Source organism: Triturus cristatus, chromosome 4_1 (assembly GCF_964204655.1).
Source record: "Triturus cristatus chromosome 4_1, aTriCri1.1, whole genome shotgun sequence".
Lineage (NCBI taxonomy): Eukaryota > Metazoa > Chordata > Amphibia > Caudata > Salamandridae > Triturus > Triturus cristatus.
This window is the reverse complement of record NC_140585.1, coordinates 1,124,774,043-1,124,918,221: the sequence shown is the minus strand read 5'-3', so window position 1 is coordinate 1,124,918,221 and position 144,179 is coordinate 1,124,774,043. Positions and strand designations below refer to the sequence as shown.

The 144,179-nt window shown below is 45.4% G+C and overlaps 1 protein-coding gene across 1 annotated transcript; it reads left to right on the top strand.

Annotated features, from left to right (window-relative positions):
• Positions 1-38,269: 38,269 nt before the first annotated feature.
• LOC146856130 (hyaluronidase-like) lies at positions 38,270-123,956 on the top strand. The gene is made up of 3 exons (XM_085650704.1): positions 38,270-39,235; positions 89,209-89,298; positions 123,579-123,956. Exons 1-3 carry the CDS (start codon positions 38,282-38,284, stop codon positions 123,954-123,956), a joined length of 1,422 nt encoding a protein of 473 aa, XP_085506830.1. The 5' UTR covers positions 38,270-38,281.
• The last annotated feature ends 20,223 nt before the right edge of the window (positions 123,957-144,179 follow it).

Below are 144,179 nucleotides of genomic sequence, written 5' to 3'. Positions count from 1 at the left end.
GCTGCAAGAGACGGTCATTAGGGGTATGCCTGCTCTCAATGGTCATGTTGAGGAACTTGCACAGGGTATTCTGAGATAGATGCTCCAAAACAAAGCTGGCCTTATTGAAAGTTCTATTGGTACCGGCAGGTCTGCAATTGCCGGTCTCCTAAGTAATGGCATTCACATACGCTTTTAGACTTTAATGCGACAAAACAGCAGGGGAGGGTCCACAAACTAGCTGCTAAGTTAGTCCATCACATGAAACAGGGTATTTTATTGCACGCAAACCATGGCATCACTTTACCTCATGAATGAGCTGAGGTGTGATAAGACAAAGCAATATATTAGCACCTCTCACATTAGCAACTAGCAGTCTTGGTCATTTGTAAGGTCAGTTTCCTGCAATATCTCTGGGTAGTCGTAGATGATTTATGGAACCGCAGCAGGCTAGGAGTATTAATGGAGTCCTAGGTGGTCTTCAAGGAATGTGCTACCTAAACCCAGGTTAACATAGAAATGTTCTTGAACACTGGGTGGGGTTAGGAGAAATCTGAAATCCTGGAGGTCTTGCATTTTCTTCCAAAAGCATTTGTGTCTAAAGATAACATACAGTATGTGCTACATAAGAAAAGTTCACCTCCAGGTACATATGAGATGCACATGCTTAAATGTTCTGAGAAATTATAAGTTAAAGAGAGAGGTCTGATCACAAATTTACTGCAAATGTTTGGAGGCCACTTTATAGACTGGTCGATAAACATAGCAGCCTGGTAAGATCTAGTTGGTAAAAGTTCCTTCCTGAAAGGGACCCCAGGTAGCAATAAGGAGAGGGAGATGCCATACACAGCCCACCAGTAATTGCTGCTTTTAAGTGTCTGGTTAGAAGGAGGTACCTATTAAGGCTTTTAAGTCATACTCAGATGCTACTATCTGAGAAAGACCTAAAATGCTTCATTCTAGAGGGAAGGTGTGGCACAGAAGAAAGCCTGGCTAGGACCTTGTTTTCTGTATTTTGGATATGTTCACTATGATGAGCAGCTTACTGAATATATTCACTCTGATGAGCAGCTTACTGAGTATATTCATTCTGATGAGCGGCCTACTGAATATATTCACTCTGATGAGCGGATTACTGAATATATTCACTCTGATGAGCAGTTTACTGAATATATTCACTCTGATGAACAGTTTACTGAATATATTCACTCTGATGAGTGGCTAACTGAGTATATTCACTCTGACAAGTGCCTCAATGGGAATTTTCACTCTAGCGAGTGCCTCACTATGAATGGTTATTCTGGCGTGTACACTACTAGGAATGCTCACTCTTGCAAGTGACGTACAGGGCATGTTCTCTCTGAGAAGTTTTAACTTCTGCTTAATTAGAAACCTCCAGTTTATCAGACACACATTGACTGGCTGAAGATCACTGCTGTGAAAATATTCAGAAAAGTGTGAATTTAATTCTAGCTTCTTTGTTATATTTGGGGGTCTCTAGTTGGCACAGGTAGGTACTTGTGACAATTAGGGACCCTTGCCTCTAGTCAGGGTAAGGGGGTACACTCCTAAAATAACCCCTGCTCACGCCCTTGGTAGCTTGGCACGAGCAGACAGGCTTATCTCAGAGGCAGTGTGTAAAGCATTTGTGAACACATACAGTAATCAGGTGACAACATTACAGATGGACACCACACAGGTTTTATATAAAAAATAAGTATTCTTTATATAGATTTAACACAAGACCATAAACGACAAGAATCCACAATACTGTTACTTTAAAAATGGTAGAATTTAGCTTAGTTCTCTTTTAGATCTTAAATGCGACACTTTGAGTCAATGTACCTTTAGATGCGACACGCAGGGCAACGAAAGTGTTGCAACGATGGTGATGCAATGAAAGTTTGGTGCAAAGAAATAAAGACGTGAAGATCTTCCTGATGCAGCACGTTTCTCTGATGTTGCGAGAAGACTCGACTCGATGCGTCAGCTGCAGCGGCGACACCCTTGTCCAGTAATGCGACGACAGCGGCTTTGGCGGCGACACTCTTCTCCGACGATGAGAGACGCTTCCGCTCGATGCAACAGCTGCAGTGGCAACACCCTTGTTCAGTGATGCGACGACAGCTGCTCCGACGGCGGCACACTTCTCTGTGGATGCGAGGTGCTTTTCTTGATGCGGTGCAATGCGACAGCTACAGCAGCGTCATCCACGATGCGACTGCAGCGGCTGCGACGGCGACACGCTTCTTCCTCGATGCGAGACTCTTCTCGTGATGCAGGGCAATGCGACAGCTACAGCGGTGACACCCTTGTTTAGTGATGTGACGGCAGCGGCTGAACGGCGACACACTTCTTCGGTGTTGCGGGACGCTTTTCGTGGTGCGGTGCAATGCGACAGCTACAGCGGCAACACCCTTGTTCAGTGATACGATGGCAGCGGCTGCGTCGGCGACACGCTTCTTCTCCGTGAGTCGCACTTCCAGCTCCTTGTGACACGCAGTCCCTCAGAAGACCCAAAACAGTAGCAGGCACTTCCAAAGAACTCTGGGGAGCTGGTGGTTGAAATCTGTTGTCCCTGAGACTTCAGCAGGAGGCAAGCTCTTTTCCAAGCCCTTGGAGATCCTTACACAACTTGAATGAAAATGCACGCAAAGTCCTTTCTCCTTTCTTTGGCAGTCAGGCAACCACTGCAGGCCAATCCCCCAAGCAGCACTTCAGCTTAGGGATAGTCTCTCCTCAGTTTCTTCTGGTTCCACTCCTCAGCAAAGGTTTCTTCTTGTTTCCCAGAGTGATCTAAAGTTCTTGGGTTTGGGTCCCAATATTTATACTAAGATTATCTTTGTTCTCTGAAGGCAGAGAGGCCTTTGCCTAGTCCAAGCCAGTTCTGGTCAGTCCTGGAGCACTTTGTTTACATGACTCCTTCTTTCCTTTCAGAGTGCAGAGTTGAGACATCAGATGCACCACAGGAGGTGGAGCCAGCATTGTGGAGGGAAGGCATAGCCCTATTCAGGCCCCAGGTGCAACTCCTCCCCCCCATCTAGATGCAGATCTCTCTAATCACCACTGGGTTGCCTCACCCTGTCTCCTGGAATTCCCCAGCCCTGTCACTCAAACTCCAGACAAGGAAAACACAGCCTAGCAGAGGCAGGTTTGAATGGTTAGACAAAAAAATACCTACTTTCTAAAAGTGGTATTTTCAAACACAGAATGTTAAAACCAACTTCACTAAAAGATGTATTTTATCATTCTGAGTTCAGGCATACTAAATTCAGATTTCTACCATGTTCCCTGAGTCAGTTAGGATTATAAGATGTAATAATCAAACTGCCCATTCTGGCCTATGGAGAACAGGTAGCCTTGCAATAGTGAAAAACGAAAATGCATGTAATTCACTATTAGAACATGCCACACACACCAGGGCATGTCCTACCTTATCCTTACAATGCACCCTGCCCTTGGGCCTATCATAGGGGTGACTGATATGAAGAAAAGGGAATGTTTAGGGACTGGAAAGTGGGTGCACTTGCCCAGTCAGCATGACAGTACCAGACTGCACGCAGGCTCTGCAATGGCAGACCTTAGACACACTTTTACAGGCTGCTTCTGTGAGTTGCACAACCAGTGCTGCAAGCCCACCAGCAGCATTTGAATTTACAAGCCCTGGGCACCCCTGGTGCACTGTACTAGGGTCTGACAGGTAAACCAAGCCAGCCAATCATGGAATCACTAAATGTGTAAATGTGTATGTGCTTATATAGCACCGAATCACCCCTAGGGGTATCTCAGCGCTGTACTCATAAGCCCAAGGAACACTTCCTGGCTTTCCGTGTGAAGTGTCCACTCCTGGGCACCCCCATGGTGAAGCCAGGCATCCCAGTGCTGTTGGGGCCATTGTGGAGATTAAGCAAGCTATTGCCCAGATTTGCAGCGTGGGACCCATGATTAGAATAGGCACTGAGGCGAGAATATCCGGTCCAAGGAATTTATAGCCCGAGACCCTGCCGCGGCAGGAATCGAACCCTGGTCCCAGACCAGTGCTCTGCATCGAGATCTGCCGCTCTAACCATTGAGCCACACTTCTCCACTAATACATACATCAATTTACAATAGGGAGAGCGTATGCACTTTAGCACTGATCAGCAATGGTAAAGTGCCCAGAGTCATAAAACAGCCAACAGGTCAGAAAAAATATAGGAGGAAGGCAAAAAGTTCAGGGATGACCCTGCAAAAAGGGCCTAGTCCAACATTCTTTGAATGTCAGCTGGTGTATTCACTGCATCTGCTTAGGACTGAGTGGGTTTTCAGGTCATTTCAGTTAGCTGTTAATCTATGTCCCATATGGGTGCCTTGAAGTGATGTGTGTAAGGATACACCTGAGGCATGCTTTCCTTAGGTAACCCTCCAGGGGTACCAGGGGTAGTCATAGCAGGAGCACCCTTGGGGTCTCACCCTAGTATGTTGTGCATTTTTACGAGAGAGAGAGAATATCAATTCATAACCTGGTTCGATAGCGCCAACCTTTGTATCCGTCTGAAGAATGAGATGAAGTCTAGTTAAGTTGGGCCAATCATCCGCATAAATGTTTGCACTGATTGCTCCAGAGAAAATTAGGGAAACTTGGTACTGCAAATCATGTTAGGAAGAATCTTCTACAGTCTCATGTGAAGCCCTGTGCAGCAGAAAGATTATCCTCAAATGCCACTGGGTTATCAGCTGTACCATGTTTTCCCACAGTGATTCTGAGATTAAATATAGTTGGCTGAGAATGCTGAAATAGTGCTGTGAAACCCACACTGGGTGTCTTCAGTGAGAGATGCCCTCCTTTAAAATTTGACATAAGCTAACGAACTGCATGATGTAAAGAGGAGAAATTCTTCTGAAACTAAAAAGCGTTGGATTTTTTTATTGTTGCCCTTTTCATTAGTAATAGTCACACTTGACGTTTCTGCAGGGCAGACACAAATATCCATCCTTCAGGAGTCTCTGTGAGGTTGACACGTCTGAGTAGTTTAGAACGAAAGATGAACCTAACCTAAGGAAGGTACTATTGTTGTGACTCAAGCCACAGGACTGTTTGAGAGCTAAAGAAATTAATTTATGAAATCATGAGCTGGAGAATATGAATATAGTTAACAGCTGCAGAACATAGAATCATATATAACCAAGTACAGGTGCGAGCTGTATTTCTTTATGAACTGTCAAGTGATGGTGAAGCACTATCATGCGATGTCAGTCCATATTTGTATGTGCTAAGAAGACACCGTGGAGGCACTATAAAGATATGGTAAATATCAAAGTGACTACGTTACCAGATCATAAAAAATAGCGAAAATACTCTTTCCAATATTCCACAAAAAGGGTCACATGTCCACCACATCTAATAACAATTTTTATTTCCCTTTACTAATCCACCACTAGCCCACCTTTGGGTTCGAAGTAGCATACTACTTGCTGAAAAGCGCTTCAAAGCCTCGCCATGGGTAGTAAGCGCTATGTTAATACAATTACAATTATCATGGATGAACCTGGTAACCCGTTAGCACTGCAGGATCTTTATAGGAGGTCTGTTTGCTTCGCTCCTACCCACGCAAGGGAATGAGACCCCTGTCCTTTTGTACCGAGTTTCACAGCACTCACTATATGTAGAGCACACAGTGAGTGGAGAGCTAGCTCTTCAATACTTGTTACCCGCTACATGTATCACTAGCAGCAAGGGGTGGTATTCTTTCTGTTTTGAGGGAAGACAGTTTGAGGGAATGAATGACTGGTTGTGTGACTGAATGATTGAGTGAGTGGCAAGCTGAGTTAGTGACCAAGGGCCTCATTTATGGAATTGGTGGCACAGGGCAGCACTGCAAGTAACCTAGCTGCATTGCCCTGCCTCACAGGGAAAGGGTAGCAATGCACCATATCTAGCCCATAAGTTGCATTCCTGCCCTTTCCCCTGCGCTGATTCCGTTTCGGCAGTCTAGCATCAACGCAGGCATCCTTGCACATCGGTGTAATGGTGCTTGTGTTGTCGGCATGAGTGTTTTTGTGTAGGAAGCGGGACCTTCCTGCACAAAAACAATCCCTAGAGGGATTTTTCTCCTACTTTGTGTGCTGCAGAATGCAGCACAAATAGAAAGAGGAAACAACGAGGAGAAATAAAGATATTTCTCCTCGTAAGATTACACATTTCCAGGTTTACAAGTCCTTGGAAATGTGGGAATGCATCAAAACCCATGGGAGTTGCGTGGGAACACCCATAGAACACCTCCCTAGCGCAGTGGAAGGCGATGCAGCGATTTGCGCTGCGTTGATGTGCTCAAGATTATTGAGGGCACTAAAAGCCACGCAATGTAGCTTTGCGTGGCTTCATAAATCTGATTCATAGCCTTGTGCCACGCATGTACTACTGTGCCTGCTGCAAACGTCACACAAGGCTCTCCTAAATAAGCCCCCAAGTGTGTGTCTGACTGGGAGGATGAGTGAGCGGCTTTTGCCTTGAGCGACTGAGGACACAAACAGCTGTCTCAAGACCCATGAATACCCTTCATACTCTAGTACAACTTGCACTGTGAAACATGAATGAAACCAGAGGTGCCGCTGAGTTCACAGTGCTCATTTTTACTTTCAGAAGGGTAGCGCTGCTTCCCTGGCCTGGAACAGATTCTGACCGACCATGAGATACCATCTGAACCTGCAGGTACTCAGGGTGGCCATTTGCCCAGTGAGCATGGTGAGCACAGGACATGTTGTCCTGGAGGGACTGTACGCAGCGCTGACCCGGAAGCTGTAACCTCTGTTCCCACGATCAATACACCTTTAATGAGGAAATTATTTTTATGGTCCTTCCAGTGTACGTCATGCGGGACGAGAAAGGTGACTCATTTTTCTGTCTGGTCTGATCTGAAGTCAGCAGCAGTGACTGGCTCGAAACAACCCCAGCCCAAATGAAGGTGGAAGGGCCCATTTTGTAGTACTGCTCTGCTGATAATTCAGTCCAGTCATTCTTTGCGCAATCTATAATAAAAACAAGCTCGCATAAAAGACTTCAGGCATTATGAACAGCTTAGCCATTCACCTACAATAACCTGTCAAAATACTACTCGGGAAAAAAAATACTGAGAGAATTGGAACTGTGTACAGACGACTCCTTTCAGCTTAAGCAAAGCAAGAAAGAGGGGTTCCCAAAACAGAAAGCTTACACCACTATTAGTAGTGGCAAACAATCGACATATCATCACAGATCGCTAGCAATACCGCAGAAAAAGGTTTCCGGCTATTCTTAGCCTTCTCAATGCACTTAGTACTACGGAGCATTAGGCTGATGCCATACAAATACTATGCTTCATGCTATGGTTCTCAAGGGTTAATACTTGTGTCATTGGGGGGTACAAATGTGGATACTATTGGTAGAGAAGCAGCTAGGTTGATGCAACTGCTCCCAAGTGATGGACTACGCCTCTTATTTCTATATCCAATACTGACAATTTGCACAGGACCAGCGCTGTGCACAAAAGAGCTAGGAACCAGGGAGCTTTCTGTAATGTAGGAGCAGCCAACAGATACATGAAATCCCAAAGGTCTTGTCATTACAAATGCATGCCATATAACTCATTGAAAACAATGTTGATCCTGAAAATGGGGGGAAATATTCATGGCATAGCCATGACAAAATGACTTGAAGGACCCACCTATCCAAAACTGATGCTTTCCATTGCTGCTGTAATTGGAACAGGTGACCCCCCACTGGACCTACGCATACCGTGCCATGGTTAGGAATTCTGTTTGGGGTTTCCACTCTCACCTGAAGATTGGTGAGAGGATGGATTTGATTGAACTCCATCAGGTTAAAAATAGGATCTGTAGTGATAGAATTCACTACTTTTCTTCTTGTCATGATCAGATCTTCTTGTGTCTCCTTCCCATGATTTTGGTCTGTAACAAAAAGGCTGCGTGTGTGTTTGGCTGTTGAATGACGTGCAGAGCACATCCTCCAATTTATCACCAAAATGTCTATTACCTGTAAAAAGTATTTGTAACAGACAGTTTTTCTGAGGTGCATCTCCTTTCCAACTCCTCAGATGCACAAGATGAACTCCTTAAGACATTACCCAACTCCATTTAAAACAAAGAAAATACCATGGAGGATAATCCAACCTGCAGTAACTTGTCTAGGCTCTCTACTTTAACAATAGAGAAAGTTAATGTTCTGCTACTATTGACCAAGTCAGCCTCTCCTACTGACCCATGTCCTCCTGCCATCTTGCATATGGTCTCTGAAAAAATCAGTGCACATCTGGCCCCTCTCTTAAACGAGGTTATTAGTTCTGGGATTTTCCCTCAGTCATGGAAAAAGGCATGTATTAGACCTATCCTGAAGAAACCCGCCTTGGATCCCACTGTGGTGAAACATTATCGCTCAAAATCGTGTCTACCAATACCGGCTAAAATACTAGAAAAATCAATTAATACAGAACTCACCAACTATTCAGACTGCAACAATCTCTTAGATTCCACCCAACATGATTTTAGTCAGTCCTGATTATAGCCACAGAGGAGATCCGTAGGCAGCTGAATGGGGGGGGGGAAGAGCCGTCCTTATCTTGCTTGACCCATCATCAGCATTTGGTACCGTTAACCATACGGTACTGATGCAGCGGCTGAAGGCAATAGGCATTAAAGAGACGGCATTAACCCTACTCTCATCTTTCATGGCATCTGGGGAGCAGATGATCTACTGGGATAATCTCAAATCAGAAAACTTCTGTCTCCCTTATGGAGTACCACAGGGCTCAGCTCTGTCACCAACCTTGTTCAATATCTATGTCACCCCCCTGGCTAAACTAATCAAAGATCACGGTCTTACGCTGATCTCATTCGCGGACGACACCCAGATAGTTGTATCTGTTGTGCAGAAGGTGGACGCCACATTCGTCAGGTTTCACAATTGTGTAAGTTCCATTATGGCCTGGATGAATCTAAATTTTCTCAAACCTAATACTGAGAAAACGGAGGTCATGGAGCTTGAGCAGGGTCCATCCGTATGGAGCCAATTGTGGTGGCCACCTGAGGCAGACAACTGTCCCACTCCATCTACTAAGGCAAGAAACCTTGGAATAATATTTGATAACGAACTCAGTTTTGCAAAATAGATAAATCACCTAACCTCCTCCTGCTTCTTTATATTGAAAAGTTTGCAAAAAATCTTGCCTTTCAATCCAGCAAAAGACACACAATTGATGGACGGAATGCAGAACAAATCAAAACATTCACCCCCAGTCAAGAGATCTGGGTTAAATCCATCATTCTTTTGCTCACCATGCCACCGCAGTTTAGACCTGGCCACATTCAAATCAGTCTTGACCCTGTGCCTCATGGGAACAGTCCAGCCCGAACTGCCAAGCCAGGTTCTCCCTGGACCGGAAACAAGCATCCTAGGACCGGCTTCGGGGATTCACCCCTCCTCAGCCAGGATAGCTTGGCTCCAGTGGCACAGTGAGCCCAGGACTAACGTCTGAGCATACCTGGCACACTTAAGGCGAGAAAGCAAAAGACACACAATTGATGGACGGAATGCAGAACAAATCAAAACATTCACCCCCAGTCAAGAGATCTGGGTTAAATCCATCACTCTTTTGCTCACCATGTCACCCCAGTTTAGACCTGGCCACATGCAAATCAGTCTTGACCCTGTGCCTCATGGGAGCAGTCCAGCCCGAACTGCCAAGCCAGGTCCTCCCTGGACCGGAAACAAGCATCCTAGGACCGGCTTCGGGGTTTCACCCCTCCTCAGCCAGGATAGCTTGACTCCAGTGGCACAGTGAGCCCAGGACTCACGTCCGAGCATACCTGGCACACTTAAGGAGAGAAAGCAAAAGACACACAATTGGTGGTAGGAATGCAGAACAAATCAAAACATTCACCCCCAGTCAAGAGATCTGGGTTAAATCCATCATTCTTTTCCTCACCCTGCCACCCCAGTTTAGACCTGGCCACATGCAAATCAGTCTTGACCCTGTGCCTCATGGGAACAGTCCAGCCCAAACTGCCAATCCAGGTCCTTCCTGGACCGGAAACAAGCATCCTAGGACCGGTTTCGGGGTCCCGTGCTCTCCATGCCACTGGAATCAAGCTATCCTGGATGAAGAGGGGTGAAACCCCGAAACCGGTCCTAGGATGCTTGTTTCCAGTCCAGGGAGGACCTGGCCTGGCAGTTCGGGCTGGACTGTTCCCATGAGGCACAGGGTCAAGACTGATTTGCATATGGCTGGGTTCAAACTGGAATGGCATGGTGAGCAAAAACACGATGGATTTAGGCCCAGATCTCTGTTCTGGGGTGAATGTATGACATTGTTCTTCATTCTGTCCATCAACTGTTGTTTTTGCATTTGTCACCCCGAGTGGGACGGGTGTGCCCAGACGTGGGTCCTGTGCTCTCCATGCCACTGGAATCAAGCTATCCTGGCTGAAGAGGGGTGAAACCCCGAAACCAGTCCTAGGATGCTTGTTTCCAGTCCAGGGGGAACCTCGCTTGGCAGTTCGCCCTGCACTGTTCCCATGAGGCACAGGATCAAGACTGATTTGCATATGGCTGGGTTCAAACTGGAATGGCATAGTGAGCAAAAAAACGATGGGTTTAGGCCCATATCTCTGTACTGGGGTGAATGTATGACATTGTTCTGCATTCTGTCCATCAACTGTTGTTTTTGCTTTCATTCCAGCAAGCCTCAGGAAAAAAGTAATAGGAGCCCTTGCCCTCTCAAAAATTTACTATGGCAATGTGTTATTCTTGGGAATTGACAATTGCCAGACCGCCAAACTGCAGTCTTTGCTGCATGCTGCAGCGTGAGTATTACATGACATTCCCAAATATCACTCCATTTCCGCTAGCATCAGGCAGCTTCATTGGCTCCCAATCCAACAGCGAGTAGAATTCAAAGCTCTCTGTCTTGTCCATAAGGTGCTGTATGGTGGGGGAGCCACAGATATTCAGAAACTATTCTCCTGGTACTCCCTGCGGTGGATTCTTAGATCAGCCAACACAGGGCTTGTACAGGTTCCCAAAATTCAAAAAGCTAGATGGGGAGGCAAAAGCCTCTCTCATAGAACAGCCAAGTTGTGGAACAAGCTACCAACCTCTTTTACGCCACAGTCCAACAGGCTTCTATTTAGGAAACTGGTTAAGACCTGGCTTTTTCCCCCGCAATAAATTTCGGTCGAGCCTGGGCAACTGCAACAAGTCACTCCTAGCGCCAAGAAGCCTTGGCAATCGTACACTTTATGAATATGTCACTCACTCACTCACTCACTCACTCAGATGCAGGTGGTGTCTTACAGCAGTTGCACCTGCTGAGGCCATAGCAGATGCTCTTAAGTTATAAACCATTGAATCCAACAGGAACTTTGCCAGGATTTCCATCCTCCCTAATGAGAACAATCTGTTGTAACTGTGTTAGGTCTATATTGTGCTTACTGTGGTATATACCATGTGATCGAATGTACGCAAGTGCGCTTCCGCACTCTCATCGTTTGGTCTCACATGCCCCTCGCGCACTCAGTGACACATGTGCATGGTTTTCAGCGCTTGTGTCCTGTGTGCGTGTGATGATTCAAATTGGCTTTGCGGGGTGTGTGTGGCTGAATGGCCATGGGTTGTTTGGATTCGCATTGCGGGGAGGATATATTAAGGGTAGCGGTTCTCTGTTGGGGCATTCTGAAGCTGGAATCAACTTGTACCGTGACATGTTCTCCCATATGGATTAAAGAAGAAAAGAATACAATTACCTGTTTCTGTGCCTATGTCCAATTTACTTAATAATTACCTGAGTAAGTTGACATGTATCTTTAAACCTGGAGTGTTGAGTCATAAGTGTTCTGTGTTCCTATGTACTGTGACTTAGATGGGTTCACTCTGTGGTCAGTTGCTTGCTGGCTGGAAAGGGAGCACCATCTGTAGTCGTAGATGTCTTAAATAAATACCTATTTCAACCTTCATGGCCTGAGGACATCTACTTCTCAAGATTGGCGATGATCGTTTCCAGCCATTAAAACATCTAACAACAACTGCAACTGAGGTATTGTCTGATGGGGTACGACTGTTTATGCTTGCATGGAAAGGCAAATATACTTGTACCCGTGTGGACGACATCATGAGCACTATAGCAATCTGCGGAGGTGTGTTTTTCTAATTTAAAAAGTTGTTGGCAGGTGCTGATCAAGTTTATTTCTCACAGTGCGTATTTTAATTGAGCTCGAACTGCACCAATAGCTTTTGCGTGTGTGCTCTGCCATTTCTACCTACATTCTCACGTACAAGAGCACGAATCAGTAATCGACAGCAAGGGATGTCATCTATGGAAAGCTGATGTGCAATGACAAGGGCAATGTGTTAGTGAAACAAGCTCTATCACCATTCAAAACAGACGAAACGCTGCGCGTCAACAGTGGCCATTTTTTTTTTCTTCATTCCTCCTTGGTTCATGGCGTCGGGGTCTTGGGGAGTAAGCTCGACGGTGTGGCATCAGCGTTGGGACAGTGGCGGCCCGCCTGTCCTCAGGTACACAGGGACTTCCCACACTGCGCACAGGAGGACACTGTTGCGGCCACCCCTGAGACTAGCGCACAGCTGGACACTCCGGACAATATGCTACCGTGTGATCGGCTAGCTGAGGGTCTGATCTGTCCCGGAGGTATTGGACCTGAGTGGGAGGTGGTGGCCTCGTCCCGTACACAGCCTCCGGCGACCCGGGGACAATTCCAGCAACAATTGTCTACTTTGGCTGCTTCTGCCTTCCTGGACCTCGAGTGCAGTGCAGATCCTGGGGCAGCACTGGGAAGCCCGTCCCTCCATGATGCGGACTGTGTTGGTGCTCAGAGACTTCCACCCCACCTGTGTGCGTCGCTTCTTGGTCGTTTTTGGACACTCCTCTACCTTGGAACATTGGACATGGCGCTGGGTCGAGGGGTAGGCATGGGCGGAATTGCAAAGAGTGGTCAGGGATAAGGCTGATCCTTCAGGGGTGGTCATCTAGTGGACGGGCGGGCTCAGGGGTTGCGTGCTCTCATGGCATAGCTGTTAGCATAATAGGTGCATAATGCTCCCCATCTTTCTTTGATACGATCGATTTTGTGCTGTTTATTGTTTACTTTGGGGAAAACTTACCGTGCGGGAGGGAGAAGCCGGGGGTATGTTTTTGAAGGCCCTCCTCCAGTTTATTAACACTTTCTATACCCCCCCGTCTGGTGGGGTTCTTTTCCTACTCTTTTTCCCTATTCTTCTATATTTCGGGTCTGGTTCTAGGGCGACAGGCACACTGCTGGGGGGGGGGGCCGTACTCATTTGCAGAGGTGCAGGGTGGGGGGTTGGGGGAGGGGATTCTTTAGTCTTTCACCTCTTTTTCCATGGCCTCCTTTTTCTTCTCTGATTCCTCTTGTTTTTCTTTTTCTGGGATCAGCGTGATACACCTCCTTTGTTATGGCTCGTTGCCGTTTCACGTGTGCCACAATTTCCGGGGTGTTCTCTGGGAGTTCGGGCGGGGGACTGCAGGCGCAACTGTTTATGATATTCTTCCCCATCCTGAATTTCCTGTGTCTGCGCCATTGATCCAATAGATTGCTGTTTATTGCTTACGTCTATTACTCTGCATACCTTTTATCGCTGTTGGGAAATTGTTCGGCACCTGATCCTTCTGTCTTGTTCCATCGTAAAATGAAAACCTTCTTTCTCCTGGTGTCCTACCTGCGCTGTTCACAGTATTAGCATGAAGATTCTGCTCCCCGAGGTGCTGCCGGTGTTTACATTTGATCTTTGTTGCTCGGATTGCTTAGCGGCCGGCCCCGGGGGGTTGTAGGCCCATACTTGTTCTTGATTGACATGTCAATAAAGGTTTTTCAAAAAAAAAAAAAAAAAACAGTGGCCATTTTGAAAGTTTGGGAAAGCCTGCATTGAATCCTATGGCACATGAGGAGTTCAGTTGATAGTAGAAACACGGTGAGGGAATTCGACTGACGGCGTATTTCTGTGCATTTATCCGGTCATTGGTGAAGTTGTCTGTTGCGGTGATAGGCACATCCTTCATCTAACAGATTGGAAGCTCTTTCCAAGGAGAAGGAGCACATTGTGGTGATAGGCACACCAGGTCAAGACGGTGCCTACATCCTGCCTGTTTAGCAACAGTGGGAGTACGGTACATTTACAGTATTGGCAATATGGTTGAAGTAACTATGAATGCAGCTCCCCCATTGTTTTATCACAACCAGGGATTCCACCTATCGAATGGGAGGAGTGGGTAAAGATTTTTAAAAATTATATTGAGGCGCTAACGGCTTTGGTTAGGGTAGCGGGGGCAACCTCAATGACTTTCCCTGTACGACGTGGAACACGCCAGGGGTGTCCCCTGTCCCCTTATTTATTTGTCCTGGCCATGGAACCCTTGGCAGCCTGGGTGCGGATTGACGCGCAAATCTCCGGCTTTGAGTGGGAGAATGGACTGTCCGATCGCATAGCTCTCTATGCAGACGACGTATTATTTTTTCTAACAGATCTTGACCGCACGGGGCCCCGGCTACTCCGTATTATGCAGCTCTTTGGAGAGACTTCGGGTCTTTTCATGAATCCCCAGAAGTCCACCCTGTGGGTATTGGGGGGTCCGACTTGGTCGCAGGGGTGGGCCTCCACGGTGCGGATAGCTGCGGGGGGACTTAAGTATTTAGGGGTGTTCTTATCAGCTACCCCGGCGGTTTCCCGCGAGCGTAATGTGGTGCCCGTATGGGATGGTATTTGCCAAGACATCAAATTGTGGGCCCGCATGCCGCTCACCATATTCGGTCGGTCCGCGATCTTTAAGATGGTGGCCCTTCCCTGTCTTCTCTGCCAGCTACGGAATCATCCCTATACTATTCCACCGGGCTGGTTCCGTCAGGTGAATTCGACCTTGGGTCAGTTCCTGTGGGAGAGTGGGGCGGTTCGGGTGGCCCTGCGGACGTGCTTCCTATCAACATACGAGGGGGGGCTGGCCACGTCAGATATGCTTTCCTACTACCAGGACTCCTACCTGTTGGTCCTGAACGAGTGGTGGTATGAGGATAGGGGGGATCCGGCCTACGCGGTGGAACGGCAACTTATGGCCCCACATACACTACATACCCTGCTATATTCCACCCCGTATCGGGCACTGCTGCCACCGGTGACGCAGGTAGTTTTTCAGATTTGGCACCAGGCGCTGACACGAATTGGGTGGTGGAACACACTCACGCGGGAAACCCCCCTGTGGCACAATGGGCGATTACCACAGATGGCGGCACTGTCCGGGTTTGAGGGGTGGGATCGGATAGGCATCTCCACCATAGGCGATGTGGTACGGGGGTGCACTTTGAAGTCCTTTCTAGAGCTACAACAAGAATTCAGCATGCCCCAGATACAGTTTTATAGATACCTCCAATTCCGCCATGCACTCTCCCCCAGCCTAGCAGGATTGGATTCCATAGCTGAGTTTAGCCCCGTGGAAGCGAAGCTCTTCATGGGGGACCTCCAACAGCGGAAAATTTCCAAGATATACCAAACGCTCGTCATTCACAGCTCCCCCTCGCTCCAGTATCTAAGGGGGAAATGGGAGGGTGATGTTGGTCCCCTTGATGAGACGGACTGGATGGAGGTGCTGGCCTCGCCTCGGGGGGGCAGCCATAGCCATTCGACTACGCCTTATTCAATTTAAATACTTGCACAGGGTTTATTTTACTCGTAGGAGGCTGTGGCAGGCGGGGCTGATCGCATCTCCGGAGTGTCTCCGATGTGGGCGGGAGGAGGGTTCCTTCATTTACACGGTGTGGCTCTGTGTTTCATTATCCCGTTTCTGGAGAGGGGTGCTGTCCTGCCTATCTGAGGTGCTGGGCTGGGATCTTCCCGCGGGCCCTAAGCTGACACTCCTGCACGTCATGGCTGACATTGGAGGAAACATATACAAGAGGCACCTGCTACTGTTGGGCCTCTCGCTGGCTAAGAGGGATGTCGCCCGGGCATGGAAGGCTCCGGTGGCTCCCTCTCTGAATGTGTGGCAGAGGGGTCTGGACTTTAGCATGGGTTTGGAGTTCCGCATATTTGCAGCCAGGGGGTGTCCACGTAAACACTATAAGATATGGAAGCGTTGGGCAGATTACAGAGGTATCTCCCTGGAGCCAGTCCCGGAGGAGCGGGAAGAGGGTTCTTTTAGTTCCCCTGGGGAGGGAGGGCTTAGTTTGGGCCCCGTGTCAGAACTGTCTAGTCTATGCTCTTGCAGGATGTTGCTTGTTGGTCATGGTTTGGTGCGGTCGGGGTGGGGATCCGGGAGTTGGTGGGGGGAGGGGTCGGGGTTTGTTTTTCATATGAAGCGCCTCTTCATTTAATTCTCTAATGTAAAACGTCTACGATATTCTGTATGTAATGCTTCGGCAGGTACCTCTGGGGATTTCAGGGGCCTGCAATTTATGTGTATATTGACAAATAAAAACTGTTGTTAAAAAAAAAAAATGATATTGAGGCATTGGATGGGAGGGACTTCAGTATGGCTAGAAAGAAGGCTTTACTTTTAAGCACACTAAGTAAGGAGGATCAACATGTTTTTAAGTACTTAAAGGTGGCAGTAGGCATTAATAAACAACCAATTGTGACTGTGTATTTGGAGGCTAAAGCAAGATTAGAGAAACGGTTTGCAAAAGAGACAAATATAGTAATGTGTAGACATCGTTTCTACACTCAACCACAAAGAATGGATGAACTGGTGGATCAGTTCGTAGCAAGGCTGTGTGAACTATCAGTAAAGTGTCAATTTGGAGAAATGAGAGACAAACTGATCCGGGACCAATCAATTGTGCATTGTAGGAATACAAAAATGCAGGAAAGATTGTGGGCGGCAAAGAACCCATCACTTCATGATGATGGGGAAAAAAAGGATGCAGCACTGCAGTGTCATGTGTTGAGCACGATGATACTGGAGTTCTCAGTACAGGCAAGGGTTAATAATGTGAAGAAAGTGGTGTATAACAAAAATAATGTAGCAAATGCAACTAAACTGTCAGAATATGTAAAACAATCAGAAAGAGTATGTACCAGGCGGGGGAGCAGTTTCCATGCTGCAGATTATACAAATTGCTATGCCCTTGCAAAGGATTGTAGACGGCGCAGGCGCAGAGGGCATTTTGTCGACATGTGCAAAATGAACAGCAAAATTAAAGTAGCTACAGTGCAAGGGTGAAGGGAGGACAATGAGGTGAAGGGGGTAGAATTTTGTGTATTGAAGTTCAGGATGATGCAGGAAAGAGAACCAGACCCAAGGCTCTGTTTGTGATTAAAGGTGAGACAGTTCAGTTTATGGTGGATTTGGGTTCACTTTACACAATTATTCCTAAGAGTATGTCCTTGTCTCTTTGGCCAAAAGTGCATTTGTTACCCAAACACATAAATCCAGGGGGATATCAAGGTGAGAATATCGACATAAGAGTTTATATGCTCACAGATATAGGTTTCCAAGAGAGGAGGGTGAATGGAAAGGTGTATGTGGCACAGAGAGGACCTCCAATTTTAGGATGGGAACATCAGTATGATTTGCATTTGATCATTTATCCCCGAGCACCTAATCAAATCATGGTGGATGATGATATGACAGTGGATGAAATTGTGTGTGGGGGGGGTCACAGTGTTTTCGGGGAGGAGATTGGAGAACTTAAACAATATGTCCAACAAATGATGGAAAACCGGGGCTGTACAGGTACAACATAAAGTGGGGAAAGTCCCCATTACCACCATCCAAGAAGTAAAAATGATGTTGGAGGAAATGGTTACACAAGGGGTAATTGAACCGGTGGAAACCTTGAGCTGGATTTCTCCAGTTGTCATCACAGGCAAATGTTTCAGTCTTCGTGGCCTGAGGACATTTCCTCCTCAAGGCAATCCTCTCCCTCTTGAATGCCAGAAGAAAAAGTCTGAAAGTCTTTAACCAAGGACTGGGAGGTCTAAACATAATAAATCTCAGACCTTCTTGCCAGACTGAGGCCAGCATGCACTCTTTTCAGTGTACGCTCCACCTTATGGACAGGGTCTGACATCACCACATCCTCGGTCAGAAGGGATGGTTCACCGACGAGTTTGCTAAAAGGGGGTCCACTACCAATGACTGTGGAAGCTCAGTCTTGTCCTTTGCAATAAGATATAGCCTGCTCATGAATCGAGTGACAACACTCTATTGGGATCCTTCTTTTCCCCCTCTTTCTCACAGGTGAGTAGCGCGCTTCAAAAATCCCTGATTGATTGATTGATTGACTTCAGCAAACTCATAATGGCAGTAATAATAGGAACTTTAGGAAAGAACGGTGTCGTGTTTACTTTCGGTTCATTTCATAGAGTAGATATTAGAATCTTAACGAAATGTATTCTAAGTTCTAGCGGTGAGGTTCGGAGGTTCGGCAGTTGTGCTGAGACCTCCGGAGCTGACCGCTGCTCCACATGAGTGCTGTGTGCTGTTACAAATAAAGAAGCCTTGCACTCTACTTCAAATGATCTCGTCATGAATTATTTTGACTGCATCGGACCCCTCTTACATTTGGCGACGATCGGGATTTTGTTCAGCACCCTTACAGCATTTATTACGTATCGAACATTTATTATCCACTGCTTGCCTGCTTCGAAAAACCCATCAGTGACTGGAATGTAGCCGACGTTGATTAAAGAAGTCCTGCGGCAGGTTGTATGATCTTTTTCGTTACCATACTTTGATTTATAATTGGTATTCGTTTCATCCCTCAACCGCTACGCCGCGAGCGCTTGCGCGAGCATTCCTCACCTCACACGCTCATCGGAATCTTCTTCTTTATCATTATCCTAGACAGACCTCCTGAGGCGGAAGCCGGGAGCGCGACCTGCTGATATTTTAATTTGTTATCAGAATCACTTGGTGTTTTTAAACCACTTACCCTCTCCCCCTCCTTCACCACTTCAGGGCACTAGCCTGCTCTTGGACACGCCGCGCAGCCGATATCAACGCTGTCGCGGGAAAACACCTAATCGAATCTTGCCGCCATTTCCTGCTCGTTCACGGAGGCCATGCCCCCTTCTGAGGCCACGCCCACCGCGAACCAGTATTTAAAGCGCTGACTACTAGCGCCGTAATTATCCTAGACAGACCTCCTGAGGCGGAAGCCGGGAGCGCGACTTGCTGATATTTTAATTTGTTATCAGAATCACTTGGTGTTTTTAAACCACTTACCCTCTTCCCCTCCTTCACCACTTCAGGGCACTAGCCTGCTCTTGGACACGCCGCGCAGCCGATATCAACGCTGCCGCGGGAAAACACCTAATCGAATCTTGCCGCCATTTCCTGCTCGTTCACGGAGGCCACGCCCCCTTCTGAGGCCACGCCCACCGCGAACCTGTATTTAAAGCGCTGACTACTAGCGCCGTAATTATCCTAGACAGACCTCCTGAGGCGAAAGCCGGGAGCGCGACCTGCTGATATTTTAATTTGTTATCAGAATCACTTGGTGTTTTTAAACCACTTACCCTCTCCCCCTCCTTCACCACTTCAGGGCACTAGCCTGCTCTTGGACACGCCGCGCAGCCGATATCAACGCTGCCGCGGGAAAACACCTAATCGAATCTTGCCGCCATTTCCTGCTCGTTTACGGAGGCCACGCCCCCTTCTGAGGCCACGCCCACCGCGAACCAGTATTTAAAGCACTGACTACTAGCGCCGTAATTATCCTAGACAGACCTCCTGAGGCGGAAGCCGGGAGCGCGACCTGCTGATATTTTAATTTGTTATCAGAATCACTTGGTGTTTTTAAACCACTTACCCTCTCCCCATCCTTCACCACTTCAGGGCACTAGCCTGCTCTTGGACAAGCCGCGCAGCCAATATCAACGCTGCCGCGGGAAAACACCTAATCGAATCTTGCCGCCATTTCCTGCTCGTTCACGGAGGCCACGCCCCCTTCTGAGGCCACGCCCACCGCGAACCAGTATTTAAAGCGCTGACTACTAGCGCCGTAATTATCCTAGACAGACCTCCTGAGGCGGAAGCCGGGAGCGCGACCTGCTGATATTTTAATTTGTTATCAGAATCACTTGGTGTTTTTAAACCACTTACCCTCTCCCCCTCCTTCACCACTTCAGGGCACTAGCCTGCTCTTGGACACGCCACGCAGCCGATATCAACGCTGCCGCGGGAAAACACCTAATCGAATCTTGCCGCCATTTCCTGCTCGTTCACGGAGGCCACGCCCCCTTCTGAGGCAACGCCCACCGCGAACCAGTATTTAAAGTGCTGACTACTAGCGCCGTAATTATCCTAGACAGACCTCCTGAGGCGGAAGCCGGGAGCGCGACCTGCTGATATTTTAATTTGTTATCAGAATCACTTGGTGTTTTTAAACCACTTACCCTCTCCCCCTCCTTCACCACTGCAGGGCACTAGCCTGCTCTTGGACACGCCGCGCAGCCGATATCAACGCTGCCGCGGGAAAACACCTAATCGCATCTTGTCGCCATTTCCTGCTCGTTCACAGAGGCCACGCCCCCTTCTGAGGCCACGCCCACCGCGAACCAGTATTTAAAGCGCTGACTACTAGCGCCGTAATTATCCTAGACAGACCTCCTGAGGCGGAAGCCGGGAGCGCGACCTGCAGATATTTTAATTTGTTATCAGAATCACTTGGTGTTTTTAAACCACTTACCCTCTCCCCCTCCTTCACCACTTCAGGGCACTAGCCTGCTCTTGGACACGCTGCGCAGCCGGTATCAACGCTGCCGCGGGAAAACACCTAATCGAATCTTGCCGCCATTTCCTGCTCGTTCACGGAGGCCACGCCCCCTTCTGAGGCAACGCCCACCGCGAACCAGTATTTAAAGTGCTGACTACTAGCGCCGTAATTATCCTAGACAGACCTCCTGAGGCGGAAGCCGGGAGCGCGACCTGCTGATATTTTAATTTGTTATCAGAATCACTTGGTGTTTTTAAACCACTTACCCTCTCCCCCTCCTTCACCACTGCAGGGCACTAGCCTGCTCTTGGACACGCCGCGCAGCCGATATCAACGCTGCCGCGGGAAAACACCTAATTGCATCTTGTCGCCATTTCCTGCTCGTTCACAGAGGCCACGCCCCCTTCTGAGGCCACGCCCACCGCGAACCAGTATTTAAAGCGCTGACTACTAGCGCCGTAATTATCCTAGACAGACCTCCTGAGGCGGAAGCCGGGAGCGCGACCTGCAGATATTTTAATTTGTTATCAGAATCACTTGGTGTTTTTAAACCACTTACCCTCTCCCCCTCCTTCACCACTTCAGGGCACTAGCCTGCTCTTGGACACGCCGCGCAGCCGGTATCAACGCTGCCGCGGGAAAACACCTAATCGAATCTTGCCGCCATTTCCTGCTCGTTCATGGAGGCCACGCCCCCTTCTGAGGCCACGCCCACCGCGAACTAGTATTTAAAGCGCTGACTACTAGCGCTGTAATTATCCTAGACAGACCTCCTGAGGCGGAAGCCGGGAGCGTGACCTGCTGAAATTTTAATTTGTTATCAGAATCACTTGGTGTTTTTAAACCACTTACCCTCTCCCCCTCCTTCACAACTTCAGGGCACTAGCCTGCTCTTGGACACGCCGCGCAGCCGATATTAGCGCTGCCACGGGAAAACACCTAATCGAATCTTGCCACCATTTCCCCGCCTCCTCGCCAGCCACGCCCCCCCCGAACGCTGACTACAGTCTTATAAAAAATATGCTTCTCCCGGAAGCGCAGCGGACGAACGCACGGGCGCGACGAATGCGCGCCAAAGGCGCACCTAAGGCAAGCCCGTCTGCGCCCGTCCGCGCCAAGGTAGTGCCATGGGCCACTTACGCTGCCGGTTTAGACCCTTTACATCAGGATCAGCTTCCTTCCGGGCCACCCTACTCTAGAGAGGAGCTCATCCAAATAGGTAAGCAACATGCAGATAAATGAATACTTTCTCTAGTACCTACATCACATCCCCGGGCCGACGTACTATGTGAAGACGTTTTGAATTGCGGGCTATTAAATGTTGGGTCCCTGCCTAAACATTGCACTGAGATCCAACTTCTGATTGACACTCACAAACTAGACATTCTGTTCATGACAGAAACTTGGACGCGTCCAGACTGCTTGGTCGCCCCTGGATTTGCTTGTCCACCCGGGTTTAAATTTCTCCACTCCCCTAGGCCTACTGGTAGAGGCGGGGGTGTGGAAGCTATTTTCAGAGCCTCTTGCAGCATTAAGGTCCTTACTTTTGACCTTACTTTGGGCACCGAGATGTTAGGGCTTTCAATCCAGACCCACGCTGGGACTACTGTCACAGGGATAGTTTGCTATCGCCCACCAGGGGCGTTTAGCCTTCAGCAGCAACAAGCGCTAACCACCACCCTGACTAACATCGCTCTATCGCACCAGAAGATATTTATACTTGGTGATTTCAATCTCTGGCATAATGGCACCCTTGACTCAGCTCTCAGGAACCTACTTCTTACCTGTGATCGTTTTGGTCTCTCTCAATTGGCCACCAAGGCCTCCCACAAAGCAGGTCATCTACTTGATCTGGTCTTTGCGGCTCCAGATCTGGTGGTAATGGGGGAAACCCTTCCGATGGACTGGACTGATCACTCCTTGGTTAAATTCTTTCTTCACATGAAGACTGGTCCTTATAAGGCCCCTGTGCTGAACAAGGAAATTAAATGCAGAGATTGGAGAGCTCTCTCACGCTTACACCCTTCTGGTGAAGTGTTCCACTTGCAACAGCTCTTTGATGTGAACAAAAGTACAGGCAAAAATTATAACTCTCTTATCACCAGTATCTCAACGGTTGTCGACATCCATGCCCCTCTTAAAAGACGGACTTGCAGAGGTAAAGACTCTGCCCCATGGTTTAATGAAGATCTAAAACTGTTAAAACTTGAATGTAAACAAGCAGAGAGAAGATAGAGACGCGACTATAAGGAAACGTCTAAAGAAACGTGGAAAACTAAGGTCCATGCTTATAAAACTCTCATTAAAATATCCAAAGCCGATCACTACTCCTCTCTGATCTGTAACACTACCAACAATTCTAGGAGCATTTTTAACATCCTTAACAGCGTCACTAACCCGGAATCTTGCAAAAATTCGATCGTCCCGTCCCAAGACCTCTGCGACAATCGGGCCACTTTCTTCAAGGAGAAAATAGAACTTATCCTTAAAGACCTGGACACCCCTCCTGATATTGAAGCTCCCCTAGTCTTGAATCCTGTCACTCCGGAAGATCGATCACCTGACTCAGCTAGGACTCCAGATGTATCACTTCTCAGGTTTCCACCGCTTACATACGATATTTTTACTAAGATAGCAAGAGGGATTGTTTCCGGGTCTCCTCTGGAACCGGTGCCTCCCAAAATTTGGAAGGAATTTGAAGATTAACTTTTTCCCCCTCTCCACCTAATCTGTAAGCAATCTCTAATGACTGGCACTGTCCCTGCCCACTGGAAACGAGTGTTAGTCTTCCCCTTGCTAAAAAAACCTTCCCTAGATCCTGACTGCTCTAAAAATTACAGGCCCATCTCACTGCTGCCGTTCCCTGCCAAGATAGTGGAGCGGGTGGTCAGTAATACTCTCTCCAACCACCTGGAACATCATCTACTACTTGACGGGGACCAATTTGGTTTCCGGCCTGCCCATGGAACCGAAACAGCCCTCATCACCGCTATGGACGAACTTCAAAGGTGGGCAGACAGAAGACAGGCATCGTTCTTGATACTGCTCGATATGTCTGCCGCCTTTGACACGGTGAATCACAAGATCTTATTGAGGCGACTGTTAGAGGCAGGAGTGACGGACACGGCGCTGCAATGGTTTCACTCTTTTTTGCAGGACAGGCAGCAGGCAGTATCTTTGCCACCTTTCCAATCAGCCTTTTCCCCGGTAACGCACGGAGTCCCCCAGGGCTCTGCTATCAGCCCAATACTTTTTAATGTATACCTCAGGCCGTTAATTCTACTTATCAAAAGTTTCGGCATTAAAACCGTCAATTACGCCGATGACACGCAGATGATCCTCTCCTTGGAAGGAGAGGATTCTATCTCTGTGGAGGTCCTACATAATTGTCTACGGGACACATCAAGGTGGCTGAAGAATAACTCACTTCAGTTCAATGCAGGGAAAACGGAGGTGCTCTTTAGCGCTGGTTCAAGGATCCCCCGACCGTTCCCTAACAACTTCTGGCCCCCGGAAACAGGCTCCAATGTACAGCCTGCGGACTCTGTCCGCAACCTAGGGGTCATGCTCAACCACAGGCTTAGCATGGAGACCCATGTTCAAAAAACATCGGCCTGCTGCTTTGCCATCCTCCGCTCTCTAAGAAAAGTCTTGCCCCTCCTACCCACCCTGGCCCGCGTCCAAGTGGTTAGATGTACCATCCTGAGCAGGCTGGACTATTGCAATGCCCTCCTGCTCGGGTCCCCTGAGTTTCTCCTGGATAGGCTCCAAAGGGTCCAATCTGCGGCTGCAAAATTGGCCTTGGGGCTGCCGAGAAGATCTCATGGACCATCTGCCTTGGCAAAATTGCACTGGCTCCCTCTTAGACAGAGGATCCAGTTTAAGGCCCTCTGTATTGTTTTCAAAGCCCTCCATGGTACCGGTCCAGCCCCTCTCCAATCTAAGTTTGCGTGGTATGTTCCTACCAGACATCTTCGCTCCTCTGATGCCAAACTGGTAGTCATCCCCAAATTTAGGAAGGTCAGAGCCGGTGGTAGATCCTTCGAGGTGGCAGCCGCCAGACTTTGGAACACCCTCCCCATCGAGATTAGGCACATCAATGAACTCCTGCCGTTCAGAAAAAAGTTTAAAACTTGGCTTTTCCCTGGTTAGCCTATTCCCCTCTGGTCCACTTCTCGCTCTTCCTCTGATTCTGTCAGCGCCAGGATGCCTGCAATGGTGACAGTTGCGCTTTATAAATTCCTAAAATAAATAAATTCTTCTCCACTGAATCATTTCCTGCTCACTGTTCTCCAGGCAACCACGTCAAGCATCCACGACGGGGTCACGTTTACGCGACCTTACGTGCCGCCATTTAAAAAGGCACCAACTTTAAATTAGGGGTGGGCGGAATTTGCGAAATCCACTTTTGCAAATTATCGCGAAAATGTTAAAAATTATCGCAAACACGCGGAAATATCGCGAAGATGCAGAAGTTTTTTTCCCGCATGTTCGTGAGATTTTCTGCATGGTTGCGGCTCGCCAACTTACCCATGTGGTTGCTCGCGGGCGCGGCCATCTTGTTTTCAGTTGTCTCGCGGTGCATGATCGCGAGAAGAAAGACGTGATCGCGCGACGCATGATGTCACTGCGGGCGCGAACTGTCGCGAGACAGCGCAAATGGCTAAAAACGATACAACATCTCATGGAGAACGCGACCGGATCAAGAAAACTTGTCGGCGAATGCAGGGATTCAGGTAAGGCGATCGCGCACGCGCGAGAATGTATTATTTTACAGCGCGAGCAAGAACCAAATTATCGCAAAGCTGCGGAATGCGGAAATTTTGACATTTTCGCTATTTCCGCGGAACGCGAAAAAATGTCAAATTATCGCAATTTCCGCGAACGGAACGAAATTTTAGCCCAGGCCTACTTTAAATACAGTCTCAGCTCGGTGACGCGCACACCTTATTTGTTTATTTTAAGCCATCCTCATATCTTGGAAACCTGCGCATACAATTTTCTTGGCACTTTTGAATTTCTGGCTTCTTCGGTGATGCGCACACCTTAAAGGTACTCTCTGAATTTTATTTAATACCTTCTAAGTATCGTTTTACACGGTGATGTGCACACCTTTAATGCACATCTTTGAAATTTGATTCATTTCGTCTTATTTCATTCTCATTTATTTCATTTTGGTTTATGTATGGCCACTATGCAAAATATTACGTGTCCTCCTCATTTTCTACCTGAACCTGGAATTATTAAGATCAAATGGAAGCAATGGTTTAAAGGTTTTGCAAGTTACATCATAGCTTCAGATGGAACAAAGTTTGATCCAGTCAGAAAGTTAGCTCTCCTCTACAATAATTTGGGTTCTGAGGGACAACGCATTTTTGACCACTTACCAGTTATGAACCAAACTAGTGAAAGTGATTGGGATGTTTATAAGGAAGCTGTTTGTAGACTTTCCAATCATTTCAAAGATGAAACACGTGTTGTCGTTGAAAGGAAAAAATGTTATACCAGACACCAATTTGAATTTGAATCAATTGATACCTTCTTAACTGAATTAAGGGTATTAATAGCCACTTGTGAATTTGATGGAAATATTGATTCTTATTTAAGAGATCAATTAGTTGTTAACTGCTATAATAAAAAGGTACAAGAAAGAATTCTCTGTTGTAGAAATCCCCCCTTAGAAGAAACTTTAGAATTAGCCAGAGGCATTGAGAGGTCAGTTGTTGCACAGAAGGAGTTAAACAGAAATAAAAATAAAACAGTCAGTGAACCTGTTTTTGCCATAAGTACTAAACCTAAAGCCACAAATTTTTAAACTCAAGATGTGAAGAAACAGAATGTTTGTTATAGATGTGGGTGTTTTTCACATTTGGCCAATGCAAAAAACTGTCCAGCTTTGGGAAAATTATGTGTAAATTGTAACAAAGTTGGCCATTTTTCTCGAATGTGTAAGGTTCCTCGCAAAATTGCAACTGTTGAAAATGTAGAACAAGTTTCTGATTCCAACGTTTGTGCTATTAGAAGTACCAAAAAAATTGTTCTTGCTATTGATTCTGAGGCTACTGATGGTGGTCCATTATGCAACATTACTATTAGTGATGTTAATTTACAAGTGACTGTAGACTCTGGATCTCCTGTTACTTTCATTACTGATGAGCTATTTTATAAACATTGGAATCATATTCAACTTGATCCACCGGATATCCGCACCATTGCCTTTGGTGGACATAACATCGACATGTTAGGTTTTTTCTCTGATAACATCAGATTCAAAGACAGACGAATCTTCACAAAACTTTATGTGGCAAAGAAAGGATATAATATTTTGGGATGGAAAGACCAAGGAAAGTTCGGCATGATTTTAAGACCTGGCACCACTTGCCCCATCTCATTGGTTGATCTTCCCAATTCTAATCCTAACTTACAACAGCTTTTACTTGATCATCACACTCTTTTTGAAGAAAGACTTGGTTTAGTACATAATTTTGAGCACAAAATGTTATTAAAAAAGGACGCAATACCAGTCATCCATAAAGTAAGAAACGTTCCTTTATCTATTAGAGACCAATTGAAACTACATTTGGAGAAATTATGTCCTGAGAAAGTTATAGAACCAATCGACTCATCAGAGTGGATTTCTCCAATCGTTGTAGCCAAGAAAAAGGATACAAATGACATCAGGCTCTGCATAGACTTGAGATCCCTAAATAAGAACATTTTGATTGATTGTTTTCCTCTTCCCAAAATACAAGAAATGATAGCTCGTTTAGGTGATGCCAAATTCTTTTCTTGCATTGATATAAGATCAGCATACCACCAAGTAGAGCTCGCTGAAGAATCACGATCCCTTACAGCATTCAACACCCCATTTGGTGCTTTTCAATTTTTGATAATGCCTTTCGGCCTTGCTTCGGCCGCTTCGGTCTTCCAAAAGTTGATGTTTAAACTTTTTGGTGAATCCAAAAATGTGTTGGCTTATCAAGATGATATTCTCATTTTTTCTAAAACGTCTGATGAACACATTCAAATTTTACGTGATGTCCTAAATATTCTTAAGACTCAGGGGTTTAAAGTAAAAAAAAAAAAAAGTGTAAATTTCTTCTTGATAGTATTAAATATCTAGGGCACCATATCTCAGAAGCTGGCATCCAACCTAAGTCTGTTCTTGTCAAAGCAATCCTGGACAGCCCTGAACCTGTTAATAAGGATCAACTTCGATCCTTCCTTGGACTGTGCGAATATTATTTGCGATTCATTGATAGTTTTTCCTTGCAAACTGAACCGTTGAGGAAACTTCTTAGGAGAGGTGAAGAATTAACCTGGAGTGAAATTCAATCCTCAGCCTTTTCCAATTAAAAATAACTAATTTTAAAAGCACCTGCTTTACATTAGTTTAGGGATGATGTTCAATCAATTCTTACTGTGGATGCCAGTGGTGTTGGTTTAGGTGCTGTCCTTACACAATTGATCGAAGGTACTGAGCACACCATAGGTTTCGCTTCTAGATCCCTTTCCCAACCTGAACGAAACTATAGTACGATCGAAAGAGAAGCTTTGGCTTGTGTTTGGGCAGCCAGACATTTTGAGACTTTTCTTTGGGGAAGGAAGTTTCTTTGAATTACCGATCACAAACCTCTTGTTTTTCTTCTATCAAAGAGTGATCATGACAAACTTAGCCCTAGACTTGTTAGACAACTTTCCAAAATGTTTGAGTTTAATTTCTCAATTACGCACATTCCTGGAGGGAAAAATACTCATGCCGATTTTCTCTCTAGATGTCCCTTACTTGAGGAGAATTCATCTAGCAATGATGATGATATTGAATGTGTGGTTGGTTTAGTTGATGGTTTGGTGGTGTTAGAAGGAGCCATCACCTACCCTGAATGGTTTCAATGTTCCAAAACAGACAACTTACAGGGTACCATTAAAAGTTTCATTATCAATGGGTGGCCTGAAGAAAGAACTTTGTGTGAAGGCTTACGGCCTTTTCACAAAATAAAAGACGATCTTACCATTGAAGGTGATATCGTTTTAAGAGGTAACTTATTAATTACTCCTGGGAAGCTCAGACTAAGACTTATTAATTTTGCTCACCAAGGTCATCTTGGAATGACCGGTACAAAAAAACGCTTACGACTCTTTTATTGGTGGCCTGGTATGGATGTTGAGGTGGAAAATTTTGTTGGCCATTGTGTTAGTTGTACCATGTCTAAAAAAGTCCTTAAAAGTGCGTAATACACCTCTTCATCCCGTTGACTTTCCTAAAGGTCCATGGGAAAAATTAGGCATTGACTTCATTGGTCCCATGTATAATCTTCACACTAATTTAAGATATGCCTTAGTTGTTGTTGACTATTTCTCCAAATGGGTGGAGTGCAAATTTCTTTCCCAACCCTCTACTATTGCTGTGATTGACATGCTCCGTGATTTATTCCGACGTGAAGGAGTCCCCAAAACAATAGTGTCGGACAATGGTGTCCAATTCAAATCTCACCTTGTTCTAAATTTTCTGGAAAATTTGGGCATTAAGCACTTAACGGTTGCTCTCTACAGTCCCCAGGGTAATGGCATGGTAGAAAGGGTCAACAAAATGATTAAAGAAACGATTCATCTAGCATCTTTACAAGGGGAGGTTATTCACAAAGCTGTACAAGAAAGACTTTGGAGTTATCATAACACTCCCCATTCTGTCACAGGCATTCCACCTTTTGTACTTCTTAAAGGGCGTTATGGTTCCTCTAAACTTAGCCCCATCTGGGTTCTTGAACATACCAATTCTGCAAATAACATCCCTGACATCAAACAAGTGCGTTCTTCTGTCGAAAAAGCTCAAAGTAAAATGAAGTTGACGTATGACACAAACATGGAAGTTAAAGACCTTCAATTCCTTGTTGGAGATTTGGTTAAGATAAAGAGACCACTTGGCTTAAAAAGTGGCAGATCTAAATTTTTTCCTTTGACACGCATTATTAAAGACTCCAAATATGCAGTGTTAGTGGAAAATGGAAAATGGTGGAGCAAAAGAAATGTGGTCCTAGTAAAAAATAGTGTACATGCCAATTCTAACCTTGAAAACTCTTCTGGACAAGATTTCTCCACTAACCTCAATTTGGCTGGTTCTAAACAAACCATTGTACCTCATAATACAGGTTGTGACAATACTGTTATTTCACAAGATTTTGTCAATAATGATTCATCTGTTGTGAATAATTTTACTGATTTGTCCTTTTCGGAAAGAAGGGGGATGTCGGAATTGTCTTCTTCTTCTGATAATACTGCTATTGTTCCTAGGGAAAGCACAAGAATCACTCGTGCTCCTTACTATCTTAAAGATTACGTTTTACATTTAATTCACTTCTTGTGTTTTTCACCTTTTCCTTCTTTCCTCTCTTTTCCTCTTTATTTCCTCTTTTCTGTACTCTCCTTCATATTTCTCTTCTTTTTCTTTTCTCAGCTTTTCTTCTTTCCGTTTAAAGAGGGAAGGTGTGTCGTGTTTACTTTCGGTTCATTTCATAGAGTAGATATTAGAATCTTAACAACATGTATTCTAAGTTCTAGCGGTGAGGTTCGGAGGTTCGGCAGTTGTGCTGAGACCTCCGGAGCTGACCGCTGCTCTTCATGAGTGCTGTGTGCTGTTACAAATAAAGAAGACTTGCACTCTACTTCAGATGATCTCTTCCTGAATTATTTTGAGTGCATCGGACCCCTCTTACAAAAGGCCTCCGAAACTGACTGAACCCTTCCCCAATTGCGCCGTATTGATCATCCTGCAATGGAAGCTGCAGGTTGGAAGAAAGGTAATAATTACCCGCTTGAGATCTACCTTCAATTTATATTTTACTCTTGGAGCTCCACCAGGAAACCCATGCGCCTTCTCATTATGATCAGGAGAAACCCATGAGAAGAGAGAGGAAACAGAAAAATAAGATCCTTCCAAAGAAGGAATTAGATGAGAGGGGGAGTTTCTGTTGCACTGGTGATTATAAAGATAAAGATACAACCATCTTCTGAAGCTCTTTTTTAGAAACTGGAGGGGACCAGGATCTCTGCCATAATTTCTTACACCATAAAGATAGTTTCCTGAGAGGAAGAGGGAAAAGTATGATGTTTCTTCTGCGAGTGTTTCCCCATATCTGCACAGCCACAGATACACACATAAGGCCAGCAGGAGGAGAAAACAAATAAACCCCCTTGGACCTTAAACTTAAGAAGACCAAAAAAAAATGGCACAGAGGAATGAAGAAAGATAATGAAATACATCACTTATCTTCCTGAAAGAAACGTTATTGAATTCCCCCAAAAAACCATTTTATAATATATATTTCCTCTTTTAATATAGAAGTACTTATATGGAAGAAAGAAAAAAGAAGCATGACAGGCAAAGATAAGGATGCCCTACCCGTCGTACTACCTCTTCCCTCCTTTCTTTTTCCTTCCTTTTCAAATGGAGATCACTTCTTCTGCTTTTGTCAGGATATGCCATCAGAGGAAGAAAAGAAAAAGAAGTAAAGCCGAAACCTTTGGCTGGGAAAGTAAAACAGCCTTGGACAAGACCTCCCTTGGTGCTTAACCAGAGGTGTGGGCTTCCTGCATCATCAAGATCAGCAACATTCTATTTTAAATAATAATGCTAAGGTGTCCGCTGAACTGCATAAAAGCGATGATGCGGCATCAAGAACAACCACTTGAAGCTTCATCTACGGCGGGCTCCCTACACTGCAAGGAAAGCACCAAGAAGGGAACGAGAATTGGAACAATTCACACCACCCTGATTATTTTATCTTCCACCGGCCCTCTGTGTTGTGAAGAAAAGCTGGAATGGGAACAGTGACACTTGTCAATGCAAAATTAATCCTTTCGGGCCCACTGCTCCCTGAGAGGATGAAGTGGGAAGCCGGCTACAGAAAATATGAAAATAAATTGATCCCCTCAACACTTCTTGCACCATGGGCAATGAAAACAATAAACACAGATTCAACAGGCCTCCTGCACTGCAGGCAAATAAATAACACAATTGCAGGCACTGGTCTGCCGGCCACTAAGCAGGTGACAAATGTCCAGAGCTTCCAACTTTGGAGCTGGATAATCAGGTTTGTATCTCGTTGTCACTTCAACTACCTGGGATTCAAGGCAAATCACTTAGGGCCATATGTAGGTAGGGACACATTTACCACTTCATAAATACCGAATTTTACCGATTCGGTATTTATGAAGTGGTAAATGATATGTAGGTAATTGGTCGGTAAATATTACCGAATCGGAATAATTCGGTAATTACCGAATCGGTATTTACCGATTCGGTAATGAGGCATACCTTCCCATTGATGGGAAGGTATGCCTCATTACCGAATCGGTAAATACCGATTCGGTAATGGGGGGAACACATGCAAGGGTGGCAGGGTGTCACATTGACACCCTGTTGCACCCCTGAAACGGCCATGTGTGCACATGTGGCACACATACATGCCCGAAGGGCATGTATGTCTGCCACATTGCACACTTGTAGGCGCTATGAAATGCATTTCACCATCCATACTTTATTTACCACCAACTATTAGTTGGTGGTAAATACCGACTCCAAACATCACCCACACACTCCCCCTACATCTCATTTCTGTATTCGGAATTTACCGAATCGGTAAAATTACCGAATCGGTAATTATTACCGATTCGGTAAATTCCGAATACAGAAATTGTCCCCCTACATACCAAAAGCCTAAATACCGGTCGGTAACGGTATAATTACCGAAAATCGGCCGTTACCGACCGGTATTTGGCTTCCTACATGAGGCCCCTAATCTCCAGTGCCTCCCACAAACTAAAGTGTCCTTGTGTAATGTAACAGGTGCTCATGTAAAGAGCTCCAATACCTTCGAGTGCTGTATAAAACTGCAAAATAAAAAATGCATAATGAAGTGCCCCTACACCCTCACTGTCATCCGTAATGTTAAAAAGAAACACAACAACCCAAGGGATAAAGCAGGGCACAAAATGGGACAGACGTAGGTGTCAGAGTGCAATGCCATGAAATCTTGTTTTAGAATGTTGAGTTCGCAGTTACACGCAGCAGAATAAAGACTTGTAATATTAAGCTCCATGTGTGGCATGTTATTGGTAGGTAGCCTGGCTGGGAATACGCTACAAATGCCGACGAGATAGAGGATACGTAACCTGAAGAATGACCATGCTCTCTTAGAAAGTTTCAACAAAAAGAGGGCAACTCAATATACCTCGAGGGACTTAGAAAGTTTGCCATTGTCCAAGCATACTGCTCATGCATTCAACGTGTGTTGCTGTCGACGATCGGAGTAGACGCTTCATGCACGTAGTCAAAGTGCAACTCCAACCGCTGTAAAACATATGAAGACAATGGAATCGTTGCAAAAAACTTACACGTTGATGATCGAGAATCTGATGGTCAAGCCATACATAAAGGTACTGCCCTACCAAACAAGATAAAGTTGTACCTTATCTGCAAAATACTGATACTGCAAAAGTTGATTACGTCCTGATACATGCAGCAGTGAAGGCTGACACAATCAGCTAGAAAGGAGTATATTGTCATTGCACTTACCAAAGTCTCAATAAACTGAGCTTTACGACCTCAGTACCGGGGGAGGAGACCCAAGAAGAAGCACAAGGGTTATGCTAACTAACCTGTCCTATACCTGAAGTGGTCCACGAGCAAACCTGCCAGGTGACAGCTCAGAACAACTCCAGAGTTCTCCAGCAAGTGAGAAGCTTCGATGGACACCGGGGGGGAAGGTCAGCATTCCCCCAATTTTCCATGATGACTCTGAGGCTGGTCCATTGCAAAGCCTCAGAAATAGAACAAGTGACACAGGCTGAAATGGACAGCCAAGAGGAGCAAAAAGAGCTCTACCTTCAAGGTCAGCCACACACATAATTAGTTGCTATGCTGCCGCTTTTTTTAAAGAGATACCAAAGGGGATGATGGACGGAGCGCTTGAGCAAATCAAACACTCACCCCCAGTCAACTGATCTGGGTTTAATCCATCATCATTCTTTAGCTCACTCTACCACCCCAGTTCAGACATGGCCATATGCAAATCAGTCTGACCCCGTGCCTCATGGGAACAGTCCAGCCCGAACTGCCAAGCCATGTCTTCCCTGGACCGGAGACAAGCATCCTGGGACCGGTTTCGGGTTCATAACCCTCATCAGCCAGGCTATCTTGAATCCAGTGGCAAAGTGAGCAAGGGACCCATGTCTGGGCATACCCTGCCAACTTAGGACGAACAAAACGATACCAGAGGGGATGATGGACGGAGCGCTTGAGCAAATCAAACACTCACCCCCAGTCAACTGATCTGGGTTTAATCCATCATCATTCTTTAGCTCACTCTACCACCCCAGTTCAGACATGGCCATATGCAAATCAGTCTGACCCTGTGCCTCATGGGAACAGTCCAGCCCGAACTGCCAAGCCATGTCTTCCCTGGACCAGAAACAAGCATCCTGGAACCGGTTTCGGGTTCATAACCCTCATCAGCCAGGCTATCTTGAATCCAGTGGCAAAGTGAGCAAGGGAACCATGTCTGGGCATACCCTGCCAACTTAAGGCGAACAAAGCGATAACCAAAGGGGATGATGGACCGAGCGCTTGAGCAAATCAAACACTCACCCCCAGTCAACTGATCTGGGTTTAATCCATCATCATTCTTTAGCACACACTACCACCCCAGTTCAGACATGGCCATATGCAAATCAGTCTGACCCTGTGCTTCATGGGAACAGTCCAGCCCGAACTGCCAAGCTATGTCTTCCCTGGACCGGAAACAAGCATCCTGGGACCGGTTACGGGTTCATAACCCTCATCAGCCAGGCTATCTTGAATCCAGTGGAAAAGTGAGCAAGGGATCTACGTCTGGGCATACCCTGCCAACTTAGGGCGAACAAAGCGATACCAATGGGGATGATGGACGGAGCGCTTGAGCAAATCAAACACTCACCCCCAGTCAACTGATCTGGGTTTAATCCATCATCATTCTTTAGCTCACTCTACCACCCCAGTTCAGACTTGGCCATATGCAAATCAGTCTGACCCTGTGCCTCATGGGAACAGTCCAGCCTGAACTGCCAAGCCATGTCTTCCCTGGACCAGAAACAAGCATCCTGGAACCGGTTTCGGGTTCATAACCCTCATCAGCCAGGCTATTTTGAATCCAGTGGCAAATTGAGCAAGGGACCCACGTCTGGGCATACCCTACCAACTTAGGGCGAACAAAGGGATACCAAAGGGGATGATGGACGGAGCGCTTGAGCAAATCAAACACTCACCCCCAGTCAACTGATCTGGGTTTAATCCATCATCATTTTTTAGCTCACTCTACCACCCCAGTTCAGACATGGCCATATGCAAATAAGTCTGACCCTGTGCCTCATGGGAACAGTCCAGCCCGAACTGCCAAGCCACGTCTTCCCTGGACCGGAAACAAGCATCCTGGGACGGGTTTCGGGTTCATAACCCTCATCAGCCAGGCTATCTTGAATCCAGTGGCAAAGTGAGCAAGGGACCCACGTCTGGGCATACCCTGCCAACGTAAGGCGAACAAAGCGATAGCCAAAGGGGATGATGGACGGAGCGCTTGAGCAAATCAAACACTCACCCCCAGTCAACTGATCTGGGTTTAATCCATCATCATTTTTTAGCTCACTCTACCACCCCAGTTCAGACATGGCCATATGCAAATAAGTCTGACCCTGTGCCTCATGGGAACAGTCCAGCCCGAACTGCCAAGCCATGTCTTCCCTGGACCGGAAACAAGCATCCTGGGACCGGTTTCGGGTTCATAACCCTCATCAGCCAGGCTATCTTGAATCCAGTGGCAAAGTGAGCAAGGGAACCACGTCTGGGCATACCCTGCCAACGTAAGGCGAACAAAGCGATAGCCAAAGGGGATGATGGACCGAGAGCTTGAGCAAATCAAACACTCACCCCCAGTCAACTGATCTGGGTTTAATCCATCATCATTCTTTAGCTCACTCTACCACCCCAGTTCAGACATGGCCATATGCAAATCAGTCTGACCCTGTGCTTCATGGGAACAGACAGTCCAGCCCGAACTGCCAAGCTATGTCTTCCCTGGACCGGAAACAAGCATCCTGGGACCAGTTACGGGTTCATAACCCTCATCAGCCAGGCTATCTTGAATCCAGTGAAAAAGTGAGCAAGGGATCTACGTCTGGGCATACCCTGCCAACTTAGGGCAAACAAAGCAATACCAATGGGGATGATGGACGGAGCGCTTGAGCAAATCAAACACTCACCCCCAGTCAACTGATCTGGGTTTAATCCATCATCATTCTTTAGCTCACTCTACCACCCCAGTTCAGACTTGGCCATATGCAAATCAGTCTGACCCTGTGCCTCATGGGAACAGTCCAGCCCGAACTGCCAAGCCATGTCTTCTCTGGACCGGAAACAAGCATCCTGGGACTGGTTTCGGGTTCATAACCCACCTCAGCCAGGCTATCTTGAATCCAGTGGCAAAGTGAGAAAGGGACCCAGGTCTGGGCATACCCTGCCAACTTAGGGCGGACAAAGCGATACCAAAGGGGATGATGGACAGAGCGCTTGAGCAAATCAAACACTCACCCCCAGTCAACTGATCTGGGTTTTATCCATCATCATTCTTTAGCACACTCTACCACCCCAGTTCAGACATGGCCATATGCACATCAGTCTGACCCTGTGCCTCATGGGAACAGTCCATCCCAAACTTCCAAGCCATGTCTTCCCTGGACCGGAAACAAACATCCTGGGACCGGTTTCGGGTTCATAACCCTCATCAGCCAAGCTATCTCGAATCCAGTGGCAAAGTGAGCAAGGGACCCACATCTGGGCATACCCTGCCAACTTAGGGCAAACAAAGCAATACCAAAGGGGATGATGGACGGAGCGCTTAAGCAAATCAAACACTCACCCCCAGTCAACTGATCTGGGTTTAATCCATCATCATTCTTTAGCTCACGCTACCACCCCAGTTCAGACATGGCCATATGCAAATCAGTCTGACCCTGTGCCTCATGGGAACAGTCCAGCCCGAACTGCCAAGCCATGTCTTCCCTGGACCGGAAACAAGCATCCTGGGACACAAGACAGACAAGACACCAAATGGTGGACCTCTCATATACCCCTGCCCACTTCTCCATAAGAGCAAGTTTATTTTGACATCAAATGATTCTATGAAAAAACATAAACAAAGGTAAACTTCTATTACCCTTGCCGAAACATTGTTTTGAAGGGTCATTTCAGAGCCTCTAAGTCTCAATGGGTGGTAACAGCCACTTCGATTCCATTTCCTTATGGTGGTTGGCGCGGAAGAGGGACAGCTCTAAACAAACACTTCATGGTGTCGGTGTGGAGGAACATTCCTGTGCTTCATGTGTTGCTGATCCAAGTGCAAGCCTTACACTAGGACACCAATAGAAAGGTGCAAGTGCTGACTACCAAGTCCAGAAGATATTTAGGTGTGATGCCACAGAGTACTTTCCTACCCCAATATTTCTCTGCTTATACCCAACATTTTAGGACCTTTGAAGATTCTTTATCATTTAAATTACTTTCACACCAACTTGAGCAAATCATTAGTGGACTAGCACATTTGTTAGTTTGGTAGAGCTATCTTGTCCAGTATATTTCAACCAGCAAATTCTAGAAAATGTACACCATGCTTGAATTTGGAACAGTTCCTTCATTGTTTATGTTTATCGAGTACCTGGGAGTGGTCGGGCTTTTGCTTTTAATAATCATGCAATCTACCTGTCAGGTGAGCGATGGTGGACCTCATCAACTACAATGGAATTCTAGCCAAAGTTTTTCTACTAAATAAAATGGGCATTACATTATGTAATGTTAAGTGAATCTCAGCAAAGGAGAAAGTGTTAAAATCTCTAAATGTACAAAAGGAGCTGTGGGGAGTAGCAGTTAAATGTGTGACCACAACAGCTATAAATTTGGTTCTAATCCCAGCGTCAATACTTAAGCAATAAATCGTGTCAAGTCATGTCAAGTACCCTAATCTCATTGGGCTGTAAAACTGTAACTAAGTGGTATATTTACAAAGGGTTGCATGGGTGCTCTAACAGTGCAACACAATTCTGCTCTGTGCATTTGGACCTTTTAAACATATAGTAATATAGACACAACACTTTGTTGAGCTGTATGATGTGATCACCATCACAAACCATTTGTACAATTCTTTCGCCTCATTACCTTTTTATTATAAAAGCATGTAATGAAAAAAATCCAAATGCATAGACTGTGTAGTGGTCAGAGTTGAAGACCACATTGAGCCATTCACTATAAATGCACCCACCCAACAACATTATTACTGATTACTGAAGGTATGGATATTAAATGATTGGACAGAATGGGAACACAAAGACAGATCTTTGAGACATTATGATTATTTAAAATGTAAGCGGACTCGGGTTGTACCTGTCCCATTTCAATAACTGCATCAATTTTATTGTTCTTCACCAGGTGAAACAGCATATTTCCCTCAGTGTGACGGGAAGTATTTATTCTACTGAGTCCACCGTGAAACTCTCCGCCATTATGCCAAATGACATTTTACGCAGAGTAATCTGGATCTCCCTGAGTCTTGTCAATCTGGTTTCATCTAACAAATCATCAACTCTGAGAGCTCCTCCTCTAGTAGAGAAGTCTGCTCTGGTAGAGAAGTCTCCCTTCATTACCATCTGGAACGCCCCGACAGACGAATGCATGAAACACCGAACCACCAACATGAGCCTCCAATTGTTCCAGTTTGTGGCAAGTCCAATGAAAACCGCCATCAACCAGACATTGGCCCTGTTCTACAAAGACCGGCTGGGCTCTTATCCCTATATTGATGAGGCAACTGGTAAATCGATCAATGGAGGGCTACCTCAGCTAATCCACTTGTCTCACCATCTCAAAAAAACTAGTGATGACATTGCATTTTATATGCCAGACATAAAACTGACTGGGTTCGCAGTGATTGACTGGGAAGAATGGCGGCCATTATGGGCTCGGAACTGGGCAATCAAGAGTGCCTACAAAAAGAAATCAATTGAGCTTGTCCTTGGCGAGCATCGCACCCTTCCATCCCAAAGAGCAAGACAAATTGCTAAAAAGGCATTTGAGACTTCAGGGCGAAGTGTTATGGAGGGAACGTTATCTCTGGGGAAGTTACAAAGGCCAGCCAGGGCCTGGGGATTTTACTTGTTTCCTGAGTGTTACAACTATAACTATCACCAGAACCCCTACAATTATACAGGAAGTTGCCCGGATGTCGAAAAAAGAAGAAATGATCAACTCTACTGGCTCTGGAAGGAAAGCACTGCACTCTACCCCAGCATTTATCTGGAAACAGCTCTAAAATCTTCACCAAATGCAGCTCTTTACTCACGGCACCGAATTCAGGAAGCAAAAAGGGTTTCCACTTTCCGCAGCAGAAATGCTCCATTACCAATTTATGTATACACACGTCCAGTGTTTACAGACAGTCCAAAGGAGTTTCTCTCTCAGGTGAAAAGGTTTTATTTTCTGTCATGGTTTTGAGTTTTCCAGGTGACATTATGCCTTAAATATGTATTTATTTGGGTATTCTCTAGAGCTCCAAGTACTGCTGGAGGCCATTTTATAAAGACAGATTAAATAACTCAGGAGGCATCTAACTAGAAAGCAGTTCACATTATTCCTAACCCACCGACATCTAAAATAAATCTGGCGTGTACAATGATGCAGGAATTTCATTAGGAAAAGGGAATGCCAATAAAAGAGCAAGGATTATAAACTGGTTAGCACTAATTAGTCACAAAATGGAGCTAAGGCTAACTAGCCCCATAATTGTACCTGCCAACTTCTGTTAAAATATAAAAACTGTGGGGAATATTATCAAGAAAGGCGATAAAATTATCGCCGCTTTAGCGCATGTGCTGAAGTGCACACCACACATCCTATACGTGGGATACTTCTGAGTTTGTCTAATGCAAAAAAAACAGTTGATGGGCAGAATGCTGAACACTGTCATACATTCACCCCAATGCAGAGATCCGGGCCTAAAACCATTGTTTTTTTGCTCCCCATGCCATTCAAGTTTAGACCCAGCAATATGCAAATCAGTCTTGACCGTGTTCCCCATGGGAACAGTCCAGCCCGAACTGCCAAGCCAGGTCCTCCCTAGACTGGAAACAAGCATCGTAGGACCGGTTTCGGCATTTAACCACTCATCAGCCAGGTTAGTTTGACTCCAGTGGCATGGAGATCTTGGGATCCACGTCTGGGCATAACCGTCCCACTCGGGGTGACAAATGCAAAAAGAACAATTGATGGACAAAATACTGAACAATATCATACATTCACCGCAGTACAGAGATCTGGGCCTAAATTCATCCTTTTATTTAATGTTTTGCTCCCCATGCCATTCAAGTTTAGACCCAGCAATATGCAAATCAGTCTTGACCCTGTTCCCCATGGCAACAGCCCAGGCCGAACTGCCAAGCCAGGTCCTCCCTGGACTGGAAACAAGGATCCTAGGACCGGTTTCGGAGTTTGTCTAGGAACAGGAATTTGTACTGAAAGGGTAAGCCTCTAGTACAAATCCTATGCTAAAGAGTACACTCACATCTCAGCCCCATTGTGCGAAGCTGTGCTTTGTGCAAAGTAGCCTGTTTGTGCACCAGTGGACGGAATCACCACAGCAACAGACTAATCTTAGTGGCTATATCTCACAAATGTATTTTCCCTCTTGAGAACGCAGCACAGCAAATGTGGTTGCTGTGCGGCATGAAGAAATGTGTAAATATGGCCTCAGGTTTGCATTAAGCTGGCTTCCATTCTTACAACAGTATGTAAATGTATCCTGTACTATGAGGCTCCTGTACAGATCATAATCCTTGTTGAAGGAAGATGAGGGATTACTCTTGTGTAGGGTATAGTTGTCACAGCTGAGCTACCTCCACAATTCATACACTTTACTGGGTACACCAGCTACTGCTCGGATAACATTGAAAGTGGCAACCCTAATATCCAAAGTACTGTGTGAAGAAACATTAAATATCCAAAAGTAAAGTATCTAACTAGCATTGGGCTGCATTGAGCTTATGATCACCAGCCCATAAGGTAGCTAGAGTTAAAAAAGCACAAAAGCAGATCACTAGCACTAGCCTCTCATCTGCCAGAAAAAGAACTAATGCTATAGTTCATGGTCCCAACCTACTGATTCTAACAAGAGATTTAGATGCAGTGATTAAAATAGTTTGGGAATTTGCCAACAAATTTGGCTTAGTATACGCGTACAACCTAACCACCTCTAGATTAGATCCGTGGGTAGAACAAAACTTAATTGTCTGTCACTACTTCACAGTAAAACTACACTGTAATAACTAGATCGATGGTCGCTACATCAGAGGTACCATTAAATTGCAGCGAAGTCCATTTACTATCTGCGTGTGTGTCTTTGTGTGTGTGTGCATATATATATAAAAATATATTTTTTGTGGATTTATTATTGCCTTGGGCACATTGCATTCTCAATAATGAGCTTAATAGGCATGGAGTGCGACCCAGATTCTGTGATTTCTGCATCATCCTTGTGTTCTGCTAGGTGTGTTACATTAGTTGGTGTTTTACTATGAAAAACCAACTCTGGTCTTAGGTATTTAACTGGAGGTCTTCGGGGTGTAAACATCGAAATGTGCAGTCCCTAGAAGTATTGCATTTATCAGATCCTTAGTTGTGGTATTTTAAGTTTTACATGGTTGGCATGGACAATGTTAATAAGTTGATACTGATTAAATTTAAAAGACAGCTGCATTTGCAGTGTTTTTTCATGTCTCTGCATCACAAGCTCTGCTCGACACTATATATAGTGAGCTCAGTATGGAGCCTGGTTTGTGTGACAAAGGCCGGTGCCTTGGCCGAAATGCGTCACATTGGTTTAACTACTGGAATAAACAGAGTGGTTTAAATAGTTTGGATCCTGCGCTGTGTCAGAGCCTGTTTTACTCATGAACAGGTTGTGGTTTTATTTATTTATTTATTTATAGAGCGTGACATTCATCCCAAGGGATATCACGGCGCTGGATAGCGAGAAATCGTGGAAGGGCTGCTGGTGGGGTAGAAAGTCTGTTGGATGTTAGGCCTAGGTTTTAAGTTTTTTCCTAAAAGCCAAGTAGTTGGTCATGAGGCGTATATCTTGGGGGATTCTGTTCCATTTCTTAGCCGCCAGATATGAAAATGAACGTCCTCCTGCCCCCACTTTCCTTATACGCTTGTCCTGGTCAGTGCTTTATGGAGTGACCGTAAGCTCCTTGTGGGGACGTAGAATTCGATTTTGTTCTGTAATATTCTGGGGCCACATTGATGCAGCACTGTATGTGCATGACTGAGTAGTTTAAACACCGCTCTTTGTCGCATGGGTAGCCAGTGAAGATTTTTCATGCACATTGATGCTGAGCTCAGTCTGCTTTTATTGCACACCAATTTGGCTGCAGCGTTTTGAAGCACTTGCACGCGTGTAAAAAGGTATTCTGCCATGCCTACAAATGAGGTGTTTCCATAGTCGAGCTGACTGATAAGCAGGGCCTATGTAACAGTTCTTCTACAGTCCAATGGGATCCGGTGGAAGAGTCTGGTTAGTAATTTCAGAGTTGCAAAGCCCGTTCCACAGAGTGTCCGCACATGGTCCTTCATGGAAAGGGTGTTGTCAATGAGGATGCCTAGATTATTTGTACATTGCTTGGGTGCTGGAGCATCACCCAGGGTTTGAGCTACCAGGTGGCGTCCCAGATTAGGTTGGCTCCTCCGAAGAGCAGGATTTCTGATTTCCCTGCATTAAGTTTCAAACAATGCTCAGACATTCATTGTTCCATCTCTGAAAGGCAGTTGTGCAGCTTTGCTTTAGTAACATCAGGTCTTTCCTCGAGGGCTACCATCAGCTGTGTGTCGTCCGCATAGGAGCAAATACTGAGACCCCATTTTTTGCTGATTTTCGCCAAAGATGACACATAGGCGTTAAATAGTGTGGGGCTCAGAGATGCCCCCGGCGGGACACCACAGCTGATGGTGCTGGCTTTGGATAAGAAGTGACCCATATGTACCTTTTGTGTTCTGTTGCTCAGGAACGAGCTGAGCCACTCTGAATCTTTGGAGTGGATTCCTTTTTAATAAAGGATTTCCAATAGTCTGCTGTGTGAGACCGTGTCGAACGCTGCCGACAGGTCCAACAATATCAGGGCTACAGCTCCCCCCAATCGGTCCGTGATCTGATGTTGTCTAGGACTGCCAGCAGCGTTGCCTCTATGCTGTTAGTGGCCCTGAAGCCGGTTTGTGAGGGGTCTAACAGTTCGTTGGACTCTAGATAGTTCGATAATTGTCTATTTACCACCCTCTCCAAAACTTTAGAGAGGTATGGGAGTTGTGAAATCGGCCATAGTTTTCAGGATTATAGACGTCGGTTCCTGCTTTTTTCAGTAGGGGCGTCACTACCGCCTGTTTCCAGGTGTCGGGATAGGCGGCGGTGTTAAGGGAGTTGTTGAGTAACTGCGTGACGTGGGGGCATAAGACTGCTGCGATCCGGGCAAAAATTAAATGGGGGCAAGGGTCTAGGGGAGATCCTGATTTAACTTCCCACATCTCTTTTAAGACCTCGGTCTCTGTAAGGAGGAGAAGTTGCTCATCCTGGATGGAGCCTCTGAGTGGGGGGACCGGTGTTCCCAGTTGGTTAGGTCTGTCTTGGTGTTCGGATTGAAGGAAGAATATATTTTGCTTATTTTATCCGAGAAGAAGTTGCTGATTTTTTCACAGGCTTCTTCTGAGGGGGGCAGTGTTTGGGACATACTCGCAGGTTAACTGAGTTCCCTTACTATTTTGTACAGTTCTTTTGCTGAATTGCAGTTTTCATTTATTCGTTGCGCAAAGTAGGTATTTTTTGCGTTTCTTATGGCGTAATTGTAGGTCCTGAGTTCGGACTTGTACCGTAAACTGTCTATTTCCTGCTTAGACAGTCTCCATTGGTGCTCAGTTATTTTACACTTTCTTTTGAGTGCCCTGAGTTCAGGTGTGTACCACTTCTCGGTGGTGGGTCTTTGTGACTGCTTATGTTTTATCTAAGGTGCGTATAGGTCCAATGTTTTTGTAATTTCCGTTTCAAGGTTTACTACTCTCGTGTTTACTGGGAGAGCACTCAAGGTCTGCGTGTTGTCAGGGGTGAAGTGAGACTGAAAAGATGCTTAGGTAACTAGCCTCCAGGCCCTGTTGGCCACCCGTGGGGGCTTACAGGGTTATGTTGGTTTTACCGGCAGACCAAGTGAAAAGGATATGAGTGAATGATCTGTCCTTGGTAGAGGTTTTATCTCCTGAATGAGTGTGGATTCGAAATTGGAAAATAGTAAATCTAATGTATGTCCTGCTGTATGTGTAGGCTCCTTGATCCACTGCTTAAGTTGGAGGATCTGCATATCACTTTCCAATGGTGTTACAGCATGAATGTTTGCCTTTTCAAAGTGAACATTAAAATCCCCTATTACTATGTAGTTCTTGTGTTTCAAACATACAGGAAAAAGTTGGGTGAGTAGCCTAGTGCTGAGTTCATCTTGGTGTCCGGAAGTATTATAAATCACTGATCTGGCAAGTATTGTGAGGCCATCTTTGGATAGCTGAAATGATAAGTGTTTCACGCTCACCCTGTTGTGCCACTTAGGGGGAACAACCTTTACAACGCAACTTTTACAACGCACTACCATTACAACGAAACTGTTACAACGCAAATGCATTGACAACGCATGCCATTACAACGCAAGTCTTTACATCGACTTGCACTAGATGGCGTGCTAACATTAAAAATAGTGTAGTTTACTATCCAAACACCTTCCCTACTGTTACGTGGACTGGAGTTAGAATAGTAAATTACACTTTTTTAATGTTAGCACGCCATCTAGTGCAAGTCGAAGTAAAGACTTGCGTTGTAAAGACTTGCGTTGTCACTGCATTTGCGTTGTAAAAATTTCGTTGTAACCGCATGCGTTGTAAAAGCATGCGTTGTAACATCATACATCCGCCACTTGGACATGCAGGCAGGTCAAGTTGTGTTTAAACAAGATAGCCAACCCTCCTCCCTTCCGTCCGTGCCTGTCTTGTTTTATTATTTTATAGTTGGCCGGTAGGGCATTTGAAATGTCAGGGGAGTTGTGTCCGTCCAGCCAGGTTTCCATTATGAAACAAGGTTGGGGTTCCTCTCCTTGAGGGTGTCCCAAATATCGAGGGAGTGTTTAGGTACCGACCTAGCATTAAAGTAAATGCATGATAGTTTGCACAGGTCTGCTTTTTCATGAGACCGGTCACATTGTATCATACTGCTCCATTGGCAGCCAAGGCAGGAGCATGGGCCCTCCGTGTTACCTGGGTGAGTTTGTGAGCACAGTTTCTTATTATTGGTTACCTTATGAGAGATGGCCAGAAGTGCGTCTCTCGTGTATCGGTGAGCAGTACTCGAGTCTGATTTGCCAGAGGCAGGGGTCCTGGCCCCTGATCCCGGCCGGGCACGGACAGGTGCAGACGGGTTTGCCTTTAGCGCACCAGCGGCGCGCCGGCTGCGCGTACGCTGGCACATCGGTCTAATGTAGGGGAGTGCGTGGGAGCATTGCTCCGCCCTCTCTGAGACCGGAAGTGCCCAGCGAATGGCCCAGCTGCTTCATGACAGGCCCTCCACTCAAACGATACTCAGCCGCGGTGGTCCGGGCGGGGAAAGCCAGCAGGGGGACCAACTCAAAGTGCAGTGCGGAAGTTTCAGGTAGGACTGAGAGATAGATTTAAAAAATATGGTGCAAACACGCAATGTTAAAATCAATTAAAAAGTATTGGTATTTTTAAAAAAGATTTGCAAGTAAGCTTTGTTTGAGGGTTCAGCGGGTTCAGAAATTATGCTGCGCTCTGCGTAGCCTAGAGACAGCCAGCAGTCCTTCCAGAATACCGCTATGGTTGGCATATATATATATATATATACATATTATATATATATATATATATATATATATATATATATATATATATATATATATATATATATATATATATATATTTTCAGTGAAAAAACCATAGGTTTCACACATGTTATTTTACTGATAAAAAACCAATGAAATTCCCCCGTTATAGTTAGTGCAGGCAACTATAACTCACGCGACCGCAATCCTCTGCTGATGACATATGTGTCTTTATGAAAAAAAAATATTTGTAATATATGTATAGCTAAAATTTAATGGAAGAAGACATGGGCAAATAAGTGTCTAAATACAGTATTAGCATCAGCAGAAGATTGCGGTCGCGTGAGTTATAGTTGCCTGCACTAACTATAACGGGGGAATTTCATTGGTTTTTTATCAGTAAAATTTCCAGCTAACTATAACATGTGTGAAACCTATGGTTTTTTCACTGAATTTGCAAGGTTTTTTAAATGCTAATTCCTAACTATAACGTGTGTGAAACCTATGGTGTTTTCAGTGAATTTGTACGGTTTTTTAAATGCTAAGTTACTTTACGCCATTCGTGCGCGCACAGTGAGCATGCGGTGCGCTTCGCGCACCGCGCGCCCACTTTACGCAGTTAGTGCCGTGCACACACGGTGGGCACGCGGTGTGCTACACGCACCGCGTGCCCACGTTACGCTAGATGGGCCATGTACGCACGATGCGCTTCGCGCACCGTGCGCACATGGAGGACAATCTGATGCGCTTCGTTGTGAAAGGTAATATTTTAATTTTTCACATCTGTAATATGCCATGTACAAATGGTGCCCTTCGGGCACCATTTGCAAACGGGTTGGGGAGAGTATGGAAATTTTATTTTTTTTTATTAATTTTTAACGTACGCGTACGGTAAGCTTAATCGGCGAAATTATCGAAAAAATTAAAATTCCGTTTTTGGCCTTGGGGGATCTTTGAGGACTCCCTCAACATGGCTAGGTGCTTAGGAGCTGTCTAAACAGCCCCTTTACATGTTTTTGGCCTTTGTTTTTTCACCCCCTCACAGACTGCGAGAGAGAAAATGGCGGCCGCCGCTTCCTGGTTTCGACTGATTCGAATGTTTACTAAGATCTAACAGCCAATCAGAATCGCGCTCGCGCACGGCGGCGTGCGCGTATGGTAAGCGCACCGTAAGCTGGCTCAGATATATATATTGATTTAAAGGCTATTTTCTCAGAATCTACTGAACAGATTTACACCAAACCTACAAAAGGCACTTCCTTGACCTGTAGACTACCTCTCTGCCAAATTTCAAGGAACTCTCTTCAGCCGTTCGGGCTGTAGCTGTGTCTAAAGATCCTATGGAAAAATGCATGGGAAAAACGCGTTTTGGGACCCCCCTTTTATCTCAGCCCCCGCTTGACAAATCCCCCCGAGACTTTCAGGGTAGGAGCGGAGCGTAGCGCCCCATTAGTTTTAAAAATTTCGCGAGGATTCGTCGACCGGCGCCAAAGTTATTCCAAATAGAATGTTGCGGTTTTCCTATGGAAACAGGGTCCTAACTATAAATACCTACTGGCGACCGCCAGTAGGTAATATATATACATACACACATATACATATACACACATATGCATATACACACATATATATATATACACACATATATAGATATATACACACACACATATATATATACACATATATATATATATATTCACTTAAAAAATCATAGGTTTCACACATGTTATAGTTAGGTGGATATTTCACTCGTAAAAAAACAATGAAATTCCCCCGTTATAGTTAGTTCAGATAACTATAACTCGCGCAACCGCAATCCACTGCTGATGAAGTCACATATTACATCACTCATGACATGGTCAGTGGCATCACTCATGACATCACTCATGACATCATCCTTGTGATAGAGTGGCGGCCGCGCGAGTTATAGTTATCTGAACTAACTATAACAGGGGAATTTCATTGGTTTTTTACGAGTGAAATAGCCACCTAACTATAACATGTGTGAAACCTATGGTTTTTTAAGTGAATTTGCAAGGTTTTTTAAATGCTAATTCCTAACTATAACGTGTGTGAAACCTATGGTTTTTTCGGTGAATTTGTATGGTTTTTTAAATGCTAAGTTATGTATGTATTATTATTTTTTTATATATTTATTTTACAATAAACTACATATTAAAAAAAATGTAAAACATGTATTTATTTATTTTGGTTTTTACCATGCGCCGCGATTTTTTTAAAAAAAATTTAAATGTTTTTTTCTGCCTTCGGGGTCCTTCAGGGACCCCCTGACAAAGGCTAGGGGGTCAGGAACTCTCTACCCTGCCCCCTTTTCACGTTCGCCACCTTCCTTTTTCACTCTTGCACTGAAAACAAAGAAAATGGCGGCCGACACTTCCTGATTTCGACCGATTCGAACGTTGACTAACATGTAACCACCAATCAGAATTATGCTCGCGCACGTTAGGGTGCTCGCACGGTGCGCGGCTATAGATATGTATGTGCTTTTAACTGCAATTTTCTCAGGAAGTACTGAACAGATTGACTCCATATATGCAAAAGACACATCCCTGAGCTGAGGACTACCTCTCTGCCAAATTTCAAGTAATTCTGTTCAGCCGTTCGGGATGTACCTTGGACTAAAGGTCCCTATGGAAAATTGCATGGGGAAAACGTGTTTTGGGACCCCCCTTTTTTCTCAGCCCCTGCTTGACGAATGCCCCCGAGACTTTCAGGGTAGGAGCGGAGCGGAGCGCCCCACCTATTTTGAAAATATTCGTTAACCGGCGCCAAAGTTATTCCAAATAGAATGTTGCGGATTTCCTATGGAAACACGGTCCTAACTATAACTATCTACTGGCGATCGCCAGTAGATAATATACACACATATATATATATTCACTGAAAAAACCATAGGTTTCACACATGTTATAGTTAGCGGAAATTTTACTGATAAAAAACCAATGAAATTCCCCCGTTATAGTTAGTGCAGGCAACTATTACTCACGCGACTGCAATCCTCTGCTGATGCTAATACTGTATTTAGACACTTATTTGCCCATGTCTTCTTCCATAAATTTTTAGCTATACATATATTACAAATATTTTTTTTTCATAAAGACACATATGTCATCAGCAGAAGATTGCGGTCGCGTGAGTTATAGTTGCCTGCACTAACTATAACGGGGGAATTTCATTGGTTTTTTATCAGTACAATTTCCGCTAACTATAACATGTGTGAAACCTATGGTTTTTTCAGTGAATTTGCAAGGTTTTTTAAATGCTAAGTTATGTATGTATTATTATTTTTTTATATATTTATTTTACAATAAACTACATATTAAAAAAAATGTAAAACATGTATTTATTTATTTTGGTTTTTACCATGCGCCGCGATTTTTTTAAAAAAAATTTAAATGTTTTTTTCTGCCTTCGGGGTCCTTCAGGGACCCCCTGACAAAGGCTAGGGGGTCAGGAACTCTCTACCCTGCCCCCTTTTCACGTTCGCCACCTTCCTTTTTCACTCTTGCACTGAAAACAAAGAAAATGGCGGCCGACACTTCCTGATTTCGACCGATTCGAACGTTGACTAACATGTAACCACCAATCAGAATTATGCTCGCGCACGTTAGGGTGCTCGCACGGTGCGCGGCTATAGATATGTATGTGCTTTTAACTGCAATTTTCTCAGGAAGTACTGAACAGATTGACTCCATATATGCAAAAGACACATCCCTGAGCTGAGGACTACCTCTCTGCCAAATTTCAAGTAATTCTGTTCAGCCGTTCGGGATGTACCTTGGACTAAAGGTCCCTATGGAAAATTGCATGGGGAAAACGTGTTTTGGGACCCCCCTTTTTTCTCAGCCCCTGCTTGACGAATGCCCCCGAGACTTTCAGGGTAGGAGCGGAGCGGAGCGCCCCACCTATTTTGAAAATATTCGTTAACCGGCGCCAAAGTTATTCCAAATAGAATGTTGCGGATTTCCTATGGAAACACGGTCCTAACTATAACTATCTACTGGCGACCGCCAGTAGATAATATACACACATATATATATATTCACTGAAAAAACCATAGGTTTCACACATGTTATAGTTAGCGGAAATTTTACTGATAAAAAACCAATGAAATTCCCCCGTTATAGTTAGTGCAGGCAACTATTACTCACGCGACTGCAATCCTCTGCTGATGCTAATACTGTATTTAGACACTTATTTGCCCATGTCTTCTTCCATAAATTTTTAGCTATACATATATTACAAATATTTTTTTTTCATAAAGACACATATGTCATCAGCAGAAGATTGCGGTCGCGTGAGTTATAGTTGCCTGCACTAACTATAACGGGGGAATTTCATTGGTTTTTTATCAGTAAAATTTCCGATTACTATAACATGTGTGAAACCTATGGTTTTTTCAGTGAATTTGCAAGGTTTTTTAAATGCTAATTCCTAACTATAACGTGTGTGAAACCTATGGTTTTTTCAGTGAATTTGTACGGTTTTTTAAATGCTAAGTTACTTTACGCCATTCGTGGCGTGCGCGCCCACTTAACGCAGTTTGTTCCGTGCGCGCGCGGTGCGCTTCGCGCACCGCGCGCCCACTTTACGCAGTTAGTGCCGTGCACGCACGGTGGGCACGCGGTGCGCTACATGCACCGCGTGCCCACGTTACGCTAGATGGGCCATGTACGCACGATGCGCTTCGCGCACCGTGCGCACATGGAGGACATATGATGCGCTTCGTTGTGAAAGGTAATATTTTAATTTTTCACATCTGTGATATGCCATGCACAAATGGTGCCCTTCGGGCACCATTTGCACATGGGGTAGGGAGAGTATGGATGATTTTTTTTTTTAAAAAATGTTTTACCGTACGCGTACGGTAAGCGTAATCGGTGAAATTATCGAAAAAATTAAAATTCCGTTTTTGGCCTTGGGGGATCTTTGGGGACTCCCCCAACATGGCTAGGTGCTTAGGAGCTGTCTAAACAGCCCCTTTACATGTTTTTGTCCTTTGTTTTTTAATCCCCACTCAGAGTGCGAGAGAGAAAATGGCGGCCGCCGCTTCCTGGTTTCGACCGATTCGAATGTTTACTAAGATCTAACAGCCAATCAGAATCGCGCTCGCGCACGTCACCGTACGCGTACGGTAAGCGCACCGTAAGCGCACCGTAAGCTGGCTCAGATATATATATTGATTTAAAGGCTATTTTCTCAGAATCTACTGAACAGATTTACACCAAACCTACAAAAGGCACTTTCTTGACCTGTAGACTACCTCTCTGCCAAATTTCAAGGAACTCTGTTCAGCCGTTCGGGCTGTAGCTATGTCTAAAGGTCCTATGGAAAAATGCATGGGAAAAACGCGTTTTGGGACCCCCCTTTTATCTCAGCCCCCGCTTGACGAATCCCCCCGAGACTTTCAGGGTAGGAGCGGAGCGTAGCGCCCCACCTATTTTGCAAATTTCGCGAGGATTCGTCGACCGGCGCCAAAGTTATTCAAAATAGAATGTTGCGGTTTTCCTATGGAAACAGGGTCCTAACTATAACTACCTACTGGCGACCGCCAGTAGGTAATACACACATTTATATATATACACACATATATATATACACACATTTATATATACACACATATATATACACACATATATATATACACATATATATATACACATATATATACACACACATATATATATATACATATACACATATATATATACACATACCCATATATATATATACACACACATATATATACACACACACATATATATATACACATATATATGTATAGATATACATATATATATACATATATATATATTTAACAGAAAAAAACAAAGATTAAAGTGACATTATAGTTAGGTGAAATGTTAAGTAGCAACCTAACAGTTTGAACTAAAAAAAGACAAAGAAATTCGCCAATTATAGTTATCTCAAGTAGCTATACTTGTGCCCAAAAGTGACTAAAACTCATGCCTAATGCTGCTCTCTCTGGGCAGGAGCAATGTATTGATCTGTTTCCCTGCCTGCATCACTGCTGGCAGGGAAACAGATCAAAAGCCCGCTCCCAGCTGGCAGGAGCATTTTCAAAGCTACAGCATGCTGGGATTGGACTTGGTGTTTTCTCCCGCTTGGCATGAGATTTGAAAATACTCCAGCCAAGTGAGAGCAAACACAAGTTTTCCTGCCCACGTTGTTGCGGGCAGGAAAACTGCTATGTCCCGGCGGTGGGCTTCCCAGGACATGTCTTGCGAACTGGCCCTGGAAGATGGGGTCCCTGTGCCATTAATGGCTCAGGGAGGGGGGGCGCACAACACCCCTCCCTTAAAGTAATCAGCCCCAGGTGTGGGCTTCCCAGTGCCTTTTGAGGCTTGGGTAGGGGGCCACGCAACCCCCTCCCTTTTTTAATAAACAATTTGACCCAGGAGGGCCTCAGGAGGCTCGGGGAGGGGCCCGTGCAATCCCCCTCCCCGTATAAACTATTTTTGGCCTGGGTGGATTTGCCAGGGCCTCTGCAGGCTTGAGAAGGCAAGCCACACAACCCTCTCCCCTTTATGAACACAACCCCAGGGGTGGGCTCACCAGAGCATAAGGTTATTAAATTTAGCCCAGCTGTCATTTTGTTTTTTCGATCCCACGTGAGTCATGTGGGATCGAGGTATTTTCTGCAGATTTTTTTTTCCTGACCGGGGGGGGGGGGAGGGGGGGTTGGGGGGCACCGGAACCCACCCATGAGGTGTAGGGGGTCAGGATATCCCTACACAGCCGATGTCTATTATTTCTTTTTACTTCAGGACATGGAACTAAGGGGCATATGTATCAAACTCCCCTTTAGCGAATCTCAATTTGCGAGATTTTGCGATTCGCAAAATCAGATTCGCTAAACGGGATGTATAAAATAAATCGCTAATCATTTGCGAGTCCTTAAAAATCGCAAATAATTCGCAGAATCCCGTATTGCGATTTCTTAATAGCGAAATTCGCTAAATAAGAAATCGCAAAAACGGGAATCTGCAAGCCTGGTGCAGGCTGATGACATCACAAACAGGAAACTGTAGTGATTGCCTGCACCTGCTCACCTGAGCCACACCCAGAGGCTGCTTGTGGAGTGTGAGGAGGCTTTCCTGGAGACAGCAACCAGCAATGGATCCCAAACAAAACCAGCAGGGCAAAGATGCAGAAAAAAGAAAGAGAAAACACAAGTTTTCAGAAAAGGAGCAGGAGGTCCTCATTGAGGAGATGGTCTGCAGCCATGAGCTCCTGTTTGGGAAGAAGGCACTCAAAGTCCCAGAGGCCAGGAAGAGGAAAATCTGGCTGGAAATACAGAGCAAGGTGAATGCTGTTGGAGTCACCACACGCACCATCGAGGAGCTGCGCAAGCGGTGGTATGATATGCGCCAGAGGTCCAAGGAGAGGGTGGCAGCCAGACTCAAGGATACCACTCAGACTGGAGGAGGACCATCCACTGCAGAGCAGCCAACCCCCCATGAGGAGCTCGTGGAGTCAACCCTCCTGCCTGAGAGCGTTGGTGGTGTGGCTGCAATCGACAGCTCCGACCCCTCATCCAGCAGACAAGGTAAGATGCATGCCAAATCACCCTGCACTCCTCCCCATCCCTTGCACACTCCCCCAAATGCGCATAGTTAACTCCCAACATGCCAATCCAGCCCAGGTCTTACAGCACACCCAGCAATGCATCATGGTACTCGTAGTACTGTGTCTGACTGTGTGTCCATGACACCATCACAAGTAAATGCAACATATGTGTTTTGGGGATCATTGAATAGAAATGTGTCAGAGGTTAGCCGTCAAAGATTTGTAACTTTATTGAGTGCCACATGCAGACAGTAACACAAACTCATATAGTCCCCCTTACATCCACAGCACCCGCCATGCCACAAGAAGACAGCGCTGAGGGAGAGGAGCCTGCAGACCCTGCGGACTCCAGCGATGAGACAGAGCAGCAGCCAATTCAGCGCAGGAAGCGCGCACATGTGCCCCCACTGCCTCCATTTGAGGATGAAGTCCCAGCAACAGGCGATGACACCGACAGGAGAGAGGGGAGTCAGGGTGTGACAGACATGCCCCGTCATGACGCACCAACACCAAGGCAAAGGGAACAGGCCATTTCCAGGTCAAGGCCCAGGAGCAGCACTGCAACAGAAGGAGAAGGCACCGTGTTCTCCGGCTTGGAACAGTGCATGTTGCAGGAACAGCGCCTGCAAAGCAAGGCAATGCGGTCAATGAATCGCCAGCTAGGCCGCCTACATCAGGACAATCGCAACATGGTAGCGGCAATACGAGAGCTCTGTGCCACTTTGAGGGACACCCAAGCTGCCAATGACAGGGCTGGACGACGTGCCAATGCACGGCTACACAATTATACTAAGGCAGTCAACCGCCTCTGCACCACCACCAGCGCACTCACACGCAGAAGCGTAACCATGCAGGTGGACATGGCACATTGCTGCCAGGACATAGCACGAGGGCTGGCGCAGGTGACCACTGCTGTGGAACAGCTGCAGACAGCCAATGCAGGTGGCAGCGCACTAATGGCCTCTGCTGAGAGTGAGGACACATCGAGTCGCAGCAGCATCACTCCAACCTTGCCAGGTGAAAGACGCCGCAGTGGCAGACAGGTAGCAGGCCAAGGGCGCACCATGGGGGTCAACCACCCTGGACGGCACCGACGGAGGTGATCATCTGCGGGGACACTGACTGCAACACGGGTGCATTAACCCGCAAAAGGCTGTTTGCCCTATTTCTTGTGCCTTCTCTGCACTGTGTGTACAACATGTGCTGGGGACAATTACAATTTCTCTCATGTTAAGTGTGATTAAACACTTGACACATCATCAGGCTTTGTAGTCTCATTTCCTCAATACTCACCTAAAAGTAGTTTTGTGTGATCTCAGTCCGTCTCTGGCGTCCAGCAGCTGCCCCAACTCCTGGTGCTGGTCTGGCAGGGGGAGCAGGGCGCTCGTCATCCGATGTGTCTGTATCGGTCACATCAATTGTGGTGCCTTTCCTCATTGCCATGTTATGTAGCATTGCACAGCTTGCCACGATTTTACAGCAGGTCTCAGGGCTGTATTGCAGTGCGCCTCCACTTTTATGCAGGCACCTGAAGCGGCTCTTCAGGATTCCGAAGGTTCGCTCAATGACACAGCGTGTAGATCTGTGTGCCCTGTTGTAGCTCCTCTCACTTGCATTTGCAGGATCCAGGTATGGGGTCAGGATGAAGTCGCGCACTGCATAGGCACTGTCACCTGCATGGAAAAAAACACAATAGGTGAGTCAATGTCCCCCCCCTCAACTGATGTAGTGGATGTATTGATGTGTGCAATGTATTTACCGAGCAGGTACCCCTCCCCAAACTCTCCAGCACTCAGACGTCTGTGTATTCCACTGTGTCGGAAGATGAAGGAGTCATGTGTACTGCCGGGGTATTTGGCTACGATGTCGGTGATGTGATACTTAGCGTTGCACACAATCTGTATGTTGAGGGAATGGTAGCATTTCCGATTCCTGTAGACATATTCAGTTTCTGCTGGGGGTGTGATGGCCACATGGGTCCCGTCAATGCAGCCGATGACGTGGGGGAAACGTGCAATCTGGTAGAAGTCCAGTATCGTTTGTTGTAATGCCTGTTGGGTGGTGGGGAAGTAAATGTGATGTGGGAGCCTCAGTAGCATTGCATCTAGGAAGGCATGGAAGAAGCGCGAAAGTGCACTCTGTGACACCCCACCAACCTCCGCTATGACCCGTTGAAAACTCCCTGACGCCAGGAGGTGCAGGGAGCACAGGACCTGCACATGTGTGGGAATTGTTTGTGTCCTGCGAGTAGGGTGCTCCAAGTGGGGTTTCAGCTCCTCAATCAGGTCCATTATGGTCTGTGGGTGCAGTCTGTACTTGTCATAGATCTCCTCTTCAGTGTTCTGTAACAGGGTGATGCGCAGCCTGAAGATACGTTCCTGTCTCATTCTCCTGTGTGCAAGGGCCCGAATACGCAGCCTCCTGGCTATCACGTACATTGCAGCCATTGTGGGTGTGTTTGTTGCATTGTGGGCTGGTTTTTGTACCTTGCACCAGTTTACCACCTGCAAGCAATTGGTGTTAATAGCGATTTCTTAATTAGCGAATTTCGTGAAATCGCAATTTGCGATTTTTTCATACATGTGTTTGCGATTTCTTAGCTAGCGATTTCTTGTTAGCGATATTTGCAACGCTAAGGAATCGCAAATTAGGTATTCGCTAGGAAATTCGCAGTTTTCTTGTTTCGCAGCCTAAGAAATCGCTAATTTAGCGATTTCTTATTTTTCATTTTGGAAGTGTGTCATACATATGAAATAGCGAAAAATTAGTCGCAAACGCTGTTTTTTGCGAATCGCAGCGTTTGCGACTAATTTTTGCTTTCATACATATGCCCCTAAGTCTCCGAGTCCTGTAATGGCTGACAGGAACATTTTTCCCATGTCACTGGCAGCCAGTCAGAGCACTCACTCCCGCTGGAGTCTGACTTCCCTGGGAGCAAGATGGCCTAAGTGGAATAAACCTTCCCATGCCAATCAGAAAGCTCTACATCATCTAATCCCTGCTTTCCTGGATATTACTGTGTAAATTGATATAGCTTTATGTGTTGCATAGTTCACATTAACAATCAACCACAGATATATAGGAAACCCTCATGGAGTATGATGTTAAATCTGTATAAAGCCAAATGAGTGTATTCAAATTCTATGACAAATGCCCTACTACAGACAGCATTTGTCTGTATCAAACCCCTGACACATACCAAACCTACATTAAGAAATTAAGTTTATATCAGTAGAGAACTGAGTAATGTAAACAGTGCTTACTCTATAGAGTTTATCTTATACTTCACTGCTTGCAAACACTGAAACTGTCATAAGAAATACACCACAGACTATTAAAAAATGTCAACTAAAAACAGTGCACATTCTATGCAAAAGCTGTCAAAAAAGACACTGTTTGCTAAAAAATAACCAAGATCTGAGGATGCTAAATATTCTACTACCTGCATCGTTCATACTAAAGTGAAAACTTTACGGATAGCTCGTCTTCTAAAGGAAAAAAAGAACACGTACATAGGTCGTCTTCTATGTTAAGTAGAAATTGTCATGCTGAGATGATTCTCTTCAATAACTCAAGGGTGCTTACAATGCTTAGGGGCATATCTATCAGAGGCCTGCGCCGGTGTTGCGTCACTAATTTTGCTGCGCAGGCAGCACTCCATATCTACAAGTTGATGCATGTGGCCAAATGTGCCAGTTCTTGTAGACCTGCATCGGAAAATACCTGCGCCAGAGCTGGCTCATCACACAGAGACTAGAATCTTCAAGGCAGGCGTTCCCTCGTAAAATCCAGCAGAAAACCGACGCAGTGATATTTTTGGTTAGGTCAATGTGTGACGCATTGCCAGTAAGTTTCGTGCAGAGCCTGATATGCATGAAAATTCCGGGCATCACCAACAGAGATATAGGAAATGACACATTGGCTGGGGCACATGCCACACAAAATAGTTTGGGAAGTACAGCTATGCCATTGAGGTGTTTATTTTGCAGCTGGTTGTTGTGAGGAGACTCCCACCCCCACCACGCAGGCAGTGGAGGAGAAGGGAGCTCGTTTTTTGGCAGCAGAATTCCCTCACTGACTTCAGGGAGAATGAGGTCATCACATACTTCCGACTCAGGAGGGTGTCCATAATAGAACTACTGAACCTGATAGTGCCAAGGCTCCAGCCACCAACTGCCAGGCCTACCAACAGCCCTCCGCAGGTCAAGCTGTTGGCTGCCCTCCACATGCTGGCATCTGGCTAATTCCAGATCACAACAGCCAGTGTAGAAGGAATATCGCAGCCATCTTTTTCTGCCTTCCTACCCTATGTCCTGGATGTCATCATCCGCCTAACACCCCAGTGCCTCCTCTTCCCCAAGACAAAACAACTGCAGCTGGAGACCAAGCAAGGTTTCCATGTCATTGCTGGATTTTCACATGTGCTAGGTGCCATGGATTGCACACATGTGCAAATGGTACCCCCTGCAGCAACGTCACACCTGTACAAGAACTGGGCGCACACCTACTCTATTAATGTCCAGGCCATCGTGAACCATTGGGGGATCTTCACCAATGTGCTGGCAAAATACCCAGGGAGTGCGCATGATGCCTACATCTTCAGGCAGCATCATCAATGAGCATTTTCAGAATGGGCGATGTGTGAATGGCCTACTTGTTGGTAAACAAATATGAATTACATAATAGAACTACTAGTAGTAACAAATGTATGAAAAAATAACCATCTCTGTGTGAGAGGTATATGTATGAGAGGTGTGCCTCATACATGTACCATACATGTACATGTACCATGCATCATAGTACCCATCATAGTACACATGTAATGCAAAGGCCCAAGTCATACATCTTAAGACACGCAAAGCCACTTTGTGTGCCTTTGAATGGCGTAAAGGTACAGAGCAATGCAACACAACACTTGGCAAAATGCAATGTACCGTCACTGTGTGCAAGGGTGGTTCCATGGGCGTTGTGGGGGTGTCTCTATGAAACTCCCGTGGATCATGAGGCATGTCATATATCCCACACCAGGTAACCCTCGAGATGTGACAAATCAATTGGTCTCCCAGGTGATGTATAACAAGGAAAAACAAGTGAAGTGATCCAAGTCACTCCCGCTTCCTATGTGTGCTACGTTCTGTGGCACACGTACATAGATGATCAGCGCTGTGAGGGTTCATATTGTTCAGGTAGGTGCCCCTCCTTCACAAAGACAATACCACATGTAATGCATGCATCCAAGCTCCATGGTGCAAGTGTGCCTGTGTTTGGGCTAGGCAGCACATTGTGTGCCAGTGTAGCCTGAAATATGAGGAAAGTGCAGTATGTCCCAAATACTGCACTACTGCCCTTTCTCAATGATGCAGTGCAGTGCAGACAGGTGACTTGCTGCACTGTATTGCCACTTTCCCAAATATCAGGGCCACGGTGTCAAGCGCACATAGTGGGAACAACGCACTGCAAGTGTAGACTATGATGTCCTAAACTGACATCCACTTACTAATCTGTCCATGGCAGTAGCGATAGAACGTCAGTGAGTAGCAATGTATCATTTCACTCTGTGTGGATGGATAGAACCACATCAACTGCACTAGATAATGAATCACTAACAAAATCATGTGGCATGACAAACAAGCCCACACAATTACAAAGGCAACACGAGAAAAGTCTGGGATCAGTGTCTCCTCAATGGCGGACCTACTCTTGGTATCAGTCAAAGGTCAACAAGGTCAATGGTGTGAAAACAAGTACTGTGGAAATGAGCAAGTGTGTCACACATAGCAGTATACTTGTATGTTGATTTAAGGTACTGGACCAACACAGTAAGAAATATGTGGAAAGGCCATGTATCCCATGTGAGTGTAGGCCTGGACATGTGTAAATGTCAATACTGGACAACATTGTGACACCAACAGTACAAAACATGCATATGTCTCAGCAATACCAACAGTTTGCGTACACACATACACACAGGTTGATGGCCGCATTGACTGATGTAACCAATGTGATGGCTCACCTCCACTGTGGAGTAAGTAGCCCAAATGAAAAGCATATGAATCCAACAATGTGAAACTCATTACGTCAAACACAATGCAACCAAACATGTCATACATCAGTCTTCAACATAGAATACATTTTAGCTTGGAAAAAGCACCACAGTTTACTCAGGATACCAATCTCAACATAAATTAGCGACAACAATTAGTAAAATTAAAGGCATAGTAAACAATCACCTACAAATTAGAGTCTTACACATACATGTGAAAAACCAATGTGTTGTATCTACTTCTGGAGTTGAACGCTCCTTGTAACAACCTCAGTGTATCCTATATAATGATGGAACACATTGGAATATATATATGTGCCAATCAAAGTGCACCACCACAACTTTTCTGGCAAAAACAATCCTTGAATGCTGAGAATAAATAGCATAGCAATCAATGTGACATGATTGAACTGCACCAAGTGTATGCACCAAAATCACATGGTAAAGTAATTGAACTATGAAACGGCTGTGCCAATGTCATGTAGGCCAAAAACAAAATCAGTGGCTCAACATGGGCATATGTATGTGTGAGTGTTAAACATGTTGGCAACAGGAACAACTAGATAAATATCAGATCAATAATCTGTCACTTCACACACATAGCTAGTGCATATACCATAGAGTGATCAGGTACATCTCTAAATACTCATTGCAGTAAGCTACTGAATAAACATGAAAGTCAGGATGTACAAGTGTATAATGTATCAGCTCTTGCTCATCATTGGCAATTACACAGAGAACAGGAAGAGACATGTGAATACCTATGGCCAACTGTATAAATAACACATATTTTGAAATACAGTAATAAATGTGTTTGTCATTCAGTACACATAATACACACAGTCAGGATTGTAGCTGTAACAGAGAGCAAAAGCATTGACAGTTGTAATTTATGTCTAGCTTTCAGCTGACCAAGGATATGGCTCCAACCATGGTTCATGACTCCAGTAGTGCATCCCCACACTGAGCCAGAAGGACACTACAACCAGGCACTGGTCAAGACCCGCAACGTCATGGAGAGAACCTTTGGTGCACTGAAGTCCCAGCTCAGATGTCTTGACATGTCAGGGGGTAGATTGCTATACTCGGCCCTATTGGTTTACAAAATCATCCTAATATGTGCCATTCTCCACAACATCTGTGTCTGAAAAAATGTACTGTGGGACATGGACCATGATGATAAGGGCCCAATGGAGGAGCATGATGATGGAGCAGCGATCCAATATACAGTGGCTGGCAGTCGGGGATGAATTTCTTCTCTTAAACTACATGTACTTTGATGGAGAGAATGTCCGAACATAATAGGAAGGTCAAACATGGAAATAAATGATTGAATACCTTATTTGTGTGGGTGTCTATGTCACAGTCCGAATAAACATCAACTCACCCAGATCTCGTCAAATAGAAGTAGGCTCAAATGTAATAATCATGTCATCAGAACTGTTGAGCAACATGGAGCTATGCGTCTCACCTTTCAATTGCACATATACAGAAATACAATGTGTAGCAGTGTACTGCATTAAAGGTAGAAGCCAGACCCCAATGCTGAATGCTGAGACCCCAAATATCAGCACCGCCTCTAGTACACTCGCACCTGCCGCCCCAACCCCGTGTAACCCCCCCCCCCCCCCCCCTTGTAGCCACTACCTATCTCCTTAATACCCGTTCTGCGGTTAAACACCAAGTGGAACTTTTTGATTTCCTAGACACCACTAAGCCTGATGTTTTATTTTTGACTGAAACCTGGTTCACCCCTGACTCCCTACCAGACGTACTGGCAGCCCTTCCCATCCCGTATTATGCTCTTCGCGCTGACCGTCCAGTGGGGAAGATCGGTGGTGGAGTGGCGATGATAGTCCGCTCCAACCTTCAGTTCCAACTTCTCCCCCACCCCCCCATTGCTGCAGTTGATTGCTTAGTTGTTCGTTCTATCAACCTAGCGATCCCTCTTACCTGTGTGCTTCTCTATCGTCCCCCCCAAGCAATGCCTTACTTTATTCCGGCCATACAGGATTTACTGGCCACCCTTGTTGTCAACAACTCCGCAGTTCTTCTATTAGGAGATTTCAATTTCTGGCCAGGTGATCCTCGTGAGGACCCCATGTCCAGAGACTTTAATAACACCCTCCACTGTATGAACTTTGTATCTCATATTTCTACCCCTACCCATATACACGGCCACATCTTGGACCAAGTCTGGTCCGTCAACCAGCCAATTTCCACCCCCTTGGTGTCCCCTTGTGTATGGTGAGATCACTCTTTGATCTCTTTTCTCCTTGACATGCGAGTGGCCACTAATCCTTCCCTCCCCAAAAATATTTTTGCTCGAAATTGGAATCATGTGGATCTCCCTGCCCTCTGCCACTCCTTAGCATCTTCTTCCCCTGATCTAGCTGACACTCCCCTTAACTCTCAGGTGACCACTCTTCATCGTTGGCTACTCACTACCTGTGATCAAGTTGCCCCCCTTAAACGAGTTAGAACTTGTCGCCTTCACGAGGCCAACAGATGGTTCACCACAGAGCTTAAAATCCAGAAACTTGCACTCAGGCAGGCCGAGCGCCGCTGGAAACATAAGTATTGTCCGGATTTGAAGACCCATTATTCGGTTCTTCTACGGGATTACAAAAGAGCCATACTTTTGGCCAAGTCAGATTATTTCTCCCAAAAAATCCATCTAGCGGCCAACAAATCCAAAGAGATCTATACGATCGTGCACAAGCTTGCAGCCTCTGATAGAGTTACCTCCAAGCCTATCCCTTCTCAGTCCCTTTGTAATGACCTCATTGACTATTTCATTCAAAAGATCGCTAAGATTAAACGCCACATTCCCCAACCCCCCACTTCCTTCTCTGTGCCTCCACTACTGCCTACCCTTCTCACTTTTGATCACTTCCCGTTGATTTCTAAAGAGATCTTTTTCACTCTGTTGCGGAGAGTCAAGTCAGGCTCACCCTCTGACCTCTGCCCAGTCCATATCCTGAGGGAGATCTTTTCTAGCTGCCCGGAGCCCCCTCTTACTTTGCTTAATGCTTCCATTTCTCAGGGAATAGTTCCTGACTTCTTCAAAGCGGCTATGGTCATCCCCATCCTCAAAATAAATGGGTGCTGACCCTACCCTTCTTTCAAATTTCAGACCTATCTCACTACTTCCCTTTCTGAGCAAGATTTTGGAGAGTTACCTCACTTCCTGTCTTTCTACTTTTATTGAAAATAACCATCTCCTCGCCGCCAACCAGGCTGGCTTCCGCCCGGCCCATTCTACGGAGTCCGTCGTTCTCTCCGTGGTGGATGAGCTTAGGAGGAGCGCTGACATCAATTCTCCTCAGGCCCTGGTCCTTCTCGACCTGTCCGCCGCCTTCGACACGGTTGATCATTCTACTCTTCTTCACCGTGTCGAGGGCGCCGGCGTCCGGGGTTTAGCCCTGGCTTGGCTTACCTCCTTCCTTACGGACCGCACCCAGACCGTTAGACTGCAGGGTTTCTCTGCCTCCATCTGCCCAGTTTCGTGCGGGGTGCCGCAAGGCTCGTCCCTCTCCCCTCTTCTCTTTATCTCTATATATACCCTCTGATTATCGCTCTGCAGGAAATGGAGGTCACGGTGTTTAATTATGCCGATGACCTTCAGCTCATTTTCAACCTCTCTTCCACTCCTGATTCTATTCTTAAGTTCAGTTCCACTATGACATTCATCTATAATTGGATGAGTTTAAACCAACTTAAACTAAACCCCGACAAGACGGAGTTGGTGCTCATTGGTGGACTTTCCAACCCCTGGACCCCCGCTTTTTGGCCTACTACTCTCGGTCCCCCTCCTCTTATCTGTGAAAACTCTGGGTATTAAAATCTGTCAAGACCTTTCCATGCGCACTCAGATCAGTTCAGTGGTCCCATCCTGCTTCCTGTCCCTCAGAATCATTCGTAAAATCTCCCGTTTTTTCTCAGTGGAAGCCCTCAAACTTATCGTCCTAGCTATGATTTTATCTCGTCTAGATTATGGCAACGCCATGTATGTTGGTATTCCTGCGTACGAACGTCGCCGCATGCAGCTTATCCAAAACCAGGCTGCCCGTCTTATTTACGGGCTTCCGAAATTTCAGCACACTACCCCCCTTTTAAAGACTCTTCATTGGCTTCCCATCTTGGAACGTTCCTTATTCAAGATGGGATGCCTGATCTTTATGTCACTGGCCGGTACTGCCCCTGACTTTATTAGATCAAAGATCAGCGCCCATATCCCGAGCAGATACCTCCGCTCTTCTACCCAGCTTCTCCTTAGCGTCCCTCGCTATCACAGGAAAAAACTTGGTGGCTCAAGATTTTTTATTCTCGCCCCCCGGTTTTGGAACGTACTTCCCTTTGCCATTAGATCCATTTCCATCTATATGGACTTTCGCAAAGCTCTCAAAACCCATTTATTCTCCATGGCCTACCCGTTGTAGTTGCTTCTCGGCTTTGCCTGAGTTAGTCTTTGTTTTCAGCGCCAGGAAACCGCTTGGTAGCAGAGCGCTTTATAAAACTCTTCAACTTCAACTTCAACTTCAGCCAGGCATGTCACATTTGCTATTCCAATTTGATCATTACTCTCCTCTTGCACGTGAACAGTGCATACCTGCATAGCTAGCAGTCTTTCTCTGTTGTGCAGCAGTGAAGTTAGGAACACAAACCACCAACTACCATACCTGAGAATAACCTCACATTGTAGTGTATCTCAACAATGTGTTACCATGCAGAATGATAGCATTTGGCTGTAAGTAATGTATTTGTAGATACCATTAGAGATAGTAAGGGACATTTGTCATGGAAAAAGACCTAGTGTAATGCGAACATGTAAAAGCTGTCACTTGTAAAGAATGCATACATAAATGTGTGGCTTACCACAAAACACAGCACATGTGAACTAGTTCCTGGCTACATTAACACATATTGTACATAATGCTCAGCAGTATGACACTGGATAGGTTTTATGCAAACATCTGACACCTGAAGAATACTAAGATGTCAAGAGTGTGATTTCACTTGGATAAAAGGGCAGATAAAACTGTAAGTGCATACACACTAACTCATTGCACATGATAAGATGGAAGGATTGTGATATGAACTTTCCTTTGCGTGGCAAGAGGTGTGCACCTCTGACCTGAGTGCACTAGTGCATAGTTGTGTGCATCACAAATCTTGTATCCACACAAAGATAAAATGTAAGTTGAGTGTGTGCCGTTACATATGCCTTTATCAGGGAATGCAGTATCCTTGGACGAGGTGGCACACACAAAAGCCTGCCCTCAGAGTAGATACTAGCATTGACAGAGTAAGACAGAGATCATGTGTGAATGGCAGCATAATGTTAATGGAACATCACAAGTTTATTTGACTATTTAACCATGTTTCACTGCAGTGATGACTAATGGCTCACTAAATCAATCAGGGTTAGTAAAGCCCAAGTACTCACTCATAAGGGTCTCAAGGCACTGGGGAGTGGGGGGGGGGGGGTGGCTCCCTTGAGTGCTGGGGTCTTCTGAACAGCCAGTTCTTGAGGTCCTCCCTTAACTGGGGCAATGTGGCAGGTAGTCGGAGGTGAAGGGGAGGTCATTCCAGGGCATGGCTGCGAGGTAAGAGAAGGACTTTCCTTCAGTTCTGGTCTTGTAAATGCATGGGACAGTGGCCAGAGGGAGATCGGCTGATCGGAGCTGTCTTTTGAGTGTATTGAAGGAGAAGTGGTTGTTTAGGTATGTGGGTCTGGTGTTACCTATTGCAGGGTCAATTGCTGTGTGACACACACACACCCCAAACCTACATCATGTTTTGTGATATATGTGTACATGACAACACCATGTGCCAAACACATGCCTGTGCAAGACATACACAGCAGAAAGTCTGAAATGTACAATAGTGTGCACATGCAGAGGTTGTAGGTGCTGTTACAGTGTGTTGAGCTACGGACCCTCTACCACATTCCAAAGTGAGTGTAGTACCAAATAGTGTGCCATGGCTGAGTGTATGTCCTGCACTTCATGATGTTGATTTCTGTCTAACATATGTGGATCACTGTATAGTCTACATGATGTCCTGTGAGTGTCAACAGAGGGGCATATAATGGGCATGTCCACACTGTGCAGCACAGATACTCGCACTACTCCACAGCTACGTTTGCAAGCACATTGCAAGAAATGTAAGGTATATGCCATAATACCTTCAACTGTACCGGTAATGGTTTGGCTACCTAGGCCCAACACAGGCACCTTTGTACAAGGGTGCCTGTGTTGTAGCTAGGCTGCCGGAAATGCACCATTGCAAGATGAAAGGACAGGAATGCACTGCGTACGATGAATACGGTGCATTTCTGCCCTTTAACTTTGACGTAGGACAGTGCAGCAAGGTGATTTGCTGCAATGCCCTACGCCTTCTCCCCATTAATACAGCCCTTTGAACACTGAAAATTCACACATCAGAAAATATGAAACCTGTCAGGTAAGAAAAGAGGAGCAAGGAACGCGAGACCAAGATGTGTTTTCCTGCATTTCACAATTCCTTACAGTGTATCCCAGACAATATGCCACTTCCGTGGGTCAGAACCCACACATGGACCCATTTGCATATAGCATTGCCTCCGTTGCACTGGTCATAAGCCGTGCATCCGCACCAATGTGTTGAAAAAGCATTGTGGCTAATGCGTTGTGCGTTAATCACACATTGACAATTTCTGTACTATCGGTCAGAAAAAACAACACATTTGTAAAAAACGGGCCGGATACAACCAGGAAAGCACTTATTGGGCATGGGAGGCTGCAAAATAAGAAGTGTGAAGTTACTTTCACTTTCTCTTACTCTCCGTTAGTCTGTGCTTGGTGTTGGAGATGTTTGGAGAGTGCATTTTGGTCCTGTCAGTGTGGGTTTGGTGTATTTTTTGTTTCTGTCTGTCGTCTCTTTGGTGCAGTGCCATTTTGGTTTTGTAATAATTGACTTTGTATTGGTTGTTTGTTTTTGGGTATTTCTTGTTGGGGTAATTAGATTTTATTGGGGTGTTAGTTTTGGGCAGTAGTGTTTTTGAGAGAGTGTCCACAATGTCTGGGAACGGTAGGAACTTTAGTGAGGAGGAGTTGAGGGTTTGATATGGTTGATAGTCCATTACCACCCAAGGATGCTTGCAGCTGGTGGCAGGGTGAGCCAGGGCTATCTTGCAAAGGTAAAGGCCTCCATGTGGACCATACTACCTACCAAATGAAACATAAATGGATAGATGTCATCTCCCGGGAAGCAGATGCCATAGACTGCCTTCGGATGGTGATCGGTGGACCAGTAGGTATGTATGCCTGTTTTATCTGCCTTTTGTTATGTACCTATATCAGTAATGCCCAAAATAACCATGGAATGTTCATCATTTGTGTTTTATGCAATGTGACAACGTACATGATTTATATCATGAGGAATATATATAAGGATATAATGTAAAGTAAGGTTACTTAGTGTGCCTCAGAACGCCTACATTATTGAAACGTCAAATAAGCACCGCTTATGTTGGACAATTCCCATACCCTGACACAAGTGCCAATTCAATGGTTAGTAGGTTGCACTTACAGCTGAAATACCAAAATCTAGGGGCATTTCATTACTTAACCTACACAAATGTCCAGTTGTTGCTAACACATTTCCCAAACACGCAATGTTGAAGGATAAGCTGCAGATCTCTTTTGTCAATGATTTTATGTGTACTCCTAAATGTGTTCTGCATTGTTCTGCACATGTATACATATTGGTATGTCTCACTAATATTTACATGTGCCGATCTGTGTGTTCTTCAGTCACAACTAACAACATTTTACATACTGAGAAGCCATGCAGCCTTACAAAAAGTCTGAACGTAAAACAGCTCACCACTACTTAGCACTCAATTCACCAGTACCAATACACACTTACATGTTTTTTATGACGGTATCTAAGATCTATGTCTGTCCTTTTCCATCATAGCACCACTTAAGTAAGCCTAGGGTCAAACATGCCACCCATGTTTCATTGTACACTACAGTCTGCATTTATGCTGGCCAGCATTACTACAAAGATCACATCCTTGAGTCATGCTTCAAGCATGTATTGATGTGTACATCAAAAGTTCTGCATCCAGCCACGTCAGACCTGCAAGCGGGCTAGATGTGCTGAATAACCTGGGAATATATAGACATGTGTGTATGAGCTGCTGTCTTCTCATGATTTACTGGGATAGCATAGTTATTTGAGTAAAAATGTAAACATTCTGGAAAACAATGTTTACAATAATATGTCCTCATTCATGTCTCCTAGGTGGATATTTTCCTTTCACCAGAGGTGAGGTCGATACATTCCAGGAGCCCAATGACACCAGTAAGTGTTATAAATACATGTATGTAGCATTTTGGTGTCTGTGCGTGATCGTTGTGATATGTTACATTGTGATATGTGCTGGGATGTAACTTTCAGCTACCACCAATTACCTGACAGTCTGTGAATCAGAACTAAACCTGCCCACAGATCCTTTAGTGATCATACCAGAGTAAAATTCTGATCCTGTAATGTGTATGTAAGAAGGCCCACAGGAACTAAACATATCTTAATTTCTGATTAGTGGCACATCTACAGTCATGTGGCTTAGGGCACTTTGCTCATCATGTGGCACAAACTCTGCATATGTTCCACAGAAACACATGAAATCGTCAAAAAAACAGCAGATTCCCAAATGTTGTGGAGTCAACGTATGTGGTAGCACAGTGAATTCTGTTTTGCAAAGCAAGTGTGGACAGTAATCTTTTGTAGATGTCCAAATTTATAAATGACACTGGGGCAGATGATGTGCTATATTTGTACCCAGGCATTGTTCCTAAACATGGACAGGATAGGTATCATGGAATCTGAGTTATACACTATATGCACCAGGACACTCCTTGGAGTAACAGTGCGCTCTATAAATACCCCCATAGACATAGACATAGACATATATGATTATACAACATACGTAGCATCAATGGCAGTATAATGGCTTCAGACATGCATCATGCATTTGGGCTCTCCAGATAAGAGATTTTAGTTTTAAAGACCATAAGGAAGGACTAACATACCTGCTGTTTTACACATCATGGGCCTCATGTAGGTGGGCTTGCATTTACCACTTCATAAATACCGAATCATACCGATTCGGTATTTATGAAGTGGTAAATTCTATGTAGGTAATGATTCGGTAAATATTACCGATTCGGTAAAATTCGGTAATTACCGAATCGGTATTTACCGATTCGGTAATGAGGCATACCTTCCCATTGATGGGAAGGTATGCCTCATTACCGAATCGGTAAATACCGATTCGGTAATGGGGGGAACACATGCAAGGGTGGCAGGGTGTCACATTGACACCCTGTTGCACCCCTGATTCGGCCATGTGTGCACATGTGGCACACATACATGCCCTAAGGGCATGTATGTCTGCCACATTGCACACTTCTAAGCGCTTTAAAATGCTTAAACACATCCATTCATTATTTACCACCAACTATTAGTTGGTGGTAAATACCGACTCCAAACAACACCCACACACTCCCCCTACATCTCATTTCTGTATTCGGAATTTAACGAATCGGTAAAATTACCGATTCGGTAATTTTACCGATTCGGTAATTTACTGAATACAGAAATGAGCCCCCTACATCTCAAAAGCCAAAATACCGGTCGGTAACGGTATAATTACCGAAAATCGGCCGTTACCGACCGGTATTTGGCTACCTACATGAGGCCCCATATGTTTTTGAAGAAACAACTGTCTCTGTAGTAGTATGAAAAAAAACGAAATCTGAAAAAATAAATACATAAGGAATAGTGAATAGTGATAGTGAAATACATATGACAATGGTATCAGGGTTGCCATCACAGTCTGAGCAAATTTGGATATGGTAGTTGAAGTATATGTTTTTAGTGAAGAAACAACATATACTTAAGTAATGTCTTTGCCCCATTACAGACAACACATGACAGGCCTAAATATGTGTCTGTTCATGTGTGTGTTCATTATTGTATGGACATATAGTTATTCAATGTGTTAGCCTAACCCCAAGGTATGTGTGTTCTAATCCAGCCTCAGCGGTACTTGATCCTCCCTCAGAGTTATGATGCAAGGGCCTATAAAAGCTCTTTTTTGTACCAGAAGAGTGGTAGGACAAGTATACACATACTACTGAGATGCTATGCAAAGTTAATGATGTATGCATCCGAATGCCTTGGAAAAATATGGGTACATAAGCTTCTTTAAACAGAACACCTAATGATTTTCCCAAAAAAGTCTGAAGCTGGAGATACTTGTTATATTTCTGTTCAATTACCTGACTCTCAATGTTAGTAAGGTTACACAATCATGGTCTACCGGCGGTGCATGACAACCCCCTATCCATGTATTAACTATCGGACATAGAGTAAGGGAAGGCAGCAATGTGTGCAGTCTTATGACATTCCACATGGGGTCTAGAAGGCCAAGCCAGAGTGCCTGCACTATTGCTCCTTATCCTTTTACACTTCTGTGAATGATCAATGATCAGCACATTAGCATGATGCCACTCCAAATCCCATATATGGTCAAATATGCCATGGTGTCCAAACTTAAGTATGGGCATCAACATGAGTGTGAATTTTAGTCCTGTATGATATGGTATTTGAGTCATTGGGACTAATGTTACATTTCGTGCACCCACGTGGATGGCGTTTTCCTGACTCATGTAGTGGATGTCTATGTAGGCATTTATCCATATCTATTGCTGGCATTTGTTTGCTCAGGGACATTTGATTGTGTTACAATGTACAGCATGCACTAACTATTTTCAAATGTTTTCACCCTAGACAACATGACAGTTGATGACGCACGTACCTGCGAGATGATGCGTGAGCATTTCCGACATGTGCGCAATGTTTCTTCGGCATATTGGAAGATGCACAAATTATATAAATATTCAAATGCTGGGTGGTCCTGGGATGTTCTGAGGCCAATCACAAAACCAACATCTGCCAGTGGCCAGGACAGACCAGGGCTAAGCCCCCAACCTACACCTCAGCCACCTATTCCACCCACAACCCCTACTGCCAAACAGCTGAGACGCTCACGGGCCAGGAGGCATCGCAAGAGGGAATTGGTGTTCCACTACACCATTATTCATGAGCTGAGGAAATTAAAAAAATGCAAACTGGACAGCATTTAGGAGGAGCAGGCCAGTCAGCACATGCACATGACATAGAGGAGGCAATGTAGCAGATGTCTCAACTGCTGTTAAATTTTTTAATTCTAATGTTTTATCCAATATATGTTGTAGTATTTTAGTTGGTAAGATGTAAGTCAGTTAGCTGATAGTATAGGTTTAGATAAGGTAGGTTTTAGATTTTTAAGATATATTATAGGTACCTTTTAAAATATATTTATAAGGCTTTAGTTAGGGGGACAGAGTTCACGGAGTTACACTACACGACACGAAATTATGTGAAGTTACATACAAACTCTGTAGAATTCTGTTGAGTTCTACTCTACCCTGGTCCTCATTTCATGAGTAGATAGTGTAAACGAACTTCAAATCCCAGGACTTCAACAAACCAACGTGAGGGAGCACACTGGATGCCGTAAGTTGTGGTGCAGGACAAATTTGTCACTGTACCTTGCAGTGACGCCCAGGATAAAAATGGACTTGATTAGGATCACAGTTAAAGCGTCTGAGATGCGGGCGGTAGCTGCACAGATCCAGGAGGTGGCTACAAAAGAGGACTACAAATTCCAGTTAAGAGTAAGGTGAAAGGAAGATCGTGGTGGGGCAGCTGGGAGAGATGGTTCAAAAGAAAGAGAGAGCCATTTATTTTTTTATAGGAAGGACATTAATAAAGGTGATAGAGTGCCTCAGAAATTAGGTGTGAAACGCTACATAAGCAAGGTGTTACTGACAGGCAGGAGACGGCTCCGATTGACCCATAGAACTCTCTGTGGACAGACAGAGAATGGAGATGCTGAGGATTACTGAGACCAGTACGATATTTGTGGAGAATGGGGTCATATTGATTAAACATCCAATTTCCCTACTACTGGTCCTGCCTGCCTTCACATCGCTTACTTCTTCTATGCCAGACTTCTCCTCCCCTGACCCACCTACTACCCTCTGCTATTTCCAAGTCACAAACAATCTCCTTTTGATCACAGTCACACCTTCATTTCATAGCTCCACATCCTCATCTTAAAGTACTTCTTACACAGACGACGTTGGACACTCTTTACTTCCCCAGACAGCTTCTCCTGTTCAAGCTTTCGTTGTCAATGAGGAGGAGCATCTGTCCATGCAGTAGGAGGTCCTGGACTACTAGGGCCCTATGCGGTTTGGAGTTGTGAAGTCCGCACCATGGCTCAGGGTGCTGAGAAAACTCCTCCTCCACAGAGCACCGGTGTGGCTATTGGCAGGTTATGTCACTGGTCCAAACAGTGCTCATAGGCTGCGACGCTAGGAAGCTGGGTGGAAATGGAAAACGGGAAGAGCCAATAGAAAATGTAAGGGACTTTTGTCGCCAAGGTGAGTTATGTCCATGTAAATTGGTATAATTGGTGGGTGGTGGGGGGAAACTCAACTGTGCGGCAGAATCCGAGTTTTTTGCTGAACTCTGCACTCCCTATAGAGCGCGGAGTTGCAAAATTCCGCAAACTCGGTCCACGGAGCAGAGTTTACCACCCATCCCTAGTTTTAGTGAGTGTGGGGATAATATTTAGGCTTTGTGAAAATATATATTTTTTAAAACAATAAAATAAAAACATAAAAATACGCATAAAATATTTTGGGGCATATTATCAAGAAACGGCGTTAAAATTATCACCGCTTTAGCGGTAGAAAACTGCCGCTAAAGCGGCGATAATGGGCTTGATAATATGCCACAGAGAATTCCCATAGAAGCCCATGTTCTGGTGTCAACATGGGCTTCTATGGGAATTCTCTGCGGCATATTATCAAGCCCATTATCACCGCTTTAGCGGCAGTTTTATGCCGCTAAAGCGGCGATAATTTTAACGCCCTGCTTGATAATATGCCCCATATTTGCTTAGATTTTACTGTTTAATAAGTTTATGTATAGGTGTAGTTTATGTTTGTTGTGTGTGACTCTGTGTGTTAAGGGAGGTGAGAGGTTGATGTTTAACTTGTTATTGGTGTCAAATATATAGCATAGCTAAAAATAAGTTTAGGTAAGTTAAGGTAGTGGTAAGATAAGTTAGCGTGGGAAATTGTAGGGTAAGTTAGTTTAGGCTTAGTTTGGATAGTGTAAGTTAGTGAAGTGTAGATCGTTTCAGTTAGTGAGTATTGCATTTTTATACATAAAAATGTTTTCTACTTTCACGACTGCGTGATAGTTTCCTGTGTAAGAATTGTCATAATTGCTTAGGTTGAGTTGAGTACATGATGTAGGAATTTCCTGCAGTGCTTGTAGATATGTGTAACTTTGTGAGACGCCTATATACAACAGTCAGTCTATGTTGCAATTGAGTCACTTAAGGAATCTTCAACATGCTTTGGGCACTGTGAGTGTTCTTCTTTGTGTGAATGGATGCACAGCCCAACAAAGATAGTCACGTACTGTGGCACTGTCTGTGTAACTTCTGCTACATGTATAGTAGGAATGGATCTATCACCCCATAGTACAGGTTAATGGCTGTACTGGAATCCACACTGGTGCCTGCTACTTACACACTGTCTCGTGCACCATTGTACTAGTAGATCACTCTTGTTTGCTGGTTAGAAGCCATGTAAGGGGCCCCAACCTGCCCCGAAATGTCAATCACCCTTACCATTGAATACTTGCTCAGTGTGGCACTTCCTGAATGTGAATTTGTGCAAATACTTGCTAAGTCAGAAAAACATTAGTGTGACGTTTCCTCTTGGCCTGGATGTGTAGCTTGGTTCCAGGGTCTTAGCTCTGGATCCTATTTGTTGTTATGTGTGTATATAGTACAATTGATGTCATGTGTGCTTACACTCACACTCAATGCATGTGAGGGCTCTCAGGGGCGGAGGGACACATTGTCCCTGCATATCCCAGTGTGCCTTACTACACCATTTATCATTTGACACAGGACCCCAAATACTTAGTAGTTGCAGTTCATGCTTAAGGACATCCTAGCTGTAGCACTGATTTTCTCCATTCCTGAATGGCATATGTATGGTGCTAAATCAGAAGGAGTCTGGCCATTAGTATCTGCATATTGTCAGTGCATGCATTATGAAAGAGCTTATAGGATATCTTCAATGTAAGCATTGAGGCTGACATTTGTGCATGTTGACATTGTCATGATAAGTTAGCAAGGTATCTGGGGATGTGTGAAAATGTGTTAGTGGCTCACATGCCTCACAGGACCTAATATGTGCAGGTATACAATTGTGTGATTAGTTGGGCTTTTTCACTGTGTACCACTGAAGGTACTGATGCTATTGTAATGTCATGATGTTCAATAGTTCAATGAGAATTTACACATAATGCCATGGCAGTGGAGGTATATTATGCTCGGCGATGTCAAACCAGAGCATGTGATAGGGACTGTAGCCCAAATACCTTGAGATATCAAGAAGTGTATTTTGTAAGTACACATCCACCATGGTCTAGTTAGTCCTATCTGAAACAGACAGACAACACGCGGTTTCACAGTAGTGCATTTATTTACAGATGTCCATAAGCAGTTTCTAGCAGTTCTTGGTACAACAACTCCAACATTGTTTGAGTCCAAACGATGTCCAGACAGAGTCAATAGAGGATAAATGTCATGTGACATGTTGAGGTGAGGAGTATTCCAGTGAGGAGGAAGTCCAACTTGCCGTTAGGGAAGGTAGGTCCCATCAACAGTCCACAAATGGATCCAATGACAGGTGGGCATACTAAAAGGGGACAGTACCAGGTGAAAAGGGTGGTGGCATAATAATAAACACAGGTCCGATGAGAAATTGGCCAAGAGGCACACACAAATGTTACTGGGCACTTTTCCACCAGAAATTTGTGTTATCCACACCTTCCTCCTCTGATGTGTGTTGTGCCTCCCTGTGGATGGTGGTTTTTGTGTGGGAAGCATCTGAGGTACACACACACATCAGGGGCAGAAGATGTGGCTCCCCTGTCCCTGCCAGCATTTGTCTGTGCCGGAAAAGAAGGCAGCGCAGTGCTGACAAGGACCTGATGACTTCTCAACAAGGCAACAACGTCGCTGTGGAAGTTGCAATACTGGAGTCCTACTTGCATGTCACAGATTGGAGGATGGCGATGATTGCTTCCAGCTGGGTGGCTACCTCACTGGTTTCACAATGGCAGGGCTGTTGTTGTTCCCTCTGCCTCATGACACCAGCAATGTCAGCTAAGGGACTGTTCCATTCTATAGAGCGATGGGTAGGTGCCTTTGATTGCTTCAGAGGTGTTCTTATTGGGACTGAGGCACCTAAGGACTCCCTCTAGGGTGCATGCGATGGTCTCCACCCCCGCCGACCCTCATCCACCTCCTGCTGCTGAACTCCTACCACTCACCGTTGAAAGTCAACTTGGGGGTCCCCGGAGTCCAGAGCTGGGCATGGGTAGGCAGATGGGCATGTCCCTTGCTGTGACTGCACAAGGTGTTCCAATGGAGTCCAGAAGTTGAGGAAGGTGTTGTCGTCCATGGGGGGCAGGATGTCATTGCCAACAGACTTGTCATCCAGGACATGCTGGTGGTCAGGAAATGTTGCTTCTCATTGAAATTGTAATATGTTAATGGTGATCCATGCTAGATGTTGGCATGAGTTATTTTGGCTGACATTCAGACTTTATTAAGATTCACTTTCAGTTCTACATTGATGTGTGTGACATATGTTACTGGTAGGAATTGTGGGCAAGTCAAACTGTAGTAGCCTGTCAGATGACAATATCTTTACATTGTTCACACGGCTGATGTGAGACAAGGGTGACGTTTCATGTCATACTACAGATTGCAAAAATGTTACACAGCTTGCTGACCTGCCCTGCCTGTAATGGTAAGTTGAGGTAAGCTCCACATCTGCCTTGGTGATTGGCTACCTTTCTCATGATGGCTATACTGAATGGAGTTTCACTTATTGACACCTCTACTGTGCACATTGCACCCAATCACCAGGTTGCCTGCATTCCCTCGGGCCACTACTCAGCCAACAGCTCCTGTGGAAAGTGATATGGTTTTGGTCATATACTTGTATTGATCCTGCATTATGCCTTTCACACAGTACACTACCCCAGTCTGCATTGTTTTGGTGTTTTACATTCACATTGTACTATCATGTGGCTAAGGGTTCATATTTCACATGCATCCACACAACTCTACACAGGTAGCAACCTTGATACACTGCAATAATGTATAAGGGCATGTACTTACCATGGTTTTCCTACTTGTTTATACTCATGGGATAGCATTACTAACATTTTGTCTCCATAGTTCACTTCATTCACTTCAGTAGTCACTGTGTACCAACTCTGAGGGGTTAGGTCCAGTAAAACATGTAAGATTGCTACCACTCACTCTCACCTAATTTCGTCATTGCCACAGTTGGTTATGTGCAGAGTATCACACATTGCTTAACTCAGCCCCGCTCTCTTGTACCTGTACATGGCTCCTCTGGCAGTCCTCTCGTGGACTCTGAGACTTACCTTTCTGACACACACTGATGGCACACAGATCATACATTGACTCTCATGTGGCACCAATATCCCCAACGTGAGTCACCATTTGCAAATGACGAACATGGTTGCCTGTATCTGATGGCTATGGTCAAGCTGTGGCCCACATGTAGTAGTAATGGTATTCTGTGACATGTACCTACCCAGGTCGCGCACACAACTAGGCCCATACACCTCACCCTTCTAACATCACTAAAACCTGCCCTTTGTCGTGGAAACCTATCTCATCCTGTCACTTCACTATTCCCTGGTTGACATCCTCCTGCTTTGACATATGTGGCATAGCCAGACATTTCTCTTTCCAAAACCCTCCTGACACGTGCTTCATCTTCACCAAGGTCTGTATCACATGTAGGATGTAGTACACCAATGCCCTCTTCTATGGCATCCCTTCCCAGCTGCACCACAAATGTGACACTATCAGGCACAGCAGTGCATGAGTGTCGCTCAGGCTACCTTATAGTGCATATGTCACTTCTCACCTCCTTGCTATGCAATGTCTCCCCATTCAGACACAGTGCCAGTTCAATGTTCTCAGCCACACCTACATTGCATTAAACTACCACAGGCCCACGAGGCTCACACACCATCCGTTCTTCCTAAAAACACTCATGGTACTCTGGTATGCATTACTTGTTTTCACCCCCACCCCTAGTATAAATTTGTACATGACAGGAGGTAGTGTGGTCTCTACCGTGGAAGCTGACACATGTGTGCTCTCACCCCGCACATCAGGACAGGTGCGTGCAATGTAGTTTCATGCAAGTGATTATACATGTGGCTCTATGCATGTTCCTATGTGCTGATAGTTAACATACACCACACCTGAACCCCTACTCAGGTGAGGAGTGTAGAAAAGTAGGATCTGCTTCTTATGGTTACCCCCACTTTTTGCTTGATGTTGCACTGTTTTTGACTAGTCTGACTGGAATCCTGCTAATAAGGACCCCAGTCTATCTGCTTTCTCCTTTAAATTGTTATGCCTGTACTTTGGTACACTACAGATTGGATACTGGGGTACCCTTATAAGTCCCTAGTATATGGTACCCATGTACCCAGGGCATAGGTGCCCCAGAGGGCTCCCATGGGCTGAAGCATGTATTATGCCATCCATGAGAGGCCACGCAAAATGGAACTACAGGTCTGTTACTGCAACCTGTGTAAGTTGGTGCTTGCACCACTTACTTTAGATATAGGTTCACTATATCTATAGGTCACTGCACTTAAAATGTATGTCACACCTATAGCAGGCCTTATCAATCCTGAAGGCAGGGTGCTGGGTTTTTAGTGAGAGGGTGCCCCTGCATGAGCAGAGCCTCTCTGCAGCCTTCGGAGACCATTCTCCCGGGTTGTCTGTGACTCAGCCGGACATATAGGTAGAGGTGCATTATAACCGCGCGGTAAATGCTATCTCGAAAACAGGTGCATAGAAACATATTGTGTTTGGTATTAAACACCTTGGAATCATACCTGCACAATGGTAACTGGTGTGGGAGGTATGATTCCACCTTTCTGAAGCGAGCTTCGTGGGGTCACTTGTCTATCCAGTGCCAGCCTTCTCGACCCAGTCAGCACAAACAGATGCTGCCGGCCAGAGACACATTTCTGCCCTCCTGCTGCTGAGCCAAGCTCGAGCAGAGGAAGGCAGCACAATCGGCATCCTGTCACAGGGAGGTGTGACCACCTCCCAGACAGGATTTAGTGTATTGGGGCTTGGTGGGTGCACTCTGAGAGTGCCTGAAAGGCTGCACTTGGGACACATTTGGTGTCCCTGTGCATAGTCCAGTTCAAACCAGTTCTGGGATCCGTTGGCTCCTGCTCTGTCGCAAAACTGGACAAAGGACATGGGTGTAACCACCCCTCTTTCCTGACCCTCCTCTAGGAGTGTCCCCCGAATCTGTTCACCCTCTCCCGTGGGTACAAAAGGGCTTACCTGGCTGTAAGACTTTAGATTTTACGTAGACAAGATTCTACAAGAAGAAACCACTGACCTTCGACCGTCTGGACACTCTGGACTTTGACTGAGCCCGACTTAATCTCCAACTCTGTCCAAAGCTTTGTCTGTGCCCTTGATCCATACAGGCTCATTGCAGGACCTGTGGTGCACTAAGGACAACTGAAGAATCTCTCATTTGTAGAAGTGGACCTCAGCTAGGCCTACCAGGGCAAGGGGTTCGCCCTTCTCTGCACAGAGTCCTCAGACCAATAGGAAGAAGTTGGCACAGAAACTGGAATAGAAAATACAAAGTTTAATAAACCTCATGAGGTGGAACTACAGTCACACAGCACCCTTCGGTATTGAGTGACGTAGCACACTGAACAGAAAGAGCATGGTCCTTTTATACCCACACAGGGGCTGAAAAAAAAGCGGTACAAGTACACATGAGAAGAGTTATGCACATAGATGGTCATACAGACAATGCACAGTCGACAAGTAGGAGGAGTTAACAGTTTGCCAATGCTAGTAAACACATCCTGACATTTACATACTACTAACAGCTGCAAACTCAACTGGGCATGTGCGAAGGTAGAAGATACTAAATATCGTTTGTTTCTAGGCAGATTACAAGAGCAGTTAACACTAAGGGAGGACAAAGCACATGGCAAACAAAATTGACCGCCAGAAATACAAAATGGATTCCAGAAAATGGACAAGATAGCCTCTAAATACCAGATGGATTCCGCTAATGCTAATCCAATCGCAGCCAATTTACAACAGACGACCCTTTTAGCATTAGCTGAAGACATCTGTTCCTATGGGGTAATCTAATTATGCATTCCGTACATCTATTAGCATTATTTCGGCCACTTCTTTATTCAACATTTGTTGGGCCTTTGTCTCTGCAATATTCCTTTTGACAGGTGTGCAGACAGAAATGCAAATGGAGCAAAGCATTGGACCACATTGGATACATACACAGCATGTAAAAAGTATCGTGATAATTATACACAGGATTGTTAGTAACTTCCAGCCCCAAGCAGAAACGAGAGTCCAAAACCATCCAGCCAAAGTCCAAGTACCAGTCTCTGGGTGAATTTCTGCAGCAATCTTATGCAGCTTTGATATTGCGTCATATACTGAAGGTGAGTGATCCGGTATGAATAAGCAACAGCTGCTACCGATGATGCGACATGCACCACCTCGATCAGCCAGAACCACATCTAGGACCATTCGTTTCTGGAGAGCTACAATCCTTGCAATTTGCAGCTCCTCCGTAATGTTCCCAAGTGCCATAGCTGTCTGATTGGTAACAGCTTCCACAACTCTAGTTAATCGTCTTACTTTCCTACTGTTTAATGCAGCACCCACAAAGGAGAACAAACCTAAATTAAAATCGACATATTGTTGCAGAGTGGTATCAGTTTGGTCTACTTCGTCAGTACTTATTGTCCTCTTGTATCTATTTCTAGAGATATCGTTAAATAATTTAAGGTCCCGGTGATATGATGCAGGTGCCAGAAACACAGGGGGCAATAGAAAGGACACATAGCACACGCCTGACCACCCAGCAGGTAGTTGATAATATCCGTGGCTACCACAGATAAAATAAGTATTGTGTGAGGCTATGAAAGTGCTATTGTTTATACCTTCAATAGACAGAATTACAGTACATTCGCTTTTCCCCACTGGAATTCTTCCAATACTGCTTACACATAAATCTGCTTTAGCTCTGGTAACAGAAATCACAAATTGTTTATTACTGGTAAAAGTTCTCATATTTGTGAAGATATATGCCGTTGAAATATTGTCCGGTTGATACTCTTCCCATTCCCATTTGGTCCCTTTGGCTTGAGGATAACCATCTTTATCTTGGTAGCATACTTTATTAAGGCGAAAAAGAAGCCTGCCTACTGTGCGTCTTCCAGATGCAAACAAAAGCGCATACCAAGCTTGACAAGAACCATTATGAGAAAAGGGAAGAGGAATAAAAGGTGTTCCTCCTTTCTTTTGATGTGCAGGTATCATCCCACACACCCAACAGTTGGTAGTATTTGTGGCATTATGAGTATGATGCAACATCTGGATAAAGGTATTATTTAAGTAGGATTGTCAATGCTTCTGCTCATGGTAGGGAAGCGTAAAGTAGTGGTGTTCAACTGATACTGGAGTAGTGGTGATCAAAAGTTCTCGAGCAGGAGCCACTTTCTCAACGAACCAGGTTATTACTGCTACAGCCACCATAGCAACAACAAACCCTATAGCACAAATGATCTTTCTCTTAGCAACAGTTGATCTCATTATGGACATGATCAGCTTATTGTTGAAAACAATCGTTGGAGCTCTTATCCCTGGACAGCCGTTGATTTCTTCACCGAGGGTCAAGACGGGTGTCGCTACACTATACAAGACTGATCCTCCCCCCTTGCCACATCGGCATTCCGTTTCACTGACCCAGGGAGGTTGCTCAACCAGTCTATTTCAGCAATGCAGGCTCTTTCCGTTGTCTCAGTTGGTATCGGGATACTCCAGGAATTGTGTGGTCCGGGAAGACTTCCTCAGGTTCGTCAGGTGATATGGCTTGGCCTTTCTCTGTATCCTGGATGTCTCGATGGTCGATTAAAGCAACAGGATCCACCAAGGTAGACGGCACTTTCTTGCACTGGGTGGAGTGCACCCAGTTCCTTCTGTTCGTCACTCGGACCGCAGTTCTCGTTGAAAGGAGCACCTGCTCCGGGCCGCGCCACCTCGGTTCCAAGCTGCTCGTGCTCTGGAATGATCGGATCATCACCTGGTCTCCAGGTCGAAGTCCATGGCCTTCACCTGCAGACCTATCAGGAAGAGCTTCTCGAACCTGTTTATGAATAGAAACCAAACTGTCAGTCAATTGTGATAGGTAGTCACTCATCAACACACATGGTACATCATGTATGGGGCGTGGTTTAGGAATTCCCCAAATGTTCATAGGCCTTCCAAACACCACCTCATATGGTGTAAGACCAGATCGCGAATGTGGCGCTGATCTAATGGACAACAGTGCCAAATGTAATGCGTCTGGCCAATTCAAGGATGTGGAAGCCAGTATTTTTGTCAGTTTTAATTTAAGTGTGGCGTTATACCTTTCCACTAACCCTGCTGATTGTGGATGGAAAGCAGCATGGAACTTCTGCTTTATCCCCAACCCCTTCAGGACATATTTAACAACTTGCCCAATAAAATGGGGTCCGTTATCACTCCATAAAAGTTTACAAACACCAAATGTAGGGAAAAAATCCTTCAAAAGCACCTTTGCTGTAGTGAGAGCTGTATTGTCCTTCGTAGGGTATGCCTCTATCCATTTACTAAAGGCACATACCACTACCAAAACATACTTTAAGTTATTACAGCGCTCAAGCTGGATGTAATCCATTTGCAAAACTTCAAAAGGTGCGGTTGGCGTAGCAAACCCTCCTGTAGGAGTTTGTGTCCCTTTACCAGGATTATGCTGAAGACAAATCAGACAAGACTGCACCATCTTTTTTGCTGTGCCGGCAATTTCTGGATGCTCCCAAACTTGCGTGAGCAATTTCGTTATCGAGGAGGCTCCAACATGTGCCGGCCCATGTGCCATATGAATCATAGGTTGTAAATAGGCTGTCGGCAATCTCCACTTGCTCATCTCTTTATTCCTCCAACAGCCCTCATCATCCAATGTTCCCTCCTTAGACCATTGCTCAATTTCTTCTGCAGAAGCAGATCTCTGCATATCTAGCACTTCCTGTCTGGTATCATGCCAACGTTCAGCCTGTGACTTCACTACGTACATAGACGTGGTGCTTCGCTGCATGGCAGTTTCACGGGCTGTTTGGTCTGCAAAAGCATTGCCTTGTCCTATCTTATCAATTACTTTCTTATGTGCGCTACATTTAACAATTGCTATTCTTCTCGGGTATGTTAAAGCAGTCAAGAGATTATGTACTAATTCTCCATGCATTATTTGCACCCCGTGGGATGTAAGAAAGCCCCTCTGCTTCCAGAGTAGCCCAAAATCATGAACCACTCTGAACGCATAGCGGCTATCTGTATAAATGTTCACAGATAAGTCAATACTAAGTTCACACGCTCGTGTCAAAGCTATTAGCTCAGCTGCCTGAGCTGACTTCTGTGGAATACGAGCTGTCTCAACTACCGTCTGAAGTGTTGTAATTGCATATGCAGCTGACGTTGTACCATCTGGTAACTTCAAACAGGACCCATCAACCCATAGTTCCCCATCAACACTTGAAAGGGGCGTGTCTTGCAAATCGACACGACCCTTTGGCTGTTCCTCAGTAAGGAATATACAATCATGAGACTCCTGTGATTGAGACTGAGTCACCGGGTATGGCAACAATGTGGCTGGGTTTAGTATCGCACATCTCTTTAGTGTAATGTGAGGGGCCAACAATGTCAATTCGTATCCTGTCAGACGAGCACTAGTTAAATGCTGCGTCTTCGTCTGATTTAAAAGGGCATCAACCGCATGGGGTACTAGCACCAACAGCTTATGTGACAAAACTATCCCTTCACTCTGACGTATTGACACAGCTATTGCTGCAACTGAACGGAAGCATCCAGGTAACGCACGAGCAACAGGATCAAGTACTGCTGAAAAATATGCACAGGGACGCTGTTTGTCACCGTGTGTCTGCACTAAAACTGACAATGCGCATCCATCTTTCTCATGTACATGTAGTGTAAAAGGCTTCGTATAATCTGGAGTACCTAACACTGGTGCTGAACAAAGGGCTTGTCGTAACTGTCGGAAAGCAGTCTCACATTCATCTGTCCATGGGAGGGGCATTGGAGTATCTTTAGTCAAAAGTACTAGCAAGGGTTTAACAATATGCGAAAATCCTAATATCCATTGCCTACAAAAAGAAGTAAGACCAATGAATGCACGGACATCTTTCTGAGTACGGGGCACAGGTGTGTCTAAAATAGCTTGAATGCGATCTGGTGTGAGTGCACGGCCCTCCTTAGACAGAAGGTGACCTAAGTAGGTTACCTTCAGTCTACAATATTGCAATTTCTTTCGTGACACTTTGTGATGATGGGAAGCAAGAAAATATAGCAAGGACAAAGTACATTTTTCACACTGTTCAGGGGTATCGGCTGCCAACAAGATGTCATCGACATATTGTATGAGAACCACACCTTCAGGCAAAACAAAAGAATCAAGTTGTCTTTTTAATGCTTGACTGTAAATACTAGGACTCTCAGTGAAGCCTTGAGGAACTCTACAAAATCTATACGATCGATTATTCAAAGTAAAACCGAACGAATATCGGCTATCAGGATGAAAAGGGGTCAAAAAGAAAGCATTCTTCAAGTCTATCACAGAGAATGTAGTTGCTGTCAGAGGAACCAAAGTAAGAAGTGTTGTTACGTCAGAAACCACGGGGTATTGTGGTACTACAATCTTATTAACTTCTCGCAAATCAATAATGAATCGGTAAATCCTAGTGTCAGTATCCTTTTTCAGAATAGGAAGAATCGGACTGTTACAAACATTGTAAGGAACTTCCTCAACAACCCCCACTTCAATGAGATCATGGACAATACGTATGAGTGCTTCTTCACCTTCCTGTGAAATTTTGTATTGAGGCAAACGTGGCAGCACAGCGCCCTCCTTGACACTAATGTGTACCGGTGGAATAACCATTTGCCCTACATCGGTGTCTGAAGTAGCCCACAAAGTACTAGGGAGTGATGCTAATGCAATATCCTCTTTAACAAGACAAGCTCTCTCCATCACAGGATGGTTGTCATTCAAGATAACACGTACACCTTCTGGAGAACATCGTAACGTAGCCCTGAAATACTTGAACATATCAAGACCTACAATATTGTCTGGTGTATTTGGGGGAAGCAAAAATGGACACGGAGCAGTAAATTTATCCACATGGAATGCAAGTGGTTGTTACAATGGGCTAAGGGAAGGGGTTCCATCGAAACCTATCGATGTAATGGTTAAGCCAGACAGGGGAGCCCTTGGAACCAATTGTTTAGACAAGGCTCTACGAGTAGCTCCTGTATCAACCAGAAACTGATCAGTAGAACCCAAAACATTTGCTGTAACATAGGGACCCCTCTGATCTACTGGAACTTCAACTGATTCCTTACCCCATCCTAGGCAATCCTATGCAAAAGCAGAATCTTGAGAATCAGACGGCACATAGTCGGACATTTGATATTGGTTCCTTCTATCAAAAGTGTTAAACCCATTCTGCCCACGTATATTAGCATCAAACCTAGCACGATCACCTGTGCTTCCTCTAGGCCCTGAATATCCTGAACGATTTCTCATTTGTCCCCGACCACGTGGACACTGCTGAGCACACAGTGCTGGACAATCAGAAGCCCAATGCCCAAATTTCTTACAGTACGCGCACTGGCCAGCAGACAAATTCGAACGAGTATAAGAAGGGAAAGACGAACCATAAGATCCACGTCCACCTCTATCACTACCTCTAAAAGGCGGACCATAAGCCTGAGCCAACATAACCTTCGTTTTTAATTCTTTAGTCTTCTTATCCTCATTACCCTTTGCTTCTAATTCCTGGCGTTCATAATACTGAGCCATAGTCAAGAGAGAAACCGGGGAAGAGGTAGTCCATAAACTCTCACTGGCTTTTAGGCGACTAGCTATTCCTGGCAACAGGTTTGCGACATATTTATCGACAAACAGATGTCTGCCTGTGTCATCTGTCAATGACTGACCACTAAAATCGTGGAATGCTTCTTCAAAGCGTGTAAAGAAATCAGAGACCGAATCATCTGCCTTTTGCTTACAAGATGCTAAAACAGTCCAATCTATCTTTTTAGGGGGAATAATCGTTTTTAACTTAACTAATATAGCTGCGGGAAGATCTAAAATTAACTGACATGGCTTCTGTGCGGGTTCCCTTTCTACATCCATTTGTTCTAAGTCTTTCCATAACGCCCCAAAAGCTGCACGATCATCAATTTTACGAACAGTTCTCCACATATTAGGCGGTAATATCAATCCGAAAAATAAATCAATATCAGGCAAAGTCATAGTACAAGAGCTAATAGCACCCTCAACTTCCTCATAAAAAGCAGCTGGATTTTTCCGCGGATCAGGCAATGCAGTTTTAAGTGCCATGACATCCGTCCTATTCCAAGGAGTGTAAACCCAATTATAAATAAAATAACCCTTTGCATCGATAGAGGCCTTATCATCACTTGTACCCTGTCCTTTAGGAGGAACATACAAAGGCGCGGCCTCCCGCATAGGTTTCGCATGAACTATCATAGTCTTATCTGTTCCGGAGATAGAAGCTTGTGCCATGCCGGTCTGAGATGTCTGTGCAGCTACATCTGCAGCCTTTTTCTCCTCTCGCAAACGGACTGCATCAACACGCAGTTTAACCAAACGCCTGATTGTATCATTCACCTGGGGACAAAAAGACCATCACGCATTTGCTTACAATTAACTGCTACATTGTCGGGCTCTAACTCCTCAGAATATTTCATAAACAGCTCAAGGACCTTTGCGGCAAACACCTCAGTAAAATACAGCTGCTCCCTTTCCTGCCACCCTTTCATACTATCTAGAAGTTCAGAGGCGGGGGCAATGCTACGAACTGCTTTACGAGCAGCAGATCTAAGCTGGGTCGAACGCGCAGCGGTCAACATAGAACGAGTTTCTCGTGTCTTGTGTTCCTCCGAACTAGAGTCCTCATCTGACTCATGACGGGCAGAAGGAACAGTATACGGAGGTGGAGGACGATCTAATAATAAGGAATCATCTTGTGGTTTATTAAGTATAGGATAAAGGGGCCGCCGAACAGCGTATTGGCCAGTTACCTGTAAATTGAGCTCCCTATCTTCTCACTCTTTTAACTCTTTTATTTCTTTGTTCTTCAGCTCTAATGCTTTCACATAAATGTTCTTTCGCTGTTCTTTTTCAATCAAGGCTTGCTCACGCTTCATTCGTTCACGCACTTCTTTCTCCCACATTCGTACACAATCAAACATATCTTTCGCTTACACAGACATTGTTCCACATACTCAATCTTTCGTAAATCAAATGACCCATACATAGGCCAACGCAACTCAGGATCCTTACGAGTGTATTTATTCCATAATGTGCTGTACATTATAGAAGAAAGACCATGCTTAATATACATATCCCTATTAGGCGTCCCCTCCGGGGGGGCCGGTTGTGCTTCATCGAGTCTCAAATTGGTACCACTACAAAAGCAACACATCCTACGAAGTGTGCTAAAAACAGGCATGCCAAAAATAGTGCAGAATATGCAGTATTATAATCAAAGTAGCACTTAAGGTACCTTTAGTATGATGTGCCGTTCAAATCAATTCAAATAGAGAAAATTCTCCTCATTACCTGCCTATATAGATTGCAATCCATATATAAATCTCATAACAAACCAAGTTGGCCAACACAAATTCCGAAATCCAAAAGCCACAGTAAGTGTTACTAAACTACCTTACCAATCCCAGGCATCAAAACCAACAGCAAGCGCCGCAGAAGGACACTTACCAATCACTTGGTGTCCAGGTTCCAACTGCCAAGTTCTAAAATCGACCAAATGGTCACTGCACGGCGAAGCAACAGAAGAGATCTCAGTCGAGGACCGGCACCACCTGGATGGTCAGATCAGAAAGAAAGGAAAAACGCCGTGGTTGCCAAGACTCGGGTCTCATCGGGCAGCGATCGCGTCCAGAGCGCGATTCCAATACTTCGTCGCGACCAATCCTAGTGGGCATCCGAGTCGCCGATGAGCCCCACTGGTTGGGCGCCAATTTGTAGAAGTGGACCTCAGCTAGGCCTACCAGTGCAAGGGGTTCGCCCTTCTCTGCACAGAGTCCTCAGACCAATAGGAAGAAGTTGGCACAGAAACTGGAATAGAAAATACAAAGTTTAATAAACCTCATGAGGTGGAACTACATTCACACAGCACCCTTCGGTATTGAGTGAAGTAGCACACTGAACAGAAAGAGCATGGTCCTTTTATACCCACACAGGGGCTGAAAAAAAAGCGGTACAAGTACACATGAGAAGAGTTATGCACATAGATGGTCATACAGACACTGCACAGTCGACAAGTAGGAGGAGTTAACAGTTTGCCAATGCTAGTAAACACATCCTGACAGTTACATACTACTAACAGCTGCAAACTCAACTGGGCATGCGCGAAGGTAGAAGATACTAAATATAGTTTGTTTCTAGGCAGATTACAAGAGCAGTTAACACTAAGGGAGGACAAAGCACATGGTGAGCACATGGCAAACAAAATGGCTGCCAGAAAATGGACAAGATAGCCTCTAAATACCAGATGGATTCCGCTAATGCTAATCCAATCGCAGCCAATTTACAACACTGGGAGTGATGGAGTCACTCCCCTGCATTCGCAGGCACCTTAACGCAACTGACCGGTCTGCTGCTCCCGAGCTCCTGATGACTCCGAAGATTTCAGAAACACAGGAGGTAGGTTTTTGAAGGTCCTTGAGGTCAATCTGCCCTCTCAACAAGTTTGAGGCCAATATCCCTCGTGGGGACTGCATAACCCGAACCCCGGTGCACCATGCCCATTTGCAGTTGCGTATGCTTGGTGGCAATTCCCGAACTTGTGCATTGGACTCCGTGTAGTTCTGACCCTGAGCAGTATTTTCACAAAATAACTCTGGCCTCCTCATACATCAAGGGGTCCCTCAAAGCTTGTTCCCCTCCCCAACCCTCTTTAAACAGTACCTATAACCACTATGTGTGATTCTCAGAAACGCTGGGATTCTCTTCCACCTCTACGCTGACAACATTTAAATATACATGAAAATCACTTCCCCTGAAGACCTTGCCCTCCTTTCAATCATGATCCTAAAGATTCAGAACTGGATGTCTAATCATCACTTAGAACTCAACCCAGCTAAAACAGAATTTCTTTTGATCTCATCTCCGAAAGCAAAAACCCCAGTTCAGGAAGAGATGGCCAACTTTCTGGTACTGGATGGCTGCCATGACATTGTCCAGAGTGTTGAATCCCTTGGTATCACCCTTGACAATCATCTAAATCTCCACAACCACATCTCAGCCATGTCCAAAAGTGCATGACAGCAACTCAGGCAGCTATGAGGCGTCAGACAACTGATCCTGGAAAAATACTTCAAAACAGTGCTCTCCAGATTAAACTATGGAAACGTCCATAACTGAGGCATACCCAAACTTCATCTAGGCCCACTGAGAGCAACTCTACATGCAGAAGCGTGCTTCGTACTAGGTCTCAAGAAATGTAACCACATTTCCCCTGGCTCTGCTAACCCTCCAATGGCTTCCCATTGAATCTCGGGCTCAATTCAAAACAGCCTGCATTCCCCACAGAGCGCCGCACTTCTCTTCACCCTTCTATCTAAGTAATACAATGAAAATCTTTGGAGCGAAAAGGGGTTCATGAAATGCCCAATCCCTGCTCCTGCAACCCCCAACCTTCAGTTGAGAATGGTACATGAGCCAGTAATTGTCTGGTAGTGCCACAAGAATCTGGAACTCCTTACTTCCCTCCCTTCGCCTAACATCCTGCATTGCCACCTTCAAAAAGGACCTCAAGCTCCACCTATTTGACAGACACCTGGGTTAATCACCCTCGACCATACCTAAGTACTATATCCAGGAGCTGAACTACTTTCCTTGTATGTGCTAACAATCCTAATCAATGCTTGAACTATGTACATCCCTGTCCAGTAACTTATTTTGCCTTGGTTGCAGTTACCGATGCAATATGTCTGAATGTAAATATTATTACTGTAACTTGTTGTACCTTTGTATCATGCTACTGTTGTAAAGCGGTCTGGTGCGTTCAGGCCATGTCCGCGGTAGATAAAATTGCAACAATAAATAAATAAAAATGTTGAGAAAGGCTGTGCCACGGAAAGGAGTGGTTTTTATTCTTGCCGCCTATGCAACAACAGAAAGAGCAGTCCGGTGCTTGCTCCCTCATTAGAACACCTAAACCAGCACATGCTACAGTACAATCCTGAAATAAAGTAAATATGTCTAGTAAACTGTGATGCACCAAAATATCTGGGAGTGTGATGAATTAACATCATTATATCTCCTAAATTAATAAAACAGTACATCTAGCAAACTGGCAATGGCAATGTGATGCTGGAATAGATTGCATCTTTAATGATACATATCCATTTTAATTTTTGAAATGTCGGTGCATTTCCTTCCTAGGAGGACCTTGTGAATACTGTTGGCGAAAGTGCTGCATTAGGAGTCTCTGGAATTGTCATGTGGGGAGGCCTTAATTTAAGCAAGAGCGAGGTAGGTCACATCTAATCTTATTTTTTCTTCTAAAATGTATTGTTTGGGAAGTTTATAATCATTAAGTTTTTTGCCTTTGGGTGTAGTACTTAGAACACAGATGAAGGCTAACAGATATTAAATGGGCTGTCAGAAGTACTTAGGTAGACATTTGTTTTTCATAAACTGAGAGTCACAAACACAGTCCCCCCCAGGTTAAGCTTAGACTATTGGCTTCCAAGTCTACAAAGCGGTATACCTCCTTGGCCTCCATCAAGCAATGCATTTGATCATAGTATTTTACGCTCTCAGAAGCTTATTGGGTGGTTTGCATAAAAGTAGAGAATCTATAGCTGAAGTTACAGAACCCTGAAAAAATGGATCAATCTTTATGGGGAAGGGTGTGCACAGTATAGGCATTATATTAAAACGTGGCAGAATAAAGAATTTCTTTCCTAAATCCTCATCATCAGTTAATCATGATTACAGGCTTCTTTGATGTTAACAGGTACATGGGAATGTGCTCTTTTCTCTGTAAATCCCTCTCCATACTTATCATTCATCAAACTATAAAGTTGTCTCTTATGTGTATAAATTTGTACCTTTTTCCGTTACATAGACCTTTTCTAATAATGCATACAAAAAAAATAATTCCTACCAAAACAAGATGATGCTTTAGTGCAGGACTAGAATGAAGTACACAGTGTATACACTATCATTAAAAATTAAAGAAATACAAATTATTGGACCTCCCTTCCCTTGTGACCCTGGTTGTACTGCATACATACCTCTAGAATCAAATTATCTGAGTCTCATTAAGTTTTTGTGAATTTTCTCCCTCGTTATTAACAAGCTTCTAAGACTCACATACTTGCATGATATCAGTCAGACATCATTTCGGCCTTGTCTCTTATTTAGAGGCCTGGCCTTTTTTAGTGCATTTTTATTTCCTAATGCTTGAACTATTGAATGGAACTCTTAGTCTCTTCCAATGCTTTCTTTGCTGGTACCACATGGTTAAGTCCCTTTTTTCCTGGAAACATTTGTTAACTTTTTAAGTAACTTATTGTTTGCAGTATTGTTTCCTTTTCCACCCAAGGAGTAAGGGTGTCTCTGTGTAAAGTGTATAGCAGTATGTCCATGAGTGGCAACAAGTGATACAGTCAACATGAATACAGTGGTGGCCAATACAGTACGGGGTGGGAGAGGATATTTTTTTTTAAATGTACTTACCTGATCGCTGCATCTCTCCTCTGTCTCTCCCACACCGTCTCTTCTCCGCTCCTCAACCAGGAAGCACCCAGGCTCCCTAAGCCAATCGCAATGCTACAATGCAGCGTTGTGATTGGTCTGAGCACTGTGGTTCGGCGCTCAGCCAGGGAATAGGAGTCTGGGCATATTCTCCACCCATGTTGTATCGCAGCCTGGGTGGAGAAAATGTATAGTGGGCATCACATTTTGGCCAAGCCAAGACAGCCGGTCACACCATCATGCACACTTTAGAGTGCAGCAACCACTCCTCCTCCCGGACATCACAGGAGCCAGGTTTCACCCCGCCCTAACCTGGTGATATTAAAAATAAAATGATGATAACTTATGTTATTATCATTTTCTTTTTTCTTTTACACTTCTCCGTGAGCAGTGAGGTGACGCTCTTCCGCCTTAGTAGAGGAGCTGACACTGCATAAATGTACATACACATGTTGGAATACACAGAGACTCCCAAGCTTTTCATTCAGGTAGGGCAGGATTATATTAAACCAAACAGTGTTCGACAGAGTTTATGAAAGTTCTGGATCCTAGAAATAACTACGTATGAACCACAGAGATACAGCTAGAGTTAAGTGCTCACTCTGGAGTCCCTCCAGCAGTGTGTAGTCAGAGAAGTTTGAACTGCAGCACAAAGGTTTCTGATAATAATTTTTACAACCTCATGTGTTGCAATACTACCACTGCACAGAGCTCAGTGTTATATAATGTGTTCAAAGGCTTAACTACTTTTTTCCAAAAATACGTAAAACCCTCATTACAGCTGTTCTGGGAATACTACTTCAATATTCCCATATCTAAAATTACTGGTACCACAGGTATTGCTGATTCCAAGATTTTGGAATATAAGTGAGACACTGAGGGGTCCCTTAGATTTGGGAAACAGCTCTTACAACACTGTTGGTACAACGTGGTGCCATTACAACGCGGTCAGTACAACAACAGCGTTGTTACCACGCATGCTATTACAACGCAAGTCATTAAAATGACTTGCTGTAGAGGGCTTTAGTTGTTGGATTTTCGAACTAACACCTTTCCTACTGTTGCACAGACTGAAGTTGGAATAGTAAATTATACTATTCCAAACTCCAGCGCCACCTACAGGTAGTCGTTGTAGTGACTTGCGTTGTAATGGTACGCATGGTAACAACGCGGTCGTTGTACTGACCGTGTTGTGAAGGCATGCGTTGTAAACGCATGCAAAGTAACATCATATATTCCTTAGATTTAGGAAGGTATGATGTCATTGAATGTACCCGCACCCAATTACCAAACTATTTCAAATATTTCAGCCCATTTGCCAGCAGGAAACTTATCCAGCTTTCAGCTAGTGGAAATGCTCATGTGGGAAATCCCAGAGGCTTTCTTAAAAATCAGGCTCATATAACTATCATGACATACTATTTATTGAGTGCACCCAGTGCACACCAGACCTGCGTGCACAACTACAGGAAAATGTATTGTTCTCAGTACAGACACAAACTAGCCCCTTAGACGGAATGCCCCTTTGATTTCTCCCAGGTCAAAATGTGCACCCAAGCTATTCATGTTATAAAATAGGCCACATATGTATTGCCAGAGTGACTTTGGGCACAGAAAGTGGGAGCAAATGCCTGATGCAGCCCAGTTGCACAGATATGCGGTATTCCCACAGCCCTTGTGATTTACCCATTTGGCAACTAGTTCTTCTTATGGCCGACTTTGTAATGAAGATGTTAGTTTAAAAATATTCAAAACTGAAACAAATAAACCATGGAAAAGAAAGCCAGCTTGTCTGAGGGACCATTGACACCGCCCACACAGATCACCTGCCACAGTCAATAACAAATCAGTTGGGGGTGGGAGGGGCGTTCATTGTATGGAAAGAGAATGGATACCAACAATTCCTCCAAGCTAAAGAAAAGGGGTGAGAGGTGGAGAAAGTATTCCCAGGAGCCTCAAAGGGGATGGAGTGGTAAGGTCTACAAAGGCAACAGTACCATCAGGCCCTAATCAGAACATCAAAAAAGGATCTCACTTATTTGTAAATTCTTTATTAGAGTAGGTGGAGTTGCTGCCAGCCTATCACCAGAAAGGAGACCGACTTCAACTCAGGTAGTCAGTGCTTCAAGAAGTAGAATTAAGAATTCACTCTAGATTATCAGTTTTTTATCCTGTAGTGTGTCAAATGTGTGTCAAATGTTGTATTATGGAATATGTCTTGCTCTATCTCAACTGATTACTTCCTTGTTTTTCCTCCAGGCCTCTTTATACTCTGTACTATCCCTTTCGCCTGCTAAAACCATTATCTGTAGCTACCGAATAATGACTTATTTTTGCCCCTGACTGCTAATTGGGCCCGTTGTCTTCTCTTACTGCCAAAAAACAAAATATCATCCTAATAAAATATAACACTAGGTATCCCAGCTAACATCATCGACATGACCCCCTGAAAGACAGAAGCTGCTGAGACTAAATTAAAGGACATCCTTTTAAACTTGTATGCCCCCATAGATTTAAAAAAGAGGTCAGCTCATGTGAATTTTGGTGTAACCTTATCTTGTGGTAAGCAGATGCGAAGTCTAGCATTAAGAATACTTTAGCACCAGATAATACAGCCAACATTTCTGTAATATTGGGAAGAGAAAATCTGACATCTATTACAACTTTATTTAATGCCCTTAAGCTTACAAACAAGTGTATCTTTCCATCGGATTTGTGAGCAACAGCTATAGGAGATAGCCACTCGGTAACCTTTACTGGTTCTTTCACTACAGCTTTACATAACTTCTCCAACTCTTGTCTTAAATACTCTTGCACACTTAGAAGAAGCTTCATTACATGTGAAACTGCAGGTGTTGCCTCTTTTTTTAGCTTTATCCTCTGAATATATTTTTACAAGCTGAGTTTTTTCATCAATAACTTGCACCTGAACCTGTGGTTCAACATTTGCCTCTTACTCCCAGATCTTTCTGTACAGTCCATTCTAATATGTCTTTTCCTCTTACTGATACAAAAACCTTAACCACAACATACCTTCCTTTGTACTTTATACCAGTGTGAAAATAACATATAATTTTAATCAGCCGACCACAATGTCCTGAATCGAATTTGTTAACCAGACAGTTGACCTTTTGGGCTACTAGTGTTTTTCCTATCAAGTGCAGAACAATTTCTTCTACTTCTTACTTTTCCTTTCAGATTTATTTTGTTCCTGCAACATACCATGAAATGACCCTTCTTCCCACATTTGTTGCATTTGGCCTTCACTGCTGAACACTATTTCGAAAATCTCTTATCTGGAATGGCTTTAACATGTTTTTTATTACAAGAATCCCATTTTATCTTCTTCACACAATACATCGTGCATTCTATTTGTTTGCCAACAGTCAAAACTTCACTGAGAGGATGTTCATCTTCTAGCCAACTTTCCTCCATGCTTTTATCAATATTACAGTTTAACAAAAAATATCTAGGATTCTTTCATCACACAGTCCTCCAAACTTGCAAAAAGAAGCATTGATCTACAGCGACCTCCTTAACACAGCTCATGTCGCTGACAATTGTAATAGGTCGCCACTGGAGGAAAAGGCATCTTAGTACCAACTACCGAGTTTCCGGTCTCTTACTCAAGAGGCAGTGAATAATAACCTCCTATCTACTAAATCAGGATCACCTAATTATCCCTGTCCACCGGCCATTATCCACCTGGTCTCTGAGAAGGTTAGTTTACATCTAACCCCCCTTTTAAACAAAGTTGTAGAGTCAGGGATTTATCCTTGTGCCTGGAAAAAAGCGTGTATCAGGCCGATCCTGAAAAAGCCTGCCCTGGATCCTACTGAGGTAAAAAAATTATCGACGTATTTCATGCCTGCCAATAGCAGCCAAAATCCTTGAAAAATCAGTCAACAGGGAGTTAACTCAATATCTAGACTCCAATAATCTGCTTGACTCAAGTTAGCATGCTTTTCGGTCATGTCATTCTACAGAGACTGCACTGATTATGGCGACTGAGGAGATTTCCAGACAGGTGAATGGGGGGGGGGGCAGAGCTGTCCTTATCCTCTAAGACCTATCAGCAGCATTTGACACTGTGAATCATACAGTTTTAGTGCGGCAGCTGAAGGCTGTGGGGATTGGGGATACGGCTCTGGCCCTTCTCTCCTCCTTTCTAGCCTCAAGGGAGCAGAATATACACTGGGAAAATCTACAATCCGACACATTTAATCTTCTGTGCGGAGTGCCGCAGGGATCAGCCTTGTCACCGACCCTATTTATTATCTATGTCACTCCCCTGGCCGGACTCATCACAGAGCATGGCTTTACTTTGGTCTCGTATGCGGACAATTCGCAGCTTGTCATATCCGTATCTAAACAGCCAGAGACCACCGCCATTAGCTTTCATGCCTGCCTGACGGGAATGATGAGCTGGATGAGTCATAATTTTCTTAATATCAACACAGATGAAACTGAGGTAGTGGAGTTTGGCAAGGGCCAATCCCTGTGGAATCAAACTTGGTGGCCGATTGAGGCTGGTGAAATTCCCCCTCCAACAGCTAAGGCCAAGAATCTAGGAGTGATCTTTGATGATCAGCTTAATTTCGCAGCTCAGATTAACCATCTAACTTCTTACTCCTTCTTCTTACTGAAGATCTTACGGAAGATTTTCCCCTTCATTCCTCAGGAACTCAGGAAAACGGTGGTAGTAGCTCTTATTCTTTCGAAACTAGACTACTTCAATGCACTTTTTATAGGCATTGACAAGGCGCAGAGGACTAAATTACAATCATTACAAAATGCTGCTGCACGATTGTTATTAAACATTCCTGAAGGCCATCCCACCTCTGCTGGCATAAGGTCACTACATTGGCTCCCTATCCAGCAACGAGTAGAATTTAAGGCCCTCTGTTTGGTTCATAAGGTACTATATGGAGGTGGTTTGGTTGAGATTCAGAAATTGTTTTCATGATACACTCGCACGAGAAATCTTAGATCCACAAATGCGGGTCTCATTCATATCTCCAAAATTCGCCGAGCAAGATGGGGAGGTAGGAGTCTATCACACTGTCCAGCCAAACTGTGTAATCAGATGCCTATCGCTATGAGACTACAATCCAACAGGCAGCATTTTAGGAAATTGCTAAAATCCTGGTTGTTCCCCCTAACTAAGCCGCCGTATTCAACGGTGCAGTCCCTCTTCACACTTTTCAGCACCAAGACACCGCGGCATTCGAGCGCTTTACAAACGTATCTTACAGAAGCTAGTTTTCCTGTTCTACCGCCTCGCCCTCCCTTTATGTACTTTGCCAAAATGATAGCGGTCAGGTGTAGTGTTTACTCTTGGTGGCAAGTGAATATCTCCTAAGTGTTTAACCCTCTCACCTCTACCTGATCTCATTATGGTAGATGTTCTATTATTTGTTTCATTTCACACTCTAGACAATGTAAATGTAATGCTAGCTTCCTTTCCAGTCCAATGTTAGGCCCCATACAGCGGCATCATTTTGAAATACCTTTTTACACTTCCCCCACTAGTAGCCATGATTCTCCAAGTTGTGTCATAAAACATGGTTGAGGGAGTGACTTTCTGCATGCTTGCTGTTAGACCTGACCGTTTTGGCAAGTCTATCCCCAAACCTTTTGCCTTTTGCTTCTGATTTTACTACCCTGTTTTCGTTGGCTATAGGATTCTGGGCACTTTACCACTGCTGATCAGTGCTAAAGTGATTATGCACTCTGTATAATTTGTAATATGATTTGTTATCCATGATTGCCATATTTGATGTACTGTTAAGTCCCTAGTAAAGTGCACTGAATGTGCTAGGGCCTGTAAATAAATCAAATCCTACTAGTGGCCTTGCAGCACTGGTTGTGCCACCCACATGAGTAGCCCTGTAAATTTGTCTCAGACCTACCACTGTAGTGTCTAAGAGCGTAGTTGTAAACTACCATGTTTCTCTGACAAGTGCACCCACTTGCCAGGCCCAAACCTTCCCTTTCCTTACATGGGAGGCACCCCTAAGGTAGGCCCAATGTACCCCCATAGGCAGGGTGTAGTGTATGTGAAAGTTAGGACATGTACTGGTGTGCGTGACATGTCCTGATAGTGAAATAGTGTGTATTTAATTTTTCACTATTGAAAATAGGCTTATAGGCTTATCATTGGGGCTGCACTAACAATTTTACATGTAAAACTTGCAATAGAGACAAGATAGAAAAATGGAGTTTAGGCTCTCTGAACTCAGAATTTATTAACACACCTTTTGGTGAAGGTGTTTTTTAAATTCTGTGTCTGAAAATGCTACTCTTAGAAAATGGGCATTTCCTTACTTTACCATTCTGTGTGCCTCGACTGTTTGTGTATTAAGCGTCTGGTGTTAGAGTGACAGGAGCTGGGGATGTTCATTCACTCTAGACAGTCACTAGGGGGTTTGAGGTGTGCCCTGCCTTGCCTGGGTGACTCATCGCTAGGCTGAATAGACCTCATCTGCATTCAGAGTGATGGGAGGAGTTTCGCTTGCACCTGAATTTGCTGTGGCTCCTTTTCACAATGCTGTCTTCGCCATCTGTAGTCATGCTGCACTAGGGAGGACAGGACTGGTTTGAATTAGGTTCAGAGCCCCTTGCCCCAAAGAGAACAATGTCAAAATGGGGTATAAATATTGGACCTAAAACCCCCAAGAGACTAGATTTCTTCAAGAAACACGCGGACCCTACCATGAAGAAGAGCGGAAGGACTGTGTGAGAAGTGCTGCCTTTTCTGGGTGAGGGGTGGGTTGGCCTGCAGTTGCTGATTCTGTATATGGTGGAGAAAAAGGACTGACTCTTTTTGCCCTGCTGTGGAATGCTGCTTCTTAAGAACTCTCGGAGGGCCTGTGTGTGCTGACGTCCTGTTCTGGGAAACTCAGGGGCAGCAAAGTTTCCATGTGCTGTGCTCTACAAGCTTTATTTTGGGCAGAGCTCTTGGTGCTGTGCTCTACCAACTTCACTTTGGCAGAGCTCTCTGTGCTCTGCAACTGTTACCTTCACAGAGCTTCATGTGCTTTGCAAGGGCTCTGGGTGCTTTGCTGTTGCCAGTGTGCTGTGTGTCTGGCTCTACTACAGTGCTGTGTGCTTTACTGTCTGAGAGCTTGGTGGGCTCTCCGTTGCGTGCCATCAGGAAGGAGCAGCCTGCCTCGGGCGCCGCCCCGTTCACTGCCTGGGGCACAAGTCTGGGTCTGATATACTCCTGCTGTGCAACAAAACCTGAGATCCCCGTACGGCCGCTCAGCCAACGGCGCAGGGCACTAAGCGTTGCCTAGCAACCTCCTGAAGCGAGGAAGAGAAGCCATGGCTCACCCGCAGCCCCATCCAGCAGGACGCCGGGCCGCCCTGTGCACCACGAGTATGTGCTCCAGTAACAGGGAGCTTAGCCACCCGCACTCCGGGGAAGGAAACCCCTCGTGCCTCCCACACCGCACAGCAGCGACCTGAGCAATCTGCTGTTTCCTGCCAGGGGACCAAGTGAGTGCCTTTCCCCCCCTCCTTGCATCTTCCAGCCCTCACCGCGGTACCGCCGGAGCACGAGCAGCCGCCAGTAGGAGCTGAGAGAGAGGGGGCACAATCAAGCCACTCCACGGTAGTGCTAGGAACAGGTGGCAAACCTGAGTTGCTCGGGCCTCAATCCAGGCCTCATTGTGAGGGTCAGGCCGGTTGCGACCAGACGGTAATTTGGCCGCACGCTCAGCTGGGTTGCAGGGCCCAAATGAATTAAATTACAAATTGATTTCTGTGCAAAGTGTATGTACTGGCTCCAGTACACTGAAAGTGATGTTTTGTTGGCCTATTTGATAGACGAGTATTGTTATCAGTGTTGGGCACTCTAAGGAATGCTTGTCATCATCAAAAATACTTTATTTTCGATTACAAAGATCTTATAAAGTGTGAAGTGCCATACATTCTAAAAATAGTTCAAGCAATAAAGATAATATACACAGTACAATATGCAGCAATTATTAAAAGCAGTACAGAGTTAAAAGTCGATAAAAGTAGCCCCATACAAAAATTTAGGAAACTATCTAATACAATTGGAACGCTTGATCCATAATGCATGCCAGAATCTGGCCAGTCCAAAGACCACCACCTCGCACGTATCAGTGGCTACGATTCTCATGACCTCCAAATAATGCTAAGGTCCTATCAGTCCACATATGGCCCGCAGATTTTTGTAGTAAGGGCAAAAAAATAGCAAGTGGACTATTAACTTTGGGTAAACATTACATGCAGGGCACTCATCATCTGTGGAGGCATTACTACACCACTTTTTGCAGAACACTTTAGTTGGCAAAGTTTTAAAACGGTATTGAATAAATAGTTTCTGTGCCGGCGGGGGTACAATTTCATCAATAGTTTCCTCATAAAAAGGGGCAAATTTAAAATTAGTAAAATCTTGGATCAGGTTTCCTACCCGTTTAGCCACCTCCTTCTCCGTAATGGTATGTTTGATTTCTAATGGCCTAGGAGCATACATGCAATATAAAACATGTTTACTGTCTGGAGGATGCTTTATAATGTGTGCAATCCTACCAGTAGTTACTTGTTGCACTAACTGTGATGTTAGGCATAATGATTTCAGTGTGGTATTCAATTATAGGTATTTACCTAGTGCACTAACTGGTATGTTTATGACAATTGCCTTATAGCAAAGGAATGTATGACATGGGCAATATGTATGTATTTATATTATTGCCCTACCTGTGAAATGATGACAATTGCCTGGTTGGCAAAGTGATTTATGATCTATGTATTGTTATACCCATTACCTAGTGGCAAAGTGATTTATGTGATTGTGGTCTTATGTGTTTTATATATAGTACAGGTGATATTTTTATATACCACTGTGTGGAGTCTCTTGTTGTGGTGAGCCTAGAGTGTCACTGGTGTGTGTGTGTTGCGCAAACTCTTTACACATTGCCTCTGGGATAAGCCTGACTGGTCTGCCAAGTTACCAAGGGGTTGAGCAGGGGTTAACTTGTGTGTGTAACTCGCTTTCCTGACTAGAATGGTGGGTTCTACCTGGTTTAGGTGCATACCCTAGCCAACTAGAAACCCCATTTCTAACACTTGCAAACTACACATAACAGCAAAGATGATTTTTAAAAGCAGCAAAATTTGAAATATTCACAATGAATGAAATGCAAATCCAAACTAGCTATAGTAATGCTAAGACTCTGCAAAGTCTTTGCACCTGTACATAGTTCAAATACAATCACCTGCAAAATGTTAGTTATATATATAATAGATGAAATCCAACATGCAAGGCTACAGTTTTCTTCTTTTACCCTACTTGCTGTTATAAGGTTCCTAATAATTTAGTAGGAATGTGTATTAGGTCAACAAAACTTCATAATACAGAGACTGAGTCTTCTTAAATCATCAGTAAATTCCAGTTTGGCTAGCTCACAGCACTGCATCAAAACTCCTATACCTCCAAAGTTGTAGATTTTGTTGGTAACCTCGAACATCCGCACTCTCATTCCCAGTGAAGTTGTGGAAATAGATCTAACCCTTTTGTTTGTCACTTTTGCATGCCCAAAGTAACACAAAGAAAAGAAGCAATTCTACATTTTCAAATGTTCATTAACCCCTTCGACGCGCATGACGGAACGGTTCCGTCATGCACGTCGGTTGCGCTGTGCGCATGACGGAACCGTTCCGTCATGGCCCCGCCCGCGCACGGAACCTTCAGCGTGGCGCGGAAATCCGCGCCGCGCTGAAGGGGTTAAAAAGATCTAGTCCTTGTAAAAAAAACATGAACTACTATTCTTAGAAAGATTAGACACATCATTGTTATGAGCATTATTATAATGGTGAAAAACACACACAATTCAACCATGTTTTTTTTTTTTTTTTTTTTTTTTTTTTAAACCGTTTATTACAAAGTTCAAAGAATATACAAAGATGGGCCTACAACCTTCAGGCCGGCCGCTAGTAAACAAGAGGAGCATAAGATACACACAGTAGAACACAGGCTGCGGCAAAGGGAAACGTACAGGAGTTAGCCGCGTTGATGGCCACACCATCCGGACCCCACATGACGGTTTCTTTTAAACATAAATAACAACAAACAAAATCAAACCACAAGGCAACCCACGATCGAAAACAGCAGCATGTGCTCCCCTAGAAGGGGGACCCTACCAATCCATAGGAGTATCAAGGGGGGGGGGGAAGGTCAGAACAGGGACTGGGTGGACTCAGTGCCCGGTACCGGAGAGCTAAACCGGCTAAGGGGACGGGGCAGGCGATGGATCGGGCAATAACGGCGGGGCACAGATTCCCCCACGGTAGGCGTTCCAGGGGCCCCATACTTTCACCCATGTCCCAGGCTTACCTCTCGCTACATACACCACCTTTTCCCGAAACATGCACCAGTCCATATTGTCCTTCCAGGCCGAAACAGTCGGGGGCCTCTGGGAACCCCACAGCTGAGCAATATCGCGCTTAGCCACCATATATCCCACAGTCACCCACCACGTCTGTGGCGCCGAATAGTCGGTTGGTTCCCACACGTTCAACAGGCATCTCCTCGCTTCGGGCAGCAGCGGCACACGCGTAACCACCCGCAGGACCTCATGCACACCACGCCAGAATCGCTCCACCTCTGGGCATTCCCACAAAATATGAAGAAAGGTCCCCAAAGAACCACACCCACGCTTACACAACCCGTCCACAGCATAGCCCATACGCAATAGCCTTGGCCCCGTTATGTAGACCCTATGGAGTATCTTGAGCTGGATGAAGCGAAGGCGGGCCGGTATGGCCACCTCTTTCGGGGAGGCCACCGCAGAGACCCAGTCCTCGTCGTCCAGCTCCAATCCATCGGCAACCCAAGCCTCGCGAAGATCAAGCAGCAATCCCGCGCGGTCATTGATCAGTTTTTTATAGATTAACGAGATCGTGCTTTCCGGTACATGTCCATCCAGCACTCTATCTTCCAGAGGGGAGTACTCCGGGATGGAGGCGACGTCCGGGAAGACGGAGCATAGTGCATGACGGATCTGCATATACCGAAAGTACTCCCTGTCTTGCAACTGGAATTCCGTCTGCAGCATCTCGAACGTTTTGAATCCCCCCCTCGTCCAGAGATCCCCCACCCTGCTGATGCCTATCATGTCCCACTTCTCGAAGCCCTTCGAGGTCCACAGGGAGCCCAACTGCTCAGATGCGTACAGTGGTGACGCCCGGGTCAAACGATCCTTCCACCCCATCGCTACATTAGCCGCGTGCCACACTCGTACCATGACACGCGTAGGGCCCGTCAGACGTGCGTCGAGCGAGCTGGAGTAGAGCGCTCGATTATAGTCACCACCCGGCAGTAGCATCTTATCCATTTCAAAGGCCGGGTTTAGGGCGGGCCCGTATAGGCCGTGATTAATCGCAGCCAGCTGGGAGGCCCAATAATACCGTTTAATATCCGGGAGGGCTATCCCCCCGTCATACCACGGGAGCGTCAGCTTCGCCAGGGCGATACGCGGTCTTCAGTCCCAGAACAGGCGGCGTTTCAAACTCTCCACCTCGCGGAAGTAGCGCGCCGGGACGAGGTCCATTGTATTCTGCAAAGCGTACAGGAAACGCGGCAGCGACATCATCTTAAACAATGCCGCCCGGCCGAGCGGCGAGAGTGGCAAACGCCGCCAACGCGCGACATCCTCCTTCAGGCGCTGGAGGGGGGGCAGCAGGTTTCGATCATACCGGGCCTCCGCGTCTAGGGTGATGAAGATACCCAGGTACCTAAATCCCTGCGGGGCGATCTGGATAGGACAGCCCCGCGGAAGGATAGGAGCCTCCCCAGAGAGAACATACACGCACGATTTAGCCCAGTTGATGACAAGGCCGGAGTTACGACCAAATGATTGCAATACATCAACCAGTACTATCAGTGATTTACGTGGGGAAGCCAGGTATAGGAGAATATCGTCAGGATATAGAGACACGCGGTCCTCATACTCGGGGGTCCAGCGGAGACCACGAATAGAAGGTTCCCACCGCAGCCACTCCGCCAGGGGCTCCAAGGCAAGCGCAAAAAGGAGCGGCGATAACGGGCAGCCCTGCCGCGTGCCCCTGCCCAACTCAAACGGCGCCGACACTCTACCGTTCACAACCACCTGCGCCAGTGGGCCAGAGTACAACAATTTAACCCAGCTGATAAACCCTGGGCCAAACCCAAATTTCGCGAGCGTCGCCCAAATATATGGCCATTCAAGTGTGTCAAACGCCATAGTGGCGTCCAAGGATGCCAAGATGGCCGGCTCCCGTATGAACGGGACACGTGCGAGCACCCCATGCAACCGCCGCAGGTTAAGCGCTGTGTTACGATGGGGAATAAAGCCGGACTGGTCCTGGTGGACCAAGTCACACACCACGCCGACCAGCCGATTGGCCAAAACCTTGGCGAGAATTTTGGGCTCCGCATTCAATAACGAAATGGGTCGATAGGATGTGACCCGGTCCCGTGGCCTCCCCTCCTTGTGGATAACCACGATGGTAGCCAGACGCTGGTCTAGCGGGAGGGAACCCACCGAGTGGGCCGCAAGGAACATAGCACGGAGATGCGGTGTCAGCGTATCCGGTCGCAGCTTATACAACTCGATGGGAAGACCATTAGGACCCATGGCCTTGCCGGAAGCGACCGAGCGTATGGCGAGGGCAATTTCTTCGGAGGTTGGAGCGGCGTCCAACAACACCCTGTCCTCCTCCGAAAGGGAAGGCAGCGCGATATCTCTGAGCAGGGCATGGGAATCCTCTTCAGAGCGGGAAGACACTGGGGAATACACCCCACGGAAATAGTCCGCGAAGCAGGAGACAATTTCCTCCGGTTCAGTGACACACACACCATTCGTTTTCTCAATCAACGGGACAACTCGACTCGCTCTCTCTTTTTTATCCAGCCACGCAATCAATTTACCAGCCTTATCACCCACATCATACAGTCTCCCCTGTTGTTCTCTACTGAGGCCCCTGGCCGCCTCCGTGACGAGGGCCTTATAGGCCGCTTGCTTGAGTTGGAGAACATGTAATTTATCATCCGTCACCCCACATTCTAGATCACCCTCCAACTCGGTTATCTCAGCTTCAACACGGGTCACCTCCTCCCGCTCGCGCCTCCGGGAGTGGGAAATAAGGGACAGGGCCTCTCCTCGGAGTACTGTCTTGAACGCCTCCCACAGTGAGACCGCCGATGACACAGACCCCACATTCTCATCAAAATAGCGCTTAAGGGATTTAATCAGCTCTGCGCGAATGGTGGGGTCACGCAGGTACCAGGGATTGATCGGGGCCACTCTACCCTCTCCCCTCGACAAAATATCAAAGTGCAACAAGAGCGGGGAGTGGTCCGAAATACCCCGTGCCAAATGGCGCACTTCTCCCACCCTCCCCACATAAGCCGCTGGGACCAGGACATAATCTAGCCGGGAGAGACTACCATGAGCCCCTGAATGGAAGGTGTACTGTAGCTGCGTGGGATGTTTTAAACGCCAACAATCCACCAGCCCCAGGGTATCCAAGAGGCCAGATAACCACGCTTGGGCCCGGGGGAGATCCCTAGGGGGGTGACGATCCACAGTTCCGGAAACTACAGCATTAAAATCCCCCCCCACCACTAGAATCCCCTCCGGAAGGCCAAGGAGGAGGCGCCCCAGGTCCGCAAAGGTGGTCGTCTGCAGCCCCGGTGGGACATATACTGACACAAAAACGACCACTCTGCCCTCCAGTCTACCCACCAAAACCGTGTAACGTCCCCTATCGTCATGGCGCACCTCATCAATCTCCAACGGGAGCGAGTTTTTAACCATAATGCCCACACCCCTTGAACCAGACGTGAAGCCCGAATGGGCCACAAGGCGGTAGCCCCGTCGATTCATGGCGCAAAAGGAGTTGCCAATGAGGTGCGTCTCCTGCAGAAAAACTATATCGGGCGAGGTTCGCTTCAAGAGCTGCAGGACCACACCTCGTTTTATCCTGTCCCCCAGTCCATTGGCATTCCAGGACAACAAACTCAGTCCCCTACCCCCATCATAAACAGAAGTCATCACTCGTCCCCTGTAGCACTGTAGAGATAACACAATAATACGTTTGCCTTGTGGTGTAAACGAACAACACCCCACCCCAACCCACCCACTCCAACAAAACTCCCCCCTCCCTGCACCCCTGCATGAGCCCGGACAGCCCCCCCAACTTGCAGTGTGCCTGTCGCCCCTATAGAAGAAACTAGCTAGACCCCCTAGAGGAGGAAAGAGTACCCCTTCTAGACCCCACACAACCTCCATGGGAGGGGAATGTACAAAGACAGACGCTTGATCGAAAGTAGCATCGTATTCGTCCAGAGTGAGGCCCAATATTGACCCCTCAGTCCCGATCCAGTGGGCCGTCTCCTCCCGCCGCCCCCCCCCGCCATCTCGATCGCGATCCCCAGACAGAGTGTCCAGCCAGTCCCCGGCCGCTTCGGGACGATCAAAAAAGTGCGTGCGACCATCCACCTCCACTCGCAGCTTGGCCGGGAAGAGCATGGCGTACTTTAAGTTCAGGTCCCGGAGTCGGCGCTTAACGCCCAGGAAACTCAGTCTTTGCTTCTGGACCGCTTGGGTGAAATCAGGGTAAAAGTTCACTTCCATATTTTCCAGCTTAACCGGCCCATGTAGTCTGGAAGCTTGCAGGATAGCGTCTCTGTCCCGAAAGTTAAAAATCCGGGCAATGAGAGGTCGCGGAGGGGCTCCGACCTTCGGCCTTCCCCCGGGAACCCTGTGGGCCCTCTCCACAGCAAAAAATTTACTCAGTCCCCGAGGCTGGAGATGGGTAGCGATCAGGTCCTCCACAAATAGATCCGCCGCCGCCGCCGCCTCCTCCCGTCCCTCGGGTACTCCGATGATGCGGATGTTATTCCTCCGGGCCCGACTCTCGGAATCCTCGAGGCGCCGATCCATAAGTGCGCTCGCCTGACTTAGCCGGCGTACCTCCAGTTGTAGTGCCGCCACCTCAGTTGTAAGGCCCGATGCGGTGTGGGCCAAAGAATCAACTCGATCGTTGGTCTTGGAAAGATCGGCCCTCACCAGGCCAACGTCCACAAGGACTGCGTCGATCTTCTGTGCCAGGGTGTCGAACCGCTGGCCCACCGAGGCCTTCATCTCGGAAATGGCACCCATGACGTCGTGGAGAGTCAGATCCGTGGGCAAGTCCGGGGCATCAGATGGGCCCTCAGGGGACTTGTGCGGTCCGCCGGGAGATCCCCTCTGGAGGGTATAGCGGTCCATGCTGTTGGCCGGATGGACGGTGCCACGTCGGGTCGACTTGGTCTTTGACCGATCCCCATCTTGTTTCGTGGCCATCGCCGCTGGTCCCACAATCGCACCAGTAACGCCGTAGAGTGCAGGCAATCAGGGCCACGAGCTCCGGGGGGGCCACCCCAGATCGGCAGGGTGGGCTACAGCAGGCAGGCAGGCAGGGTCCCCCAGCGAGGCCACACCAACACAAAAGGCTCCGCGATCTCACTTGCAAAGACGGCGAGAAAGCGAAAGCGAAAGTGCGGGGTACGCGACTCGCCAGGCCCGGCCCGCCGTTGTTGTTCACTTTGCCACTGGGCCACCCCCCAACGCAAATCCGGGGTTCGGCGAGAAGAAGGCCGCAAACTTCAATCGGTGCTCACTCCGGCACCCGAGGTCCGATTCGAGAACGGAAAACGGGTTCCACCTCAGCTCAGGCTCACCAACACAGTCCCCTCAATTGAGGCAGGATGAATTCAGGATAAATGTAGGAGGTTGCGGAGGTCCTCGGGAGCCTCGCACCTACGCGGCCATCTTGGTTGCGCGCTAGGCTCCTCCCCCCCCAATTCAACCATGTTAATTGTTTCCAATGTTACTTCTATCTATCACTAATATCGCTACACTAGCATCCTATCTGAGTTTGCAGGCCTGCACACGTATACTTGTGTGGCTATCTTCCTTCTTAGGATGAAGGTCAGGGCCTGCAAAACTGAATCTCAGTCACAGCTCACAATAGCTTCCACGATAACTCCAGTGTGAAGTGCCTCTCACCAAATTCAACACAGACACTCTTTGAATAGTAAAACACCGGCCTTCTCTCATTCTGCTAGAGACCCAAACTAACAATGTTAGTTAGTCTGGAGGTAAAGAGTAGTCTCCAATGAGCACATAACAAAGCAAGGACATGGCGTTCTAGTGGGTGTCCCTGGAACTAACTGTGCAAACTACAAAACAACGTCTACCAAAAGGAAATGCGTATGTGATATTTTCTAGCGCTAATGAAAAACATGTTCAGACCACCATCTTACAAAATATGCTAAGTCAAAAAAGGAAACTAAAATTGGAAGCTAAATATAATCTCTAACTTTGCAAATCTTCATAAGCTCCAGCAAATAAAACAAGAGTGCACTGCTTCCATCACTCATGCTAATGTTCAATGACAACTTGCCACAATTGTATCCTTTTCCAGGGGCTGCTCCTCCATTTGAACATAGGAGCATCACCTAACTAGCCCCAGAGCTAAGAAATAAAATAGCAATAAAGTTTATCTATGACCATTTTATTTTTCAGCAACCAGTCCTAAACTAAGTGTCAGGATGAGGCGGGCCAGTGCTGCCAACAGCAGCAGGGAGTTGTGCACTTTAAAATGTGCATTTCCCTTTGGCTGGCCGTCCCAAGATGTCCAGCCAAAGAGAAATGCGCATTTTAAACTTCTCTAACCTAGCTGTCTTAGACAGCTGGGTAGAGAAAGTGCAGGTCTCCAGTGTTCTTAGGAGCACTGACAGAGCCTGCTCTATACAAACCTGGCACTGCTCTCATGCTGTGAGAGCATCGCCAGGCATATTGGGTAGTGCAGTTTCCTGCATCCAGAGCTTCCAGAAGACACCCAAGGGAGGAGGACATAGTGCTGCAAGTTAGGAAGGTAACTTTATTTTATTTATTATTATTATTTTGGGCCCCCCTGCTCCACCACCCTTGGTACAAGGCAGCGGTGCCTGTCCTTTTGAACAGTCTCACGACGTGCTAAGGACAATTCAAGTACACATCGGCTTCCCATAGCATCCTGCTGCATCTGAATGCATCCTTTCCTTCCACTCAGTACTACAGACAAGCACCCTGTACCGCTACATGGCCTCTAACATCCACAGACTCCCAGCGATGACACAGGGTAGAAAACAAACAGATCTCTTGCATTATTGTATTTCTCTCTCTTCTTTTAACGCTCTGAGGTACTCTCGAATACACAGAAAATTGAGCTGAAAAGCTCTTTGAACATGCACATCAAGTTATAATCTCATGTGGTCACTAAGTCAGTATGTGAGAGATCCAACAGAAACGTGTGTCTTAGCCCACTGCACTGCTCTACTTGTAAACTGTTTGCGAAGGCTTACAACCAAGACCTCAGTTAAATGCAGAAGGAGCGAACTTGAGGCAAGACACATGCTGTTAACCAGACAGGGCCGCTCACTTGCAGTCTTGTTTAGAAATTGCAATGACAAATGCTGGACGAGGTATCCATTTTTATAAAGTCAGAAAACATCCCCAAACACTAACCGCACCAACAGTACCTTAAAGTGCACAGATTAAATGGGGAAAGGGATCACATGCCAACATTTTAGAAGAAGAAAGTGGGAGATTTCAGAAAAATTATGTGAGAATGTATTTCACTCATTGACTATATTGAGACCTGAATCGGGGCTGTTGTCATGTTTGGGACTTGAAAGTTTGCTGCTGCAGGACCGGATATCAGAAATCCAGATACATGTGTTTATTTCCCTTACCTGTCAGGAGTATGGAGAAAGCGCTATGGCAGACAGAGAGCACTCTACAACAATGCTGTGCACCGGCCTGCTGGAGCAGGTTACTGGCAGTGAATACTACGAGTCTCACTAGACCAGTGCCGGTCGGCAGACGCCCACTGAGGAATCGGGTTTTTGAATGCAGGAATCTGGATGCGGAGACTAGCCTTGAAATCAGTAGTCTCCCACCTGAATCGGGAGGATGGGCATGTATGCATGCACTGTAAGGGTACAGCATGTTGAGCTGCCCTTCATAAAAGCCTGTGTGAGATAGGTTGATTTCTAATAAATCTAGGAATCCAAAGAGTTAAAGAGAAAACACAGGGCCGGCTTTAGGGCAGTGCGGCTGGTGCAATTTAAAAATTGTTTCTCTAAATAGGTTTGCTGCATATCAAAGGATCAGAAAGTATGGAGCATTGTATCACAACAGAATTACAATTACTAGGAACTGTCAAATAACTTTAAAGGTTTAATGCTACAGGCATATAATACAGTTCTTTTAAGTTTAAATATAGCTTCTTTCTGAATGTGTTCCACTTACCCTCTAGGACGAAACTACCAAAGACAGCCACCATAATTAATGTCCAGCATGAACAAATGTATCTTGAAAAGGCAGAACTGACCATCATGAAAGATTCAGTATATGTGCTTCCCACCTTCTCCAAATTCTGCTGTGTCTTCATATCAATTCACAAATCCAAGGTTGGGAATGGAGATGCACTGTCCTCCAAGCGCCTACTACAAACTGCCTAACATTCAAAATCCAAGTAACCTGTGACCATGACGTCCCAGTGTTAGCTCATTCGAAGAATGCATGAGAGGCAAAACTACAAGCACCAAGACCCTTGTAATCATGAAGGAGTTGAAATGCAAACTCAAATAGTTGAAGGTTCCAGATAACGCTCTCCAGGAGAGATTCCCGAAGATGCAACAGCAGCTAGAGCTCAATTAGCAGCAGAAAGAGCACTTCCAAAGGCAGGCCTGACAGAGGCTTTTGTGGAGCCCAGGTCCATAACATGATTTGGGGCCCTCATAGGTCCTTCCCAGGTGCATGAGGACGCCGTGCAAAAGGAAAACAATGTCCTTAGACATAAATTGCAACCGTTTCTGGACATGGTGCCATTTAGTTGTGAATGGTATTAATTGCCTCATAATGAATCCATAACAAAAGAATGCACTGCCTGCTTTTGTGATATGAAATACATTTAGCAATGGTGCTATGTGTCCCTGCAAATAGTGGGGCCTGTGACAAGTGATGCAGGCTGCTTCCTCCTTGTAACACTCTGCACAAGAAGAACCCATAGATCAAGAGTCTGCAACAAGTGGGTCCCCGAGAGTCGAGGGAAGAGCTTGGCTCCCACCATGGCTCCACATCACTTGTTCATCTACCAAGAGGGATATTGAGAAAGTATAACATGGACAATGAGGGACCAGTATGGTACTAGCCATACTAAACAGTCTGCAGACTGTTTCATGGCCAAGGCTGAGATAATGGAACTTCATCTTGCTAACAAGACAGCTGTCTTGGCCTCAGCAGGGTGGGAGTCAAAGTCATCTGAGTAAGATGACCCTATTGTTGCTTACATCAACCAACACTTAGACTCAGGACAATGGACCAATGTCCCCACAACTATTCAAGAACACCCTTCCATCCCCACTTCAATTCCAGCAATAAATGTTATCAATAATTATTTAACCATAGGCCCTTTTCTCGCGAGTATGGCCTATAGCTCATGGAGGGAAACACACTCCTCAACTCCCATTCAGCCAGCAGATACCCCCATGCATCTGAGGCTTGGGAGTCTACACTCTCCCCAAAAGAAACTCACTGGTGGAGTGGGGTTACCACTGGACTCGACCTGAAACCTGCACCCTGGGGGAGCCTACAGCCACCCCTCTTCAACCAAGATAGTGGTAACCGATTGGCTGCGGCAGCGCTGGGCCCCAGTAAGGAGCAGACAGCAGAGGGGCACTCAATTTATTAGCATGCTACCGTGACAAACAATACCGGGTCCAGACACCCTCCACTACCTACAAGGGGTCTTTGAAAGGCAGAGGTGTCCCTCTCCCTCAACACTGTTGCTGACTCTGCGCCTTGCTTCTCATTTCAATTCAGTCTCCTGAAGTGGATGCACCGGGGTGCAGCAGTACCATAGTGAATGGATACCAGTTACCAGGATTGGAGCCCCCAATAAGAACTGAACGATCCAGCGAGATTTGTTGCTGCTATTAGATCGACATGCTGAGGGACCTGGGCTTCCTACTTGTTTCTCTTCTTGCTGCTGCCTTGATGGCTGAGTGGGGTAAGACTGCCTCTGCTGTTACTGGCCTTTATTTCTGAACATGCCTGTAGGTGCAGTGACCTCTTTCCCACAACCCTAAACCCTTTAGCCCCTGGATGTTTGAGACTCTTGGTTATAGCACCCTCCACCTTCTCGAGCAAGGAGCCTGCGAGGAGGTGCGGGATCTTAATAGGGGCGCAAATGGATCCTGTAAGACCTGCCTGAGATGGTGAGGCAACATTGCACAGCGACTCTGCACATTCTTATTGTCTGCTGTGCTACACTGGTCCGCGGGTCATCAGTTAGATGCACACAAGTGGGTTTCACAATCCACAGGCTGTTTGATGGTACATTGCCCTTCATCACACCAAATGTCTGCTGCAACAACCCATGATTTTCCTGTTTGTCACTGGCCGTGACCCTCGACTGCAGATGGGGCTCTCTGCCTCTGACTGCCACCCCTTTCCATTAGATACTATATATGATCAGCTCCTGATGGCCTCTGAGGACCACGCCAAGATTCACTTAACAGTTGGTTGGGGGAAGGAAATGTTGGATGGGATGCATGAGAGGATCAAAGACTCAGACACTATGTGAATGCCCTGTGTTCCAGACCAAAGGGCATCCGGTAACTCGCTGGCAACCCAGAAATTGCACGTCTACAGAACTTCATACGTAATCGCCAGATAAATTGGATGAAATATTGATGTCAAGCTAGGCCACTCAGGAACAATTGGAGAAAAGAATTGATGGAGTTGATGTTGACAAGGCTCTTGTGAGGGGAGACTAGAGTAAGCTAGCATAGAGAATGAAGACCACTAAGAAGGCTATTAATGAACTACATATCCCCAAATCATCAACACAAGCTGCTTCACTATAAATGTTTACATAGGGCATATATCACCCCTTGTTCACTTACCAGAACTAACCCTGCACGGTCCTCCGCCTGGCTGAAATGTAGGGCACCTGACGCAGACTCACACCTAACTTTGACTTGCCCACATATTGGTAAATACTGTGGTGGACTATTTGAACGTCTCTCTTTGATGACTGACACTGAGCTTCTTCGACCCCCTTATGGCGCTTCTGGGATATGTGGCAAACATTCCTGAATCGGTGCACTGGTACACTGCCAGAGCATTATTACTGGCTTAAAGGGAGATAGCGCTGCATTGGGGTAGTGGCGTCTGACTACCAAGGATTGGCTTACCAGCCTGATTACCTGTGACTCTACTAGTGAAGTGTATACCAACCTCAACCACCCACCTCTAGGCCAAAAGGCATCTGCCAACCTCTTAGGGACTACCTTTTAACAGCTGAACCCGATGCCCATTCCAAGTCTCCACTGCATAAGAATGTGAGCCTCACAATATTATGCTTTGTTTGCTTGATTGTCCCCCTTGACAGTTCTGCATTATCATATATGTTTGCTCTGCCCCGAATGTCATGCTTTGCTTGTTGTATCTGCAGGTATTGTCTTTACTTGTGACCCTTTCAACCGTGTTACTGGATAATGGAAAATATACCCATATGTATGGGCCTTTATTTGTATTTCTCTCGTTTTGAAAATTGATAAAGTTATTTATTTATTTTTTTTAAAGAAAAATTAATGACCTACATCCAGCGCGAGAGGTGCCACAGAGGTAGATGAAGGAGCTCAATGAAAAAGTCAGGTTCCTGGAATACACAGTGGAGGCAGGGCCGGACTGGCCGTAGGGTGCACCAGGCGTTGTGGGACGGTTTTGGACCTGTGGGGGCCATTTTTGTTACTCGGCCCACTGTAACAAAAGCGCAGCAGCAGTGTTTCCCATCAGCATCCTCCCCCCTCCTACCCCCACCCACCCCCAGAGGTAGGTCTGACGTATTTGCAAGGGCTGGTTTGCGGTCCCAGTCCGGCCCTGAGTGGAGCACACTGAAGGATGCAGCCGCAGGGAAACGTTAGGGTGGAAAGGCTCAAAGGTAACAAAATGGTGACAGTGCTCAAGAAATGGATTGGAGAAATGCTAATATTCATATATGTGTTCCTTAGCTCCCCCTTTAAATCATGTCAGGCTGAGTCTGCCCTTCGGGGTGGGGAACATTGGTCGAAGGGGCCACCTCACGCTCTCCCCAATGTCTTCCTAGCATGTCTGTTTTTCAAAGGAGCACCTGTCCCAGCTCCTGATGCTGACATACGGGGAAAGTGAATTCAGAGATAAATGTCTGCTTTCCCACGCCTGCATCCTTCCCTACATTCACAGCCATTTGTAGTGGGTCGCAAAATGCAATCTGACTTGTTAATACGCATGAGACAGAAGGTTTTTTTGCCCTCCACGAATATTCATTTTTTGATAGCGCTGATCAGTTCATCAGTTGCATTGCAAAATGATGGTTGGGTGGCAAAAGTTGGTTCATAATTTGCAGCCACTGTTTGCGCAACCCTAGGATATCTGACATTTGACCATACCATCAAGAAGACCAATATTGAACCAGATGATTCTGCCAACCACAGAACAATCTCGAGCAGCCCTTTCCTTGGAAAACTCTGCATTTTCTCAGATCTTCACCTTCTTCAAAGAAGACAAACTGCTATCAGACCAATATACTTGGTTTCACACAGAGAGGGGTATGGGATCTGCTCTACTCTCCATCTGAAAACCACTTTGGATAGAACGGGTGTTGCGGCAGTTCGTCTCCTTGATGTGTCTGCTTCTTGTGACACAGTTTATCCTCACACCCTTTGAGGAATGCTAAAAGAAATGGGAATCTTAGTCTAGATCTCCCCGTACCTCTCCAATAGATCAAGCATCATTTCAGTACATCCACTCACTTAGATCATCAAGGCAGTGGCACCTCTACGTGCGTTCCTCCACTTATTGTCATCTACCACAGCCTACTTCCAGAACTCTTTGATTCGCTCAACAAGACATGCTGCAACTAGGCAGAGGACATAATGTCTATCCTGGAATTAAACAATCTGACTGCTCCTGATAACTTGTTTACGTAGTGGGTCGCGACACTGCTCGTCATACTAGCAAATAGCAAATAATGTAGTGGCAGCGGTGAGTACGCCTATGCCACGAGTATGTGAAATAATGCCATCCCTGGACACGTGTTTCGAGGTAATTGCCTCTCGCCAGGGATGGCATTATTTCACATACTTGTGGCATAGGCGTACTCACCGCTGCCACTACATTATCCAGAATTCTTTGGGGCTATTTGCTAGTATGACGAGCAGTGTCGCGACCCACTACGTAAACTATTTAAAGCTCTTTCGAGCGACTTTGGGCTGACGAGCCTGGTGTCTGCACCTGTGCGCCTTGAAAGGTACTTTACCTATATATTTTGGCAGTCTACTTGGCACCCCACATACCTACCTGCTCCCTGCTGACGAGAGGCAATTACCTCGAAACACGTGTCCAGGGATGGCATTATTTCACATACTTGTGGCATAGGCGTACTCACCGCTGCCACTACATTATCCAGAATTCTTTGGGGCTATTTGCTAGTATGACGAGCAGTGTCGCGACCCACTACGTAAACTATTTAAAGCTCTTTCGAGCGACTTTGGGCTGACGAGCCTGGTGTCTGCACCTGCGCGCCTTGAAAGGTACTTTACCTATATATTTTGGCAGTCTACTTGGCACCCCGCATACCTACCTGCTCCCTGCTGACGAGAGGCAATTACCTCGAAACACGTGTCCAGGGATGGCATTATTTCACATACTTGTGGCATAGGCGTACTCACCGCTGCCACTACATTATCCAGAATTCTTTGGGGCTATTTGCTAGTATGACGAGCAGTGTCGCGACCCACTACGTAAACTATTTAAAGCTCTTTCGAGGGACTTTGGGCTGACGAGCCTGGTGTCTGCACCTGCGCGCCTTGAAAGGTACTTTACCTATATATTTTGGCAGTCTACTTGGCACCCCGCATACCTACCTGCTCCCTGCTGACGAGAGGCAATTACCTCGAAACACGTGTCCAGGGATGGCATTATTTCACATACTTGTGGCATAGGCGTACTCACCGCTGCCACTACATTATCCAGAATTCTTTGGGGCTATTTGCTAGTATGACGAGCAGTGTCGCGACCCACTACGTAAACTATTTAAAGCTCTTTCGAGCGACTTTGGGCTGACGAGCCTGGTGTCTGCACCTGCGCGCCTTGAAAGGTACTTTACCTATATATTTTGGCAGTCTACTTGGCACCCCGCATACCTACCTGCTCCCTGCTGACGAGAGGCAATTACCTCGAAACACGTGTCCAGGGATGGCATTATTTCACATACTTGTGGCATAGGCGTACTCACCGCTGCCACTACATTATCCAGAATTCTTTGGGGCTATTTGCTAGTATGACGAGCAGTGTCGCGACCCACTACGTAAACTATTTAAAGCTCTTTCGAGCGACTTTGGGCTGACGAGCCTGGTGTCTGCACCTGCGCGCCTTGAAAGGTACTTTACCTATATATTTTGGCAGTCTACTTGGCACCCCACATACCTACCTGCTCCCTGCTGACGAGAGGCAATTACCTCGAAACACGTGTCCAGGGATGGCATTATTTCACATACTTGTGGCATAGGCGTACTCACCGCTGCCACTACATTATCCAGAATTCTTTGGGGCTATTTGCTAGTATGACGAGCAGTGTCGCGACCCACTACGTAAACTATTTAAAGCTCTTTCGAGCGACTTTGGGCTGACGAGCCTGGTGTCTGCACCTGCGCGCCTTGAAAGGTACTTTACCTATATATTTTGGCAGTCTACTTGGCACCCCACATACCTACCTGCTCCCTGCTGACGAGAGGCAATTACCTAGAAACACGTGTCCAGGGATGGCATTATTTCACATACTTGTGGCATAGGCGTACTCACCGCTGCCACTACATTATCCAGAATTCTTTGGGGCTATTTGCTAGTATGACGAGCAGTGTCGCGACCCACTACGTAAACTATTTAAAGCTCTTTCGAGCGACTTTGGGCTGACGAGCCTGGTGTCTGCACCTGCGCGCCTTGAAAGGTACTTTACCTATATATTTTGGCAGTCTACTTGGCACCCCGCATACCTACCTGCTCCCTGCTGACGAGAGGCAATTACCTCGAAACACGTGTCCAGGGATGGCATTATTTCACATACTTGTGGCATAGGCGTACTCACCGCTGCCACTACATTATCCAGAATTCTTTGGGGCTATTTGCTAGTATGACGAGCAGTGTCGCGACCCACTACGTAAACTATTTAAAGCTCTTTCGAGCGACTTTGGGCTGACGAGCCTGGTGTCTGCACCTGCGCGCCTTGAAAGGTACTTTACCTATATATTTTGGCAGTCTACTTGGCACCCCGCATACCTACCTGCTCCCTGCTGACGAGTGGCAATTACCTCGAAACACGTGTCCAGGGATGGCATTATTTCACATACTTGTGGCATAGGCGTACTCACCGCTGCCACTACATTATCCAGAATTCTTTGGGGCTATTTGCTAGTATGACGAGCAGTGTCGCGACCCACTACGTAAACTATTTAAAGCTCTTTCGAGCGACTTTGGGCTGACGAGCCTGGTGTCTGCACCTGCGCGCCTTGAAAGGTACTTTACCTATATATTTTGGCAGTCTACTTGGCACCCCGCATACCTACCTGCTCCCTGCTGACGAGAGGCAATTACCTCGAAACACGTGTCCAGGGATGGCATTATTTCACATACTTGTGGCATAGGCGTACTCACCGCTGCCACTACATTATCCAGAATTCTTTGGGGCTATTTGCTAGTATGACGAGCAGTGTCGCGACCCACTACGTAAACTGCTCCTGATAACTTAACTAGAAAAGTATCCCTCAGCCATTGACCAATGAAGGTGAACAGATTACATTATTTATTTATTTTATTTGAAAAGTTTTATAAAGCGCGATCATGACCCGTTCGGTTATCAGAGCGCTGTACAGAGGAGCGGAAGTGGAAAGAGGTAAAAGCATGAATACAACATCGTAAAGGGACATATGAGGTACCAGAAAAGCAACAAAGTCATGTGGAGCACGTGGAAAGGCAAAATTACAACGTTGAACCGAGGTAACAAACCATCTTGTGGGACAGGTAAAGCTCCAGAAGAGCCTCAAATCTCATAGGGCATGTGAAGAGACAAAATTCTAACTTTTGAACAAAAGTATCAAAGAGTGTCAACAGGAAATAAAAGTATGTTAAGTTGGCTACTGGACCATTGCTGTAGATGGTCATTCAGTAGTAACCATTTGACATGTGTTTTGAATGAGGTGGTAGAGGGGTTTGATCTGATCTCGGGAGGAGGAGAGTTCCATATTCTTGGTGCAAGACCAGAGAAACACTATTGTAGATTCTTTTCTTTTTGAATTTGGGAGGTTTCAACAGTAGAGTGTTAGAGCTTCTTCGGGTCCGATTTGAACCTGATCAAGTTTTTTTGCCAGGTAAATGGGGGTGTTGTAGTGAATAGCTTTGTGTGTCAGGCAAGCTTTCTTGAAACGGATCCTTGCTTAGATAGACAGCCTGTTTAGTTGAATTAGGTCTGATGTGATGTGGCCATGTTTTCTGGAACCAGTGATAACGCTAGCCGAAGAGTTCAGAGTGGCTCTTAGAGGTGCCAATCTAGCTTTGGGTAACCCAGCTAAGGTCACCATTCCATACTCCAAGCGTGAGATAACTAGGGATTACACTGCATATTGAATGTCCTCAGAAGGCAAGAATGGATTGATTTTCCTTAATGTGCTGAGCTGATGATTGGCTTCCCTCATAGTTGCACTGAAGTGATATTGTATATTCAGGTATTTGTCCAGAGGTATGCCTGAAGATCTCGCAGAGTCAACAACATGAGGGGTGCAGTTGACCGCTGTAAGTTGTTTGAGACAGTCTTGAGTGGATGCAGTCTGATTATGGAGGGCAATCAGGAGGAATTCTGTTTTGAGAGTATTTAGCAAAAGATGATTATGAGTTAACCATTGTTACAATTGAGGGTCGTCAGCATACATATGGCATTGAATGTTAGAGCGATTCAGAATTTCGGAGAGTGGTTCCAAGAAAAGGTTGAAAAGCGTAGGCGAGAGTGTGGAACCTTGCGACACTCCAATTGTGACAGGGGTACAGGTTGCAAGGGAGTGGTTAACTTTTATGCTTTGCGTTCTGTTTCATAGGAATGAGGCAAACCAATTTAAGACAGGGCCTGATAGCCCCTTCCTTTTTTGAAGAAGAACAATCAGGTTTTCATGTTTGGCAGTGTCAAACTCTGAGGACAGATCAAGAAGGATCAGTAAAGAGGGTACGTTCAGGTCAAGAGATCTCAAGGCATCAGCAACGATGTGTGTTAGTGATGTTTCAGTTCTGTCACCCACTCTGTAACCTGACTGGTATAGGTCAAGGAGCTGAAACTTCTCAATGTGGTTGCAGAGCTATATGTGAACACATTTCTCAAAAAATGTGGCCAAAGCCATGATATTAGTAATTGGATGAACATTTTTAGGATCAGCTAAGTCTGCATTAGGCTTTTTAGGGATGAGAGAGACTTGTACCATCTTGAGCCAATCAGAAATCCTACCCTGCACAAGAGATTCAGAAATAATCAGGGACCAGAGTGGAAGAATGGCGATTTAAGTTCTTTGAAAAACTTGGCGGGTAGAGGATCGTTAAAGTGATTGGAAGGTTTTAAAGAAGCCATAGATTGGAGCAGCTCAGCATTGTCTGAAAGTAAAAAGAAATTCCATGATGCATTGTTTTTTGGAGGGTAGGAAGTAGGTGCTCTTGCTACCGTTGGCCAAGATGAAGGTGAGAGGGAGGTCAGAAGCAGCAGATCAGATGAAGCACATTGCAGATCATGTTTAATTTTTCTTGCCTTTTCAGTGAAGTGTGCTGAGGAGTCCTCCCCACTGGGGCAAGAGATTTTTGTGCAGAGAGTTGATTGGTTGAGTGGTTAGCTTGTTTATGATTTCAAATAGTTTTTTGGGTTTTTTTTGTGCGTTGTCAAGCTGTGCCCTGAGCAATCAGTTTTGACACTATGGATATGCTTGTTATATGAACTTCTAGTCATCCATAACTGTTTGAGACTTGTAATGGAGGGTGAGTTTCTCCATAGTCTCTCCATAAGCCTTAGTTTACAACATTCCTCATTTAGGGAACCAGTAAACCAGGGTTTGTACTTTTTGATCAGAAATCTTCTGAGTTGCTTCAGTGCAATTGTGTTGAAATTATTTGCCATGGTGTGGAGGTAATCATCCGTAAGGTCATCCAGGTTAGTCATGTTAGGGGTGGCAGAAGAAGATTATTGCTAATGGATGTTAGATCATTAATGTTAATGTAGCTCAGATTTCGAATCAGCTATTTGGTTTTGAGCGGTTGACCTTGTCTGACCAGAACCGTTTCCAGGATGTGAAAAGAGTTTTTGTAATGATCCGACCAGTCACAGGGTGATATGTCATCCAGTTGTATGTTGTTATCTTTAACTATTAATAGATCAAGGGTGGAGCCCTTGTTGTTGGTGGGTCCCTTGCAGGCCTGGGTGAAGTTGAGGTCAGAGATGGAAAGCCTTTATGGCGCACAATAAGGGATCATTTGTGTCGTTCCAGTGTAGGTTAAAATCCCGAGGTAGATATGGTTGGGGTGTTGGTCACAGTATGAGGCAATAGACTCCATATTTGCTCAGTGAAGAGGAGATTGTCACCTTGGGGATGATATATGATGTGGAGCAAACAGACTATCTTGCCCTTGTTCCAGATTTTAATGTCTAGGTGTTCACAGGAGGACATCATAGCAGTTTGAACCTGTTTCAAAGTGAGGATGGAGCGATAGATGCATGCAATGCCACCCCCAACTTTAACAGGTCTATTTAGTCTAATAATGTCGTATTCAGGAGGGATTAAGATGTCCAGAATTTGGGAGGAGATGTAATTAAGCCAGGTTTCAGTTGAGATCAGGAGGACCAGGTCTTGTATGAGGATGAGGTCAGAGATATCCGCTGCATGCTTCACTGCTGACCTGCAGTAAAGAAGCATCGATTTGATGTGCAAGTTGGTTCTTTCCTCTTCTAGGTGAAAAGAAGCAGCCAGTAGTAGGGTATTCTTGTTCACAGATCTCAGGATAACACTTGGTTCTCTAAGCGGGTCAGAGGAAATAGTTTGGATGTTGAGTGGTGAGTGTGAGGAGACAATACAAGAGCTGTTGTAAGATAGAAGTAGGGAGAGTGTGTCATCATCAGACATATGGTGCATAGATAGACCTACGGGGCCTGGAGTGGTGATTTGGAAGAGGCCGAGTTGTCCAGAGTAGGCTGAGTAGGCTTTTGGATGGAGAAATTTCCCTCCTGTGGTGTTTATCCCTTGCTGGAAGGCTAGGTTGATTGGTCTCATAGGTAGGATAGAGTTTCCAAAACTTCTCCATCTTCAAAGAGAAATCTAAGAGGATCTGCAGGTTATCCTTAACAGTTTGGAGATCCTGCTTGAGGTCGGCCAACTTATTCTCAATGGAGGGCAAGCTATCACTATCAGCGGCCGGTCTAGGAGTAGATAGTGGATGGAACCCCTTAGGGAGAGGGGTGTAGGACGGCAGGATAATTTCCTCTAAAGTGCGAAAGAACGTACTGAGGGAGGGGACAGGATCCAGCTTAAGGTCATCCATATTATCCTCAATGGGGGAGGGTTGGCATTGTGGACGGTGGGTCTAGGGGTAACTAGTTGAAGAGACAGCCCTAGGGGAGGAGTGGTGGGGGCATATTGGCTTTATCCTGTGTGATGAAGTAAGTATTGGTAGAGGAGATGGGATGTTGAGGGTTCGTGGGTGAAGTACTGAGTATGAGGCTGGGTGAGGGGGTAAGAAGAGCACTCATTTTGGTATTCAGGCAGACGTGAGTTGACATACCAGGATTAGCTTTGTTGGTATTGCACTCACCATCTGTGTCAGAGTATTTGTCAGACCAACTTAGGGGGTTTGTATTGTATTGTATTGTATCATATTGTATTGTATTTATGGAAATAAATACAGCTAAACCTGGGATCCTCCAGTCTGGAACTGGAAGAGCAGCCATCTTCTTACAGTCTGACTCCTGGAACGCTGATCTTCGCTAATGACAATGATAGAAGTGAGTAACGTGAGAGCTATTATGGCCTCCAGCCCTTACAAGCACTGGAGAAGACAGTAGAAACTCAGCCAGTGGTACAGTGAGGTGAAGGTTCATTTGGAGTCATTAACTACTTCAGCTCTACTAAACATTACCATAACAGCCATAATAAGAGAAGTTTAGTAATCTACAAGTTGTACTGCTTCTGTGTTGAACTGAGACAATAACTATCCCACATTTCCAATGGCCCCGTTTAGCTAAGACAGTCCAGAGTATTGTGTAATACAAATCTGTACTCGTTTCCGTGAGTGGTCATCTGTGGTATGGCTCCGGGTAATATTTGTGTCTACTTATTAAGAATTAAGCACCCATTTCCAGCCACTGTTTGAATTATGAATTTTAATCTGACCAGAGCGTGTGTAGAGTCTAGCCAACACATATATAATTAACCGCCATGCCTTTTCAGTACTACAAATGCTCTGTAAAGAAATGTATTGAACGGCTCTTGCTAAGTCTTACCCTCTTAGGCACAATGGAACCGAAACGTAAACTACCTCCATTAGTTGGGTCAGTGAGAAATTTGGCACACACTGTACTATGACATACATTTCGAATGTGTTGAATCCAGCAGAACTGAGATGTAACCCAGTGTGCCACTGTCATATGTATATGCATAATGTCCCAAATCCACCAGAAAGGAAATGTAATTAAACACTTGTGTCAAATGCTTCTGTTCCTCTGCCCAACAGAGCAATGCCATTATTCTTAAATTAATATACCTCATGCTAGGTATATGCTTGAGTGACTGAATGCATGGCTGCAGGCATGATTGCTTCTATGACAAATTGCATGACAGACTGTATGACCATCCACATGACAGCATCTCTTATTAGGCGAATGCTTGCTATCTCTCACTCCTTTGAATTCAAACTCATACATAGGCACAGAGACAAACACATGATAAAAGTACATCTCTGGGTCCTTATGCACAGCACCGCACTACCCATATAGGCCATATAACATAGAAATTCTTTCATCTGTAACTCTTCTCTAGAGTAGTATGCTACCCATTTGAAAAGTGCTTCAGAGTCTCACCAGGGGTACAAAGTGTTGTATAAATGCAACTATAATGCAAGAAACCAGAGTTCTAAACAGTAAGAATGCATAGCCGCTATTATTGCTTACTTTGGATTTTAGGATCTACAGTGGCTGTCGAGGTGTGGAGCACACCGTATGAATTAAAAGCGCTGTGCAACAAAACAAGTACAAAATTAATGTTGACCTAATGGGCCATATTAAGATCATTAAATTTGTTGTGCACTCTTAAAGGAAACCAAGGCAGACATGTGATCAAAATAATTCTTTTCTACGAGGCAAATCACTACATATCCTTATGTCTTAAATTGTAAATATGTAAAAAAAAAAACTCTTGAGTGTGCTGTTCCAATAACGTCCCTAAAACCCCTGTTGCAACTCATATTAGTTTCTACAATACAGTCCCTGCAGGACCCCAGCTGCCACAGTGTTCTATATACGGCACCTCATGTTTGAGGTTTGCCTGCTACAGTAAAAATGTTTTCCTCAATGTGCCCTGATTCCTATTAGAGTTAAAGTCTGTGCTAAGTTCTCAGGCATTGAAAATTCTCAGGAGTGGGAACCAATTAATATATGTGATGACATCACAGGAAGTGATGCACATGACCTTTGGCATGAATGGCAGCACAGGTGGTAAGAATAGTGAAATGATTTAAACAATGATATACATCAAATATTGACAGACTAGCACCATCAGGTTACTAAGGTAGTGTAGCAGCACTCTGACGTGCCGAAAGCAGCTCTCTAGTCAGGAGCCTTCTCTTGTGGTAGAATTGCTTCTAGAAACCTCTACATCTCTCAGAAGCTGCTATAGATCAGTCCTCTGACCAGAGCCATATTTAGAATTCAGTTCCTTTCCCTTCTCGCCAGGTGTGACATTTAGTCTACTGTGAGTTAGACCTCAAACGACCTCAAATGTGTGAGTCTAACTCATATTTAGTGAGACTTAAGATTTCTGCTATATTAAATGCTTAAAAAACATAAAGTGGTTTACATAATTTATCATGCTACAGAAGAGCTGTGAAGTCATCAAAGGATGGTATGCACAAAACGTCTTCATTAATAAATCAATATTTATCGAGGTCCCAGGAGCTAAACTTACACTCGCTGGGCTGTATCACAGATAGTGAGTACTTAAAGCGCTATGAGTACTTAAAGCGCTAAATTTAGACACCGTCTAAGCCACATTTTTGAGCTGACTGGTGTCTTAGGTACTTAAAGAGACCAGCTCTATTGTACCACCTTAGAAAGCGGTAAATGGAAACCTGACAAATGATCTTTGAAAGCATGCACTGCTTTTGGCTGAAAATGAAGCAGCATTTGTTTACAAACTAAAAACAAATGATAAAATAACATACACAAAGCAACTTAACAAAATATTTAAAACATAATAGGGCACAACGCTACTAAACAGACATAACACAACAACACAATCACAATAGAACACACCAGAGTGCATTAATGCAGCAATAAAACACAGCAGCACAAAACACATCACCGCCACAACAAAATGCCTCACAACAAATGCACACAATCGTTCCTCAGAGGTTATCACCTCCAGATTCCTGATTTCATAATATGGCGGTAAAAGATGTTTGGAGCAAGCACTGCCTTAAACTTACCACCATAGACATAAAATAGCCGCAGTCAAAAATGCTGTTTAATCCATGCCTCTGCCTTTTACGATGACAGTTTACCTAATGTGGAGCGTTTTTCAAAAATACATTGCTCCCGCTCATTAAAAAGCAGTATGAAACTGATGCACGTTCAACAGTTTATGAATTGAGCTTATTGTTTCTGTTTTACAGGAGACGTGCCAAACTCTTGACAAATATTTGAGGGATGTATTAAATCCTTATATCATAAATGTGACGCTGGCAACAAAAATGTGCAGCGAACTGCTATGTGGGGGCAAAGCAGCCTGTGCCAGGAAGTCATGGAATAGCAACGATTACCTGCACCTGAATCCACAGATTTTCGAAATAAAAACAGAGGCATCTGGGAACTATTCGGTCATTGGCCAACCAACTGCAGAAGAGGTCCAGAGACTGGACGAGCGATTCATGTGTAGCTGCTACGCGGGTAGTGACTGTAAGCAGGAAGCAAACCTGAACCGCATCTCAGAAGTCTCCATCTGCACTACCCAAGACATCTGCATTAAGGCAGGTGCTATAGGACACCCATGATCAAAAACCATGCCTATAGTGAGCAGTCATGCGTATTTTGCAAATTTAGGTCTAATTTGAACTGCTGATAAACTACTTCCCATGGCTAAGGTTCATGTTTGCCTGGTTTGCATAGACTGCACCATTGTTTTGGAAGCTTAGGGGGAGATTCTGAACATTGCGGCATATTTACAAGCCCCTATCGCCACAAGAGTCATTCTTTCTGACGCTCTGGTGGCGTAGCACCATTTTCCATATTTACAAGGTGGCGTCAAGACACTTAGCGTGACTTAATGCCACCTTGTATATATGCCCCTTTCCGCCACAGTCGCCTGCAACAAAGGGGCATGCAATGGGTGTTGCTGTGGGCGTTCCACAGCAACACCCATTGCTTGTTGATGTTGCCCCAGATTTACAAGACTGAGTCAGCGGACACAAATACCAGGCATTAGAATGGCGATGCAAGGCATTCAGCATCACACATGGAAAGAGCAAATCACCATTATTGATTGTTTATGAGCAGGAGGGTGTCCCTTCTTGCACATAAACAATTGTCTCTGCAGTGCAGACACCCTTGCAACATGGCGGAAGGGTGCCTGTTCTGGCGTCAGGCATCTTTTTTTGTGCCTGCACTAGGGGAAACACAGAGGTGCACCATCTTCTTGTGAATATGGCACATCCCTGGGTTTTAAAAATGTTGGAGTGCGGCGCTGCCAAATTTGGCGTAGCTCCCCCCTCTAATATTTTTTGTAAATATGCCCCTTTTTGTGCTTGCCTTGCGTCACAAAAGTGACGCTAGCCAGCACAAAATATTTTTTCCTGATTCACTTATTAGTGCAAAACTTATTTTGCGCTGGACAATACCCAAAAGTAACGCAAATCAGTGCAAAACACTGCTTTACATTACTTTGCGTCAAAGGGGTGTTACATGGGTGTTACATGGGTGGTACATGGGCCTTCCCATGCTGCCACCAATGTTTTTTGATGCTACACCCTATCTACTGACATTAGTAGATAGGGTTTAGCATCAAAAGTGTGTGCCTGGCGCACGTCAGCTGAAATCAGCGTCGGCACTAGGTAGACGGGAGGAGAGCGCCATATCTCTGTGAATATGGTGCCCTCCTGCTCTCTCCCGGTCACACAGCACAGCCTCTTTGGGTGCTGCACTGCGTTCCATGATTTGTTTCAGAATGTGGGCCCTTGGCTCAAATGTACTAACAATTTGTGTGGCTTTTTTGGGTGGTTTGCGTCACAAAAGCGACACGAACCCAGCGCCAAATGTTATATTGGGATTTACTTTTGAACACAAATCAGGATTTACTTGGGGAAATTGTGTAAAGTAGTATGATGCATCATCAGTGTCAAGGGAGTGTACCTATGGTTGTGCAAAGTAGTACGATGTAGTATCAGTGTCAAGGGAATGTACCCGTGGTTTTTTATGCAAATCCCAATCTACTAATATTTGCAAGCAGGGATTTGAGCAAAAAACCTACTCCCACCTTGAGACAGTCACGGTGGAGCAAGTTTTAAAACTCTGCACATTTTCCAACCTTGCATGTGTGTTGCACTGTACAGCATACCTGCAAAGTACTAAAGCATTGTTTTTGTGCTATGCTTGACAGAAGGCATGCACCAGATGCAAGGGTGTGTGCCCTGGTGAAAAGCAGCGAAAAGATCACAAGAGCAGGGGAACAGAAAACCAGCATCAAATCTTAGTTGATAAGGTGCTGTTTTCCACTCTGCTATCGATGCAACAGAGCACAGAAACTTTGGTTGCTGTATTGCTTTGCACCAAAAGTTAGTAAATCTGCCCCAAGAGACTAACGTACTATTCCCTTTGGCAAACCAGGGATGCGGAGTTTACACACAGACTTGTTTGTGAATGGGAATGCAGTGTGCATTGTGACTTACATGCTGATAAGTTGCATTGCAAATTGAAGATTCAAATGTCAGGTATATCGCAATTTGGGAACCACAGTTATTGGCTGACAGTGCAGGGACGGAGGCCTGCAAGAGACAGCAGGTCTCTGTCCCTGCATTTGCATTCAAAAATGGGAACCTGCTTTTATTTTTTAAGCAGCCAGTTTCCTTTAAAGGGACCGATGCTGCTTAAAACAAAAAAATGATGTTTCCCTTTGGGAAGACATCGTGGAGTGTAGGCAGTAGTTCACAATCACTGCTTGCTCCCACTAGATCACTCGAAATGATTCTCATAGGGGAAAGGGTTCCAAGGTGACCCTTCCACTTTGAAAATCGTTTGCCACTTCCTTGTAGGTTTCGGTCACTGATCGGTTGCTCGTGACTGCAATTGCTTCGCAAACCATTGATACATAGCGTATCCTTTGGGAATTCGGAAATAACATGCTTTTTATAGGCTTTTCTCTTTGTGAATTGGTACTGGCCACAAAGGCCCTATTCCCAATTGGAAAGAGTTTTCTGACTCATAAAAGGCCGATTGTGGCTAGCAAAAAGGTATTTTGCAGTAGCACACACTGTGATTTTGTGACTCACAAGCTTTGTGACCGCCAAATACCTTGTACATCTGGCCTCACTACCGCGTCATGCTGACTAAGCAGTGCAAAAACACAGGCAGGAACTGACCATCTGCAAACACATCAGCCTCATTTGATTGGAGCATAAAAAGCATGTGCACCAACTAACCAGTGAAACAATATGTTCTCTCACTGGCCAGTGCAACAATCATTTACACCAACTAATCAGTACAAAAGCATTTACACTTAGTGATCTGTGTAAAATCATTTGCTCTAACATCAATCAATCACTGTTTCTTTATTCGGCATAAGTAGGCCATACAAGCAGAAAAACAGACTTACAAATAAAAATAGCCATAGACAAATACAATTGGATTTATACATGAGCAGGATAACATACACAGTACAATAGAAAATTCATTACAAAATTTGCAGCCATCCTTAAAATCTGTCTAAAACATAAAAAATCAAGATCAAGGGAACTTCAAAGACTGAGAATAAATATGGGATCTGGGTGAATACTAAGACCTGACAACAAAAACCTCTATCTTAGGGTCCGTTAGGTAGGTTCTAACTTATCAATTAGAAGATAATATTTTATTCATCTGACTAGTGCATAAGGTACATTTGCACTCACTGGTAGTAAAAAAGATATGTGCGCCAACTGGCCACTGCAAAACACCTTTGCACAAATGATCAGTTGAGAAACATTTTGACTGATTGACCGGTGTGAAAACTACACTTACACCGATTGACAAACCACTAAAAAAACAAGTAAGCCACCTAAGCAGTGCAAAAATGACATTTTACACTGGTCAGTCAATGTAAATGTAAGTTTGCACCAGGCAGAAAGTGCAAGTAAAGTTGGAAAAATGCACAAACATCCATCAAAACTGCCCAAACCCAGTGCAGTCTATGTAAACCAGCATGAGCCTCAAGTATGAATAACGCATTTCTGATAAAAAAAAAAAATAGCAATCTGGAGGCATGTTCTCAAGATAATAATTATTCTGCATTTGCCTAATCATGTTCATTAATTGTTCAAAGAAATAAAAATTAATTGCTTGCTGCCCATCAAGAGTCTGTATTCAGTGTACTGCATTCACAGCTCGTTGAACAGTTAATGTGTCTGATATAACTTTTATTGTTTAGTGCTTCAGTAAAATACAGTTATGGATGCTTTCAAGAACAGAAGAAGCCAAAAACTTCCAAGACGTGCGCCAGGAAGTCAAAGGCATCATTATATCGAATTGTGTTTTTATTTAAGGCCTGATTTGGAGTTTGGCGGATAGATGCTCCATCACAAACGTGACAGATATCCCGGCTGTCTCCATACAAGAGTGTTAGGATGTAATGCACTTCTAATAAGGTGGTCTGCATATACGTCATGTTTGTTACGAGTAACAGTCTGCCAACCTCTAAACCAGGCCTTGAATTTTCCTAATGTGGAGCCGTGCCAGTGCTCTTAACAGACAGGAGTCTGTTTTCTTGCACTTACAAGGCTCCCTACTGTTTAAAAAGTGGGCGTACCCCAAGAGTGGGTACCATTGAGCAGGATGTGAGGAGGTCCAGGGATCTGTATTGGAGGACATGTTTATGAATATATGGCTAAACATCATATGGTATAGTACTGCAAAATCATTAAAACAATCAATAAACTTCCACTCACTTAGAGAGTGCACTTACAATTTCAGTCAAACAAGGTCTAATCCAGCTTTCAATGGAGTATTTTCCCTGTAAATATGAGCAGCGTGTTCTGAAGCTGATTGTGTGTGCTTTGCCTGTTAGTGAGATCCACCCATGAAATATAATTAGGAGTTTAGCACATCCACAAAATAATTAATTGTGCCTTTGAGAAATGGTTCGTGATTCTGGAGCTAGTAAATTTGTTTCCCCTCTTTCTTGCCAGGAAATCTTTCCATTTCTTAACCTTCAATGTAAAAAGTAGCAATTGTGATGTTATAGTTGGAAGGCACGGTGAAGTAGGAGGTAAGTTCTTTGTTTTCTGTTGGGCCTTAGGGAGAGTTGGAGGGACAATGGAGCCCAGCCAGGATCTACCTGCCGTTGCTGTCTCACAGCGTCCACTCCAGACCACACTTCAATATTCTATTACATCACCTACTCTTAGCATTACAGATACCAGCTCAGACATGCTGGGAAGGGAGACATACATGAAGCTACGCGTGGATCTTCTACCACTGGGGCAGGGGAAAGACATTTGCCCAGTTTTGCTGGTTGAGGTGGAAGAGATGTATCAGCTATCTGCTTCCTTTTCCACTGAGCATACAAAACTGAAAAAACAGATTTAATATGGACATTAGAAATGACAAATTATTACATCCTTTTTAACACTTAGCATTTCTCATTGATAATTTAACGTTCTGCAGCTTTCTGTAGTTCGAGGCATTGTCCCAGTTTGTAACACTGAGCCACAATAGACCTATAACAAAACAGAGCCAAGAGAAGTAGTGGCCCTCAAGAATACAGTGGTGTTGTAAATTGAAAATATCTTACTCGGTCTTTTGCGGTAAACAAATACTGCTATCAAAAGTAGTGCATGACTAGTAGAACTATTCTGTGATGGAAAAACATCCTTAAGAATATATTGTGAAGCTGCGAGCTTCTTTATGTAAGGAGCCAACAGAAAGCAAACACAATATTGTGCCAGAGGCCTGTTCCATCCAGGCAGAGTTTTGTGGCCTTTGCCATTTCATGCTAATTGAACAAAGTCCTACCATTGTACTAAACACTATGGCGAGTCTATATCAAGCAGTCTGGCAACCCTCTACCTAATACTGCGAAAGGGGGGCAAAGCCGTCTCTGGGCTGGGCCCTTGCAGCTTACAGCATTTCCCTCTCATATGTAGCCACTTTGCCTAATTCCCTCTGCTGTACCAATGCCATGTTTGGCATCTAGACCAGTCAAAGTGAATATATAAGCTCATTCAGACCCCTCCAAGTGCGAGGGATGCAGTGACCTGAAATCAACCTTCCAGTTACCAACTCACTGACCTTTCCCCATCTCCCAAGTGAGTTGTGGTAATTGGTGTAACTTGCAACTACTGTGAATATGTTTTTTTAAATATTTGGTGTTGTGCTATTTATTTATATTTAAGCTGTAATTGTGTTGTCAGCTACATGTATTGTGCTACTCAAAGGTACAAAAAGTACACAAATCTTTATTGTTTGGGTTAATCAAAACCATAACAATGTTATACAAGTACAAAAACATATTAAATATAGTGCATGAGTAAAACTTAGAATTCATAAAAATCACGGTTTCACTGTAGACTAAAGCCTTCCTAAATCATTAATGAAGAATAAATGCCCCTGCACAATCCATTTTACCAGAAAACATTATTGAGTATATTACAACCTTTATACCTAAAGCAGCATATGTCCTGTGCCCATCACCCATGCAGAACGTGTCCTTGCAGGTCATTTAAATGTAGACTGAATTGGGTTTTTCATGTGAAATCAAATATATCATCATCTTACAGTTAAGCTGAGGATCTGCCGGATCAAGTCCTTTTGTTATCGCGGTCCTGGAGGATCGAATGCTCCAAACATTAAAACTCTTTTTAAATAGTAAAACACATGTTTTTTTATTTTTTTTTAAAGGGGCATGTACAGATTGAATGAATGAAGAGCTCCCTCTCAGAGTCACACAGTCTGCAAGATATAGGCCCGCTGTATTCCCAGGATGGGTGTTCTGCCAAGGACGGTAATGTGCCAAATCCCATTGCCAACAGTTTTCCCTTCATATTGGCCGAAAATGAAACAGTTAAATGCAAAACTGGGGTCAGTCTGTCATAAGATTTAAGGACCATCCAGGCGTGCGCACAGCTGGTTAATCTGTTTTTATTGTCAGTCTAAGAGTGCATTTTAGCAGCTTTATTTATTGCTTGCCCAAATATTGGGAAGAATAGGTTCATGTTACACAGCTATGTTGTCTTTGTTTATTTAATTGACGAAGACAAGTATTCGTGGTGAGTAGATTGAGAATCCATTTCCAATGCCAACCATAGCAGTCTACCCAGTCGAATGCTGCTTTAAAGTCTATGCGGCAAAGGAGCAGATGTCTCCAGAGGCGCTTGCACTTGTCTGCTATTAGGGTGAGGGCTAGGATATTTGTAGTTGATCCATACCCTCTTCGAAACCCTGTCTGGTTGACTGGCGCCAGATTGTTTGCGTTTGACCATTCTATGAGCTCCTCACGGATTAGCGATGCATAGTACTTTGCCTCAGAGTCTATTAGGGCTATGAGCCTGTAGTTAGCAGGGTTGGATCGGTCTCCTTCCGATAGACCGGATTTATTATTGACCCTCTCCAGCTCATCGGAATCGAGCCTGTTAGTTCAACTTCCTTGTAAAGAGCCGACAAAGGTTTTGCCTGATGTTCAGGATTTCATTTGAAAATAGCCTGTTTGATGTTGTTTGGCCCTGGCGCTACATCTCTTTGCCCTGACGTTATTACTTCCACTACCTTATTAGGTGAATACTCCTGGACTTCATTACCGGGTGGACAGACGAGAGTGGCGCACAGGTTACTGCTACCCATTCTTTTGTCATTGCTAATATTCTTCCGTTGCATCTTCCTTGATATTACAGTGGCTCTCTTCGTTCAACAGCTCATCAACATTGCTGTGAGTAGACACAAATCGTAATGTAGTGGGGACCCTTTCCTCACTAAAATGTCACAATCTAAACTAGATTTTCAGACAGAAGTCCTATCAGCACACATATCAGTGGGTGCACAGCTCTTTCCTTGGTAGAATGACAAAAGTGTTCACCTTCTGAAATGGGTTCTCAAAGCATGTAGCGTCAGTAAACGCCTTAGTCAGATGGACGACCTAAGCTTTCTCCGACACACTTTTTTTTTTCTAAAGTTTTATATAGCGCAAACTAGACCCGAGACATCGGGTATCAGAGCGCTTTACATGAGCACCAGTTTTGTTACAGACGAACACATTTTTTTTAGGTCTCGGCCTGGCGAAAGCAGCGCATGCGCTGCTCTGCCATGCAGAGACCTTTTGGAGCTGCTGACGGCCCTATTGTGGGCTATCGCTGTATTGCTGGGTTCCATTGGAGGACTGAAGAAGCAGGTAATTTGGTGAATTACAGGCAAATTATCAAAATTGACTGTGTATAAGGAGAAAGAGAGAAGAAAAAAAAAACGTCAGTGCCTGACAGTGCCGGACACAAGGATTGATTGAAAGGGAGTGGAAGGGAGTGGAGAGGAGCGGAGGCTGCTGGGGTTTTTTTTTTTTTTTTTTTTTTTCTCTTTCAACTCCAGAACTCCAGAAAGGAAGAAAGGAAGGAAAAAAACTTAAAACCATGGGGAGACATAATAGAAATCCTGCTACCCCGTCTCAGCTAGGTTCTAACCCGCCTTTGAAATCAAGAACTCGCAATACACAATTGAAAATAAATCAGGGTATTTCAAAAGCTGATTGTTCAAGCTTTGGGGAGGAACTTACAGATCAAGGTGAAGCTGAAGGTGAGCAAGGTGGGTCGCAGGGAAAATTAGACAATGTTTCCCAGATTTCGACGAGCTCAATTACAACAGTTACAGAAAGCAGCACTGTTGGTACAGTTTGCGCTAGCAAGAGCCATATGAATCAGGACAAAAGTCTTTTAATGGAAAATCAAGAGGACCCGTGTATAAACCCTTCCAGTTTATCGGCAGGCAAGAACAAGGAGTATTTGATTTTTCAGAAAATTAAACCTTCTCAACCTTTAATACAGTCTCTACCTTCACCGCCGCAACAGTCTTCAAAGCTGAACACTCAGAGCGTGAGGACTCCCCAAGTTGATCAATCCCAGCCTCCCTCACCTTTGCTAACCCTTTCTCGTGTACCTCCTCTGCTCTTCCCCCCAATGGGGCATTCCTCCCCTCCCGTTTTACCATTGGAGATGGATAAACGTCCTAATCAAGTAGTTTTGGAACCAACAGAACCCGCGTCGGGACCTGGGACTGGATCAGCAAAAGGGTCAACAACAGAATCTGGATTCAGTTTCCAGTGCGATATAAAAAGCATGCTCAATTTAATTCTTGAGGAGGTCAGAGAAATGAAAGTTACCCAGGCAACTGAAATTGCAGCATTGCATGCACGATTATCCAAAATTGAAGAGGTGGTGGGGGCTATGCCGATTCGACTACAGGAAGCCGAGTCTCGAATTTCCCAGCTCGAAGATCAGATGACCTCAATTCATCAACAGGTCTCAGAGGATAAAAAATTAAAGAACACTTTGGAATTGAAACTGGAAGAATTGGAAAATCATGCCCGTCGGACTAATCTTCGCCTGGTTGGTGTTCCGGAGGGATGTGAGGGATCCCAATCAGTTCAATGGGTGCAGGCCTTCATAAAAAATACAGTTCTTCCTGAGTTCACTGGGGACCTTACGATCACCCGTGCTCATAGAGTTCCAGCTCAGCCCTTCCCTAACTCCAAACTTCCTAGAACTATGTTAGTGAATTTTTCAGATTATCGTATAAAAGAGCAAATATTGACCAGGGCTATCAAAAAAAAGCAATTTTCTTCATCTGAGGTCCCCCTTTGCCGTATTTTTTCAGATATGAGTGCTTCTGCGGCACGACGCCAAAAGGAGTTTATTAAACTCCTTTATCTATTCAAGGCACAGGGGGCACAAGCAGCTATCGCCCAGCAGTCGAAACTGAGAGTCCTGGTCCATGGGAAGTTTCACTTGTTCTCAAATCTGGATGAAGCTCAGGAGATGCTGCAACGAATCATGAAGGACAAGTAATAGGAATCAACAGCTTTTCATATTTTTATGAGCTGTCCTTACCGTTTTTCAATGTTTTTTCTGGATGTTCTGTATTTATTTATTTATTTTTTTAGGGAGGGGCGGGCAGCAAATCACTTTAGGGTGCAATACCAGGGCACCCGTTATGCAGGGCTCCCAGGTGGGGCCAGCAGTGGGTAGGGCGGGCAATTCCCCTACTGCTAAGGGCCACAGGATTCTTGGGGAGGGTTGTGTTTGGGTTGTGACACAGGGAAAGGGTGGTGGTGTAAAAAAATGAATGAGCAGAATAGTTTATATATAGAAAGTAAGCTGAAAGAGAAAGGGAGAAGCAATAACCAGAATTTTGTTAAACAATATAATTTGAAAATGGGTATGTTTACTGGTGTAATTTTGAATAATAAGCTGAAAAATGGGTACTAATGCTCGTATTATTTCCATTAATGGAAATGGTATTTCGAATAAGAAAAAGTATGGTGGTTTGATAAGATGGTTGGCAGCCTTCTCTCCCCAAATTTTATTTGTGCAAGAGACCCATCTCAAAACGAATCAACCCAAACTGTTTATTCCAAGATATTTTTCTAGTGCCTATTTTGCTTCAGCTCAGGCAGCAATTCGAGGCGTGGCTATCTATCTTGGACAAGGTTTAAATTGTGAAATTGATAGAGATCCTTATGGTAGATGGATCTGGATGCAGGTAAAGATGAAGGGTAATTTGGTGAATTTGGTCAATTATTATGCACCCGTTGTGGATGACTCTGTGGCGCTCAAAAGTATTAATGATAGAGCAAGAACGGCGCTAGGCCCTATCATTTTAGGAGGAGATTTCAATTTTATTCAGGATCTGCAATTAAATACATCTAACAAGACTAAAAGGCAGATGAAACCTCGGACTAAGAAGTTGATAGATCTTTTAAACAGGATCATCAATTGGTAGATCTGTCGTAAATAAAATATTACGCGCTCTGAATTTCTATATATCAATATGATCATGCATGAAGCAAGAGGCTGAGTCCGTGGTATCAGGTTCAAAAGGGCTTTATTCAAATAACTCGAGCTATAGGGAGAATAGTTCCATCACCACAAGGGATCAGGAAGGGTCTAATTCTCAGAGTATTCTCAATATTCTCAAACTTTATTCACAGAGTACAGTATATATACGTTGTATAATATACGTAAGCAGGAGTGCTTCAGGCGGAGCAAGAGAGAATGAGATAAGAGCATGTGGGTGTGTAAGTAGGCGTGAAGGTGGGCGTCCACTTGATGATAATAGGTAAGTGTCATAGGTGGGTGGATGCCTGGAGGGGGTTGCGTGATCAGCTGGAACTTTACTGGAACTTTGCCTTACTTGTGCTCAACTCGAGCATGACGTGTAACTGACGTGTGAAAGGGTTGCTATGCAACCGGGGAGTCTGGAGTCTGGAAGTGAGGCCTTCAGTGTCAGGGCGACCAGCACATCTTGTATTATCTGATATCTAAAGTCTGGAGCAGGGACTGATTTGTGACATAGGTTGCCCATCACCAAGAGCCAATGTGGCATCTATTTCTTCATTTACTGCTAAAGTCTTTCATGGGGGCTATGGGCTTTTTACTGACGTGAGCTTTGCAATCGCACAAAAAAAGACAGAGAGGCTAGGCTTTCTCCTTTGCAGACGGGCCGTGTTTATCCCTCCTTCTCCAGGCAGGAATGTGGTTTCTGTAGGAGTAAGCAGATAACCGTGCTCAATACTGTCTCGGCACCTCGGTCGGGGCCCCTTTGGCTGAGGCCCAAGTGTGCAAGGCCAAGGATACGCAGCTGCAGCTTTCAGAGCGTTCTGAGGCCTGAAACCTCTTTTCGGCTCTGGCTGAGCCACAATAATGGAAATGCGGGAAAACATGATGCAAAACGTGTAGGCCTCAGAGCAGATTTGTCGTTTTTCTCATGGGAGACTGGATTATGGCAGGCCACGTTATAGCATAAGCATCATGATAGACAGGCCATGGAGGGGAAATACATAGGTTACATGTATGTGCACATGAGTGACGGGGAACACACGGGGACACATAGGCCTTATGATATTTTAATTTCCTCATTCCCTCCTTGTCCCCCAGTGGACCCTCATGTCACATCTATTCTCATGAGACAGTCAATCTGTTCTTGCAGCATTATTTTACCATTTTCAATGCTCTGTAAATGGGGATGTGGAACACATGCAGTAGCACACAGGCCGCAAATGGCCGGGCCACACTGCAGACATAGGCAACAACTGAATATCATCAGTAGTATTAGTCCACAGACGGTCAACACTTTCCATCCCCATGCTGATATTACTTCCCAGAGCCAACTGGACCAAGTCCACGTGCCTGGGTCTTGGTGTATGCTTTGGGCAATCTTGTGGAGTCTTGTTATTGCTTTGTATACAGACGGTGCGTTATTAGGAATGAAAACGCAACAGCTGGAACCGATGACCCTACAGGCCCCGCCCCTATCCGCTAGGATGACGTCAAGAACAAGACGATTCTGAAGAACGACCATTCTCATAGCAGACTGTTCCTGGGTCAGGTTCCCCAGGGCTGATGCAGTCTCATTAGCAACTGTTTCTAGAATCCTTGTTAGCCTGCGGATAAGTTTACTATTCTGGACGGGACCTATGAAGAAAAAGAATCCTTTGTTGAAATCTGTATATTGCTCCCAAGCTGTTTCAGCCTGGTCAATGCCAGAGGCATCGAGCCCTCGTCTGTGTCTGATAAGTGCTAGTTGGAGATTTTGATGATAGCTCGACGGGGCCAAGAAAACGGGTGGTAGAAGAAATGATATATAGCACGTCCCACCCCAGTCTAAGGGCAGTTGCACATAGGCTGTCTGGCCACAAATAAAGTAGGTGTGTCGTGATGCTCTGAAGTAAGACTTTCCTTTGTCTTTAAACACTATTATAGTGTTACACTCGCTGTGCCCCAAATGTACTGAGCCTTCTTTTCTGACACACAAGTTCCCTTTTACTGGCAGGACTGTAATTGAGGATGGACCTAAATTGTGTATGGGCTTGACATTCAACACTATAAAGTCGAGGGTCGCATTTCCTTGCAGATACTCTTCATTTTCTAGATCTGTACCTTTCCTTTGGGGAAGACCTTCTTTATCTGGGAAACATGCTTTATTCATGACTTTATTCAGGTTACCCCATACCCAGTCGCCCCTACACTCCTTGTCTTGACATTCTTTGGCATCACCGTTGATGGATGTCATTAAGGCAAACCATGCTCCGCAAGAACCATTATGGGAGAATGGAAAAGGGAAAAGAGGCAACACTCCCTTCACCTTCTGATACGGGGGAAGTCGGCCACAGACCCAGCTGTCTGTAGCATTGCTAGTCTGATGTGAATGGTGCAGCATCTGAATAAAGGTATTGTTGCGTAAGGCAAGTCGATACGATAGCTCATGGGATGGCAGATCACTAAATGTGTGCATTATAGTATCATTAGTGGAAGAGTGTAAGAGTGAGGCAATAGGAGGAAAGATAGCATGTAGTATTAAGCTGATACATATTATCGTGATGCACAGAAGAAATAGAAAAATCAAAGTCACTATACATCTACCACGTAATATTTTACAGTATTTGCTTTTCATCTTGCTCTTTTTCTCATCAGTAGTATCCAAGATCTTATGCAAGCCAGAATACATGTTCAACCGCTTCACCACCTAGTGGACTTAATTGATCAAACGGGTTCTGACTTTTTAGATCTAAGTTTAGCTTTGTACTCCTGCTGGGGAGTCTTCTCTAGTAAAGGGGGCTCAAAGTCTGAAAAGTTTATGTCCTTTTTAAACGAATCGTTATTTCCAAAGTAGCGTTTGCAATGATGAAGATGAACCCATCCTTTCCGTCCTTCGACTTTAACAGCGGTCCTCGTGGTCAATAATACCAACTTGGGCGTCTTCCACCTCGGCTCAAGAGGGCTCGTTCTATCAAAGTTCCATATTTGCAGAAGGGGATGTGGTATGGTGGGTACCTTCCTGCACATCATTTGGGAATGTGGTGTCATTGTGGAGTTCTGGAGGAGAGTCCATGCAGTTATGGGGGAGGTGACGGGCACTGCGGTACAGCCGGAGGCGCGGTGTTGCCTCCTGAACGTCTGGGGGCCCACTGACCTCGATGAGGCGCAGACCCAATGGGTGACTCTGGGTAACATGGTAGCTAAAAGGGATATAGCGCGATTGTGGGGCTCCTCGGGACCCCCTACACTGACCGCGTGGAAGGAGAACATGGACTGGAGCATGTTTAGGGAGAAGACGGTCTACTGCTCTAGAGGTCGCCCCCGGAAGTGGCACGCCATCTGGGGGCGGTGGAACCAATACAGGGGGGGAATATGTCTTGCCCCGGATCTGGAACCTCCCGAGGAACAGCTTTCCCCCTGACCTACTTTCCAGCACAGTTTGGTTTTAGGAACCGTTTTGGGCCTCTGCTGTCCCCCTTCTTCCTCCGTACACAGTCTTGGAACTAGTAGATGAGTGGGGTCCGGCCTCCCCTGGGGGCTTTCGCCATGGGCTTTCAATGTTCTGCCTTGCTGGGGTTTGTTGTGAGTTTTTTCTGTGTTTATTTAAAATTGGACCCTTGCATTACTCTTTGAACTGTATTGGGGACACATCACTGTATCTAACTCTCAATGCTGCCGAACCTTCGGGCTGTCGGCTGAATAGCTGTGTCCTGAATTTTGAAATAAAGGTTTTCAAAAAAAAAAAAAAAAAAAAGTTCCATATTAATACGGAATCCCCAGGAACGAGGGAATGTTCCTTGACCTGGGTGTTGTCAGGGAAGGCGGCAGCAACCTGCGAACGACAAGAGAGTAGTGCAGACATCAAGGAAGCCAGGTAATCTGTCAGCATGTTACTATCAACATCAGTGATCTTTTTAGGCATTGGAGTGCCCCACATATTCGGTGATCTACCAAAGACCACTTCATAGGGAGATAAGCCTGTTCTAGAATGGGCTACCATTCGCATGTAAAAGAGGGCAACCGGCAGGGCTACCATCCAATCTACACCTTTGTCTGCGCAAATCTTTGCTAGTTTTATCTTTAAGGTCTGATTATGTCTTTCTACAAGGTCTGCTGCCTCAGGATGTCGTACACAATGGAACTTCCAGGTATACCCTAACAGAAGGGACACCTGTTTCATGAGTTCAGAGGAGAAAGGCTGACCGTTGTCGGAATATACGACACGCGGTAATCCATAACGTGGGAAAAACTCTCGCACCAATTGTCTGGCGGTAGTTACAGCAGTATAATCAGGAACTGGATAGGCCTCTGTCCATCTTGATAGTGAACATACTACTACCAGGACATATTTGTAACCTCTACATCTGTCCATTTGGATATAATCCATTTGGAGGACTTCAAAAGGATGGTCAGGTGGATGGAATCCACCTTGTTCCATCGGAATGCCTTTACCTGGATTGAATTGGCAACAGATCATACATGTTCTGACCTTTTGTTTCGCTGCTGCACGCAGGTGCTTGTTGAACCATATATTCTGTAAGCTGTCTAGCATTGCTTTCTCTCCTAAGTGTGCAGGACTATGTGCGGTATTTATGATCACTTGTACCATCGCATCAGGAAGAAACCATGTTTCTTTACCCTTAGTCATCCAACCCTGATCAGTCAGTACCCCTCCTTGTTCCGACCATTTCTTTAATTCGTCTAGAGCAGCATGTGTCTGTATGTCTTGTACATCCTTGGAAGGATCCCTGACTGTCATGGCTTTGGTCATTGATGGTACCTGTGATTTTGTCATGTCTAGTGGGGTCTGAGCTGTCTGTTTAGCTGTTCGGTCTGCCAGATCATTGCCTTGAGAAACGGTATCTGTGGCTTAAGCATGTGCTTTGCATTTCAGGATAGCTATGGCTGTTGGTAAATGTATAGCTTCCAGAAGGGCTTGAATAAGGGGGCCATGCTGTATCTTGGCCCCGTGAGAGGTCAAGAAACCTCTTTCCCTCCATAGTACTCCGAAGTCATGGACTACCCCATATGCGTATTGTGAGTCAGTGTAAATGTTTACTCTCAGGTGCTTAGCTCTTATGCACGCTTGTGTCAGAGCGATGAGCTCTGCTGCTTGTGCTGACAGTATGTCTATTCTTTTAGTCTCTATGATTTCAGTAGCAGTGGTCACTGCATATGCTGCCACTAATTCTCCCGCCCCCGTCCTCATGCATGAGCCGTCAACATAGAGTGTTAGGTCAGGGTCTGGGAGTGCAACATCTGTCAAGTCTTGTCTTGGTTTAGTCACGGTATGTATCACTTCAACACAGTCATGTGGGGAAACGTTTTCTGTACTGGAGGGCAAAAGAGTAGCAGGATTCAGTATGTTGCATCGTCTGATCTCTATGTGTGGTTGAAATAACGTCAGCTCATAACCTGTCAATCTCGCTACAGTCAGGTGTTGTGTTTGTGTTTGGTTCAAGAGAACCTCTACTGCGTGTGGTACTTGTACTGTCAGGGGGTGGCCCAGCACTATCGAGTCACTTTGTCTTATGGCTAAGGCTGTTGCTGCAACAGATTTTAGGCACGCAGGCAAAGCCTGGGCTACTGGGTCCAATGTACTAGAAAAATAAGCACAGGGCTTGTGTTTTCCTGCATGATCTTGTGTTAGGACAGATAGTGCTGTTCCATCTCGCTCTGTCACAAAAAGCATAAAAGATTTGTTGTAATCAGGGATTGCTAAAACTGGTGCTTGACATAAAGCTCTTTTTAATTCTTCAAATGCCACAGTGTGTTCATGTGTCCAAGGGAGGACATTAGTAGAAGCTACCTCCTGTGTCGTCAACTGTATTAGGGGCTTGGCTATGTAAGCATACTGGGGAATCCACTGCCTGCAATATGAAGTGAGGCCAATGAATGCACGTACCTCCTTTTGTGTCTTGGGCTGTGAAAGGCCAGAAATCAATTGAATACGTTCTGGTGTCAGTCGCCTACCCTCCTTGGATAGCAAGTGCCCAAGGTACGCCACTTGCTGTTCACAGAATTGTAACTTCGAAGGGGACACTTTGTGCCCCTTGTCAGCTAGGAAATGTAAAACAGTGAGTGATGCATTTTCACAGTCAGTTTTCGATGGTGCAGTAATGAGAATGTCATCTACATACTGTATCAGTGCTGTAGTGGTAGGCATATGAATACTGTCTAGTTGTCTTTTGAGTGCCTGACTGTAGATGCTAAGACTTTCCCGTGAAGCCCTGTGGTGCTCTTGTGAATCTGAAGCTGCGGCCTTTTAAACTGAAACCAAAAAGATATTGGCTGTCCGGATGTATCGGGATACTGAAAAAGGCGTTCTTCAGATCGATAACTGTAAAGAACGTAGCCTTCGCATCAATGGCAGTCAATAATGAAGAAATGTCCGGGACCACAGGGTACTGTGGCACCACACATTTGTTTAATTCTCGCAGGTCCACAACTAATCTATAGACAGGTGATACATTGGGATCAGTTCTTTTAAGAATAGGAAGAACAGGTGCGATGAGTTCATCGATAATTTTCAGCAACCCTACTTCAGCCTCAGGTGGAATTTTATATTGTCTAATCCGTGGCAGCACCACTCCTTCCTTGAGGGTGACCTGGTATGGTGTAATGTTCATGAAACCTACGTCAGTCGGGCCTTGTGCCCATAGGTGCTGTGGTACATTTTGAAGCCTGATGTCAATATCTTTCATAACAAAATGTCCCTTGAAATCACGTAAATACAGTCGCACTCCTTCTGGCGAGCAACAGATAATTGCCCCCAGTTCCTTTAACGTTTTTATGCCAAGTAAGTTTTCTGGACATGATTTAGTAAGCAGTAAGTCTGTTGTATGTATTAGTGGACCAACTCCTAAAGAGACTGGTTCTGAAACCTCATTGATAATAGGCTTTCCTGAAAAGCCCAGGGATATACTCTTTGAGCCCGAGAGGGGTGCCCCTGGAACCTCAGAATGACTGATGGTAGTTCTACTTGCCCCAGTGTCAATCAAAAACTTTTTATTTTTTCCTAGTAAACGTGCATGCACATAGGGACCCGCTTGGTCCACAGGAACCGGAATAAGGGGCAAGTCGAATTCCCTCTCTGGGCTTCTTCATGAATATGCTTGGTATTCTGGATAGTTAGTCTGAGCGTGCTCATACATTTGTGTTGTGGCGTGGGCTGGTGCAGGTGCATGGACAGGCGGCGGCGGTGGTGGAAACGTATCTGATGTCTGATGTGTGTTATTTTCTTTGGGAGGTTAAGGACGTGGCTTTGTTTTACCTATCGCTATATTGTGTTTCAGGACTGCACATTCATTTACGAAGTGGCCTGGCTTCTTGCAATAATTACAGGTCCCATTACTTTGTTTCGTGCTATTCTTGTTCGTGTTTGTGTTTGCCGGTGTCGATTGGGCCACCAGCATCTTCATCTTTGTGTCTCTCATGCGTCTCTTGTCCTGGTCGTGTTCTTCTCTAATTCTGTTCTGGTGGTATTGTAACATCTGTAAAATTTGTGAAGGGCTGTTTGCTTGCCAAGTACTCTCAACCTTCAGTACCCTATACTTCACCTCTGGTAGGGAATTTTCTACTAGTTTGCTCACGAAAAGATGGGGATATGAATCACTACCGGGCTTAAGACCACTATTGATAGTGAAACATTTCTCAAACCTAGAGTAAAAATCGCTAGTGTCCTCGTCTGGTTTCTGTTTACAGGCTGAAATAGCATCCCAGTCTTCTTTCTTGGTAATTAGTAATCTGGGCAAAACTTGTACAAGGAGTTCAGGTAGGTCTTTAGCTCGGGGACCCAGACCAACCCCCGGGCCTCTTCCCTCTTCCTCTCTTTCCAGCAGATCCCAGCTGAGCCTTTTCTCTCCCACCTCCCAGTCCTGTCCTTTCAGCTTCTCGTAAATACCAGCAGGCAATAGTACTTTTAATAACTTTAGAATGTCAGCATATGTATATTCTCCTAAGCGAAGAATGTCTTTTAGTTCTCGGTGAAAACCCCCCGGGTCTTTATCATGGGATGGTAACATTTTTTTCATTTCCAGTATCTCTAATTTTGACAAGGGGGTGTAGACATACACCCGTTGCAGTTCATTGTTTGCATCCTTTACAGGATGAACCTCTCGTAGGGGGTTCAGCTTGTCGTATGACTGTCCCTTAACCTGTGGTGGAGCGGGAAGCAGGGACCTAGTCACGTATACTATATACTTGTGTCGCTGATCCAGGATGACATTAATCAGTTCAGTACCCATGTTCATCCACCTGTCTAGTATTATGTCGTCCAGCAATTTATACAATAGACCAGGACCAGAATATTGACTCTCATTTTTTTTTTTTTTTTGAAAACCTTTATTGTGCACATTTATGTCATCTTACAACGCACATTCACTGTCCAGGTGGTAAAGCAGTTAAATCAAGTGTACATCACCAGAGATAAGAACACGGCCATTTAGCCGACAACCCGGAGGTCCGGCGGCATTATTCAGGATGACATGCACGCAGAAGGGGGGGTGTGTGCGTTGTAAAGGGAGTAGGCGCGGAATGTTACGTATGTGCTTTTTTAGTTTTAGAGGTGTCTCAGGTGCATGCTATCAACGGTAGAGGATGGCGCTGTGATCTAGCCCACTCCACAGCTATGCCGGCTGCCACCCAAGCCCCAAGTCAGTGACCCAGCGGACGTCACCATGTCCCCAGAATGTAGAGGCCTCCGGGTGGTCGAACGCCAGTAGCGCGCTCAGAGTGCAGGCCGCAGCGCGGCAAGGATAACCCAGTATAGCTCACAGCTACACATATGGCAGCGCATAGAGCTGGCGAGCCTGGTGTGCAGCATCATAGTCCTTATCTATCCCGTGTATGCATAGCAAAAAGATGTGCTAGGGTTAAGGTCATAAACTCAAACAGGGCTGAGGGGGAGAGGGGGAGTGAAGAAGGGGGGGGGGGAGATCGGTCTGCGGCAGAGCAGGAGGGTCATTGGCTGTCAGGCTGGGCTCGGCAGGACTGCGCGATGTGCGCGGGGGGTCGCAAGTCAGGAGAGGGGAACAAAAGAGACAGAGGGCTTTCAGGGAGGTCAAGACTCCCTAGTGTCCGCGTCCGCACCCGCCCACCAGTATCCCCAGGGCGTCAGGGGCAAGCAGGGGCAAAAAGGGGGGGGGGGGGAGATAAGCGTCGTCCTCCCAGCAGCCCCAAGGCCGGCGCTGTCCCGTCAGCAGGGGTGCAACATATCTCAGGGATTCAGGTTATCCCCCTATCCCGGCAAGCCCCCTGGAATGTCCCAAGGAGAGTGTCCCAGAGGTGTGCGATGGGGAACTTCCGGAGCCCTGCCGTTTCCTCGCGAAGGAGCACCGCGCTCTCTGCTTGCGCCCAATTAACAAAGGAGGCTCTCCAGTGGCGTACGTGCGGGGAAGCCACTGCCTTCCAGCGCTTGGTAATCATGCGTTTGGCCGTGATAAGACCCATGTCCCAAAAGCGTGCCTGCACCTTATTGTCTTTTGTGCGCCTGTAGAGCCCCAGGATGCACGTTTCCCATGTGTGCGGGAGCCGCCCATCTGCGCCGCACGCGAGCAGTGACAGCACCGTGCCCCAGTATGCCTGTATCTCCGGGCAGTGCCATAGCATGTGTAAAAGGTCCGCTCCCGGCAAGGAGCAGCGCGGGCAGGTTGCGTCTGTCCTCGCGAAATATCTGTTAATTTTATCAGGGGTGAGGTATGCGCGCTGCAGGATGTAGTACTGTATAAGTTTAAAGCGGGGGTTGCGTGGGATGTTCGTTGGGCCGGCCAGTATCATCGCCCATTCCTTGTCCGTCCAGTCTCTTCCCCTGTCCGTCGCCCAGCGCTCCCTCGATGCTATTGTGGATGGCTGCGAGTGCGTCTGCAGCGCCTGCGCCAGCCAGTGTACGACGTGCGCGCCATGGCCCATAACGTGTAGGTATTGCATAAAGGTATGTGTCGGAGGCTCATCTGTCATGTCACCCCAGGAAGCCGTGAGTGTGCGCAGAATGGAAGCATGTAGGAGGAACTGCCCCGC

What these genes read in the sequence shown, in the direction of transcription:
- LOC146856130 (XM_085650704.1), top strand. Translation starts at nt 38,282, where the DNA reads ATGCCAAATGACATTTTACGCAGAGTAATCTGGATCTCCCTGAGTCTT. An exon ending in CAAAGGAGTTTCTCTCTCAG is followed by an intron (nt 39,236 to 89,208) that starts GTGAAAAGGTTT and finishes TTTCCTTCCTAG; the next exon opens with GAGGACCTTGTGAATACTGT. An exon ending in TTAATTTAAGCAAGAGCGAG is followed by an intron (nt 89,299 to 123,578) that starts GTAGGTCACATC and finishes TCTGTTTTACAG; the next exon opens with GAGACGTGCCAAACTCTTGA.